The sequence below is a fragment of the Siphateles boraxobius genome, unplaced genomic scaffold (assembly GCF_051911475.1).
Source record: "Siphateles boraxobius isolate OS27281-9 unplaced genomic scaffold, OSU_SipBor_1 6, whole genome shotgun sequence".
Lineage (NCBI taxonomy): Eukaryota > Metazoa > Chordata > Actinopteri > Cypriniformes > Leuciscidae > Siphateles > Siphateles boraxobius.
This window is the reverse complement of record NW_027509186.1, coordinates 18,806,652-18,939,718: the sequence shown is the minus strand read 5'-3', so window position 1 is coordinate 18,939,718 and position 133,067 is coordinate 18,806,652. Positions and strand designations below refer to the sequence as shown.

At 41.6% G+C, this 133,067-nt stretch overlaps 3 protein-coding genes across 28 annotated transcripts in view; 2 read left to right on the top strand and 1 right to left on the bottom strand.

Moving 5' to 3' along the window:
* The first annotated feature begins 32,906 nt into the window (after window positions 1-32,906).
* On the top strand, window positions 32,907-43,163 carry spartb (spartin b). Of its 7 annotated transcripts, XR_013195930.1 has the most exons (10): window positions 32,908-33,068; window positions 33,540-34,321; window positions 36,366-36,632; window positions 36,970-37,008; window positions 38,404-38,548; window positions 39,320-39,514; window positions 39,650-39,808; window positions 40,186-40,276; window positions 41,730-42,877; window positions 42,935-43,163. XR_013195930.1 is itself a non-coding variant. In XM_077208072.1 (9 exons), the coding sequence occupies exons 2-9, from the start codon at window positions 33,542-33,544 to the stop codon at window positions 40,484-40,486; spliced, it is 1,725 nt and encodes a 574-aa protein (XP_077064187.1). In that variant the 5' UTR covers window positions 32,907-33,068; window positions 33,540-33,541; the 3' UTR covers window positions 40,487-40,814. The 7 variants fall into 7 exon arrangements, 6 of the variants coding, with proteins under 6 accessions (XP_077064187.1, XP_077064182.1, XP_077064188.1 ...); XM_077208072.1 differs by lacking the exons at window positions 41,730-42,877; window positions 42,935-43,163 and adding an exon at window positions 40,438-40,814 and having other exon boundaries at window positions 32,907-33,068; XM_077208067.1 differs by having other exon boundaries at window positions 41,730-43,163.
* A 1,035-nt stretch (window positions 43,164-44,198) lies between these two features.
* Window positions 44,199-107,690, top strand: dclk1b (doublecortin-like kinase 1b). 4 transcript variants are annotated; one of them, XM_077208064.1, is made up of 17 exons: window positions 44,199-44,463; window positions 45,000-45,382; window positions 47,320-47,666; window positions 77,497-77,596; window positions 78,467-78,583; window positions 89,762-89,856; window positions 90,816-90,903; window positions 90,986-91,155; window positions 91,282-91,401; window positions 92,820-92,966; window positions 93,566-93,699; window positions 93,797-93,874; window positions 94,789-94,885; window positions 94,963-95,043; window positions 95,165-95,278; window positions 101,337-101,410; window positions 104,279-107,690. In XM_077208064.1, the coding sequence occupies exons 2-17, from the start codon at window positions 45,025-45,027 to the stop codon at window positions 104,334-104,336; spliced, it is 2,178 nt and encodes a 725-aa protein (XP_077064179.1). In that variant the 5' UTR covers window positions 44,199-44,463; window positions 45,000-45,024; the 3' UTR covers window positions 104,337-107,690. The 4 variants fall into 4 exon arrangements, with proteins under 4 accessions (XP_077064179.1, XP_077064178.1, XP_077064180.1 ...); XM_077208063.1 differs by lacking the exon at window positions 101,337-101,410 and having other exon boundaries at window positions 44,327-44,463; XM_077208066.1 differs by lacking the exons at window positions 44,199-44,463; window positions 45,000-45,382; window positions 47,320-47,666; window positions 77,497-77,596; window positions 78,467-78,583 and adding an exon at window positions 88,183-88,238.
* A 9,572-nt stretch (window positions 107,691-117,262) lies between these two features.
* The window catches only part of nbeab (neurobeachin b), a 292,102-nt gene continuing 276,297 nt past the window's right edge, over window positions 117,263-133,067 (bottom strand). For 7 of the 17 annotated variants that reach the window (XM_077208039.1, XM_077208040.1, XM_077208042.1 and 4 more), the window contains 9 exons: window positions 132,349-132,541; window positions 129,092-129,163; window positions 128,111-128,266; window positions 127,027-127,197; window positions 121,232-121,333; window positions 120,943-121,139; window positions 119,198-119,349; window positions 119,038-119,121; window positions 117,263-118,592 (listed from right to left, as the gene is read on the bottom strand). In XM_077208039.1, coding sequence (XP_077064154.1) covers window positions 118,556-118,592; window positions 119,038-119,121; window positions 119,198-119,349; window positions 120,943-121,139; window positions 121,232-121,333; window positions 127,027-127,197; window positions 128,111-128,266; window positions 129,092-129,163; window positions 132,349-132,541 — 1,164 coding nt within the window. In that variant the 3' untranslated portion in view covers window positions 117,263-118,555. Of the gene's footprint in view, window positions 118,593-118,725; window positions 119,122-119,197; window positions 119,350-120,942; window positions 121,140-121,231; window positions 121,334-127,026; window positions 127,198-128,110; window positions 128,267-129,091; window positions 129,164-130,182; window positions 130,268-132,348; window positions 132,542-133,067 lie in introns of those variants that run through there. The other 10 variants (XM_077208043.1, XM_077208054.1, XM_077208049.1 and 7 more) reach the window with 4 other exon arrangements.

The window sequence follows — 133,067 nt, the reverse complement described above, 5'->3', positions numbered from 1 at the left end:
TCACTTTAGCTATTCTAATTATGAGAGCAGCAAAGCTTGCGAACATTTCCTAAGCTTTTGTTCCATCATGTTATATATCCAAATGATATATCACTATCTTTCATTAGCAGCAGGGCCGTCGCTAGAGGGGAGAAAAGTGGTCACAATTCTTTGGGGGAGGCCCCAGCGTTTTTCACTGGGGAAGGCTCACAGTAATAACCTGCACTGGGGCCCCGGATCCCCTATAGCTACAGCCCTGAGTAGCATTTATGTAAGAGCCCAGCCCTCAATAGCTTGTTCAGGCAAGAGGGGCAACACAAAGCAGCGAGCTGGGAAACGGATTGTTCGGCACATTCTGGTGGGTTCCAACTCATACACTCCCTCTGAAACGATCTATCCGGATATTTGAAATGATACGGAAATTTGTTGGGTGTGATTACTTTTTGAATCAGTGCATCTTCAGTATAAATGTACAATACACTACAACTATAAAGTATGGTCAAGGGTGTCACAATAGGGAAGGAAATACTATTGCAACTTCCATTTCATGCCAACTTTAAAATGTACACTCATATGAACACTTGTGACAGACATAAACAGGTTCAGCCATGCCTAAAGGGGCAAAAATCAAAAGCACCAGACCTTTACATCTCAACAACAACAAATTATTTCCAGCCGTTGCAATTATGTGACATATCTGAAATGGGGAGTTACACTGAAGAGGAAGAACCATCGCTGGATTTATTAATACCCCAATTTGGATTATTAAAATACCGTACGGATGAAAATCCTGGCCTTGGTTGGCTATCCATGGACTCCCTACATTGCAGACTTTATGAGTGGTTGAAATGGATTGCTGTATTTACTAAATGATACAGTGTTGTACTTAACTTTCTTTTACTTTCTTCCCTCCTCTTTTCTTTTCCTTTCCTAGTGTAGTTGAATGGATTTTCATGATAGTGGAAAGAAGTGTTTAAAACTAATGAATGAATATAAAAAGTTTTTACAATGTCTTCAGAAGATGCCAACTAAAAAAGGTAAGCCAACTAAACAGAAAGGAAAAACAAGAAATACAAACACAAAGACAAAAAGATAACTAAACTGACCATAACTCTGACATACACATACATACACATGTTAGGGTGTTATGGGGACATTCCATAGGCGTTTTAAAAATGTTTATCTTTTTACCTAAAGAGTGCATATTAGGCTACATATTGGTACCAAAAGTGTACATATAAGTGCCTAAATGATAGATATTAGAACTATTTTTTTCTGAGAGTTTACCTATCACAGAAAACTTTCTGAATTTGTACATTTTCAAAAAAAAAAAAAAATTATGTATGATTCATGCTGTTTTCATCATGGGGACAAGGATTTTGGATATTGCTATTTTTGGGGGACATTTTATAGGATACACCTGAGACACACACACACACACACACACACACACACACACACACACACACACACACACACACACACACACACACACACACACACACACACACACACACACACTATAGGAAATCCTAAAAAAATCTACTTAAGCATTTGAAATGAATCAAATACTGGATCAATCATCTCATATTTTATTATATCAAAGCTGACATAGCCTATACATAAAAACAAAATATATTGTCATGCAGAGCTGACAATATAGAGATATGAGACATGAGATATACTGACACTATCACATGCTGGAGAACACAAATACTTGAATATTTTGGGAGGACACTAAACTCAGGAAATGTCCAATGGTTCATCTATTACCAGTTCATTCATGTTGTTTTCATAATATTTTTATTATGTTGGATTCCTTCCATCTTTGGAACTACTTTACTTTAGCAGCCTGTTTAGCTAACTAGCAGAGGAATTATCTAGCTCTCCATCCTGGTCTTGGAAGGTCTTAAGCTCTCTGAATTTTTTCACACATAATAAGGTAATAATTGCGTGGACAGCTCCACCTGAATCAGCATTCCAGTATGTCACAGTTGGATCATAGACACAAGGATTTTGAAGAAACGCTATCTCAATTTACATAACCTCTATGAAGGATCCAGAATGTGGAGTTTTTGGATTTGCAAATGTTATCCCTTGTTTTGTTTTGTTTTTGTCAGAGATCTCACGTTTGTCTTCACAACACACATGGCACATGCTGATACCAACTAAAGCCACATAACTGGTGCGTTTATCTCAGAGCTTTCAACATCTCATACTGTAGGGTTAGTGCATGTTAAATCTTCATTAGAGCCCTCTTAAGTTGCTTATCTTCTCAATGAAAGACCATTTGACTTTGCATATATGGGCTACTTGAGCTTTGAGTTGAGTAGACAAAAAATGACAAATAATTGGGTTTCCAGATGTTTTCAGTTTCCAGCTGAAACTGTTTCCAGCAGTTTCAATGCTAATAGATTCTGCATAAACATAGTAGTCAAAACATGGCACATCATAATTCGTAATAGTCCAAACAGTGAGTATTCTATCCTTTTATATGTATATATAGATTACTTACAAATTGTAGTCCTTTACTGATTCCAAATTACATGACAAAAATTGTAGTTAATAACGTAATCCATTACATTACACATTTTAAGTAATATAATCAGACTACTTTTTGTTTAGTTTTAGATTCATTTTTACCTAACTCATTTATTATATTGAATTGAATAGGATAATATTGTACCATATTGATATAAAAATACAAAGAGAAGGTAAATATATTACATTCTTTGTAATCAACAACACAAAGTGCATTAAACATTAAGTCATGGTTTCCCAGACTGTGTTTCGTGAAGGAACTGCAGGGGCTTTGTGAGTTTAATGAACAGCTATTAATAATTTTTAAAAATGATTTAAATAAATACTTTAAAAAAAATTTAAATCAGGAGTTGATTCGATATGCAATGTTGAGAAAACACTTCTTAAAAGTTAAATTATTTCTGTAAAACCAGTGATCAAATGATGTGTGGCCTCTCAATTTAGAAGACTTTCTGAATGTATAAATTATGTTTTTTTTAGAAAGGAAAATTTTAAATTCAAAATTATGACTGATTTACTGCCATTGTACGAATAATGTGTAGCCTAATCAGCCTAATCAATTAAAAAGTAACTGTAGTCTAATTACGAGTATTTTAAAACGTAATATAATCTAATTACAAGTACATAATTATATTACTTAATTTTTTTAATATGTTTAATATGTAGGAGAAAAAAACATCTACAGAGAAAAAGGGATAAAAGATAACTGTATATCATAAACTAATTTATATTAATCATTAAAACACACTGTTGAAGACATGCAATGTCTAGTGAAAGTATAGATGTTTTCTAAATCTTTTTTTATATATAAATGCTGGAAAACTTTTTTTTTTTTTTAACCGTTGTAAATATTTTTGGTAACACTTTATTTCGATAGTCCACTTTAGACATACTAAGTAACTTTGCAGCTACGAGTCAACTAACTGTCATCAGAGTATTAGTAGACTGTCTGCTTACAGTAATATCTGCTAACACTTTATTTTGTTGGTCCCTCAAGAGATATTCTACTGACTATAAGTAAATTGGAAACTACAAGTCAACTTATTCTCCTAACCTGAACCCTAACACCTAACTGACAGTTTACTACAGCCTACTAATACTCTAATAAAAGAGTTAGTTGAAATGTTACTTATAGTTAGTAGAATGTCTAAAGTGGACTATCGAAATAAAGTGTAACCATATTTTTTAACATGGTGCACTCCTGGATCAGCTCAAGAGAAGTATGTCAGAAAAACACATTTACAGGGCATCCTGAGGAGATGTATGATATTTATGGCTGGATTTGGCCAAAATATATCAGGACATTCTTCCACAATAAACTTGTATGGAAACAATTAAGGACAAACTGCAGACAGTACAAGCAGCAGTGAGATATGGAAGGATTTTTATACTGTTATACTGTTATACTATACTGTTATATTATACTGTTGCTTAATGCTCTGTAGCATGATATTTTTTTCTGCAGTTCCTTGCCCTGCTTCACAGATATAAGTAGTCTGCTTAATATTCTGCAGATATTTCTGCAGCAGCAGTTTTGGCAACCTGTCAAAGTCAGCCTGCTGTGAAATCCTCCTGGTACATTGTAGAGTTCAGGGTGTCATGTAAGTGTAGGTGTGACACCGGAGAGCTGTCTTTTCCAACTAAACACAACCACACACATGGTTTGTATGAAAAACACATTTCCTGTACTCTCTTTTAAATATGGCCATGTGTCACTAAAGAACATTATTATTTTCAGTCTGGTCTTGCATGAACGGAAGCACTCATGGAAATTTTATATAACATGTACATCGGCTTGTTCATCTTCTCAGTGAGCTCTCAACGAACGGCAATGGCGGAGGAGAAAACCCACGATCATTCGAAATACTACTGTTCTTGTGTCATGGAAGTTCATTTTTATATTTCATATCAATGTAATAATGTTTTTATTTGGCAAGTAGTTTGCTTCAGTGTTTCTGCTGCTGCTAGCTTGCCTGTTGATCTGCCTGTTGTGTGCAGTGTGAATTTAGGTTTTGAGTTGATAGATTGCTGGCATCTCATTTCTATTTTGTAAATTTTGTAAATTATTTTAAAATATCTTTTCCACACTTGTAAGATGTAGGGGACGAGTACCGTTCCTTTGTAAATACGGTTTTCTCCCGTTTTTCATTAGATATAGGGAGATAGGATAATTTATTGTATTTTTATTTTCTGTTGGGAATTTAGTTGTTTCTGTCAGGAGCTTGTATTGTGTTTGTTTGCTGTTTTGGCCTTCGTTCACCCCTGAAGATGTGCTTCACTTGTGATCCTGTAAATAAAAGTGTATAAATGATCTTTAATTGCCGATTCCAGCATACAGTATATTCCTGCCTCAACCTATAGGTTGTGACAATAAAAACAATAAATATGCAGTAGAAAAAAAGTAAGACATGCATATAGAAAAATGTTTTAAATTTTGACTGTTCATATTGCCATCATTTTGATCTATTTGCTGCTTGACTGGCTCGTATGGGTGTACACGTTACATAATGCTGTAACCTGGAGGACATTCACCTGCCACCTGCCAAAACACATTTACAACAGCATAACTTGCTTTGAATCCATTGCCAGTATTTATAAACTGATCACAAACAGAACTGAAAGCCACAAAATAGAATATAAATAGGCTCTGTTGTGTCCCATTGGAGATCAGACAGTCTCCAGATGGTATTTGTGAAACTACATCAAAACCATATGAAGTATTAGAGCGATAAAATCTTTGAAGAAATCGGTTTGATCGGTTGCTGATGGATATTTGCCATTATATTACATAAGTAGTAGGATGATTGATTTCAGTCAGCAGAATTTCAGTCACTGGCTTCACTCCATCACAATCAGGTATTCATTACTAGTCTTCATTCCATTTTGTTCATTTAGCATATTATGAATTTGATCATTTATTTCTTTGGTATTAATTGTCATAAATTAATGCTGACTGGCAAATTGACACATCATTTCTCACATAAAGCTACGTTTATTGTTATTTTACATTGATCTGCCTGTATACGTTGTATTGTTGAGCACATAGGCTTAAAAAGGCTAAGGGTTAGGGACTCAAAAACATTCAAGATAATATCCTATATAATATAATTGTCACAGTCATCACCAGCTCAGTCACCAACTCTGTAACATGTCTGCACTTCACTTCCCAGCATCCCTTCTGGTCCCCACCTGCACTCAGTCAGCCATTACCACACCTGCTGTTGATCATCACCAGATATTGATTCCCTGCAGCTGCACTCCCTCATCAACACAGCCTATATCATCCTATCACCCTCACATAAGACCGCCTGTCTTAGCGTTCACTCGTCATCTGCACAGAGAATCCACTTCAGTCATCGCCAGCTAAGTTACCATCGTCCTTGTACAATTCGCCAGTATCTGGTCCCCGTTGTTCCACCACCACTCCGCTTTTAATAAACAGTGTGTGCACCTAAAACTGTCTGTCTCCTGTGTTTGAGAATAATATTATAATATAGCACAGACCTTACTGTATGTCCTAATATTTGATAATATTCCAAGGCACTGACAGATATCTTTCAAATGAAATGATTGTCACAAGACAAATAATTTATAAAGGACTACGGTTTTTTTTTTCATCATCAAATTGGAGCCAGATAGATCAATTTTACAATATTTGCTCATCCCATGGATAGTTTTATAATACACAGCACTCAATGCTTTTGAGGATCTTAACTTTAAGCTTCAAAGAAGAATTGAAGCCTTATTTCCACAAAAATCGCCCCAAATATCCAGATAACATGTCAGACTAAACTAAATAACAGACTTTAAGCTCTTAATTGATCATCATAAAAACATCTGATATAAAAGCGTCTGCTTTAAGTACACATGCTCAGACTACTGCATCACCTTATGTAATGGTTTTTTTTTTACTAATACTTTATTAGCTATCACAACCTTTTTAATCATCCTGCGATGGTAGATAATGCTGGAAAATATATTCATATGAATCATGGCAAATTAAAGACATAGTTCATCGAAAAATGTCTCTTCAACAGACTTGGATTAAACTGCGTGATTGATATGGATTTAATTTACAATCTCTTTATGAGCTATTATTTGAAGTATCAGAACCTTTGGTATATAGACTTTCAATGGAAGGACAAAAATCTCACAGATTTTATCAAAAATATCTTAATTTGTTTTCAGAAGACGAACAAAAGTCTTACCGATTTGGAAGAACATGAGGGTGAGTAAATGATGAAAGAATTTCATTTTTGGGTGAACAAACCCTTTTGTATTTTAAGTTCATTGCATACATTTATGTAATCAGTACAATTGCCATGCAAGCTTTTTAAAGTTGAATACTTTTTTTTTTTTTTTTTTTTTTTTTACCACGTGCGGTATTGTCAATCAGTTTACGTGTGCCATCCTATTCCAGCTGCACTGGATTTCCCTTTTTGACACAAGAGTCATTTACTTATGCTGAAGGATTGAGCCTGTCAGAGAGATGGAGCAGTTGTTACAGACACTTGCCTTGAGCTGCCAAACTCTTGTCCTCCTCATTTTTCAAGATTGTGTGCATATGTTAGAAAAGAAAGTGGAAGGATCCCCTGAAGGTCAGCTACTGGGAAAGCACTTCCTTTACCAAATTCTTTTCTGTATGTCAAGGTGATGAATTAATCCTTAGCAGTTAGCCAGATGCTGACGAATATCACCACACATGTGGATTACACTGATCTCACATGATACCTCATTTATTTATATTGAAGGACGGCAATGTTTTGACAATCTAAAAGATGTGGTCACATCCATTAAATAGATGATTCTAACATGACAACAAAAAAACTCTTGAGATCAGAAAAAAAAATTGTGGAAGCATGGTATTTGAGTGTTTACAAATAGTGTCTGAGACCCAGCTGAAATTCGTAATAAATTGTGCAAGGATAATTTCTTGCACATAAATTTCTTTCTATGAATGTGTAAGTCTCTAAATACAATATGATTTATTACTTATATGCAATAAAAACAGTTATGCCTAAAGTGCATGGGTAAAATGCTAATTGTATTAAAAAAAAATTTCAGTGAACCTTAACATATACTGTAAGTTAAACCTTGAAGTCCGGGGGTAAAATACACCTATAAAACACACCTTTATTTTATTATATCTATATGTATACACCAAGTAGGCTATCTTTTCTCTTTCACATAAAACTGTATTTCAGCATTATCCAAGGAATCACACAAATGATAAACATTCAAGATGTTCATATAAACAGCTCTTTCAACAAAACTATACGTATTATTCCCTGTTATTTTAAGTATTGGTAAGGGAAACTGATTGATTGTCCCGTTTGTTCAAGGAAGGGAGGACATATTATTCTTATTAACTCCCATTGAGAAGTTTATCCACAAGCTGAATGAACATCTGTGTCAGTATATATACTAGAGACAATCAGACAAACAAACTTTCAAGTGTTGCAAAATGGAAAATTAATAGGTAACATTTTTCAAATGGACAGTTCTATTCTAAATGGTTTAAATAACTCTAAAGGAGAATCTTTTGTGGCCTAGATGGGAATATATATTTTTTAAATTGGGCATGCAGAGACTAAAATCCTGTCCAAAGTCACGCACAGACAAATGATATCAAGCTGAATGCTCACTGAACCATTATGCATTCAATCAAGTTACTCAAATACTAATTTAAGTCCAGATCCAATATATATATATATATATATATATATATATATATATATATATATATATATATATATATATATATATATATATATATATTATAGCTGCTTGTGGGATGTTTGAATGATAATTCAGGATTAGTGTGCCATCTATTTTAACAACTTATGATCAAATACTTCATTATTCATGAATTAATCATTATTAAATAATTATTACTGCTCTCTTTTTAAAATTCTCGTTTTAGACTTCTAATTGATGACCAGTGTTTTGTTTTGCTCTATCCTCTGCGCTTCCGTGTTCATCAGTACGTCAGGTCAGAGGTCACTCTTCAGCCGAAACTAGACTCGCGTACGGCCATTAGCATTTTGTTATATTGTGTGAAAGATTATAAATTATAGGATAATATTTTGAGTGAACTATCCCTTTAAGCCACGTAGATGGGGATCCCGATGTTCATTGAGGCCAGGTTTCCACTACAGTATGTCATGCAAATTAGGGCCAGCTGCCTGCAAAAACAGAGCGCTGTTCCAAGTCTTTGTCCCTCTGCTGATCCAAGACAACAGCAACTGATTGGAGAACAACACTAGTATTTTTATAATGTAATACATGCTCATGTGTATATCTTGAATTAAGTTGGTCTGATAATAGAAGGCTAAAGAAAAACTTAAAATATGAATATAAATACAAAACATAGGGAAACAGACTGGATGATAACCCTCATTCATTTTTCCATCCGGAAAAGGGAACAGAAAATTTACAAAACAGATGTCTTTTCTGAGGCATTTCATAACTTTCTAAATAATATGGCCGCCTGTGAAAGTATTACCACAGTGCAACCAAACCAAAACGAGATCACTGAATCAGTATTTTTGAATATAATATAGTGACTGTTCTGTAATAATAATAATAAAAAAAAAATGAAAATTAAAGGATAGTATTGCACAGCTAGATGTGCTAGATGTAAATACACCATGTGAGTTGTTTAGGATACAGGTTCATATCTCGCCTTGGTCACGTACTGATCCCATTCCCTTAAAGCGATAGTTCACCTAAAAAATGAAAGTTCTGTCATTAATTACTCACCCTCATGTCGTTCAAAACCCTTAACACCTTCGTTCATCTTGGGAACACAAATTAAGATATTTTTGATGAAATCGGAGAGCTCTCTGACCCCATATAGATGGTAACGTCATTACCACTTTCAAGGCCCAGAAAGGTAGGCAATTAAAGGTAGGCCCAGACATTGTTAAAATAGTCCATGTGACTACAGTGGTTCAACCTTAAAGGGATAGTTCACCCAAAAATAAAAATAAGCCCAAGATTTACTCACCCTGAAGCCATGTGTATTCGACATTCTTCTTTTCATCTATTCATGATTAATGATAAAAGTGCTCCAAGCGTCTCCAGGGGTTATTAAAGGCCTTCTGAAGTGAAGCGATGCATTTGTGTAAGAAAAATATATTTAAAACTTTATCGACTAAAATAACTAGCTTCCGACAGACGGCCGTACGCATCGACTTGCGCCAAAAGAGTAACCCTTGAACTTGACGCACAACGTTATGACGGCAAATGATGCCTCTCGTGGTTCAAACCAACGGTGCCGCACAAGCCCTGAAAAGTGAAGCCAAAGCAACTCTATCGCCCTCTGGTGGTTGGTCCCAGTATAGGTCATAAACCCCGCCTCCCCATGAAGTCTAATGGAAGCAAGGGAAACGTCTACGGTTACGTATGTAACCCTCGTTCCCTGAGTAGGGAACGGAGACGTTACGTCGGATGACGACGAATGGGGTTTCGCTTAGAAAGCCTATCAACTTCGAGTATTACAAAACGAGCCAATGGCAAAGAAATGCCATGGGTCTGCGGAATTTGCATGGCGTAGCTCCGCCCCACCTCGTGGGTATAAAAGGAGGAAGCCGGCAGCAAGCAGATATGTTTCTTCGCTGAGGAGCCAAGACTGAGCTCAGGCGATCACCGCGGTACAGCGGAAAGTGGCAGGCAGACGTAACGTCTCCGTTCCCTACTCAGGGAACGAGGGTTACATACGTAACCGTAGACGTTCCCTTTCGTTGTCACTCCGAGTTACGTCGGATGACGACGAATGGGGTTACCAGTCTAATCACGCCACCTTCTCAGCTGTCTTCCAGTGCCCTGCGTAAATCGAGATCCCTGTCAGCCTGGACAAGGGACTCCATATAACACAGGAATACCAAGGTACACTGGGAAGCATATCCCAAGCTTAGGGGAAGTATGCAATTAATGCCAGCCCGGAGGGGGGGGACTTAGAGAATACACATATGACCCGAAGGAAGCATATGGAAAACACTGGGGTGTCCAGCCGCAGGTGGAATATTTCAACCCCAGGGGTGGCAAGGTGGCTTGCCAAGGGAAAGACACACGCTCAGAGAGGCTTACAGTGGAAATACACATGTGGGGGTCGCTCAGAGGAGGGACCATGCACACGGGAGGCACCTAGCCGACGCACAGGCAATAGACACTGGCGCCGACGTCAGGAGTGCTGGAGGAGCTCAGGGCTTTCGGAGAAGCTCACCTGAGGAAAATATCGCACGTATCCAGTCCGTGGAGTGGAATGGCGAGCAAGCGAAGACACCTGAGCGGGTCCGGTACTAGCTGGTTGAAGCGAGTACACGAGAGGACACAGGCTCCACTCGGAGATTATAGAATCTGGCGAATGTGTTAGGTGTCGCCCAGCCTGCAGCTCTGCAGATGTCTGTTAGCGAGGCGCCATGCGCTAGAGCCCAAGAGGACGCCACACTCCGGGTGGAGTGGGCAGTCACACCAAAGGGGGCACGGTCGACCTTGCTGCTGGTAAGCCAAAGCAATGGTGTCCACTATCCAGTGAGACAACCTTTGCTTGGAGAGAGCCTTTCCCTTCAGCTTCCCACCATAACAGACAAAGAGCTGGTCTGAGGTCCTGAAACACTGCGTTCTGTCTACATAGGCGCGGAGAGCGCGTACTGGACAGAGCAGTGCCAAGGCTGGGTCTGCCTCCTCCGAGGGCAGCGCTTGCAGGTTCACCACCTGGTCCCGAAAGGGAGTGGTAGGAACCTTGGGCACATATCCAGGCCGGGGTCTCAGGATCACGTGAGAGTAAGCCGGCCCAAATTCCAGGCACGCTTCGTCAACGGAGAATGCGTGCAGGTCCCCAACCCTCTTGATGGAGGCCAGTGCAACCAGGAGCGCTGTCTTCATAGACAGGAACTTAAGCTCGACTGATTGCAGGGGCTCAAAGGGAGCACTCTTCAGGGCAGTTAGAACCACTGAGAGGTCCCAAGAGGGAACGAGAGGAGGACGAGGAGGATTCAGTCTCCTCGCTCCTCTCAGGAACCTGATGATCAGGTCGTGCTTCCCCACCGACTTACCTTCGATGAGGTCATGATGTGCGGCAATGGCGGCAACATAGACCTTCAGGGTGGAGGGAGACAGCCTTCGCTCCAGCCCCTGTTGAAGGAAGGAAAGCAAAACACTGATCGAGCATCTCCGGGGGTCTTCTCGGTGAGAAGAGCACCAGTTGACGAAGAGGTTCCACTTCAACGCATAGACGTGTCTCGTGGACGACGCTCTAGCGGAAGTGATGGTAGCCACCACCGCTGGTGGTAGGGTACTCAAACCTGCCTCGTCCCATCCAGGAGCCACACATGGAGGTTCCAAAGATCGGGACGAGGGTGCCATAGGGTGCCCCGTCCCTGAGAAAGAAGGTTCTTCCTCAGAGGGATCGGCCAGGGAGGTGCTGTCGCGAGGAGTACTAGTTCGGGGAACCAGGTCCGGTTGGGCCAGTAAGGGGCAACCAGAATGACCTGCTCCTCGTCCTCCCTGACCTTGCGCAAAGTGTGCGCAAGAAGGCTCACTGGGGGAAACGCATATTTGCGGCCCTGCGGCCAGCTGTGCGCCAGAGCATCCGTGCCGAGCGTGCCCTCGGTCAGGGAATAGAACTGGGCGCAGTGGGTCGAGTCGTGAGAGGCAAACAGATCTATCTGTGCGTCCCCGAACTGGTACCAAATCAGCTGAACCGACTGGGGATGGAGTCGCCATTCTCCAGGGAGGGGCTGAAGCCGTGAGAGCTCGTCGGCTGCACAGTTCAGCGCTCCGGGAATGAAGATGGCTCGAAGCGACCTCAGATGCTTCTGACTCCACAGGAGGAGGTGGCGAGCGAGTTGTGACATACGGCGGGAGCGTAGACCACCCTGATGGTTGATGTACGCTACAGTGGCGGTATTGTCTGAGCGGACTAGTACGTGTTGACCCCTGAGCAACGCTCGGAAGCGGTGCAGGGCAAGGCGTACTGCCAACAACTCGAGGCAATTGACATGCCATAGCCGCTGGGGTCCTGTCCAGGAGCCCGCAGCAGCATGTCCATTGCACATGGCGCCCCAGCCCGTGGTGGAGGCATCTGTTGAGACAACAACATGCCGGGATGCTCGAGCCAGGGGGACACTGGCCCTGAGAAAATCGAGGTTCGTCCACGGGGTGAAGAACTGACGGCAGGTCGGAGTAACTGGTACTCGGAACGTGCCGTGTTGCCATGCCCACCTCGGGACTCGGTCGCGAAGCCAAAGCTGAAGCGGTCTCATATGAAGCAATCCGAGCGGCGTGACCGCGGCTGCAGATGCCATATGCCCCAGGAGCCTCTGAAAAAGTTTCAGTGGAACCGCACTCTTGCCCTCGAATTGTCTTAGGCAAGTCAGCAGTGACTGCGCGCGCTCGCTCGTAAGCTGCGCGGACATGGCGACCGAGTCGATGTCCATACCGAGAAAAGAGATCCTCTGCACGGGGCAAAGTTTGCTCTTCTCCCAGTTGACCCGAAGGCCCAGACGGGCTAGGTGCCGGAGCACTAGGTCCCTGTGTTCGCAAACCTGATCTCGAGAGTGAGCTAGGATCAGCCAGTCGTCGATATAACTCAGGATGCGAACCCCTTGCTCTCGAAGGGGAACAAGGGCCGCCTCGACGACCTTCGTGAAGATGCGAGGAGACAGGGCTAGCCCGAAAGGGAGAACCGCGTACTGGTATGCCTGCCCCTCGAAAGCAAACCGGAGGAACGGTCTGTGTCGAGGAAGAATGGAGACATGAAAGTAGGCGTCCTTCAGGTCGATCGCTGCAAACCAATCCTGGGGCCGTATGCATTCGAAAACGCGTTTGGCGGTGAGCATCTTGAACGGCATCCGGTGAAGGGAGCGGTTCAGCACGCGCAAGTCCAGGATTGGCCGTAACCCACCGGTTTTCTTGGGGACAATGAAGTAGGGGCTGTAGAAGCCGGACCTCATCTCGGCTGGAGGGACAGTCTCGATTGCACCCTTCGCCAGCAGGGTGGCAATCTCTGCTCTCATGATAGGGGCATTGCCACCGACCAAAGTGGAGCGGACTCCCCTGAAGCGGGGAGGAGACCGTGCGAACTGAATCGCATAGCCGAGCCTGACGGTACGCGCGATCCAGTGGGACAGACGGGGAAGCTCTAGCCAGGCTCCCAGGAACTGAACCAACGGGATCATGCGAGCCACAGGCGTCCCCCCGGAGGGGCAGCGAAGCGGAGTAACTGGCCCAGATGTGGACGGCATAGCGGCCCGGAGAGGGGGCACAGTTAGCAACCGCACCCTGGCAGAGGGGGCCAGGGGAGGACCAGGCTGGTCGTCCCGCGGGGGCCTGCTCTGCCAGGGGTCTGGCGACAGAGGGGGACAGGGGCGAAGCGGTCCGTGGACGGCACGCCGTGTCAACCGCCTCTGGGACAGAGGGGGGCGAGGAGAGCACGGCTTGTGGGCGGCGCTCTGTGTCGCCCGAGAACTCTGTGAGCTCAGGGAAGAGGGGATTGTTTCTGTCTTTAACCACATTAGGGTGCTGCCCACCCGTGGGTGAGCAGCGGGGAGTGGAGAACAAAAGATTCTCCCCCGGCCCTCCACCGGGGGAAGGAGTGGTCCTGCTACCACCTCCTGAGAAACAATCATCATCCCTGAGCAGCCCGTCTCAGGAGCGCCGCTTGGCCCGGCGTTTAGCGGGGGGCGGGGCAGGAGAGGGCTGTGGCGCCTTCTTACGGCTTCCTCCGCGACCGGCCCTGGGTGGAGGCTGCTGCGTGGTCCGGGCGGGAGGGGCGGGAGCCGCAGGAGGGCGCCCTCGGCGGGAAACAGGTCGAGGCGTCTGCCCGGCCGGCAAGGTGGAGGCAGCAGCGGGCCGGCGGGGCAGAATGTGTTTGATGGCCTCGGTCTGTTTCTGGGCAGTTGAAAACTGTTGGGCAAAGTCTTCAACTGCACCGCCGAAGAGGCCGGCCTGGGACAAGGAGGCGTTAAGCAGACGGGTCCGCTCAGCGTCCCGCATGTCAGCCAGGTTCAGCCACAGATGTCGCTCCTGGACCACAGCTGTGGACATCACCAAACCCAGGGAGCGCGCGGTAACCTTCGTCGCCCGGAGAGCAAGGTCGATCACGGCGCGCAGCTCATCAAAGAGCCCTGGGTTTGTCCTACCCTCGTGCATGTCTCTGAGCATCTGGGCCTGGTAGACCTGCAGAGTGGCCATAGCATGCAGTGAAGCAGCCGCCTGTCCCGCCGCTCTGTAAGACTTCGCCACCAGGGTCGACGAAAATCTACAGGCTTTGGATGGGTGCTTAGGCTCGCCCCGAGAAGAAGCACTCTGAGGACATAGTTGCATGGCAACAGAGCGTTCAACCGGGGGAAGCCCAGTGTACCCACGGGCAGCTGCCTCATCGAGGGGAGGAAAGGCGGATGAGACCAGCGAGCGGTCCCGAGAAGACAGGGGGGTCTTCCAGGACTTCGAGATCTCATCATGCACATCCGGGAAGAAAGGTATTGGGGTTTGCCGAGGACGAGGGTCGGCGGCCTTCCCAAAAACCAATCGTCCAGCCGCGAGCGCTCAGGACAGGGTGGAGGCCTCCACTCAAGTCCGATGCTCGCGGCTGCCCGGGAAAGCATGGCCGTCATCTCCGGATCAGACTCGAGCACAGCCGTATGCACACCGGAAGGTGGCAGCTGTGACGAGCCCTCACTTCCAGAAGAGTCAAACCCGCCAAGTGATGCTGCAACAGACATGGCATCTTCCTCTGTAGCTTCAACTGAAGCACGCGGGCCACCAGAGGGTAGACCCGCGGGAATCAGCAGTTCACTAGCGGGCACCGTCATTGAAGAGGGGGGCTGGGGTCGCGGACACATAGTCGGCGCCTTGTTCCAGACCGTAACCCTCAGATCACCCTGGCCACCAGCCGCAGGACGGGGGGTGGATGAGGGGACTCTCACTCTTGCGAGTTCACAGAGTCTCGACCGTAATGACGCGATGGTCATGTTCCCACAGAGAGAACATGAGTCATCCACGAGCGCTGCTCTAGCATGATCAATGCCCAAACATACTATGCAACGCTCGTGCCCATCAGAGTCCGATACCAATCTGCCGCAACCAGAAGTACACGGGCGAGACATCTTTAAAAAGACGTGCCACGTGTAAGCTCTTTTAGTGAGAGAAAACTCAAGTGTTGAAGCACCCGGGGAGAAACGCACCGACTGGCAGACCACTGCAACAGATCAGCAGGAAGCACGCTCTCGCCGTAGATCGCCGTCACACCAACACTCGAGGTACTCGTTTGTAAAGCTGACAATTCAGAGATGGCTTGTGGAGAGAAGAATACACTTGGCTCCGAAGCGAAAACATATCTGCTTGCTGCCGGCTTCCTCCTTTTATACCCACGAGGTGGGGCGGAGTTACGCCATGCAAATTCCGCAGACCCATGGCATTTCTTTGCCATTGGCTCGTTTTGTAATACTCGAAGTTGATAGGCTTTCTAAGCGAAACCCCATTCGTCGTCATCCGACGTAACTCGGAGTGACAACGAAAGGGAACTAAACAAACAAATTACACTTCAAACACATTTTTACCAAAGATGTTTTCTGTTATTTTAGGTAGTTTTTATCACGCTGATGTAAGTTTAAAGGACAATTCCGGCGCAAAATGAACCTAGGGGTAAATAAAACATGGGTACCGAGTCAACCGTTCTCTGGGATGCGTTTTCATGATAATCAAATGTACCCAGTTTTATCTTTAGTTTTAGTTTTACCACAGATGAGTTTATAACGCTAGTATATTGGGCATAGAATAAGTAAAAATAAAAATTGCTAGTTAATACCACTAACAAGGCTCAAAATAGCCCCACACTAACATGGTAGCATAATGAGGGTCTCTACCTGCAAACCGAAGCATTGAGAACTTTGTAAGTGTACAGACAAATTAATAAGGAGATACTTTATAAAGACAGTAGACTTTGCGTATATAGGCAGGAGCCATCTTTGGAAAACAGTCTCGACAGTGGACATTGTACTTTCTTTATAAATGTTTGCAGGTAGAGACCCTAATTTTGCTACCGTGTTAGTTTGGGGCTATTTTGAGCTTTGTTAGTGGTATTAACTAGCGATTTTTATTTTTACTTATTCTATGCCCTATATACTAGCGTTGTCCTTTAAGGTTTGTTTTTTAAAATAAGTTTGGTCTTAGTTAGTTATTTGATGCTATAAAAACGGAAAAGTGACGTCATGATTGACAACTGTTTGATTGACAGCTTGTCTAAACGGTGTAGTCACTGAGGCACCAACTGACTTTTTGGGGGATTTTCGGTAGGAGATTGGAGCTTCAACTTTAATTTCTACATGTCAATAACTATTTATTTCACACTGACACAATGAGTTGCTCTGCAGTAAACTTTGTTGTAACCGTTTCAGCGGGAATGAGAGTGGGACATTGATAACGCGGCTCCACTTCGTGCTCACTACTGCGCAGAAGCAGGTCCCAAATCAGCGCAAGATGTCAGTGCCATATTAAGACTTTGGCGGCTTCACTTTTTACCAATTGAAGAGAGTGAAAGGGGCGTCATCCATCTCTTTTTTACAGTCTATGGTTCAAACAAACAAGACTGTGCAATCGCGTACGTCATTACGTTGTGTGTCAAGTTCAAGGGTTACTCTTTTGGTGTAAACCGATGCGTACGTACATCTACCGGGAGCTAGTTATTTTAGTCTATAAAGTTTTAAATATGGATATTTTTCTTACATGAACGCATCGCTTCAGTTCAGAAGGCCTTTATTGAGTGGAGTGGAGCACTTTGAAAATTAATACTAAGGTGTGCTATTATGGACTTCCGAAGACATACAGCCATTCACTGCCATTATAAAGCTTGGAAGAGCCAGGACATGTTTTAATATAACTCAGATTGTATTCATCTGAAAGAAGAATGTCATATACACCTAGTAAATCATGGGCTAATTTGAATTTTTGGGTGAACTATCCCTTTAATGTTATATGAAGCGACGAGAATACTTTTTGTGCGCAAAAAACAAACAAAAAATTGTGAGTCGGTGTTCTGATGTAAAACTCGGAAGCGCTGCACTGTATTTACAATCTATCTCTGCTTCAAAGGTAACACGGATTGCAAGTTATGGCCTCTTTTTTCCCGCTTGAGGCACTCTTGTATTAGCATGATTCATTTGAATATAAAGCTAAAGGAATTCTATATGCATGCCAAAAAGAAAACTTTTATGTCAAAGCAGGGGCTTTATGCCAGGCCCCTGTTATATTCTATGCTGATGTGCTAAAGAAAATGTTGGCACATGTTTAGAACAAGCTTAAATCGGCCCAGTTTAAAAACCTCAGTGGCAACAGATTAAATTCCGTATTCAATTATTCCAGCCATGGGAAAAGTCCCAGTAACGCATATAGAGTTTTAAAGGAGTATTATTGTTCCAGTGAATTTTACTGAATTCAAATAATGTATTATAATAATTATAATAAATTTGGTATGAAATTATAATGATAGCAAATTAAACATATTTATACATGAGTTATATTCAACAATTATTGAACAGAATGACATTTTCCTATATTTTTGTGTTGCCTACAATTACATATAGGAACTCATGACACGCATGCCACGCTCAGGGCAGTTTTTCTTTCAAGTCTAAGAAAATGTCAGTAAATTACCCCTCACTATTATTTTCACTGATTTCTCCAATTTGTGAATGTTGACGAAAGCTAGAAATGAACCAAACAAGAGAAATCATTCACAGGTTATTAAAAAAAAATGTTTTAGATGACGGAAATCACCTTGGCAATGTTCTAAATGTACTCATCTGCAAGCACTTAGAGGAATGGTTCACTCACTGGTTCACAATTAACACTGTCATTGTAAAGGACCACAAAAGTTCATACTATATTCATTAAACTACATCATGTACTGTATTCCAAATTTTCCAAAATCAATATCTTTGTGTGACAAACGGACAAAAATAAAAATGTTTTCAGAATTTATTTTCCATGGAACACAGTAATAAAGGGTTGGAATGACATGAGGTTGAGTAAATGAGAACAGATTTCTATTTTGTCTTTTAATCTATAAGCTTTAAACTCAGTTGATTGCGCGACCGGACAGATGATGGACAAACCATGGCAGCACTCACCCTTTTGTTTTAAGTTCAAGATGAAGATAATACAAAGAAACCACCTTTATATTTTCCCAACGGCTAAGATTGAACATTTGACCTACTGAATGAATATTTGAGCAATGTCAAGTGAGCTCCTGAGTCACCGGCGCAGCATTAAAACTTCCATATTTGTACAGTGCATAGAAGCCGATCAAATTATTCAGCACCTGATTTAACTTTCTGTCTTTTTGTTAAAACAACAAATCAATGGAAGACAAAAAAACTTTCCAAAATGTGTTTGGTTAGCTGGCAAAGCAGTGAGTCAGTATCCATTTAGTAACCATGATGTAGTGAGGTGTGTGTATGTGTGTGAGACTGTGAGGTATGTCTGGGCAGAATTAGTCAGGGCTTTCGGTGGTGGTTTGGGTAGCATCTGGTACCCTGATGTGCGGTATGATGGTAACAGTCACTCCTAATTAGCTAAGAGCTTTAGCTTCAACCAAACTCAGCTTAAATACTATGATCCTTTGTCTCTATGTCTACCAGTGAAGTCATGATCCAACTTAAATCCATGTAATGGCCTCACAGCAGACAAATTTCAAAGGCTTTCTCTGGAATCTTAATGCACACGGAACAGATAACCATGGCCTCTAGATAAGTTTTATGTAAATTGAAAGGGACAGGTCTGTGGAAGCCAGATCACATGTGCTACAGACTGCAATCCATACCAAAACTTGTCTCACAACAGATCATTAATATTTTAACAGACCCAGAAGGATAGAGTTTTTCGAATATAATGTGCCTCTTTTGAAGGACTCTACAGGCCTCTGTCTAGTTCTCAGGGTAGTAAGATTTAGAGTAGACATTTGGTTGGAAAAGATTTCTTAACATTTACATATATTTGGTACAATATTTTGGCAATTATTATAAGTATTATTTTTTTATTGGAGCTGTGGTCTAGAAGCCCATCAAGCCCCTGCCCCTTTTGTCGCAAAATATATTGTGCCCTTTTCTGATAATTGTAAATAATAATTATTATTATTATAAATATTATAATAAATAACACACTTACACACCCTTGCCACTAACAATAATAATACAAACAAATATTATATTTAAAAAAAAACTTGGCGGAGAAGTGGTAGGCGGAGTTTCCTTTGCAGCGCTTCATACACGCATTTAATGGTTCTCGAGCAGCAGGTAACGTTTAAGCTAATACGGAAAATTACATTTACCCTACCATCACCATGCTTCTCTAAAAGTTGCTGCAGGATGCGATTTGAACTCGATTTGAGACACATTCTGAGTGACAATGTCATTTGTTTTTATCCAAGGAATAAAAGTGCAAGGGGAAATACATCTAACAGTAGGCCTAGTTAAATAAAATCTTAAGTCCATGTCCAACTCTAAATTGTAAGGATCTTTGATTTCATAGTAACGTAGGCTATATCTTAGTTAATTGTTACTGTAGGCTATATCTTAGTTAATACTACAACTGTTAGGCCTAATTGTTTGTTCATGTTATGTCACAGTCAGTGCATTAACTAATGATAACAATTACAACTTTTGATTTTAATGTTTTAGTAAATGCTGAAATTAATATTAACTAAGATTAATAAATGCTGTAGAAGTGCAGTTCATTATTAGCTAATGTTAACTAATGAAACCTTATTGTAAAGTGTTACTGATTCATGATAGCTAACACTGTCTTTCATACATATAATACATACATTAAATTTACAACATCAACAAAACTAAAAATTAATTTTCCATAATTACCTTCTTGATTCTCACTGTTTTGTTTGGTAAAGTAAATAATATTTCGTAACATTATCATAATTTCCCCATTTTTTTTTTATTTGATGTGTTATGTATTCTAATAATAGTATCAACATATTTTCTTAGAATGCCAAGGAAAGAAAGAATAAAAACAAAAAAAATCAACAAGTAATATTTTTTATTTATTTAGTGCCCTTTTTGGTCCCTCCGCCCCTGCCCCGGAGGAGGTCTGTGCACGCCACTGCTATTTTGTATAGCTCTAGGGTGCATTTGGGTTGCGTATAAGTGTGCATTTGCAATCACTTCCCACCTTCGGTTGTGTAAGATGCAATTTTTGGCCAAACTCCATAAAGCGCACATTTCACATAATTTGCAAATTAAAGTTATCATCATTATGGTAGAGTGATCGACAGGTTTTGAGGGCTATATTTCAGAATGCACCATCCAATTAAACACCATTATCTCAACATATTACCACTGCTCACTGTACCACTGAATATTTTCTTCCCTTTTCTTGTAGGGCAGAAAACCTTGCCACTGCATGCTCCAAGTGCATGATACAATCATAGGTGTTAGAAAGTGTTGTATACATCTATATTCTGTTTAAAAGTGTGATAACTGGTCTCCCCGATTTACTTCAAGTGAGTCACTCACTTTTATCAAACATTTTCCACCCTGAAGTACATTTCTGAGAGAGACGTGCCAGAAAAAATAGAACATCCAGTTCTTCTCTCTTCATAAGACACATACTGCTATGAGCAGATACAAACAGACCATTCATTATCACTTCAGCACCATAGGTTTTTTTTTATCTTGAGCCACATCACATCAGTTGTACATACCAGAGTTCGTACATGACGGGATAAACACAAATTATTACAGTTATGCATGATATTAAGACGTTATTTTTTTTATCCATTTAATTGCATAAAAGCATTTTTGAAGAAATACCGATAATATGTTTGTGTATACAGAGTGCCCATTTTCCAACGGTGCCCCTTATGACAAGGGGACATTTGTAATTAGGTTTGGTTAATGTATTAGTTATATTGGCATCAACTGTAAGAACCTTAAATCCTTGGACAAATCTTTTAAGTTCCTCAGACTCAATTTTTCTACATCTTGAAGTAAAATCTGTGGAATTAAGATCTGAGCTTAAACATGTTCCAGTCGCTTATATGCTTTTACAAGTTTACCCTAAATTTCAACTTGCCATGTTTTCAATAAAGAAACATATATATCTGAAGACATAGTGGCCAACTGGCCGTGTTTTACCTCTCTGCTGAATGTTAGAGTCTTGTCAGTTTCTTGGATAAAGAAAAGACAGCATATGCAACAAAGCAATAAATCAGTCCCTCAGAGATATCTTTACAATATATTAGACAGTTATCTCTTACACAACATTCCTTTTGGTTCTACAATACCCATATTAGCTGGCTCTATATTGTCATGCCTTTCAAAGACTTGAATATATATATAGGCACACACACACACACACACACACACACACACACACACACACACACACACACACACACACACACACACACACACACACACACACACACACACACACACACACACACACACACACACACACACACAACACAACACACACACACACACACACACACACACACACACAAACACCACTCGAAGCTTCCATAAAATAATTTTTCATAAAGTTTGGAAATGTTTAAACAAATTACAAGGGCATTCACTGGAAATCATGTCAACAGGTCACCTTGAAGCCCCTGGTATAATCACATAAATGATAAGATACATATTTGATATAATTTAATCACTTATTTTATTTATTACGGTTTTTTTTATTTTTTATTAAGGATTCGTTTGTCACACAAAGGCTTAATTTTTCTTAAAAGTGTGATTAATGTGAAATATTAATAATTTCTAGCCTTTTATATTTTAAAATATCAGTTTAGTTCACTCCGAAAATCTATTTCTTTAAATGATATATTGAATAGCCTACACTTTCCCCACCAGAGTAAAAAAAAAAAATACATTTAATAAATTTTAAAAAATGCCAGCCTACGCCAGCATCTTGGGTCATTTTCACAAGTTTCAAATCCCCCAGAATATTTTGTTGTATGAATATCTGAACATGCAATATATCGAAAGAAGGAACACATCCTCTGTTTTTAAACAACAACAAAATCAATGTTGTTCTAGCTTCATACATTTTTTTTTTTTTTATCAACACTGTGGTCAAGTTTGATTAAAAAAAAGCAACATTTTGAGCAAAAAGCTGAGAAAATCGCGTTTTTTGATTCAGAACGATTATCGAAACACAGATGGAGTATGGGATCATAACGCTTTGTCGCTGCGTGTCGCTGGCGGTGTGAACGGGGCTCTGCTTGCACAGCTCGTCCTGGGTCGACATTTCATTCAGTAACATTAGGCCATTTTGATTTATATGCTGTTTATTGTTGATGATCACATTATTTTTCATATGCATCAGTGTGCTTACATTAGATGGCTCGTTCCTGCTTCTTCTTTACCTGTGTTTTGATCTAGAGATTCTTCAGTACTCGTTCAGGAGATAACAGCGGCGTAGCCTAGACTAGTGAAAACACAGAGAGCCGGAAATCTCGTCATTGTAGGCCTATGGTTTTCTCATAAATGACGAGTTAACTCGTCAATGGGAAGGAAAGAGTAAAACAAGGGGCATTACAATAATCAGACTAAATAAATTCATTTAATTATAGGCAAATAATAAAGATGCTTAAAATGTAACTTTATAAAATTGACATATTCTAGAATTTCAAATTATAATATTGTATTATATGCTATATTAGGTCTTATATGATATATATTACATGATAATTCAACATCCATGAAAGTCATACAGTCAGAATACCCTTATAATAATAATAGTAATAATAATAATAACTACAGTATTACGTGGAAGTAATCACAATACTGTTCCAAATAAATTTCATTAAAAATATCTGGTGGTATCCCAGCCCAGGAGGTGTATTGCTTCAACTCTATAACTTGAAATAGTATTATTGCGTTTCTTTAATGCTTTCCTCTTTCTTTGCCTCCTATGCTTAAAAAACAGTTTTTCAACTATTAGTTAGTGCAGTGTTGGTGAGACCAGTGCCAGAATTTATGGTCAATATGGTCAATATGATCTGCATTTGATCCAAATCTCATGAACACCATGTGTGTAAATATGTGTAAATATCCTATAAAACCCTAAGCAGCGTTTTATAAATAGGACTTCAGGGGTCAAACATGACGCATGTTGTGCTTCAGAAACCTGCATGGAGAGCTCGGTGAAAAATATCACAACTCCTGTGACCCATGATATCATCCAAGCCACATAATGTGAAGCGGCGGTGGGTGTATAAACTAGGATCATAAATGTTGACCATTATATACTTCATATTAATATACAGCTTTAAGAATGTGAAAGCATGCTTGATTACAGTCCCTGAATTTGGTTTCTTCACTCCTGAACTTTAAGGGCACTGTTGTGACAGTTTATGAAGATTTATAGGGCAATAACTTTCTCTTTCCCCAGGGGGGTTATTGTAAATTTCTGTTTTATATATTGTACATGCACTGCAATATAGTGCAGCCATATGATTTGGTTTAGTTTGAAGGTGTTGTGATGTCATGCTTGCAGTGATGTCATGCGCTTTTAGTCTATTGTAACGCATGTTTTCATATCTCACACTTCACGTCTATGTGTTCTGTAATTAATTAGCACTTGTGTGAGTGTGTCACATGATAGGCCTACAAACAACAAATACGATTTTCCAGCTTATTCTCATGCAAGTGTGGGAAGTATGTACTTTGCTGTTCAGCTGGTTGGCGGATGCCGTTACTAATGTTGAACACAAGGCCTTTCAAAAGTGAAGTAATGCATGAAGCAGATGTAGTAGTATGCACCTTGAGAGCTTCATGAGGGTCGCCAACTATCTGTCTGACTGTCTCAAAATCTCAAGCTTTCAGTACTTTCCCCCCTTTTTTGCAAAAAACACAGCCAGAGGTTTTCTCACACTGAACTTTACATGCCTCTTGCTCCAGGTGTTTTCCAGTGTACTGTACCAACATAAAAAAAAAATAGGCATGGACTGCATAGCCTCAAACACCCCTTGTTTTCAAAGCTGGATTTTAACATGTATATACAGCGCCCTCTGTCGATCAATACATATATTGTGATGAAATAGATTTTTCATCAGATCAGTTGATATTGCATAATATGTTCCCAGCAAACTAAAATATGCTCTCTCTAATAGTGTTTTGGTAATGTTCCTACTAATGTTCCCTTTTTTTTTTTTAAACATTAGACTAACATCCAACTTAAAGGATAACTAAACCCTAAAACAACTTTTTTTAGTTAAAGATCTGTAAGACTGGGTCTCAGGTGCACGCCCCTCCCCCTTTTCCAGCATTTTTCAAATATTGCCAGTGGGTTGAGTCAGTCTCTGACCAGGGGTTGAGTTACCCTTAAATGTTTCAGATAAATGTTCCATAGCCTAAAATGTATTAGCGTATTATTTACCGCCATGCGAGCCACAAATTAAAGCTTGGCAAGCCACAGGAGGCTCACGAGCCGCGCAATGAGTAACACTGGCCTAAATAATATTCAAGGCCTGATAACTTTTAACAAACATTCTATAAACATTACTGGAAGAAATACATCAGGCATTAAACTCAAACCGAACGTGGATTGGTTCTTCCAATGCTGTGGTATATCAACCAATCCGAAGCTCCAAATCCATGTAATCATATATGTCTTACCCTAGCCTGCAATCGTCATGTTGCGCGATTATGAAAGCTTTCGATATCCCTCTTCCTCACCAGCGCCACCTGTAGAGATCTGCTATGGGGCTTCTACCATTTATTGCTAGCAGCCTTTGTTTGTTATTTTTGCTCAACAGTAGCATAGCAAATATTGTCCACCAAAATCAAGCCTATCCATGCCCCATGCCAATAAATGCTGGTCACTCTGTTGCGTTGTCATGACTGAATGTTTGTTCATAACTTTGAGAGAACTTGCCAGAACGTTAGCCAAAGTTCTGAGAACGTTCCCTTTAGCTAGGCTAGTTTTAGATTACATTTACAGTCATAATGCTCACTTCAGAATCAGAATCAGAATCAGAAAGAGCTTTATTGCCAATTGTGCTTGAACACACAAGGAATTTGTTTTGGTGCTGAGGCTTCCAGTGGACTATACAAATACAACAAGAAACATGAAACATAATACTACAAATTATAAGAATAAAGAATAAAAATATAAATATATGAGAATAAAAAGTATCACAGTTAGGTTTAGTCAGAATAGACATTTCCAGATTTACAGATTATGAACATATTTACAGTGTTTTGAATATTATAATAAATAAATCTAAATATAAGTATAAGTATCACCTGAGTTGTAGGATATTGCACTAAACACTGGGAGTATTGCACTTACAGGCATATGCCTTGCGAGGTGTGTTACCTGTTCAGAAGGGAAATGGCCTGTGGGAAGAAACTGTTCCTGTGCCGAGATGTTCTTGTGGCCAGTGATCTGAGTCTCCGTCTTGACGGTAACAGTTCAAACAGGTGGTGTCCAGGGTGAGTGGAGTCTGTGATGATTTTACCTGCTCTCTTCCTCACTCTGGAAGAGTACAGGTCCTGGAGGGATGGCAGGGGGGCACCAATGATCCTCTCCGCAGTCCGGACTGTCCGTTGTAGTCTCCTGATGTCTGATTTGGTAGCTGAACCAAACCAGACAGTGATGGAAGCGCACAAGACAGACTCAATGACGGCTGAGTAGAACTGAATCAGCAGCTCCTGTGGCAAGTTGAACTTCCTCAGCTGGCGAAGGAAGTACAGTCTCTGCTGGGCTTTTTCTACAATGGAGTCAATGTGATTGTCCCACTTCAGGTCCTGAGAGATGGTAGTGCCCAGGAACCTGAATGACTCCACTGCTTCCACAGTGCTGTTCATGATGGTGAGTGGGGGGAGTGCTGGGCTGTTCCTCCTGAAGTCCACGATCATCTCCACTGTTTTGAGCGTGTTCAGCTCAAGGTTGTTGTAACTGCACCAGACAGCCAGCTGTTCAACCTCCAGTCTGTAAGCAGAATCGTCACCGTTCCGGATGAGACCGATGACAGTGGTGTCGTCGGCAAATTCAGGAGCTTGACAGAGGGGTCTTTAGAAGTGCAGTCATTAGTGTACAGGGAGAAGAGCAGTGGGGAGAGAACGCACCCTTGAGGGGCGCCAGTGCTGGTGGTGAGAGTCCTGGATGTGTGTTTCCCCAGTCTCACTCGCTGCTGCCGGTCCGTCAGGAAGCTGGAGATCCACTGACAGATCGAGGATGGTATGGAGAGCTGGGTCAGTTTGGCTGTGAGAAGATCAGGCATGATGGTATTGAAGGCTGAACTGAAGTCCACAAAGAGGATACTTGCATAAGTCCCAGGTCTGTCGAGATGTTGCAGGATATAATGCAGTCCCATGTTGACTGCATCATCCACAGACCTGTTTGCTCTGTAAGCAAACTGAAAGGGATCCAGCAGGGGTCCAGTGATATCCTTCAGGTGGGCCAACACCAGTCTTTCAAACGACTTCATGACCACAGACGTGAGAGCGACAGGTCTGTAGTCATTAAGTCCAGTGATTTGGGGTTTTTTGGGGACCGGAATGATAGTGGAGGATAATGATAGTGATTAGGGGTGCAACGGATCAAAAAAGTCACGGTTCGGATCGTTTCTCGGATCAGAGTCACGGATCGGATCATTTTTCGGATCAGCAAAAAAAAAGGAAAAAAGAAAAGACAAGACAAATAAACATAAGTTTTGTTTTTTTGTTTATTAACACTTTTAAATTATTAAATTAAAATATATAAAATCAACTTAAAGTGCACAAGGCATAATATCTTCTTTTTAACATAATTAATTAAAAACAACTTAAAGTGCTACATAAAGGCATATATCCTTCCTTTAAACATGGACCAATGACCATTAATAAAAAAACAACTTAAAGTGCAACATAAGAAGGCACATCATCTTCCTTGAAACATGGATAGTGAAATAAAGCCTATGTCCACATCATCAAAGAAGAATAAAAGAAAGAAAGCAAAGCATACCTGAGCTTATAATTTCAAATTCTTTTTCAAAAAGACAAGGATGTCTACATTGTCTGTGGAGAGTGTGGACCTCTTTGCAGTCACTATGTCCCCTGCTGTTGAGAACACTCTCTCAGAAGGAACTGAAGTGCCTGGCACAGCGAGATAGCATCTTGCCATCTTGGCAATATGAGGGTATTTACACTCATTGCTTTTCCACCATGACAGTGGATCACCATCCACTGTAATGCAGCTTGCTGCCAGGTAGGATGCCACCTCCTCTTTGATGATGTCAGCAGGAGTCTTGCTGTCCATGTCTTTGCTGGCAAAGGTCTCTCCAAAAAGCTCTGCCATCGCTGACTTCTTTTGTGGAGGAGATGTGTCCAAGTTTGCTCCTGTTGGCTCTGCAGCTTGACCCTGCAGAAAAAAATTAGATTAATTAATTAAACGTATTATTTATTTTCATGTTTCATGGACATGAAAAATGTGGCAATAACATTTAATAGAACAAAGCCATTATTACTGAAAATAAAAAATGTATTTAGATTTAAATTTATAATTTTTAAATAATATTCTTTTTCTTTACCTCATCACAGTCTTCAGTGCCCAGACTGCTCACAATCTCAGTGGTGAGGTCACTGTATGTCCTCTGGCGTAGGGCAGGGTCCATGTGAGACAGGGACTTGAACCTCGGATCCAGTGCAGTAGATCTGTGAAGGTAGTCCTGTAGAGTAGGGGGTGAAGTGTATCTGGGCTTCAGGTCCTCTCTAATGGCAGTCTTGACATCTCGAGTGATGGTGCTGTCTTCCACACTTGGAGCCATGGATTGTAGAATCCTTGTTTTCAGCGGCAGGATCATTGACACAGATGGTGAAGTTTCAGTGCTCAGCAGAGATGTAACAGTTTTGAGGGGTTTAAGCACCTGGAGGACCTCCTCTGCCACTTTCACATCCTCATCAGACAGGGTGATGATGTCTTTGACATTTTTCTTCAGGGTCTTGTCGGTCAATGCAGAGTATATAGCTGCCTGCTGCTCCAGATAACGCTCCAACATATCATAAGTGGAGTTCCACCTTGTTGGGACGTCATGTATGAGCTTATGATTAGGAAGCTTTAGCATTTCTTGCTTTGTCTTAAGCACATGAGCAGCTGTTGTGCTTCGGTGGAAGTAGGAAACCACCTTCCTGATCCTCCCAAGGAGGCGGTCCATCCTATTAACTGATGTTCCCTTCTGTGATGCCAAATTCACTACATGTGCAAAGCACCCTATCTGTGGGCCAAGTCCCGCCTCATTCACTGCATTTATTTGATTTTTGGCATTATCAGTTGTGACTGGGATATTAGTAGTACTGGGCCTCTTTATCTTCCATTCCTCCACTGCTTGTGTCAGTACCTGCGCAAGATGTGTGCCCGTGTGACTCTCGTAGAGGGGGCGTGTCTGCAGCACCGGACTTCTCATCTCCCAGTCAGCTGTGATGAAGTGAGCGGTTATCGTCACATAGCTCTGCGTTGCCCAGGACGTCCACCCGTCTGTCGTGAGCGCAACAGAGGATGTTCGAGAGAGTTCATCCACAACTTTTTTCTTCTCCTGCTCATAAAGAGCTGGCACAATCTTTTCGCTGAAGTGGGTGCGTGACGGGATGTCGTAACGTGGCTCAAGCACTTTCAGCATGTGTTTAAAGCCCTCGTTTTGCACAACCGAATATGGCCTCATGTCAGCACCTATAAACACACCGATAGCGTTTGTGATGGCTTCAGCCCGGTCTGATTGTGCAAAAAGGGGCTGCTTAAATGCCGCGGTGATAAGCGGTTGATGAGCAGCCTTCGTTTTCACTCCTGTCAGTGAAACACCGGAGTGATGTCGCTTCAAATGCGTGGCCATGCTTGACGTGTTTCCACTGTCATATGGCTTTCTTGTGCCACAGTGCCTACACACCGTCACAGTTTTATCTACTAACCTCTTTCCTTCTTCATTATAGTGGACAGGGAAGCCGAAATGCTCCCACACAGGTGATTTAAATGACACGGGGCGTTCAAGCTCCTCCATTCCTCCGCTCGCCATGACCGCTGTGTGTGGACTGAACATGCGCACAACTTTTTTTTTTTCATAAATCAATCCGCGGATCACGTGTGTGCCGAACCGAAGATATTGATCCGAACGGATCACGGATCAATGATGATCCGTTGCACCACTAATAGTGATAGTAGATTTCAAGCAGCAGGGAACTTCACACTGCTCCAATGATCTATTGAAGATCTGTGTGAAGACCGGGGCCAGTTGGTCAGCACAGGCTTTTAAACAAGCAGATGAGATGCCGTCTGGGCCTGAGGCTTTCCTAGTCTTCTGTTTTTTGAAGACTCGGCTCATTTCCTCCACACAGACCTTAAGCTCGAGTTGGATGGCAGGAGGTGCAGGAGGTGATGGTGAATGTGTGAAGTGCGGGTTAGAGCCGGTGTGTGGTGTGAATGAGGGCTTTTCAAACTTGCAATAAAATGAATTTAAATCGTCAGCCAGGTGTTGATTGTCCACAGATCGGGGGGATGGTGACTTGTAGTTGGTGATGTTCCTCAGGCCATTCCAGACTGATAATGGGTCGTTGGATGAAAACTAAGTGTGTGAAAAATAACACTTAAAGCTGATTTTAGAAATTAGTAATAATTTAATAACAATGTTAAATGTAATATAGTAGCCTAAATCTCAAAATAAATATTGATTGTTTACAATGTATAGGCTATTTATAATATGCAATTTAGTGCATTACAAATAATAGATTTTGTTTTTTTAATTTATTTGTATTATTTATTTAGAAAAAGTATAGAATTTGTATATCAGTCATTTATTGGATATCGGTCATGACATAAAAATAATTATTGGCTTATTAGTAAAATTTTTAATTTCTGTGTACTGTAGGCTTCTTAAATAAAGTCTTATTCAAAACCGGTCTGCCCAAGATCATTTATCTTTCTGGCAACTATAGATGCCTGAAATCAATCATGAACGTAGCAGTCTGTGAAGAATTATCTTCATACCTAAAACTGTCTGGAATTAATCGGTTCATATAAACACAAATATTCTAGTGCTAAAACGCATTATACTTTTTTTTTATAAGTGACTGCTCTTAATTAGATGGGGTGGGGAACATTTGGAAAACAAATACAAAGAAAACCTGCCTTTATTTAGGGTATTAATCCAGTTAATTATAAAGGATGGTATATCTGGTAGTGCCCAGGAACCTGAATGACTCCACTGCTTCCACAGTGCTGTTCATGATGGTGAGTGGGGGGAGTGCTGGGCTGTTCCTCCTGAAGTCCACGATCATCTCCACTGTTTTGAGCGTGTTCAGCTCAAGGTTGTTGTAACTGCACCAGACAGCCAGCTGTTCAACCTCCAGTCTGTAAGCAGAATCGTCACCGTTCCGGATGAGACCGATGACAGTGGTGTCGTCGGCAAATTCAGGAGCTTGACAGAGGGGTCTTTAGAAGTGCAGTCATTAGTGTACAGGGAGAAGAGCAGTGGGGAGAGAACGCACCCTTGAGGGGCGCCAGTGCTGGTGGTGAGAGTCCTGGATGTGTGTTTCCCCAGTCTCACTCGCTGCTGCCGGTCCGTCAGGAAGCTGGAGATCCACTGACAGATCGAGGATGGTATGGAGAGCTGGGTCAGTTTGGCTGTGAGAAGATCAGGCATGATGGTATTGAAGGCTGAACTAAAGTCCACAAAGAGGATACTTGCATAAGTCCCAGGTCTGTCGAGATGTTGCAGGATATAATGCAGTCCCATGTTGACTGCATCATCCACAGACCTGTTTGCTCTGTAAGCAAACTGAAAGGGATCCAGCAGGGGTCCAGTGATATCCTTCAGGTGGGCCAACACCAGTCTTTCAAACGACTTCATGACCACAGACGTGAGAGCGACAGGTCTGTAGTCATTAAGTCCAGTGATTTGGGGTTTTTTGGGGACCGGAATGATAGTGGAGGATAATGATAGTGATAGTAGATTTCAAGCAGCAGGGAACTTCACACTGCTCCAATGATCTATTGAAGATCTGTGTGAAGACCGGGGCCAGTTGGTCAGCACAGGCTTTTAAACAAGCAGATGAGATGCCGTCTGGGCCTGAGGCTTTCCTAGTCTTTTGTTTTTTGAAGACTCGGCTCATTTCCTCCACACAGACCTTAAGCTCGAGTTGGATGGCAGGAGGTGCAGGAGGTGATGGTGAATGTGTGAAGTGCGGGTTAGAGCCGGTGTGTGGTGTGAATGAGGGCTTTTCAAACTTGCAATAAAATGAATTTAAATCGTCAGCCAGGTGTTGATTGTCCACAGATCGGGGGGATGGTGACTTGTAGTTGGTGATGTTCCTCAGGCCATTCCAGACTGATAATGGGTCGTTGGATGAAAACTAAGTGTGTGAAAAATAACACTTAAAGCTGATTTTAGAAATTAGTAATAATTTAATAACAATGTTAAATGTAATATAGTAGCCTAAATCTCAAAATAAATATTGATTGTTTACAATGTATAGGCTATTTATAATATGCAATTTAGTGCATTACAAATAATAGATTTTGTTTTTTTAATTTATTTGTATTATTTATTTAGAAAAAGTATAGAATTTGTATATCAGTCATTTATTGGATATCGGTCATGACATAAAAATAATTATTGGCTTATTAGTAAAATTTTTAATTTCTGTGTACTGTAGGCTTCTTAAATAAAGTCTTATTCAAAACCGGTCTGCCCAAGATCATTTATCTTTCTGGCAACTATAGATGCCTGAAATCAATCATGAACGTAGCAGTCTGTGAAGAATTATCTTCATACCTAAAACTGTCTGGAATTAATCGGTTCATATAAACACAAATATTCTAGTGCTAAAACGCATTATACTTTTTTTTTATAAGTGACTGCTCTTAATTAGATGGGGTGGGGAACATTTGGAAAACAAATACAAAGAAAACCTGCCTTTATTTAGGGTATTAATCCAGTTAATTATAAAGGAGAGAGAAATTTTTTTACAGACCTTTCAAAGGCTTCAGGAAATTCCTCACAGTACAAATTAAAACCTCCTTACACTAACTTCATTGGCCAACAATATGATAATTAAAACGTCACAATCAATCTGATTTAAAGGCATATTCTAAAATGGATAAGCTTCAAAGTGTCAATTACAGAATATGTCAGTCTTAAATAAAGATTCGTCTAATTATTGGTTGGCTTACCTGTTAATCGTTACGAAGTATAGTCATTACTTTTTACAAAATACACTTTTTTGTTGTTGTTGTTGTTGACATTTTAACCCTAAATATTTGTGGAAAAAACGCTTGACTAAAAATACGTGAACTACGCCACATCTGTCGAGCAAACTCCCCTAACCAATCAGAAACCTCCAAACGCAGCAGGTGACTGAACGCGGAAGCGCATATGTAGTGGACGTCTATGCTAGACACACTTCTTTACTCGATCACGCAACAGACACGCACAAGTCGAGCAGCAGCTCAGCTGTCAGAGAGCTGAAGCTGTTCAATCAACAAACCCGGAATAACGCGAAACACACATTAAAATCCACATTTCACGTCATTTATCACATCTCCTGGTGAGTTACTAAATGTAAATGCTTGGTTAAATGCCTTGAATATTACCAGTGAGAGGCAGAGGTTTATGTGGGCTTTATGAAAGGGTGTTAGCCAGTAACACTCTTATTATGTTGGATTCTGTGGCTTTAATACTTAATAAGTTACGTTTCAAGATTCACTCGATAAACTACCAGCTGGGCCTCTTCTTTAATTTTGAATGTCACTTCGCATTCGCAATGTTAAGCAGGTGTTTTGTTTGTAAATCCTCATATGACACGGTCATGGTCTGTGTAGGCTGGTTCAGTGCTAATAAGCCGGGAAAGATGTGTCAGAAAAAGGTTGTTTGACATAATTTCTATGAATACGCATAATAATTGAATTTAACGTATATTGAAGTTCTTTCTTTAGAAAAGTACTATAGTGGTAACATGGTACAATTATAACAATATTAAAACACATGAGTTGACAGCATTTCTGACTTTTCCTTTCAGTTATGGAGCAAGCAAAGCAAGATGCATTTGATCAAGCCAGGCTGCAAGTGATCAAAGATGGGTACGAGAAGGCATTTGAGTGCATCAATAAAGGCCTGACCGAGGATGAGGCGGGCCACAACGCAAAGGCACTAAAATTGTACCGGCAAGGACGGCAGCACCTCCTCAGGGCTCTTAGTGTGCCTTCGCAGGGTGTAGAGTGTGTGGGTTCCTCCTGGGAAGCGGCTAGGCAGATGCAGCGCAAGATGCAGGAGACCCTCAACAACATCACCACCCGTCTAGCCAGGCTGGGGACCACGCCAGACCCCAACGGAGTCTCGGATAGCAGCGCAGCCCCTCAGAAACTCTACCCTGAAGTCCCGAAGGTCAAGCCGGAGAGGCCAACTTCACCGCAGATGCTCCCTTCCAACGTTGCAGGGGCTTCAGGTGGGCCAGTTCCGGTCTCCCCAACTATGCAACCCAATATGTTAAGCGACCAGCCCCCTGCGTACACCCCTCAGGCCGCTGACGGACACCTAACCATTTCCTACGGCACTGACTCTGGCGAGCTGTCCTTGGTTGGCGATGAGTTCTACAGCCAAACGTCTAATTCTACACCATCTCTTCAGAGTCTGGGGGAGGATGGGGAGGAACTCTTTTTCCTTCCTCAAGGAGTGCAGATCTTCTTCGTTACCCCTGAGGGGCAAGTGAGCGCTCCCTCTTACCCAGGGTACCTACGCATCGTAAAGTTCACCAATGAGTGCTCAGAGAGGATTCCAAACAGGCCACCTGCCTTCCTACAGGTAAGAAATCACAAGTTCTGTTATTTAATTCCTCTTCATATGCCTGAAAGAGAGAATCTCACAAAGAAATGTGCAGGACATATTTTTTTCAATGCGGAATATATATATATATATATATATAACACATACGTATGTATGTATGTGTGTCTGTGTTTGTGGAAAGAAAATTAAGCCTGTTTTAGGATTTTTTTTTTTTTTTTTCATTATTTTCATGACAATTACTTGCATATCCTCCCCAAATTCTCATTACTTTAATACACAAAAATGTTATATGAATCTAATCTATATAATCCCCAAAATAAAAAAAAACGACTGTCTCATGGACAACTGCCACATAAACTAAAATGAAACAACAACATAAATGCCAGGCCTGGTCCTCTCTCGTCTTCCACTGTCATAACTCCTCTTATTATCCTTCTGGAGCTCCTCCATGGGAATTGAGACCGGTGTGGGGTCCACACCGCCCTGCTTGACACAGAATTTCTTATTTTTGTTTTTAGATTTTGTGGGTTAAATGTGACCCAGACACATTTTTGGCAAGTTTCGTGATATTATACCAAAAACTGTTGCTTGTTGTCTGCTCTTTTCACCCATAGAGACTAGTAGATTTATTAAATTCCAGGAATTTGGTCATGATGGTCCAAGGAGGCTTGTTTCAAGTCATGGTGTCTGTAACCTACTTTCACAACATTTTGTCTTTGCTCTAACACTCCCTTTACTTTAGAGATGGTGTTGATTTAAATAAAGTCTGACCTCATCTGTTGTTTCTTAATGGTGTCATGTGAGTGTATGCTCACTGCTAATATCCAATAAGCTTTCACTGAGTGACATCACCCTGGGACAGCCCCAGTTATCTGGTGGAGCGGTGTTACAGAATGAGCTTTATGACTTGATAGTATTTTTTTTTTTAATGAGAGACTATATAAACATGATATCAGGCGAGTTTACACTTGAACCCTGCTGTTGTTTGTGATAACGGTTGATAATGTAAATTCGCAATTCACAACATTAGGTAATTGTATGGAAATCAGAAAATTGAGTATTAATATGTAGCCTAAGCCTTGTATGACTTCTGGACCCTATCATGGCCTAAAGACTCTTAACGTCCTAAAGTAAACTGTATCATCTCTCCACATGGACATTGAGGTCATATATTAGCTGTGTCATGAATCTGAATAAAGAACCTCAGTTGCTCCGCTTTAGGCTTTTGACGGTAATCCAATTTAATGCTAGCAGTCATGAGGACAAGATGAATGAAACTAACTGCAGAGCTGTCCACTGTCTCAACTTGAAGGGAATCCAGACCTGAACTTTAGATTCTGATCCTCCCTAGAAATACAAGGGGGCAATTTCCATTTAATAACTTTGCACTATATAGCAAGTTAACCCATCACATATCTAAAGAAAAGATATTGTCAGTCACCAGCTGGATGAGAAGCAATTTAAAATTCAAAGCTTTGTTTTATTTCTTTTATTTTATTTTTTAAAATCTCGTAGCTTTACAATAGTCTGCAATATCAGGTAACTACATGTCTCACAAACCAAGACAGGACTTTAAAAGCGCTACTTTAAAATAATATTAATTCAAATCAATATATTAAATCATAAAAGTGATTCCCGTGCTTTTGATAAAGATTTTGATTTTTACCGTTTGGTCTGTAAAGTAAGGCTTTTAAAATCACTATTTTAAGGCAATATTAGTTTAAAGGAATATATTAGAATAATGTGATTTGTATATTTTTGATATTAATATAGTTTATATTAATTATTCAGTAAGAATTTTTATGATTTGATCTGTCTACTATAAAGGTGGGACGATATATCTGGTAATGAGTATTTCCCAATAAGAAGGACATGTTCTTGGGTCAACATTGTCATGCTTATCAACTTTTTATTGCCCGCATATTTGGGTGGCTTTTGGGTAAGGGCCAACATTACGACACGTTCATATCAGCCAATAGCTGCCCACTGATTGTATGGGTAGTTTAAAAGTTAAAACTGGCCTACTTGAGTAATTCACACTTATTTTTATTTCTAATTTCAGGTTTGTGACTGGCTTTACCCATTGATGGCCTCTGACTCCCCCGTCCTGCTGTGCAACACTGGGGTCTACATGTTCCCTGACATGATGGCTCCCAACCCGGGCTCGTATGTTGGGGTGGTCCTTTCTTCCGAGCTTCCCCAGAAGGAACGTGAACTATTCCAGAATGTACTTTCTCAATTGACTGACCTGCGTGTCCAGGTGAGCTGTCCCTGTGTCCCCTCAGGTCCCACCTCAGAAACACAGGGGTCAGCTGTGGCTTCAGAGCAGGTGTGGTTGCTCAACATCGCCTCAAACTTTGTGTTTGTCACTGACTCAATCTCTGCTGTTTTGAATATTAATTCCAGTATCTCACTTGTTGCTGCCCCAATTTGGTATTTCTTTGAGTTTTCTTTTCTTTTTTTTCTTCAGAACAGACTAGAATCAAGAATTTTACACTGTGGTAACATTTGTATGTATTTTAGATGCATAATGTTCACACACTTTAAGTGCATGAATTAAGTGCATGTGTTTGGAATGGCCTTTAAATCGGATTTTTGCATGTTACTTGCATCGGGCAGATATCGTTGCACCTGCCTGCCTCATAAAGCCTTTACTATCTTTACAGATTTCAGGTGTATTTGAGAGTTTAAAAGATTTATATAAGGTACTAAAGCATTGCAGGACCACTGAATGACAAGTGCATTTGGGTTTCGTATACTTATGCTACAAATAACAACACAGCAGGGTGATCTTTAAGTATCACATTGGAGTGCTTGACTTAAAAGTGCACCAACTAAAAAGTTTTACAACCAACGTACCTTCAAATATGTTTAAAATGTACCCCTTACATAAGAGAAAGGCTCATTAATGGCCAGTGCTAAGATAGATAGATAGATAGATAGATAGATAGATAGATAGATAGATAGATAGATAGATAGATAGATAGATTTCTTAAAGTTAAATATTTAAGAATACTATTCTTAAATATTTAATATTTCATACTTGCCCCTTTGTGATCAGATCGCCCAGAATTACATTATTACTAGATGTAAAAAATACTTTTAAGTAGGGATGCACCGGTTGACCGGTCATAAATCGGAACTGGACGGTTTTTGCTTCTAATGCGCTATTGGCAACCGGCAGGGTTTTTTTGGGGTTTTTTGTGCGATTTTTCCGGAAAATCTGCCAGTTTGCTTGTAAAAAATCGGTATGGGAATCAGCCATGGAAAATCATGATTGGTGCATCACTAATTTTAAGTTGTTTGATGTGCTGAATGGAACCACTGTATCTTTTATCATTTAATGCACTTGACAGTTCATGTGGTCCTTACAATTTTTATGCTTACTGCTGTTTGCACTGCCTGTAACACAGATATTCAAGACTGTTCTTACACCTTTGGGTATTATATTCATTAATCCTGAAATAGTGAGCGGGCTTGGCTTGCACTTTTTAGCTGGCACACTCCCCTGCTGTTCCATGGATTGAGAGCATACATGAGAAGGGGAATTAATTAGCTGTAATGCTCTTAGCAAACCAAGAACACCTTTGTTTCCCTTCTCACCACAGGATAGTTATCGACGAGAGCGCAGCCAAGTGTAACAGTAGCTCGCCCGCATCATTATTCTTTGTCTTGTTAATTCACTTGCTTTATAATGAGTCATAATCCTATTCTTGTTGTTGTGTGAGTCATAAAAAAAAACATTATAATGCTTTTGGAAGTAATTTCGCAGAGCAGCTGCTGAGTTTGGAACCAAGTGCCGCTGTTCCCTGTAAAGGAGGGGGCGACGACAAACACCCCCATTGTTGTGGAAATAACAGGTTGTTGTAGCAGACCATGCTGACTCACTGGCTCAAGTGTTCAGAGACAACAAAGGTTTTTTTTTTGGCGCACAGGGAAAAATCTGGAAGCATTCCCTCCTTGTGTAATTCACAATACTGGCTTATGTCCACATAGTAATCCTACAAGTCACCATTTGCTTTTAGTGATTGCTTGAGCCTGCTTCTGCACTCTTTATGATGCGCTGTTTTAACTGTTGCCCGCTATCCTGTGTCTCCAAGGCATCAGATGGCGCAACCGATACCATTAACCTGGGTCAGAAGGTGCCGATGGGCCCTCCTGCAGCTGAAGCAGCACCCTCTGCTGCTGAGGAGGACAAAGTTCTTCCTGAATGGAGCGAGAAGGTGGCTCAGGGGATCCTGACTGGTAAGCCGGGGGGGTCTGATCCCCCTAAATAAGGCTTGGATAAAAAGGATAAAAAGCATTATTATTATTAATGTTAAAAATAGTTGACAATTTATATATATATATGTCTTGTTTTGATGATTTTAAAGTTCAAAAGAATAGCATTTATTTCAAAATAGGATTTTTTTTAATATTATAAATATATTTGTCACATTGGATTAATTTAGTCTGTCCTTATTGAAGAAAAGTATTTTATAAAAAAATGTTTTGAACAGTAGAGTGTATATTCAAATTTGTTTTTACAGTTCCAATACAACAGCTTTTTTTAAACGTCGTAAAGGTTGAACTTTGTCTTGAAATTTTTTTCATATTTTTTTTTCATATCATATTCCCCCCCCCCCCCCCCCCCCGCCCCCCCGTATTCACAGACAAGGAATAAGCCTAGTTACAGACTAAAATGTATGTTTGAGCTGTTTTAACTGAAAGAAACATGTACTGGCATATCTTAAAATATATCATTGGCATTGTTTTGTCTGTTTGGCAATGTCCTAATTGAACTAAGGCCTAATCCTCACTTAATCTAAGCCCTGTCTGTGAAACCGTGGCCCTAGTGTTTTAAGCATTTAAGGTAGTTGGTAATTGTCCAACTATTTGTGTTGTGCTAGAAGAACCTAAACAGTTGTTGCCACAAAAAATACTTAGAAAGTCTGATAAAGAGACAGGAAACACTTCATAATGTACAGTATTTATACAAGCAGCGTAGTCGGTTTAGTTCTTGAAATATATCGACAGGGGCTTCATGGCTGAGCTGGGGGTTGGTGAAGGGGGCGGAGTACACAGGGAAAGCCATACATAAAGGTGCATCTAAACTACGAGACCACATCACTCCAGAGGACAAACCAGCCCAGGTCAGCCCCACGGTAACCAGAAGCCTCCATGTGGCCAAACAGGCCACAGGAGGAGCAGTAAAAGTCAGCCAGTTCCTTGGTAAGGAAGGCTTTATCAGCTTACCGTTGCTGTCTTTGCAAATTCCTCATTTTGTTGATAATAGTCAATAAATATGAGATGCACTTCATTTACTGTGGAGTATTTGACCTAAAAACATGTTTTGTACCGTACCAGTGGATGGACTGTGCACTGTTGCTGGATATGCTGGCCGAGAGCTGGCACCCCATGTGAAGAAACACGGAGGGAAGCTAATCCCAGAGTCTCTGAAGAAAGACAGGGATGGACGCTCCAATATTGATGGTGCCATGGTGGTTGCAGCAAGTGGAGTTCAAGGTGAAGCGAATCATTCAACCCAGAAATGATGCTCTTCTTTGCTGTTTTTGGTCACATACACTCACTGTTTATTTATGTTCTGTCAGACTCTTTCCTTCCAAAGCAATTACAATTACATTATTGTCTCATAGACGTTATTTATCAGACAGTTAATGTGATTTGTCAAGTACTTTACAAAAGTTACCTTGGAGCAAAAAAAGCAAGCCAAGTGATTATTAGATTTTTTTTAAATACTGACAGTCAATGATAGTCATTGAAATGATAAATACCAAGACTAAGTTTGCAACCATGCATTTATTACAAAAGTTAAATGCTGTCAGTGCTACAGTAAATGTGTTTTTTAATGTTTTTGAAAGAAGCCTCTATACTTTTGACAGGATTTGCAACGATGTGGACGGGGTTGGAGGTTGCAGCAAAGAACATTGCAAAGAGTGTTGCTGCAGAGACGGTTACCACGGTAAAACATAAGTAAGTACAGTATTACACAAGGTTCTCGGATCATTTCACCTGCTTTTAAGTTGATCATACCAATGTTTTAACTTTCTGCATTTGCAGTTGCTCACCAGTAACTTTGATCACAAAAAAATAAACTGCACTCACACTAGTTTCTTCCATGTATTTGTTTACAGATTTAGGGGTCTGGGGAACATTTCAGACACCCCAATTGATAACAAGTAGAACATTTTTCCCTGCACCCTGTAAAATGGCCTTAATTAATGATCAGGAGCATGGCTGAAGCTTATGAATGTGTCAGAATCAGTCAGCTCCTCCACGCAATGCTAATGATTTATTGGACATGATAACATCACGTCCGTTGTTATCCTGTGTTGCTTTGCACATTGACCCATAGCTCACTGATGGAATGAATATCTGTTTCTAACAGCCAAAAGTAATTCATCTCATTGCTTTATTCTTCTTAACTTTTGAACCTTTTAATTATGAGTTTCATTATGCTGTTGCATCAACAGAAGGTTTTATTGGGTTGTATCGGATGGCAAACATAAGCACAATTCGACCAAGATGTACAGTATACACACTACTGTTCGTAAGTTTATGGTCAGTGAGTTTTTTTTTAAATAAATGAATACTTTGGAGCAAGGATTCATTAAATTTATCAAAAGTGACAGTGAAGACATTATTTATATTTTAAATAAATGCTCTTTTTCATCAAAGAATCCTGGAAAAAAAGTATCACTGTTTTCACAAAAATATGAACTGTTTTCAAAATTGATAATATAAGAAATCTTTCTTAAGCAGCACATTTCTGAAGGATCATGTGAGACTGAAGAATAATGGCAAAACTGAATTTACAGCATCGTTAGTCCAAAGGAATACATTTCATTTTAAAAGGTTAAAAGCAAAATATTTAATATATTTCAATGATATTTCACAATATTACTGCATGTAATTTTGTTCAAATAAACACCGCTTTGGTGAGCATACATAACATCTTACTGACCTCAAACTTTTGAACAATGTGTAAATCCTCTTATACTGTACTATTAAGTTTATATACTGTAGTAAGTTTAAATCATTTAAATAATTATCCAATATTAAAAATATGTAACTAATTGGTTATATAGCTCATATAAGATCACATTCTGTTTTTGTTTTTCTATCTTTTTTTTTTTTTACAACCATCCTACCCTTTCTAACTGTGCTTAAAAGTACTGGCCATTTTCATTTCGACCTTTGCACATTACATCATAATAAAAAATGTTATGCCATCTGTAGGATTAATTTGACATTTTAAATCAGATAATTTTTCTCTAGAGAAATGACTGAATCCCTGCATGCATGTTTAACTGCTTTGCTCTGCATTGGGAACTCTCCATCTCCTAAAGCTTTTTTTTTTCAATCACCTCTTTCATCACCCCATCCTCTCTTTTACTTACTGTAATCTGGGTTGTCTATAATCAAGGTATGGGGCGGAAGCAGGCCAGGCCACAGACCATGCTGTCAACTCAGCCATCAATGTGGGCGTCACTGCTTTCAATATCGACAACCTGGGGATCAAGGCAATTGTCAAGAAGACCGGCAAAGAGACTGCCCATGCCATTCTGGCTGACTATAAGGTCAAAGAGCCAGACAGTCAAGTTGAGAAACATAAAGACCAAAAGTAGAGTTTTAGATTCAAACCTCTTGTTGCAGGTGTCCATTTTTAAGAGCAAACCAAAGGTCATGCTTTCAAAAAAAGATTGAAGAAGTGAATGGATCGTTGTCCGTGTGCTTTTGTTGTTATTTGTTTGTGACTGACACTGAATTCCAAAGGCCTCACTACTGTAAATACAGTTAATTGTGCTGTCATGCTTACCATTTTCACTTGTTAAATTGTAAATGAAAGTCAAAAATTCCCTTTACAAGTTGACTGACTGACTGCCCTGCCTGCCGGATAATATTTCTGACTATGCCTTACACTTCACCAGCAATGTAAACTCAACATATCACCAATGAACTCACAGATCCATTGTCATATTTACGTAAACGTCAGTAGTTTTGCGTGGTTTGTGTCTTCTAAATGGACCCTTAAAATCAAAGTGCAAGCCAAAGGTGGAATTTATTATTTTCCCATAGAGCCTTAACAAATATAATATTCTTATATTTAAGAAGAAATCTATATCTAAGCTTTAATATATATGCTAAGAATGCTTTATGGTAGTTGTTTTTTTATCTGCAGACCTGTTTGCTCTTGGTACTTTCAGGGTTTTTTATGTTTTAAAATATTAAAACGCACTTTAACCCTTGCTAGGAACAACCACGAATATTTCTTGAGGGTGATGGCTGCTGGGTATTCTTGTGGAAAATAAGTGCAGTACAAATATAATTGAACATGGAGTTGGATTAAGATATTGAGGTCAGATATTAGAAATCTGATTAAGTAAAAGCCAGAGAAATCAGACTTTTTGGGAAATGTTTAAAATATAGTATTTTAAAGTTTAAAATATATATTTTAATAATATTTTAAGTTAAAGAGGCTTATATTTAACATAAACTGAAAAATGCCATATATACGGAGTTATCCCACTATAGATATTGACCACTCATAAAACGTGCAGTTTTTATGCAGTTGTTGTTTTTCTCATTAAAACAATGGCTGCACTTTTCCTTTTTTTAACTCCACTATAGAAAAATATATAAATGTTACCCTGAACTTTAATGACATTTCACTGTAAGCATTAACAAACTTGTTAATTCTATGTGTATGTCTTTACAAAATATTTGTCTCATTTTGATGTACTGACACCATAAATAATGTGTAAGCATTATTTAAGTTTATCCACAAGTCTAGGTTTGCTCAATGACTGAATCTAATAGCCTATGGTTATCTGACATAATAAATTAAACATTTTAAACATATTTTTTTGTCTGTACTCTAATTTAAACCCAGTGTGATGTTAAAATTCTTTGTATTGGAATAATTGCTTTGAATGAATTGATTCATAGACCTAGCAAGACACTAGATGAGGTCAAACTATATCTTGATCAAAGTGCCCTGAAACAGCAGCATCAAACTTCCTTTCATTGCATATTAACTGTTTTCTCAAAAGATATTGTTTTCTATATGTATAAATATTTTATTTTTGCCTCCCTGTTCACATCTAAACGGCATATAATCTTGTATCCAGTGCGATCAAATATTGCTGCTGCTTCCCCCCCCCCCCCCCCCCCCCAGATGAATTGAATTTTAAGTGAATACTGCCATCTAGTGTCACATTTTGTACATTTTACCAGCTCACTGGAAGAAAAGTTGCAACTGTTCTTATTATGACTGATACAAGGTAGCAAATGAACTTTCTCTACTCATATTTAGATAGAACTCCAGTAAAAGTCACGTGTAGGTTTTGACTTTACGTTAGCTTCTACATGTATTTTGAATGTGATTGTTTTTAGACATCTAATTTATTATTACTTATTAATGTTGTGAATCACAGTTGATGTACTGGAATCAAATGGAAATCAAGCAGTCTTAGTTTGAGGTGAATTTCAGCCACTTGTATACAAAAGTATACAAAAATAAACTAATAAAATTAGACTTAAAATAAAAAGTAGGCTACTAGGCTAGTGATATGCTACTTCTATATAGCCTATCCTTAAATAGTAAATGTTTATGCTAATAGTAATTTTATAGTCACTTAGGCTATACAAATAGTAAAATGTTATTATTTATAATTGTCTATTAATATTTCAAATGTAGGTAACATAATATGATATAATAATACATATACCTTAAGCATACAATAGTGGGCGTGACACATGAGGAATCATAAAGTTCATACTATCATAGCTCATTTATTTAAATTTATAAGACCGGTTGAAAAGAGCTTGTACCATTGGAGTGTCTCTGCCGGACAGATTGCTCTCCACCCGTCCTCCCCACCCACGAGGACCCGCATTTTAAACTGTCTAGGTAGGCAGCACAATAGGTTTTGAGACACAGCCCTGCTCGCTCGTATTCTTTCATTGAGGGATTTCTTTTCTCCATGAATACGACAAAGACTGCCAGTCTCTCTGCAATGCATTAAATAAGAGCGAAAGGGGCAGAGAGACACCGGCTGCAGCCCATCCCATCACCAGCGTCCTCTGGAAGAGATGACAAGCCATTAGATGTGTGCTTTCATATCGACTGTGCTCATCGGATAGCTACACGCGCACAAGTAAGATCAATATGCTTTTTTTTTTGTCTTTGTAGCAAGATGCACCATATCAGACAGCGCACAATTAGATTTATTAATGCTTATAGGATTTATTAGCGATAATAAATTAGATTTATATCGCTTTTTAATTGATTATTTCTTCATTTTGCTTACCTTTTGGGCGTGTTTAAATAACTTGACATGGTATGAATTATTAAAATATTGTGTTATATAATTTTTAATACTTTAATGTTTATTGTTAAAAACCCAAATAGCTGTTTTTTTTGTAAATAATTTCATTTTATTAAACTATAGGCATATTTTGTCAGTTTGATAAGCAAACGAAAATGTAAATTTCCAGCAGCTTATTTAGCCTATATATAGCCTAAAATGCATTTTATTGTATTAATAAGCATGTGCAAAAAAAAAAGAAAAGAAAAACGAAATTAAAAAAAACGATATCAGAAAAACGATTTTTTTTTTTTGGAAATTAATAAATGACATTTTAATTTTAACATGACTCATCTACCCACGTTTTTCCACACAATTTTCCATAGCCATACTACAGTCCCGGGTGTTGACATGGAGCTGGAGCATTTCGACGAACGGGACAAAGCACAAAGATACAGCCGCGCGGGCTCACGGGGGAACGGCCTCCCGAGCCCCACGCACAGCGCCCACTGCAGCCTGTACCGAACCCGCACCTTACAGGCCCTGAGCTCCGAGAAGAAAGCAAAGAAAGTCCGCTTCTACCGCAATGGAGACCGGTACTTTAAAGGGATTGTGTACGCTATCTCCAACGACAGATTCAGGTCTTTCGACGCTCTGCTCGCAGACCTCACCCGCTCCCTATCAGATAATGTAAATCTGCCTCAGGGGGTCCGGACAATTTATGCCATTGACGGGTCGAAAATGACCAGCATGGAGCAGCTGGAGGAAGGTGAGACTGGGTGTCAGTAGCCTATGCAGGTTTAGGGACACCAGTATCTTTTGTTTCTTGTTCATTTAGAGGCACATGGTGCTGTTAATCACGTGTGTCTTGATTTAGATTGTTTAGGTTATGTATTCTCCATATGAGGAATTCATGTTTAATCTACTGTATTTACTGTCACCTCCTTTTTGAACATAGATCATCTAAACTTAAATGGTTTGTAAGTCATGAATTATGGCTACAGACATAATCATGTCTCACATCAGATTATTGCAGAAATGAAAGCAGCTTCTAAAAATGAAAGTGTAAATGAGGTATAAACTTTCTGCAAATCAAATGTACTGAACTAAACAAAATTTGATACAAAATATATATTTTACAACATAATTTGGACTCTAAAATTGCTAGAAAATCAAAACTACTGTACATGTCTAACAAAGTACTGTTTCCATGGTAAAGCAATGTCCAATTTCAAAACGATTTTCACAGGACAAGTTTTTTTTTTGAGTGTTTAAGATTTCGAATGTAGCTGGTGTATTGCTGGTCCTAGATGATCTACAAGCTTGCACAAGGAAATGATCAGCTTCGGCCAGCTAATGGACATCTACAGTAGAAACCAGCTACTATCTTAAAAACAAGACTTTCCAGTTGTGCATTATCATCTTTTTTATATAATTCTAAAGCAATGAGGAAACTGACATTTTTTAAAGTGTTTATGTCAGTTTTAATGAACTTATACCTCATGCTCTGTTGTGAATAACAGTAATAATGTCTGAAATTGGTTATTTTGGAATTAACCTTTATTTTCCTACAGTTCTTTTCATATGTTCCTCGGACATAATCAAAACCCACTAAGCACATACAGTGTGTGCAACAATCAGATAATCTACTATGTGAAAAGTCATTGTATTTACTTGTGTTTATATCCAGGGTCTCTGACTCCACAAACAGAGCATGGTTTGTAGTCCTGAACAAGGATCAAGCTTGTATTGTCTGTGAGCAGATACCAGAGTGTCCTGTGATTTAAACCGATAATCATTTTAAAATGCTCATCAATATTTAACAGCTTCTGCATCTCAATAACAATCCCTTTCTCTCAATGTTGACCAATAAATCAAGCCTGAGAGCTGAAATCATTAAATTTAAGTCGTTCCTTGAATTATGTGTTAAATGACTGTGATTTGATTATAGCAGTGGTATCTCTGGTGCTTTTCTATGTAGGCCACCCAACCTTTCATTTATTTATTCATTCATACTACACCTGGCAGCACTGAGGATGAATGTAAATGAGGGACTTGGAGGAGATTTCAGTCTCAGCTGGGCACTTAACCTTCACGGCGTGACCTCTCCGTCATTATGGACTATTTTTAAGGAGATTAAATGTCCATTGACTGTCTTAACTCACATTTATGAAATTGTCCTCGTGATACTAAACATAGGATAGCCTCGTTAAGTAATAAAATTATGGGTTACACTTTATTTGAAGGGGGTATAGTAACATTGTACTTACTCAAATAAGTATGGACTAATATTAATAAACTACATGTACGTACTATAGAGTTACTGTTAAGGTTTGGTTTAAGAATATGGTTGACCAAAGCAGAAGAAAGAAATACATACGAATGTGGTTCATACAAGTTTTCCGAAGCCAGACAAAAGCTTTTTATGATGAACAAACCAAGATTTAAGTCAATACTCTTAAAAATAAAGGTTCTTTATTGGCGTCTACAGTTCCATGAAGAACCTGTCCATCCATGGAACATTCCCTTCTTTCTTCACCCGAAGATGGTTCTTTAGTTCTTTTAAGAACCTATTCTCTGAAACGTTCTTTGGGGAACCAAATATGGTTCTTTTATGGCATTGCTGTGAAAACAGTCTGAATGATTGATTTAGAAATCTGATTAGATTCTCACTGATTATTTCTGTTATTTCTTTTTGTATCACAGGGGAGAGCTATGTCTGTGGATCAATTGAGCCTTACAAGAAGTTGGAATACACTAAGAATGTCAACCCCAACTGGTCGGTCAATGCCAAGACCGTTGGATCAGCACGAGCGCCCTCCTCTCTGGCCAGTGCCAAGGGTGGGTCTATAGAAATCAAGGATAACAAGGATTTCATCCGGCCCAAACTGGTGACCATAATCCGCAGCGGGGTGAAGCCTCGGAAAGCCGTGCGCATCCTTCTCAACAAGAAGACGGCCCACTCGTTTGAGCAGGTTCTCACAGATATCACAGATGCCATCAAACTGGACTCTGGAGTGGTCAAGAGGCTTTATACGGTGGATGGTAAACTGGTAGGTACAGTGGGCATGTCATTTAAGTTGATAATTCAGCTTTTGTATTGGATGCAGCAGTAATGATACTATTTTTTGGTTGAGAGTACTATTTGAAAAGATCAGTGGATGCGCTATATAAACAAAAATCTTTATTTGTCAGAAGACAGTGGATCAGGAGATGCTTGTGGTGCAGAAAATCAGCTTTAATTTAATTCATATCAGCTTTAAATAAAGCAAAGTGAGTCTCCTGACTCTAACCTTGGTTACTCAAACAAGAAGTTTTTTTAGTGTCCTGGTTTCTCTAAAGGTAAGATGCGTCTTCATCTCAAAGAGGTCACTCTGTTCTACTCATAGATGGCCATTCGGGACAATTGGAAAGTGGTGTCCTTACTCTTTCCCTCTTCAGTGCCCTGCTTTTTTATTTATTTATTTGGTGAAAACAGTCAGTGGTTATGAGACCCATTGTTATGTTAAATGCTATAACATAACAATGGGGTCGCTTTGGGACTTTTTTCAAACAAACACAAAGAACTGTAGATGAGATGCTCTCTGTTTTAGAGTGTGGTGTGGTCTGAAGAATACTTTTTTGTTGTTTTGGTTCCGTGTTATTTTAGGATTATCTAGATGCCATTATAGTTATTATTAATGTTTTGAATTAGCTTTTATTGTTAGATTTTCAGTTTTTTTATTTTAGTTGTAGTTTTGGTAATTTTCTTGTTACTTTTTATTTCTATTTAGCTTTAATTTATTTTTATTTTTAGTATTTTAGTACTTCATCTTAAACTTTATTTTATTTCAGTTAGTTGCCAAGGCAAAATGTTACATTTTTAAGTTAAAGGACAATTCCGGCCAAAAATGAAGCTAGGGCTAAATAACACGTGGGTACCGAGTCGACCGTTCTCTGGGATGCGTTTTCATGATAATCAAATGTACCCAGTTTTAACGTTAGTTTTAGTTTAGCCACAGATTAATTTATAACGCTAGTGTACGGGGCATAGGATAGGTAAACATAAAAAATCACTAGTTAATACCAGTAACAAGGTTCAAAACAGCCCCACACTAACATGGTAGCATAATGAGGGTCTCTACCTGCAAACCGAAGCATTGAGAACTTTGTAAGTGTACAGACAGTTTAATAAGAAGATTCTTTATAAAGACAGTACACTTTGCGTATATAGGCAGGAGCCATCTTTGGAAAACAGTCTCGACTAGTCGAACCACGAACTCGCAATTCAGAGAGAAAAGAGAAAAAAAGTTTTTTTCTCTTTTCTCTCTGAATTGCGAGTTTATGTCTTGCAATTTTCAGTTATCTCGAATTTGAAAATTTGTTGAAAATTAGAATTTATATCACACAATTCTCAGTTAGAATTTAGAGGAAAAAAGACAAAATTGCGAAATATAAACTCGGAATTGCAAGAAATCTAGTCAGAATTTCGAGAGATAAATTTTTTTTTTTATTACCTTTTACATTTACATTTTTATTCTGTGGCGAAAACAAGGTTTTATGAATTGGAGCAATGTGTGGTTAAATGTTTTACTTCTGGGCACAAGAGTCAAAGTCCTCTTCTGCACTCTGATCCTGCAGCTTCACAAGCTCATATATTAAACCACTAAGCCACCATATTGTGGTGCTTTCAGTACTTGCTCATTTAATTGTTGCGGTTATCATTCTGAGATATGAATTTCCCTGGATCTTTTGTGTTGTCTTGAAGAAGAGCAAAAGAGATTTGATAGGGAGAGAAAGGTAAGTACTGTGGTGAAGAAGATGGAAAAAGATCAGACATAGTGAGGGATGTTGGTGACCTTTCTGTGTCTCCACAAGAGCCGGCTGATGAAGTGACAAGCTGTCACCTGAGGGCCTTAAACTCGTTGGCCTTCAGTGGCATTATATTTTCTTCTGTTTACACCCACCGCAGCAGATGCAGAGACACTGGTGCTGCACTAGCTCATCTCGAGTGCAACTGTCAAATCGATTAATCGCTTCTAACATAAAAGACACATTTATAAAATTTTGTCTAAGATGCGATTAATCGCAATCAATCGATTTTACAGCACTGACACACACACACACACACACACACACACACACACACACACACACACACACACACACACACACACACACACACACACACACACACACACACACACACACACACACACACACACACACACACACACACACACAGCTGTGTTTTTGTGATTTGTGAGGACATTTCATAGGCGTGATGGTTTTTATACTGGACAAACTGTATATTCTATCCCCTTACACTGCCCCTATCCCTAAACCTACCCATCACAGGAGACATTCTGCATTTTTACATTTTTAATAAAACACTGCTTAGTATGTTTTTAAAGCCATTTGAAATATGATGACTCATGAAATGTCCTCATTTTTTCGAGTGTCCTCATATTGAAGGTGTGTTATCATAAAAATGTCCACAGACGTCATGAAAACAAGACCACACACACACACACACACACACACACACACACACACACACACACACACACACACACACACACACACACACACACACACACACACACACACACACACACACACACACACACACACACACATGAGTGTGCCGCATTCCCCAGGGTTAAGCCACTTTTGAACCAGAAACAGCGGCAGAAGCGCCTGACCTGGGCTACAGAGAAGCAGCACTGGACTGTTGCTCAGTGGTCCAAAGTACTTTTTTCGGATGAAAGCAAATTTTGCATGTCATTCGGAAATCAAGGTGTCAGAGTCTGGAGGAATACTGGGGAGAAGGAAATGCCAGAATGCCTGAAGTCCAGTACTGCTTCTCTGTAGCCCAGGTGAGGCGCTTCTGCCGCTGTTTCTGGTCCAAAAGTGGCTTGACCTGGGGAATGCGGCACCTGTAGCCCATTTCCTGCACACGCGTGTGCACGGTGGCTCTGGATGTTTCTACTCCAGACTCAGTCCACTGCTTCCGCAGGTCCCCCAAGGTCTGGAATCGGTCCTTCTCCACAATCTTCCTCAGGGTCCGGTCACCTCTTCTCGTTGTGCAGCGTTTTTTGCCACACTTTTTCCTTCCCACAGACTTCCCACTGAGGTGCCTTGATACAGCACTCTGGGAACAGCCTATTTGTTCAGAAATTTCTTTCTGTGTCTTACCCTCTTGCTTGAGGGTGTCAATGATGGCCTTCTGGACAGCAGTCAGGTCGGCAGTCTTACCCATGATTGCGGTTTTGAGAAATTAAGTTTTTAAAAGCCTCAGGAATCTTTTGCAGGTGTTTAGAGTTAATTAGTTGATTCAGATGATTAGGTTAATAGCTCGTTTAGAGACCCTTTTCATGATATGCTAATTTTTTGAGATATGAATTTTGGGTTTTCTTGAGCTGTATGCCAACATCATCAGTATTAAAACAATAAAAGACCTGAAATATTTCAGTTGGTGTGCAATGAATCTAAAATATATGAAAGTTTAATTTTTATCATTACATTATGGAAAATAATGAACTTTATCACAATATGCTAATTTTTTGAGAAGGTCCTGTATATATAATTTACTAAAACATCCCAGAATCACAATTTAAGGTGGAATAATTTGCAAACAGTGTGGAATATCCCCCAATTTCTCACATCCCAAGTATGTCTCTCTTTCTGTAATTTCTCTCTGTTCGGTTTCTATGGAAATCTGGTTGCTGGGGGTGGTTGCTTAGGAACAGCCTCTGTGGCAGGAGGGGTGCAGTAGTGGTGATATTACAGGCCTGGGTTGGGATTATGGATGCTCAGGATTGCAATGAAACCGGCATCTCACACGAGCCATTGATTAGGCAAAGCATTAATTAGGCAAAATTGGCTTTAGATGGCAATATAATATTTGTTTTATTTCTAAATCATTCAATACATTTCTTATTAGTGTTTAGAAGGGAGTGCAGTTTTTAATTCATAGTGAATCAACTCAAGGAAGACCGCCTTTAGATATTTCATGGAACGGAAATTTAGAAGGTTTCACTCTAGTAACAGTTAGTGTGAAAGCACTTAGTGAGGTGCATTTCACCATGAATTGTTTATTGTGCTCTTATGAACAATACCTGAAATAAAATGTGGCCTTTACTTGGCAATTACTTCCTGCTCTTATTTTCTGAGCAATTAATGCAAGCTTTGAAATGTGTTAGGGTGTTGTTACTGGTTTGTTGATCTGTTGACAAGCATTTATCAGGAATGCTTCCTGATGAGCAACAAGCTCCCACACTTTGCATTTGGTTTAAGTGCTCCAGATGGAGATTTCTGATAAAAATGGAATGCTCAGCCTGACAGAATCTATATATGAACTAAAAGAAGATAGCATTTAATTAAAGTATATACTTATTTGATTATCTCTGTCAAAGTCAAAGTCAAGTTTATTTCTAGGGCACATTTAAAACAACAGAAGTTGACCAAAGTGCTATACATCCAAAGTCATAAATAAACAACAAAAATAAAATAACAACAAGAAGACAAAAACACACAGCCCTCAAACTGAAGTAAAAGCCAAGGAAAAGAAATATGTTTTAAGACTAATGTAAAAGCGGAGAGTGTTGGTGCCAGCCTCACAGACAATGGTAAATGATTCCATAGTTTAAGGGCCGCAACCGAAAAGGCCCGATCTCCCTTATTTTTATCCCCTGTCCTTTTTATCCAAAGCAATTATGGTATGTGGAATACAAAGTTATGTCATGAAACTGCATGATGGTGCAGGCTGATAGGTCCTTAACTCAATCTTCTTGCGATCGGATCATTCTCTGTAAGGCACAGCTGATTGATTCCTGCTGTATCAGTAGCCAATGAGCTCGCTGCTCAACCTTCAAATACCTAGTCAGCATTTTCTGTAGCAGTGCAGCGCTTTCCGAAACCCTCCACCTTCCCCAGCTCCACCTGTATAGATCTGCTACACGTAATTCATGTATGTTATATTGTACAGCAGCAGCATGTCTTTCTTGCTCACAGCAGCGTGTCGTGACTCGTGTATGTATGTATTGTCAGTAGCAAGTCCCGTACTTTGCAGCAACAGCAATAACCAACAGCAGAGTAGCAGATCTATTCCGCCAAGACCAAACATATCAATATTACTATGCCATACACTCTGAGATTTATAATTTTAAAACTCTATATACATATATTATAATATTTATATACATAATAATATAAATTTCACCTTAAATCACATCCGTGTATTTATTTACTTGGAAAGTGGTCATGTAATCTAAGCATGATTGTGTTCAGTTTAGTTTTGCATAATATAAAGTATATTCAATAACTAGCGAGGAAATTTGTGCAGGAAGAAGCGGATAGTCCATAAATGAACTTACAGAACTTGACTAAATCAGACTAATAAAAATTGTATAATCATTATAACAACAAATATCATGTTCAGTCAGCTGGTCATTAATCTCCACTCTTTGTCGGGGTCCTAATCATACACCCTGCCTGGGTTTTATTTTGCTATAATGACTCACTTACTTTTCATTTCCCCTTGCAGTGCAGACTTATGTTACCACTAATCTGCCAACAATAAAGAAACTTAAGTTTCTTTCATACTTGGTTATAATCCACCATTCTTTTGAAGCCTTTTGTGGTGATGCCACTGGCGTCTTTTTGTAAGATTATTCTTATCATGTGAGACAGCCCTGGGACAGACAGACAGGCGTTTCCCCTTTAATTCCCCCGGGTGGCATGTGTCTCCTGTCGTCTGTGTCAAATATTAGCTTAAAGGCTGAGAGGACTGTTTTATTCACGTATTACCTTCCACACTGATGTGATTTCCACAGGCGGTCATGCTCATAAGGGCTGAACAGTGGCTGTGTAGGATGAGAGGAATCTTTTTTCTGCTTGTGTCAGTTTCTGAGTCTTAATGAAGCGTTTGCCTACAGGACGTCCCTCTCGTGAAGAGCACTGGGGCCACGTATTTGTCCATGGCAGAGCTGTGTCAGTAGAATCAACATAGTGCCCTATGAAGTCCCTTTTATTTTCTCCCAAATTCAGGTTTTTTTTCTGCTTGAATTTTCCTTCATTCCATAAAAAAAGAATTCTGGATTCATTTTTTCCCGTTTTATGTATTCTGTTGTAATATTTACATTTAAATTTTAGTAATCAAAAGCATGTCTTAAAAAAATACAGTTTTAATAATTTGATAAAAGTTTAACACATTTTTTTAGAACTATTTGAAATCTGTTTATTTTTGCCCCAAATTCAGTTTGATTTAAAAAAAAAAAAAAAATCTGGATTCCATTTTTTAGGTTTAGTTCAGTTTAAATATCAAAAAGCAAGACTAGCCAAAAGAAAAAAAGGAAATAAAATTGTGGTGCTAATTAGATTAGCTTTATTATTAATATGAAATGTGTTGTGAATATTTATTATCAAAAATTGTGGTAATTAAATCAAGAAATAAAAAAATTATCAACAGTTTAAATAGTGTATTAAACTGTAATCGAGTTTCTAACAATTCCTTTTATTATAATTTTTTGGGCAATTTTCAAAATAATAGGTTACGTTTAGGGTGATGAGATATAATTATTAAAAGTGGCTTCTTGGTTTGGTTATCATATAGGCTAGAACAGATTACATTCAGTCTTAAAAAAATAAATATGGGTCCTCTTTTTTTGTACATTAATTATTAATTTATACCCTCCTTGGTTATATATATGAAAATAAATTATAATACGTTTTAGTTTTTTAGAGCACTAAACTAACAGCACACTTAAAAGATATTTCTTTTTTTATCACTTCAAAGAGCCATCCAAAAAAAAAAAAAAAAACGAGAACCAGTATCTATAATGAAATATATAAATACGCCATCTACCAGCAGGATTTAACTTTAACAGCTGTTGGTTTTGAACACTATCATAATGTGGATCGGATCAGGTCTGTAAGCCATGTGAATTCCTGACAGTACGCTGGCTCCATTATAAACCAATTTGTGTGTGTGTGTGTGTGTGTGTGTGTGTGTGTGTGTGTGTGTGTGTGTGTGTGTGTGTGTAACGGGGCCACATGTTACTGCAACACGCTGACTTGCATTTATGGAGCGAGTCAATATTCATTATCTGCCACTGCTGGACTTATGTAATGCACCTCAATAGTTCAATTTAGTTTTAAAAGGTCACCTCTTGCCATGCCTTCGTGGACATGAAGAGTCCTTTCAGACCAAACAGTGCTGTCATTTCAGATTATAAGCACATAAATAATACTGACATAACATGCATGGGTCAACATCAAGAATCGGTTTTGTTTTCAATTTCCTTTGTTCAAAGGTCTTATTCACAGGGTTTCCACACATTTTGCCCACTGTATTTCCCCCTTCTGTGAACTGTTCTTAATTTTTTTTTTTCATTAACCTCATTAACCTCTCACAAAGAGGTGTAACGGTTCTTCCAGGAACCCAAAATGGTTCTTCGATGGCTTTCCTGTGAAAAAAAATCCCCTTTGGGACCTTTATTAATAAGAGTATAGGCTATGCATCAAGCTGTTATGTTGCAAAGTGGTATTATTGTCCTAACAACAACAAAAAAAGAAACCATCTGTAGTCTGTAAGGAAGCACCACAAATGCCACCTTCGGGATTGTAAACTTTTCTAACAAGATTCGAGATTCCTTATCTTCTGATTGGCTGAGAGAACACCATCATGCTGAAGCATTGCATGCAAGGTTAACTCTAATGGTGCATTCCCATCCCATAAACCTCTCAATAATGAATGAAAACTCTCCAGGATGCTATTACCCAACACAGGAAATATTTTCTGATCGTGTAGATTAGACATCATTTGTGATCACCTTTTATCAATGTGCACTGCAACCCTCATAAATAAATGTAGCCACTCATTGATATTTAAAGGGATAGTTCAGCCAAAAATGAAAATACCGTCAGTAATTACTCACCCTCATGTTGTTCCAACCCCGTAAGACCTTCGTTCATCTTCGGAACACAAATTAAGATATTTTTGATTAAATCTGAGAGCTGGATCACTCCTCCATACGCTTCAAAGGGTTTGAAACTTTCCAGCCCAGAAAAGTTATTAAAGACATCGTTAAAATAGTCCAAGTGACTACAGTGGCTCAATCTTAAGTTTATCAAGCGACGAGAATACTTTTTGTGCGCAAAAACAAACAAAAATAACGACTTTATTTCAACTATTCATTTCCTTCTCTATGGGCCTCTAGTCAGTTAACATAGTGTGATTCCATAGAGCTACGTCACATGTAGGCTCACTATTGGCCGACGCTGGTCATGTGTGTGATGCGTGTGACGTACAACAACAGAAGCTTACTCTATTACACTAGTGAACTGACTCGAGGCCCACAGAGAAGGAAATGAATAGTTGAAATAAAGTCGTTATTTTTGTTTTTTTTCCGCACAAAAAGTATTCTCGTCGTTTGATAAACTTAGGATTGAGCCACTATTTTAATGATGTCTTTAATAACTTTTCTGGGAACAAGTGTCAATCCCTTAAGAAGCCTATGGAGGAGTGATCCAGCTCTCAGATTTAATAAAAAATATCTTAATTCGTGTTCTGAAGGTCTTACGGGGTTGGAACAACATGAGGGTGAGTAATTACTGACAGAATTTTCATTTTTGGGTGAACTATCCCTGTAATAGTAACACTGGTCTCTTACGAGAGGCTCTCTCGTACCTAGCTTACGCGACGGTTAAAGTCATCTTTGCTCGAGTGTTTGAAGCCAAAAATTATCCTTAATTTTGTATTTATTGTCAACGCAGTGCAGCAGCCAGCAGACCTAGAGCAGGCCATCTTGCATGCTCATTGGCTGCCCTGCGGCAACTGCTGCAGCCTACCACTGAGCCTCGCGCGTGACGTCACGTCCAATGTACGCGTCATAGCCCGCCAAAATGGGGGTGGCTTAGCATATAAAAGCCAGGCTTGTAGGCTGCGTCACTGATTTCATTATCTCCAGCGAAGCTCTCCGCATCGCTGGACTCTGAGAGAAGCCTTCCGCCGTCGAATCTAGCGACCAGCAAGCAGAGGAAAGTGCCTGAAGAAGCCGGCTGTCTTCGCCACCTTCAGCCATCCGTGCCTGCTACGCCATCCGGCGTGTATCCTTTTCCGTGCTGTGTGTGTTCGTCGCTCCGACACTCACTCTCTCTAACTAAAAGAGCGCAAGTGTTTGATACAAAATGCCTCGCCTTTCTTGCGGCTCGTGTAGAGCCCCGCTCAGCGCAGGAGACCGCCACATGATTTACGCTCTCTGCCTGGGACCGGACCACACAGCCCTCGTCCTGAATGTGGGCGGCTGCGAGCATTGTGAAGCGCTTCCGCTGTCGACCCTGCGGGCTCGACTCGAAGCCTTCACACCGAATGCTGTCACTCCACCCTCTGGACCGTGCAGGAAGAAGCGCCGTGCTCAGATGATGCCGGAGCCTGTGGCCACAGTGAAGTGCTCGCCGGAACGTTTCCCGCCGGCCTCACTCTCTCCTTCTCTGCCCCTCCCGGACGCTCAGCTGTCGGCTTCGGCCCGCGCAAGCCGCCTCCGGGGACGAAGCTGAAGGAGACCACACAGTGGACAGCTGTTCCATCCTGGCATCAGACAGCGGGGAGAGGTCAAGTTCACATCACTCCGCCTCCTCCTCCGTCCAGGAATCCAGCAGGACTCGGGCCGGCGTGGACGCCGAACTCATGCGCCTCCTTTCCAAGGCCGTTGACCAACTCAGCCTCGATTGTGACCGCCTAAGGAGCCCGCACCCAACAGGCTCGACGGCTGTTTTCTACACAGCCGCCGTCCGTTTCCAGATCTGCACCTTTTCTGACGGAGCTGCAAGCTGAGCTGTCTAAATCGTGGAGCGCACCTTTCTCCGCGAGGCTCCATTCAAATGTCTCCTCGGCGCTCTCCTGAGTGGACGGCGCCGCCGAGAAGGGGTACACCTCTGGAAGCTGAGCGGTCCGTGTTCCTCGACGCGCCGCTCTCCCCTTCCGGTCTCTTCGGCCCAGCGGTGAACAGGATCGTCGACGGCTTCCCCGAAGTGCAGAAGACCACACAGGCCATGAATCTCTTCCTGCCGCGACGCGCTAGCTCTTCTGCAAGCCGCCCACGTGAGCCGCCTGCACAACACGCTAGCCAGCGCCCAGCCCAGCCTCAGCCTCCGCAGCATCGACGGGCGGCCGCCCTAGATCATGCTCTTCCGGACGCAGGCCGCCTCCCCCCCGGGGACCCCGGCCCAAGGTTGTGCTGAAGCCTGAGCAGGGAAAGTCCTCCTAGCAACGCCAGTGAGGAAAAGACGCCTCGGTCTCGCTGCGGCCTGACCGCCGTCAAAACATCTCGTCCTGTCTGTCCCCTCAGAGAAGGCTACTGCAGACATACATATTGCAGCCAACAAGTCGGCAACACAGCCCGCTAGACTGCACACAAACTCCGTTTTTACGGCGACCCAGAGAAATTTCAGAAATAGTATAAATTCCGGTTATCCTGCTCACGCCGAGTGTGTTTTGAGTGTAGAAAACGTGCCCACAAGTCAGTGCTCACCCCTACACATGAAAACTATGCCCCATGTATATCACATGCTCACAGAGCCCACTCTCATAAAGCTGGCAAATGCCGCTCAAGTGTTAGATGTAGAGAATGTGCCCACAAATCTGTGCACACAGCTACTCGTTGCCCGCTCTGTTACACAGCAACAGCCTCACAGCGGCCATGTTATGAACGTAAGTCATGTGACCGCCCACGAGCGCTCACCCTTACTCACAAACACTTCGCCCCAGGCTCCGCTCGCGATAAATATCGCCACGAAATGTTCTCCATTCTCAGTAATCAGGTCATCTCAAGTGGTACAGGCAGTTACAGCTGTCAGCGAGCCGCCGTAACTGAGATCAGAGAGCGCGCGCGCCCCGTTCACGCCTCCAGTACAGTTTCCCGAGCCCGCGAAGTGTGGCGAACGGAACCCGGAGCCCATTCTGCCCCTAGCTATACATGTAGAAGCATGGAAGGCTATCCCAGGTGTGTCAGATTGGGTGGTAAACACAATAAGTCAAGGTGATTCGCTTCAGTTGGCTCGCCGTCCCCCTAGCTTTCGAGTGCGGCCAAACTGCTGTGCAAAGGGGCTATAGAACCAGTACCTCCTTCTCAGAGCGAGTCAGGCTTATTCAGCCGTTATTTTCTCGTACCTAAAAAGGACGGAGCTCTAAGACTTATCTTAGATCTGAGATATTCCGGTGAGGAGAGATCTCCTCTCTCAAGCCCACGGCTCAGTCTGGCATCCCCATCCAGAGCGTTGGTCTCTGCACGTATGGTTAATCAACGGATACCCGTTGTACTGCCAGAAGGAGTGATGAACATGATTATGCAACCCAGAGCTCCCTCTATGAGGCGGCTTTACACGTCTAAATGGTAGGTGTTCTCCAAATGGTGTACTGATAGAGATCTAGACCCATGAATGTGTGGGGTCCCGGGGTTGCTTAGCTTCCTTCAAGAGCTGTTGGATAAGGGCAGGTCCCCATCCACGCTTAAAGTCTATGTGGCGGCCGTCGCAGTGTTCGCTGAGTTGACGCGCGGCCAGTCAATAGGAAGCAATGAGCTCGTCATTCGCTTCCTTAGAGGAGCTAGACGGATGAATCCCCCGCGACCCCCGTCGGTTCCCATGTGGGATATTTCACTGGTCCTAGAGGCCCTGAAAGCTTTCCCCTTTGAACCATTAGACTCTGTGGACCTAAAGGACCTCTCGCTCAAAACCGTTTTTCTGACAGCTCTGTCATCAGTTAAACGTTAGGGGGATTTACACGCGCTATCTGTTAGCGCAGCGTGTCTTGAGTTCGGGCCAAATGACTCTAAAGTCATCCTCAAGCCAAGACATGGTTATGTCCCTAAAGTGTTGGGCACCCCCTTCAGAGCGCAGGTCATTTCTCTTTTGGCTCTACCAGCATCCAATATTGAGGGTGATGTGAATCTCCTCTGCCCCGTCAGGGCGCTGAGGGTTTACATTACGCGCTCCGCCTTTGTCAGCCTTTTGAACAGCTCTTTGTTTCGTTCGGTGGGCGCACCAGGGGTCTCGCCGCCGCGAAAGAGAGCCTGTCCAGATGGATAGTGGAAGCTATCATATCTGCTTATAAGTCTAAAGGTCTGCAATGCCCCTTGGGCATCAGGGCACATTCCACCAGAGGCGTGGCCTCGTCGTGGGCTTGGTCCAGCGGAATTTCCATTCATGACATTTGTGAGGCGGCAGGCTGGGCCTCTGTATACCCTGTATGTGCTTATAATATGTGCTGGCCCGCTTTGCCGGCCACCTGTTCCCATTTATCTATGTTCCCCGGGAATCCCTGGGACTCATGAAGTGGAGGCTGGGTGCGCACGGCGTTGACAATGGGTTCCCGTAGCGTAAGCTAGCTCTCGCAATACGAGAGAACCTCTCGTAAGAGAACTATACTCGGTTACTAACGTAACCTCGGTTCTCTCTAGAAGAGGGAACGAGTATTGCGTAACCTGACCGTGCAGGCGCCACAAGCGTTTTTTGCTCCAGCTGATGAAACCAGTGATGCAGCCTACGAGCCTGGCTTTTATACGCTAAGCCACCCCCATTTTGGCGGGCTATGACGCGTAAGGGCGCGATGCGCCGTCATTGGACGTGAAGTCACGCGCGAGGCTCAGTGGTAGGCTGCAGCAGTTGCCGCAGGGCAGCCAATGAGCACGCAAGATGGCCTGCTCTAGGTCTGCTGGCTGCTGCACTGCCTTGACAATAAATACAAAATTAAGGATAATTTTTGGCTTCAATATCTCAAGCAAAGATGACTTTACCCGTAGCGTAAGCTAGTTTACACAATACTCGTTCCCTCTTCTAGAGAGAACCTGAGTTTACGTTAGTTACCGAGTATCGTTTTAGAGTCTCAAAAGTAAAATTTTGATATTGAATAAACTTCACCTCAACAGGCATGCCCTGGTGTTTTTAGCCTGTGTTTAAGAGACTCTGAACGGCATGGGTGAGCACATGCTGCCTGCGTTTCCCGATGAAAGCTGTTAACAGCGGGAGTGTGTCCAGATCGATGCTCTGTGGGTTTTTGCTGGGACACGTGGTGGCCTGCAATGCTGCTGCTGTGTCACTGAGTCCATGCCGAGAGGAAGTCAATACTCTCGCAGCTGCACCATCTTACTGTGTTTGGCTTGGCTTTCGTGTTCACTTTTTATTTTGTGTTTTCTCATTCAGATCTATGGCAGGGAAATGATCCATATTGTTGTGGCTCGTTGTAGGAAATCCAATTTTTATTTGTTTTGCTTTGTGACAGATGATAATGAACAGATGTCTGCTATAGGATAATCTGGCTGTGTTTAACTGTAATTGCCCCTCTGTCTCCATTAAGTCTCAGTGGGAGGTGGGTTGAATTATAGTAGCACATACAGTGTGGTAGCTGGAGGTCAGACCTCAATGAACTGTGTACTGAAGTGGCTAAAGAATTAGGCTACACATTAGACAAGACTAACATGGTGATGTTGAAGTACAGTATGTTCATGCAAAAATGAAAATTCTGTCATTATTTACTCACCAACATGTTGTTCCAAACCCATATGCTGCCCATTTTCCCACTGTAAAGAACCATTTGTGCATTTAAAAGGTTTAATTGATGTTAAAGGATGAGTTTTCCAGAATTCAAACTTCCTGATAATTTACTCATTTACTAATTTATGTTTTTCTTTCTTCAGTCAAAACGAAATTAAGGTTTTTGAGAAAAAACATTCCAATATTTTTCTCAATATAGTGGACAATTCCTATATTGGGGGTGAGTAAATTATCAGGAAATTTTACCAGGAATATAGTGAACATTCATGGAAACATCAATTCTAATCAATTAACCGTAATTTTTTAAAAGTGTATGGAAAATAACTGTGAATTAATGTTCTTCAGAAAACCTCCTTTGTATTCCACAGAACAAAATACCATCATGTAATTCCGAACCCTTAAACTGTTAAGTAAATAATGACAGCATTTTTATTTTGGGGGAGTTTATGGTTGTGCTATTATTCTTTCAATACAGCAGTGATGATAGTTTAAATTGTATTCATTCACCCAATTAATTCACACATACTTTCTTTCAACCAAAGCATAATGAAATGTAGTTTCCCTATGATAACATAATAATGGTAGATTCAATTTCATTTAATCCAGTTTTCATCTCAGCATCTAGTCTTTGCACTTCTTCAATCTGGCCTGGATTTCCCTTCCTCTTCCAATGACAGATCCACCGCTGTGCCTCCCCCACACCAACTCAGGACCTAGACAGACTATTTATAGCAAATATGCTCATTTGTTTCCCTGAGAAAAATCCTTCTGCTGAAATGGGAGGCAACCCCCACACAGGTGATCTACAACTGTGATAGCAGTGTTATGAAAATTTGGGACATCACAGTGTGAAACACTATAAATTATTGAAATACATGAAGGCCTATTTAGTACTATTATTACCATGTCTTTGATTTATTGATGTATTTGTATAAAATATATAAATATATATGAATATATCTTTTATTTATTTAGGTGATTTAGTCATTATTCATGCTACATTTATTTATATATAATGTATAGCTAATTATATTATTTACATATTAATATTTACATTATGCTTTTGAGTAGATTATAGATCATGTACTAAAGGCACCCGCACACTACAAGATTTTGGGCCCAATTCTCCCCTTTGGACAATCCTAGGTAAAGTCCCAATTATCTTGATGGTTCTAGATTATTATATCAGAATTTCTTGTGGAGATGTGTTTTGAGTGTAATTGAATCTGCTCGGAAGAATGTCGGGAACAAAGCAGTCATCATTTATTTTTGCCCATCGTCCGCCATGTTTGCTTACTCAAAAGTCACGTTTGACCGCAAGAGATTTTGCGAGATTTCCCATGTTCACACAGTCGGGACTCTTGATGTTTGTGAGCAGAATCTGTTATTGTGTGTTGTGCTGTCTTGGTCACATCGTGCCATTTGTTCTATTGGATCAAAACTGTTAAATCTATGATTTTTTTTATCACTATGTTTGTGGTCTCTCACATTTTTGAATATTTTAGTGAGGGCCAGCCTTACGTTTGAGGTTTTAAGCTACAGAAAATCTGCATATACACCTTTAACAGTATCCTTGAAAATTTAGTGAATTATTCATGTGCGTCAGTTTGTACCACCCAGATTTATTAAGGACAAATAGCCTCATGAAATATGAACAATAAGAAGAGCGTTTTGTGGATACTGTGACCTACTGAATGGATGCATGCCATTTGGGTTTTCTGTTTTTGTAAAGAGAACATGTTGGTTTGTTAGTTGGCCCTAACCTCTCAAAGGCTTTATCCACAATGCATTTCTGAATTAGATTCTCATTAGATAAGTGTCAGTAATGGCTTTGCAGATGAGCTGCTCCTAGTAATGCATTGAGAGGAAGTCCCAGTGAAAAGCTTCCTGTAAAACAGGACGTAAACCTGCAGGAGGTGCTCATTAACTCTGGCATACAGCTGCTAATCACAATCAAAGAACCACAGAGAAGGTCATATCTCTGTATCGCCCTTATTTATTGATGATACATCTTCATAGATGATGCTTGCAGTCATTCCTGACCAGTTATATCCTTCTGAACACTGATATATGTACCTACTAGCTTTGTTTTAGTAGGCTACATAAAGTCAACCAGCATCCACACTGAATTCTGAAAGACATTTTGCTATATTTTAAAAGGTTCAGCAGTCTTATCTAAATTAATGGAGTACATCGAATCTTGGCATCTTTTCACTTGAAAAGTGCTTTACTTGTGCAGTTTTAGTCACTACTTCAGATGGCAGATATGGATTAAAAACATAATTCATCAGATTAGTGTATGAACAGCTCCTGCCTGGTACAAGCAGTTCCTGCCAAAAGACTGACTTGAAGCCAAAAGAATTACACTTTGCAATCAAAGCAAAATGTAGGGAGACTAGTTTTCCAGACTGGTTTATCTGATCATTATTTATTGAATGTAATCTGATGTCATATTAGGTGAATAACATTGACTGTTTGAATGTTACTAGTAAACTAGACTGTTCTTAATTTTTCTGACCTAAATGTGAGTGGTGTTTGCCATCAGGTTTTTGAAGTGTGCCTCTGTATACTGCCCTCTGATATATGAAATGCTGACGTCTTGGGCAGAGGAAGAACAAGTATTGCTTATAAGAATTAGTTTTATAGTCCTCGTTTCGTGGGCTCTGCAAAATGAAGTGCTTGTGCCATCTTGTGGTGATCAGGAGAAATGATCACTGGAATGCAAATGGCATGTTTAAAGTTATTATTCGATTTTCTGTGCAGTTTAAATTACTCAATGGAAGTTTTTGGTCTTGTCTTGTAAATATCAAACATTTGATCATTTATTTCAGCAACATGTATCGTCATATCACCCAGTCCTTGCTCAGTTTTAACTACAGACCTACATTTTTTCCACTGATCAAACTAAAATAGTTTGACTAATATATCCACTCGATATTTGCTCTTCTCAAATGTGTAATTCAGTCTAAAAAACATGATTTTTGCATCTATTATCAGATATTGTTTCCATGTCCACTACACTGGACACCAGGACTGAAGCAACAAAAAAATCATAATATTTTATGAACTAGTGTTTAAACACAGTGTGTGAACTAGCATTGGAAATTTTTTTTAACATACTGCAACAATGAGCAATACAATAAGAATGTATAAAAAGGTAAGATGATTGGATGAAGTCTCAAAAAACTTTGATTCTTTTTGATAGTTACAGTGGGTGAATCTGAGTATGTGTATATTTGTCTGTGGGTGTTTGTTGGTGTATTTGTGTTCGTGCTGGTTTTATAAATATATGATTATGTGCATATAGCATTGTGTGTTTGTGTGTGTGTGTGTGTGTGTGTGTGTGTGTGTGTGTGTGTGTGTGTGTGTGTGTGTGTGTGTGTGTGTGTGTGTGTGTGTGTGTGTGTGTGTGTGTGTTACTTTGCATTCACTCATTTCACATTCACTGTTGCTCATTTTCACTAAAACTAATGAAAAATTGAATGACAGTTTATGGTCACAGGATTTAAGACATAATATCATAATAATAATATTAATTATTAAGTGTATTCAAATATAATGTCCATTGCGATGGACATTAAACTTAAAAATAAAATATTGTGTTCTACAGCTCTGAAAGATCTTCAAATTAACTCAAAATATTATCAGTTAATACTATTAAGATTATAAAAGGTGCAAGTTGATGATGCTACCATGAACACAAATCTGCATAAAAGGTAATAAGAAGCTCCGTCTCCTTCTGTCTAGTTGTTTAGTCATGCATGTCTTACATGATGCCTGAATTTCAATCAGATTAAGTTATGGGTCATACTTTCATTGTAATTGGTTGATCTGGGACCAATCAGTGACCAGGCAGTTCTCATATTATAAAAACATAAAATCTTATTAGTTTAAACCAAAAATCATGTGATGTCCATTGCAATGATTGCAGGGTCTGAAGGGGTTAAAGCATTAAGGTAGTATAGACATATGCCTTTCGCCTTTCTCCGCACTGTGAGCCTCCGTTGACTGTACGCGCACCTCCCCAAATAGATGAGGCGTTTATACTCAAGCGGTGCTAACAGCAGAGCCAAATGACATCCTGCTCCTCCTCTGTGGACATCATGGGTTGAGCTTGACCTATTCTGGCTCCACCTCTGTGGATCTAATAGGTGGAGGGATATAGTTATTATGGGTAGGGTTGGGGTGTAGTTGGACCTTCTATCTCCACCCATTATGCCCAAATTCCATCCAGAGAGGGGGAGCTGGATTTCATGCTCTACCGTGGCTCTGCAGTGAGCAGCCTTTCTTTATACTTGACATGCTCGTCGTTGTACTATTCTTTGAAACGACAGGGGGCGACTCTGAGTAATTGTCCTCTAAAGTAAACCATCGGGAAGCAGTGATGAAAAGTAAGCTACACATGGGACGTTTGTTTTTATTACATTTCACCAAACCCAAACAAAGAATCAAGGAATCTTGTAAAACCCAGTCAATCCTGAGATCATTGTGACATTGGAACAAAATATAAGGATAAAAGAACATTTATAAATATACACCTAAATTAAAGGTAGGGTAGGCAGTTTCGGCAATTTCCCACCCTCCGTTCAGAGCGTCTCCAAAGCCATGCCTTCTCCAAAAGACATGAACACACACACAGCAGAGTCTGTAATGCGTTACGAGAGATGGCCGTTAAACTACCTCATGTTTTAAAGCACATAATATTACAATAATAGTGAACGTAAACAACTTACAGAGCTCGGACTTGTACCACCTGACTGCTGCAGATTTATTTGGTCGTTAATCGTTTTGCCTTTTAAACGCAAAAAACAAGTCTGAGGACGTGAACAGCACCGGGTAGAACGTCACCGGTTGTCATCTCTTAATTATGGTAATTACGACATGGCATGAACTATAAAATCCTATTATTGCATTCGGTCCGAACATTTTTTGGTCCTGAGACTTCCACAGAAGATGCTATATGTACAGGTCCTTCTCAAAAAATTAGCATATTGTGATAAATTCATTATTTTCCATAATGTAATGATAAAAATTAAACTTTCATATATTTTAGATTCATTGCACACCAACTGAAATATTTCAGGTCTTTTATTGTTTTAATACTGATGATTTTGGCATACAGCTCATCAAAACCCAAAATTCCTATCTCAAAAAATTAGCATATCATGAAAAGGGTCTCTAAACGAGCTATCAACCTAATCATCTGAATCAACTAATTAACTCTAAACACCTGCAAAAGATTCCTGAGGCTTTTAAAAACTCCCAGCCTGTTTCATTACTCAAAACCGCAATCATGGGTAAGACTGCCGACCAGACTGCTGTCCAGAAGGCCATCATTGACACCCTCAAGCAAGAGGGTAAGACACAGAAAGAAATTTCTGAACAAATAGGCTATTCCCAGAGTGCTGTATCAAGGCACCTCAGTGGGAAGTCTGTGGGAAGGAAAAAGTGTGGCAACAAAAGGCTGCACAACGAGAAGAGGTGACCGGACCCTGAGGAAGATTGTGGAGAAGGACCGATTCCAGACCTTGGGGGACCTGCGGAAGCAGTGGACTGAGTCTGGAGTAGAAACATCCAGAGCCACCGTGCACAGGCGTGTGCAGGAAATGGGCTACAGGTGCCGCATTCCCCAGGTCAAGCCACTTTTGAACCAGAAACAGCGGCAGAAGCGCCTGACCTGGGCTACAGAGAAGCAGCACTGGACTGTTGCTCAGTGGTCCAAAGTACTTTTTTCGGATGAAAGCAAATTTTGCATGTCATTCGGAAATCAAGGTGCCAGAGTCTGAAGGAAGACTGGGGAGAAGGAAATGCCAAAATGCCTGAAGTCCAGTGTCAAGTACCCACAGTCAGTGATGGTCTGGGGTGCCATGTCAGCTGCTGGTGTTGGTCCACTGTGTTTTATCAAGGGCAGGGTCAATGCAGATAGCTATCAGGAGATTTTGGAGCACTTCATGCTTCCATCTGATTTCATTTTTCAGCACAACCTGGCACCTGCTCACAGTACCAAAACCACTGGTAAATGGTTTACTGACCATAGTATTACTGTGCTCAATTGGCCTGCCAACTCTCCTGACTTGAACCCCATAGAGAATCTGTGGGATATTGTGAAGAGAAAGTTGAGAGACGCAAGACCCAACACTCTGGATGAGCTTAAGGCCGCTATCGAAGCATCCTGGGCCTCCATAACACCTCAGCAGTGCCACAGGCTGATTGCTTCCATGTCACGCCGCATTGAAGCAGTCATTTCTGCAAAAGGATTCCCGACCAAGTATTGAGTTCATAACTGAACATAATTATTTGAAGGTAGACTTTTTTTGTATTAAAAACACTTATTTTATTGGTCGGATGAAATATGCTAATTTTTTGAGATAGGAATTTTGGGTTTTCATGAGCTGTATGCCAAAATCATCAGTATTAAAACAATAAATGACCTGAAATATTTCAGTTGGTGTGCAATGAATTTAAAATATATGAAAGTTTAATTTTTATCATTACATTATGGAAAATAATGAACTTTATCACAATATGCTAATTTTTTGAGAAGGACCTTTACATGTTTTAATATTTAAACCACTTCTATTATTGATTGCTATCAGGATGTGAAGAGAGTTTCAACCAATATAACAAAAAAGTGTTTATGAAACAAATTACCTACCATAGCTTTAAACCGTAATCTCTTTAATAGTTTCTAATTTTAATTTTTATAATAAACATTTGCTTTTAATCTTCATGAACAATTATTTTGTTAAAAATGGACCTTTATTTTCATTAAAAAGTCTTATTGTAAGTTCATTTTGTAAATGTAAGTAATTTAGACAAGCGCAAACTGGGTGCCGGTGTTCTAAAAAATGTGGTGTCTGAGATTGTCAGTGACACTGGCTGGAGTGCACATGAATATTGATGAGTTTCCTGTTTTGTGTTAAAGTGACTCTGAAAATATAAGCGCACACTCCTTGGCTTACAGACAGGTAATAAGCCTACATTTCAGCATTTAAGGAAATTAAACTTATATCCTTTCTTTCTAACTGTTATTTATGCACAACATTGCTCTTTTTATTCTATTCTCAAATGCAAGATACCCCCATGAGTAACTTTAGCTTTGACATTTATAACGCTAAATGTGCAAAAGATTATGTTGAACTAACCCTCTGCTGCGCACAAAAGATCACACTTTAGTAGTAGGCTCATTACCCGCCTAATGCTGTTTTCATCTGTGATGCCATTTATACTGCTGTAATATCACTGAATATCAGCTTATTCACTCTTTTTGATCTCAGCGTGAGCATTAGGTCACTTTTTGCCACCTGACTGAGTCATTACTCTGCTTTTGGTGATGACGTCACTGTTGCTACAGCAACATGTTCTCAATCGTATGTGAAAATGATACATAAAAGATGCTAAACTGCCTTCTCATTCATGCAGCTGTATGAATCACTGATCACTGACCTTTACAATACACGGTTTGAGTTTTAAATTATTGACTTAATATGAATGCATTATTTTATTTAGTCTATTTTTGCCAATTCATTTATTTATCTTCATATTTATGTAATTTATTTTGTATTTAATTTGAAAACATCTATTTACATATTCTGCATATTGGGAATTGCTTAAGTTGAATATATTTATATGTATTATGATCTCAAAAAAGAAAATAGGCTCTACTTGTCACGGGTCTGTCAAGGAGGACTCAAATGCAGAACGAGTGATAACAGGTTTATTGACAAACAGTAGACAGATGACAAGATGTGGTGGGATAGGTGAACAGTCCAGACAATAGGCAGGGTTGAGACACAATGACTGCCGTTGTAACTAGCCGAGCAGCAGTTGTTACTAGCACAAGATGACTGGAGGCTGGGGAGTAGTAATGGCAGAGCAGAATGAGAACTGAGAATAGTAGCAATAGCCAGACAGGATTTTCAAGCACAACAGCAAGGCACTCAGGGATCTCAGGCTCAGCCCCAGGCACTCGGGGATCTCAGGCTCAGCACCAGGCACTCGGGGATCTCAGGCTCAGCACCAGGCACTCGGGGATCTCAGGCTCAGCCCCAGGTACTCGGGGATCCCAGGCTCAGCCCCAGGCACTCAGGGATCTCAGGCTCAGCACCAGGCACTCGGGATCTCAGGCTCAGCCCCAGGCACTCGGGATCTCAGGCTCAGCCCCAGGCACTCGGGGATCTCAGGCTCAGCCCCAGGCACTCGGGATCTCAGGCTCAGCCCCAGGCACTCGGGGATCTCAGGCTCAGCACCGGGGATCTCAGGCTCAGCATCAGGCACTCGGGGATCTCAGGCTCAGCCCCAGGCACTCGGGGATCTCAGGCTCAGCCCCAGGCACTCGGGATCTCAGGCTCAGCCCCAGGCACTCGGGGATCTCAGGCTCAGCCCCAGGCACTCTGGGATCTCAGGCTCAGCCCCAGGCACTCTGGGATCTCAGGCTCAGCCCCAGGCACTCTGGGATCTCAGGCTCAGCACCAGGCACTCGGGATCTCAGGCTCAGCACCAGGCACTCGGGATCTCAGGCTCAGCCCCAGGCACTCAGGGATCTCAGGCTCAGCACCAGGCACTCGGGGATCTAAGGCTCAGCACCAGGCACTCGGGGATCTCAGCCTCAGCACCAGGCACTCGGGGATCTCAGGCTCAGCACCAGGCACTCGGGGATCTCAGGCTCAGCCCCAGGCACTCAGGGATCTCAGGCTCAGCACCAGGCACTCAGGGATCTCAGGCTCAGCACCAGGCACTCGGGGATCTCAGGCTCAGCCCCAGGCACTCAGGGATCTCAGGCTCAGCACCAGGCTTGCTCCAAAGCAAAGAGAGTAAGCAGCCAGGGACGCTCTGCTAGCAGGACAGGAACTAGAAACACAGGAGAAAAGACAGACATACGGTGTATGCACCCCACCGTTCCCTGAAGGAGGGAACGGAGGACGTAGTCGACGCCGACTGAAATGGGATCACGCTAGGGAGCCTATCATCTTCGATTACTATTGAACGAGCCAATGGAATTTGGCGTGCGTGATTTGCATCACACACTCCGCCCCCGCGGCGCGGGTATAAATACGGAAGTGGATGCACACACTAGTTGCTTTTCGCTGAGGAGCCGAGAGTAACCCGGGGTCAGCGGTGGTCCAGCGGTAGTGGCAAGGGGACTACGTCCTCTGTTCCCTCCTTCAGGGAACGGTGGGTTGCATACGCAACCAGGACGTTCCCTTTCAGTCGATAACGTCGGACGTAGTCGACGCCGACTGAAATGGGATCAACCATTGAACACGCCACTAACGCTGCCACCTTCCAGTGCCTAAACCAAAGCCTCCTGATGCCCCCGCAAACTTAAGGCGGGGAAGGACAGGGCTAGGCCAGGGAAGTCACTGCTGTTCCTACAGGACCACTGGGAAAGCGTTCCCTGTACGTTGGAAGGAAGGGACGCTGCGGAAGCCACATCCAACCCGAGGGAGGTAATGTGGAGAATACACATATGAACTGGGCGGAAACCGGGCAGTCTAACATATGGAATGTCACTGGGGTGGCTCCAGCCTAAGACGGGGGGAGACACACCGGACAGTGACGGCAGAGAGACTCTGCCGAGGGAAGACACGGGCTCACCGCAGGGAGCCGTATCGTGGAAGAATACACATATGGGGTCACCGAAGGGACCGCAACATATGGACCCAGCCTAACACAGGTTCCACACTGCTTACGAGTGGTAGGCCTAACACCAGACGTTCCGCACGTCCGACGTCGGAGGGGTGTGGAGGAACTCAACAGGGTTCAATTTTAAGGGAACTCAACTGGAGTAGAAAGGCGCACGTATCCAGTCCATAGGAGGGGAATGGCGCCGCAAGCCGACACTTGAACCGGGCTCACGGTGAAACTGGCTTCATAAGAAGGGAGCCCACGGGAAGCAGCGGTTCAACTAGGTGTCGTCCAGCCCCCAACTCTAGAATCTGTTTAGCAAAGTATATCGTCAACGCCCTGGCGGAGCACTTTACACTCATCATAGAGGAGCTCAACACCTAAGTGGACATGTTGCATCTCGGATCTTTGCCGAAATGAAGGCAAGCACTAAGTGCAACTTTGCATGGAAACAGCCTTCCCTCTCTGCTGAATTCCAACAGATATTTGAAGAGCTGGTCTGAGGTCTATGACTTGCATTCTGTACACGTCCAAGCGAACGGACAGAGAAGCCAGGGCTGGATCTGCCTCCTCCAGGGCAGCGCTTGCAGGCTCACCACCTACTCCTATTACAGGAGAGGTAGGAACCTTGGGCACAATCCGAGCCGGGGTCTCAGCTTGTGAGAGTTAGCCGGCCCAGACTCCAGGCACAATACGTTGACCGAAAGCGAGCAAGTCCCTACCCTCTAGTAGAGACCACGCGAGCAGGAGAACTGATATAACAGAATTTTTAACTCACTACCTGCAGTGGCTCAGGGGCGGTCTCTGCAGTGCAGTCGCACCAGGGACAAGGCCCAAGAGGATAAAGAGGGACACAAGGATTTACAAGACCTTGCTCCTCAGGAACCTGACGATCAGAACGTGCTTCTGCATACTTCTGCAACACGATGAGCGTCGTTTAAACACCGAGGCAACATCATTTTGCGGGTGAAGGAAAACAGCCTACTGCCACCCCTTTTGCAGGAAAGAGAGCACTGAAGTGATCGAAAGCTTTCAGGATCTCCTCTGGAGAGAAGACGCACTCAACGACTAGGTTCCACTTCTAAAGGCGTAAGCACGCTACCCCATTCTAGGGGGTGCTCGCAGAAGTGATGGTAACTATCACACATTCTTGTGATAGCCACCTGAACCTCCGCATTCAGATGTAAGACCGCCCGGAATCCCCGGGGGAAGAACGCGTGTGCCATCGTGCCCCGCGCCCGAAGAGTTTTCCGGGGAAGTCAGGAAGGCTGTTGATGGGAGCCAGGTCTAGTTGGGCCAATAAGGGGCAACTATGAAGACCTGTTCCTCTCCTGACTTGGCACGCAGGTGCAAGTGACGGGCGCAAAAGACAGGAGCATTGCTCAACACAACATGTGAAGATCACTGGGCTTCAGGAGCATTCTCTGCTCAGCACTTGGGTGTGACAAGTTCACTGAGCTTCAGGAGCATTCCTGCTCAACACCTGAGTGTGATAAACTCACCGAGCTTCAGGAGCATTTCTGCTCAACACTTGAGTACGAAGAACCTCACTGAGCGACAGGAGCATTTCTGCTCAGCACTTGAGTGTGACAAGTTCACTGAACTTCAGGAGCATTCCTGCTCAACACCTGAGTGTGATAAACTCACTGAGCTTCAGGAGCTTTTCTGCTCAACACTTGAGTGCGAAGAATTTCACTGAACGACAGGAGCATTTCTGCTCAGCACTTGAGTGTGACAAGTTCACCGAGCTTCAGGAGCATTACTGCTCAACACCTGAGTGTGATAAACTCACTGAGCTTCAGGAGCATTTCTGCTCAACACTTGAGTGCGAGGAACTTCACTGAGCACCAGGAGCATTTCTGCTCAGCACTGCGTGTGATGAATTCACTGAGCTACCTGTGATGGACTCACTGAGCTACAGGAGCATTGCTGCTCAACACCTGAGTGCGATGAACTTCACTGAGTTTCAGGAGCAACTCTGCTCAACATGAAGTGGGATGATCTCACTGACTTGAGCAGCGCAAGGCGACCCTGAGTCGCCGTCACTTCTTAGAAGGCTCACTGGGGTTAAACGTATTCTGCGGGCCCCTGGGGCAGCTGGGACCCAGTGTTTGTCCAAGGGTAGTCCGCTCGGTTTACCCAAACACTGGCGGAAAAATAAAACCGGGGGGGCAATTGAGCGGCCCCGGAATGGTCAGACCCAGCGGACCCAGGGGATGGAGTCTCCACTTGCCCTGGCTATAACTGTCGTGAGGCTCGATGGCGGCACGATTGAGTAAGCGGGAGGAGTGGAACAAGGCGCCCTCAGAAGCGTCTGACTCCAAGGAGGAGGTGACGGGAGAGTTTGTGACACCCGCAATGTCTAACAACTCGAGGCACGAATGCCCGTGTAGTCGGGGGTCGCCCAGGCCCCTGTTAAAACACGCCCTTTGTACATGGCCCCTCTGCTGAGGAGGGTTTGGCAGCCGACCGGGATGAACTATAGTCACACAGGGTGAGCTGCTCTGCCACGGTCACCTCGGGACTCGATCGTAAAGCTAGCGCTGAAGCGGTCACATACGGAGGAAGCCAAAGGCTGCGGCTATCGTATACCCCAGGAGCCTCTGAATCTTTTCAGTGGGACCCTTTCTCACTTCAACACCATCTGGACACATTCTCACTGGAGAGACGTGTTGGACCGAGTACCTCTCCAAAACTGAAAAAGAGATACTCAGCCCGTGGGCGAGATTACTCTCTTCCAGTTGACCTGAAGACCCAACGGGCTCTGGAGCACTCGAGGGGAAGGACACCACGTGTCCTTCAGGTCAAGCTGCAGACCAATCTTGGGCCAAGACGGTCACGACCCACCACCTAGTAGCACGAAGAACGAGTTTACAACTGGCCTTCGTACCGGCTGGAGGAGCGGCTATATCAAATCCTTCGCCAGCAGGATAAGATAAGCACGCACAAGTCAGGAGCACTGCTCAACACTTGGTGTGATGAATATCACTGAATTTTCAGGAGCACGTCTGCTCAACACCTAATGTGATGTTACTATCACTGACTTGAGCGGGGTAGCCGAGCCTGAGGTGGGGCAGCAAAGTAGAGAGAGTGGTGTTAGTGTGCAGTGCAACACTTACCTGTCTCCACTAGCGGCAGGGGACGTGAGAAGGCGGATGACCGGGTCCTCGAACGCCCCAAGCTGCCTGTTGGCGACCAAGGGAAGCTGGGGGATGTAAGGCTATTATACAGGGTCACACCCGCCATACTGGCCCACTTGGGACTCAGGAACAGAAAAATTGCTCTTTTTCTGAATATGTGGGTACCGCTGACCCCGTTTTTATAGGGGCCAGCGGCGGAACAGACACACGCATAACAAAAAACTCCAGCCGGCCCTCCAACCAGCCAGAGGGAGTGGATCGGCGACCACTCCACAAGCAACTCTTCCATCCCTGAGAGCCCGTCCAGGTTCAGCGTTTTCTTTTGCGCTGGAGCTTACCACCTGGCTTGGCAGCGCCTGGACTTCTTAGTCCAGGCGCGGCCGGCTCCGCGCCGGAACCTGGGTGAAGGCTGCTGCGGTGGTCCGGCGGGAGCTGAGGCGGCTGCAGGCGGACGCCCTCGGCGACGAGCAGGCGGAGGATCTGACCTCGGGGGGCGGGTGAAGGCAGCAGCGTCCCTCCGAGGCAGGATGTGCCGGATGGCCTTCGTCTGCTTCTGAGCTGTAGAGAACTGTTGGGCAAAGTTCTCCACAGCGTCGCCGAATAACCCAACCTGGGAAATGGGAGAGTCCAGGAACCGAACCTTGTCCGCATCTCTCATATCGGCCAGGTTGAGCCAGAGATGGCGCTCCTGGACCACTAGTGTGGACATCGCCGAACCCACCGCGCGAGCTGCAACCTTCGCCGCCCGGAGGGCGAGGTCAGTTGCAGTGCGGAGCTCACCCATGAGCTCAGGGTCCGAACTACCCTCGTGCATGTTCATGAGTGCCTGGGCCTGGTGGACCTGGAGCAACGCCATGGCATGCAAGGAGGAAGCGGCTTGCCCACAAGCTTTGTAAGCCTTGCCCGTAAGAGCGGACGAGAACTTACAGGCTTTAGAGGGGTGACGAGGATCACCTCTCCAGGAAGCGGCCGCCGTTGGGCATAACTGCATCGCAACGGCCCGCTCCACCAGAGGGATAGCCTCGTAACCCTTTACCGCTCCCCCATCAAGGGTAGTGAGGGGGGAGGAGCTATTCAGGCGGTTTCTGGCAGAGAAAGGTGCCATCCATGCCCTCGTAAGCTCCTCATGCACTTCAGGAAAGAAAGGAACCGGGGCGGCGGACTGAGAACCAGTACGGCCCGCCCCGATATACCAATCATCCAACCGAGACGGCTCGGGACACGGTGGAGGGTTCCACACGAGCCCTACCGCCTCGGCGGCCTTTTTCAGCATAGCTGACATCTCTGGATCTGGCTCGGGCAACACTGGTCTCCCGGAGGGAGGCAGTGCAGCCGAGTCATCATCTCCAGAGTTCAGCTCCCCCTCCGATGCTGCGATTGACAACGTATCCCCTGGAGGGGCCCCAAATGACACGGCTGGCCCGTCCATTACAGAGGGACCAGCGGGATCAATGGGGAGCTCCACCGGTTGCGGTGTGAAAGAGGAGTGAGGGACCCACGGGGCGTGGCCGGGCGGATTACCCCTCACTGTGATCCTCAGATCACCCAGCTTGGACGGCACCCCAGTCCTCCTCTGGGAAGGTAACCCAGAGGAAGAACAGGGGCGGGGCCCAGAGGTGGGGACTGCACCAACGCTTTTAACGAAGGCGAGTCTAGATCTCAACACCGAGATGGACATGTTCCCGCAGTGAGAACATGACTCATCCACGAAAGCTGCCTCAGCATGCTATAAGCCCAAACATGCGACACAACTTTCGTGACCGTCAGAAGGGGATAGTGCCAGACCGCACCCAGAAACGCACGGATGGAATGGCATCTTGAAAAAGACGCACTCACACCCGTGTTGCTCTTTTAGGAAATGGGACCGTCACCAGTGCCGGAGCACACAGGGAATGACCGCGGCAAACACTGAATAGTCTTTCAACTAACAGTGAAGCACTCACTTCTCGCCCTCTAACCAACCGTCAACACACAAACAAACAGTAGAAATTTGATGCTGTTAAAACAGCAGTTGAGAGCTGAGAAGCTCGCGATCACCGCTGCACCACGCTGTAGAACACCAACACTGGAGAGGTCTTCCCGCAAGAACACCGACACACTCGCTCGTTGAACACAACAGCACTCTTCAGAGACATCAAAGACGAACGGCTCCGAAGCGAAAGGCAACTAGTGCGTGCATCCACTTCCGTATTTATACCCGCGCCGCGGGGGCGGAGTGTGTGATGCAAATCACGCACGCCAAATTCCATTGGCTCGTTCAATAGTAATCGAAGATGATAGGCTCCCTAGCGTGATCCCATTTCAGTCGGCGTCGACTACGTCCGACGTTATCGACTGAAAGGGAACTAAAGCACTAAAAAACTTCTACACATAAAACACTAATGACTTTGGTAATAAGAAACTAACTATGTAACACAGTAGCACATATAACGAACTGGCAACACATGAGGGAAAGAGCACACATATAAAGGGAGCTAAGAACAAGAGGAACAGGTGACAACACTTGAACAAGGAACAGGTGAACACACTCAGGTAAACGAGGACTCAAACAAGGGAGCAGAGAACATGAGAAACGGATGACAACACTCAGACAAACTCTACTCAACTAGACAAGAGGGCGTGGTACAGGGAAACAAGGAGGCAGGAACAGAGGAGCACATGGCCAACACAAACAAAGACAGAGCCATACGTTCAAGCGGTCCCCGTGAAGACATGTTCCTGGATCAACATATTTTGTTTATCCTGGAATAACATTCCTGTCCCAAAATTTAATTCTTACCCTATCCCTACCCCTAAACCTAACCCTACCCATAACTTTTCCCTAAAATCAGAGGGATATAACACGGTGAATAACACTGATGTTGAAGCACCTCACCCTGGTTCTAAGCCTAAACTTGACATAAACCAGGGGTGTCCAAACTCAGTCCTGGTGGGCCACTGTCCTGCAGAGTTTAGAGTTTAGACTGAGTTTGGACACCCCTGACATAAACTGTAAACTTGTCCCTCGAATCTGATTGGTTGATTGGAAAGTTGTTCCAGGATCAACAAAGATGTTTATCCAGGACCATGTGGTTCTTGGTGAAATCACATTCACCATGTTCAAGCACAACATAGAGGCATGAAACAAAGACAACACAGACAAAGCTGCTAGGGCAGAACCCTGACAGTACTATTCAAAAGTTGTTGTTTTTTAAAGACAATAAGTCAATGCTTTTATTCAACAATAACACATTAAATTGATCAAAAGTGGCAGTAAAGACTTTGATATTGTTAAAAAATCTTTTAAAAAAAGTGTAACTTGTTAAGTTATGATGCTGAAAATACAGCTTTGCCATCACAGTAATAAATTACATTTTAAAATATATTAAAATAGAAAAGTTATTTTAAATTGTAATAATATTTTACAATATTACAGTTTTTACTGTAGTTTTGATCAAATAAATGCAGCCTTGGTGAACAAAAGAGAATTTTTAAAAACATTTTTTTAAAACCTTACCGACCCCACAAACTTTTAAACGGAAATGTTCTTTCAAATGCATTGATGTTTAAATGAATAATCAGTCTACCTGTGCTGTGTTCATAGATATCATGTCTTCAGGACTTCTTTGGTGAGGATGATATATTTATTGCCTGCGGCCCAGAGAAGTTCCGCTACCAGGATGACTTCCTGTTGGATGAGAGTGGTAAGTTAATGGATAATGTATCCCTCCCTTTTCAAAATGTGACTGTTTACCTAAGACCAACAACAACTGTACCACTTACTTACCTCAGTTACATGGACTTCTGTGATTGTCAATATAAGTAAGTTGCTTCAAATTCTGTTTTAGTGGTTAGTAATTAGGTTAAAATTTTAATAAGCTGCTTTGACTAATGCACATATTTTCCAACATTGTACGGGTCGACGTTATAACATATATATATATATATATATATATATATATATATATATATATATATACATACATACATACATACATACATATATATATATATATATATATATATATATATATATATATATAAGCTAATCAGCTGGAGTTAGTTACTTAATTAGCTGTAGCATTTGTTTCCCGCTGTCAGTATCAGTGTTGTTATTTGCATATATTTTAAAGCTTTACCATTATAATTCCCACTTCATGTAAACAATATAACATATTCAGGTAGGAATCCATTTTTATTTAGCAGTACATCAATTTACTGACTTTTGTAATTATTATTGTGACACTAGTTACTATATAGTTTCATGAAAAACTTTTAAAACTAAATATATTGTCAATACAGAAACAGGCATCAGACTATGAGCTATTTTAAAGTCCTATTGATAGACATATTGATCTGGTCTGAGAGCAACCCAGCCTCTCAGATCTCCTCTGATCAGACCTCTGGGATATCAGGCGGTCATGCTTGAGCCCGACAGAGGTTACGGTAGATTGATCGGCGGTGACATCAGGTCGTCCACTCAGATGAGACTCTCTTCGGTGTGTATTACAGAGACAGGAGGACTTGAGTGTAGAGTGAATTCAGTTATGTTTCTCTTTTGCTACCTTTCTCAGAGTGCAGGGTGATGAAATCGCAGTCCTATGGCCGTATTTCTCCCATGCAGGGCCGCTGCTCTCCCCGCAGTGGTGGACACTCGAGAAGGAGCAAGTCCCCTGGTTCCAGCTGCTCAGGTACGTCTCTTTAGGCCAGACTGTAGTTTAATAGTCCCATCAGGCTTATAAATGTGTCTGACAAGCATTCCTGTAGCTGTGAACTGTAGGTTGTGTAGTGGGCTGACACTCATGTGTGCAAGACTGACTTATGGAATCTAAACTGGGTGCGTGTCAGTTTATTCATTGCAGTCTCCGAATTCAAAGTTGTTAGTTTCAAACATGGATGAGTGTGGTTTGTTGTAGTTTATAGCCTTAATTATCTCCAAATCACTCTCAGCATTCTCAGAAGATGTGCTTGAGGAGTAATGTCCCAAATTAGGCAACTAATTCGGCTGACACTCATCATTTACTCTTAGTCTCTCCATCTGTAATGAGCTTTTGTGTCAATTAACAGTTTCATTTAATGGGATGTTTTAGTATTCAAGTCACAGTGATTTCTGATTGGCTGATTGGCTGGAGCTCTTCATAGAGTTTTGGTAATGTCAAAAAACTAACTTTTACTTCAGTGAATGATTAGAATTATATTACATCCTACACAGCGTAATGGAGGCTTAGAATACTGAACCAATTTGAACTCACCCATCATAGAACTGGTTTCATTTGCTCTGCTCAAGCAGACTCCAAAAACACTAACAGCCAGAACAGAACATAAAAAGTAGTCTGATTGTCTGATTTGCTAGAGCTCTTCTTAGAGGTTTGGTAATGTCAAAATAATAATAATAAAATAAACTGATTTCATTTGCTCTGCTCAAGCAAACTCCAAAACCAGCCAGAGCATTTCTAGAATAGAAAAAAAGATGCTGGTCTTATTTTTATAAGATTCTAGTTTTATTCTGTATTCTATTCTATTCTATTCTATTCTATTCTATTCTATTCTATTCTATTCTATTCTATTCTATTCTGTTGTTTTGTTCTATTATGTTTTTAATGCTCTATGCTGGTCTCTTTTGTTCTATTCTATTTTGTTCTATTTTTACTTCTATTCTATTCTGTCATTCTATTTGATTATGTTCTATTGTATTCAGTTTTTTTAATCTATTATATTCTATTCTCATTGGAGTTTAACTAGTTTATCTGTTGGCTAGTTGATCTCCTACTCTGGATAACTGAATGTGCCCAAACTATTTTAAAACTAGCGAAGCAGACCGGCTTAACTGGTTTGGTCATGCTAGGAGACCTTATCTTAGACTGTTTTAAGCCATTTTTCAGCAAGGTTCTGTCATGCTATCAGGATGGAAGACAGGAAGCAAATGCAAGTCGACAATTTATTGATCCGATAAACACAAGTCACAAGACAACGGGCGTGGAATGATGGCGCAGGGACTTCAATGGCCAGGACCAGAACCGGATGAGATGGTGCGGTGAATGAAGGTGAAGTAGTCCAACGTGAAGACGGTGAAAGACGAAACTCCAAACACGGCAACGATGATCACAGGACACGAACAGGAAGGCAGACAGGAACGTAACCACGACAGGGAAGACATCAAACAACGATCTGACAAAAGGGATGAGACAACGGTAAGTATATATAGAGTGGTGAGATGGGCTGCAGCTGGTGAATGAGACGATGATCAGCTGGAGTGGATTAGGCAATGACACACAATCACACCCACAGCGCACGTGCATGCATACAACAACAAAAACACGCGACGAGAAGGAAACAATGAATTTGTATACCGTGACAGTACCCCTCCTCCTAAGAACGCCTCCTGGCGCTCTCAGACTCCCTTACCTGTCGATTGTGATCATCGATGAGGGAGTGATCCAGAATGTCTCTAGCAGGTACCCAACCTCTCTCCTCCGGACCGTAACCTTCCCAGTCCACCAAGTACTGAAACCCGCGTCCCCTCCGCCTAGAGTCCAGAATGCGATTGACCGAATATGTGGTCTCCCCATCTACGAGTCGCGGTGGGGGAGGAACCGGGACTGGCGGGTTAATACGAGAATGAAACACAGGCTTAATTTTGGAGACATGAAAAACGGGATGAACCCTCCTGTACGCTGGAGGTAAATTGAGGCGGACTGCCACCGGACTAATGATCTTGGCGACAGTGAACGGGCCAATGAATTTGGGAGCCAGTTTATTAGAAACGGAGCGGAGCGGAATGTTTTTAGTTGAAAGCCACACCTTTTGACCAACGACGTATACGGGAGGCTTCGACCGGTGGCGTTCGGCCTTGGCCTTGGTGCGCGCCCCCACCTGGAGTAGAGTCTCACGGGCTCTAGTCCAGGTGCGGTCACACCTCTGGACGAAGGCGTGAGCGGAGGGGACCGCGACCTCGGATTCCAGACTGGGAAAAATTGGTGGCTGGTAACCTAAACTACACTCAAACGGAGATAGGCCCGTGGCCGACACTGGTAATGTGTTGTGGGCGTACTCCACCATGGAGAGTTGTTGGCTCCATGAGGAAGGATTCTTGGAAACCAGACATCGTAACACCCTCTCCAGATCCTGGTTGGCTCTCTCGGTTTGGCCATTGCTCTGGGGATGAAACCCTGAGGACAGACTAACCGTCGCTCCCAGTAATCTACAAAACTCTCGCCAAAATTTGGACACAAACTGGGGTCCCCTGTCGGAGACCACGTCCATCGGGAGGCCATGAAGGCGAAAGACGTGGTCCACGACTGTCAACGCTGTCTCCTTAGCTGAGGGTAATTTGGGTAAGGGAATAAAATGAGCCGCCTTCGAGAACCGGTCCACCACGGTCAAAACGACTGTGTTACCCTGGGAGGGCGGGAGGGCGGTAATAAAATCTAGAGCGATATGGGACCAGGGTCTTGAAGGGACTGGCAGCGGTTGAAGTAACCCATCTGGGGGTCGATTGGAAGTCTTACCAGTGGCACAAACCGAGCAAGCCAAAACAAAACTGTGAATGTCACGAGCCATAAGTGGCCACCAGAATCGTTGCTTGACTAAAAAACTAGTGCGATTAACTCCTGGATGGCAAGCCACGTTGGAACAATGACCCCACTGAATGACGTCAGACCGTAATCCCTCCGGCACAAATAAACGATTAGGTGGGCAACCGGGCGGAGGCGTTACCCCTTCTAAGGCCGTCTTGACCTTCGATTCGACCTCCCATGTGAGTGTGGAAACAAATAGGGTTTCGGGTAAAATGCACTCGGGAGTCACCGGGCGTTCGGAGCGATCAAAAATGCGAGATAAAGAGTCGGGTTTGATGTTCTTAGAACCCGGGCGGTACGAGAGAGAAAAATCAAAACGACCGAAAAAAAGCGCCCACCGAGCCTGCCTGGAGTTCAATCTTTTAGCAGTTCTGATATACTCTAGGTTCTTGTGGTCAGTCCAGACGATAAAAGGTACCCCCGACCCTTCTAACCAGTGGCGCCATTCCTCCAATGCTAACTTGACTGCCAACAACTCCCTGTTACCAATGTCGTAATTACGTTCGGCTGGGGATAAGCGATGAGACAAAAACGCGCAGGGATGCATCTTATCATCTGCAGGAGAGCGTTGGGACAGCACTGCACCTACCCCCACCTCTGACGCATCGACCTCCACCACGAACTGACGTGAAGAATCAGGGGCAATAAGGATGGGGGCTGAAACAAAGCGGCCTTTCAGTTTGGCAAACACAGCTTCAGCTGTGTCTGACCACCTGAACGTCGTTCTGGGGAGGTCAAGTCGGTCAGAGGTGCGGCTAGTTGGCTGAAGTTGCGAATGAAACGCCGGTAGAAGTTGGCGAACCCCAGAAACCTCTGTAGGGCCTTACGGGAATCTGGACTTGGCCACTCTACCACAGCCTTAACCTTCTCAGGGTCCATACGCACTCCCTCAGACGAAATGATGTACCCTAGGAAAGGAACAGACTGTGCATGAAAATCGCATTTCTCCGCCATGACAAAAAGCCCATTCTCTAGCAACCTCTGAAGCACTCGTCGGACGTGTTGCACATGTTCCTGGAGAGAAGCAGAAAAAATCAATATGTCATCCAGGTAGACATATATGAACTGATCTATCATCTCTCGCAACACGTCATTGACCAATGCCTGGAAGACTGCTGGGGAGTTGGACAGCCCGAACGGCATGACCAAATATTCAAAGTGCCCCCTGGGGGTGTTAAAAGCAGTCTTCCACTCATCCCCCTCCCTAATGCGGACCAAATGATAAGCGTTACGTAAATCCAGTTTTGTGAAGATGGACACTCCCTGCAACCTCTCGAAGGCAGAAGACATAAACGGCAAAGGATAAGTATTCTTTACCGTGATGTTGTTCAACCCCCGGTAATCAATACAAGGTCGCAGAGACCCGTCCTTCTTCCCCACAAAAAAGAACCCCGCCCCCGCTGGAGAAGAGGAAGGTCGGATGAACTTGGTTGCTAGAGAATCAGAAATATATTTCTCCATAGCCTCCCTCTCTGGGACAGAAAGCGAATATAACTTGCCTTTGGGCGGAGACTTACCTGGTACTAAATCTATAGCACAGTCATAGGGACGGTGCACGAGACTTACTGAACACCTCCTTCAGGTCATGGTACTCCGTGGGCACGTTAGACAAATCCCCTGCTTCCTCCTGAAACATAGAAACAGAGACAGACGGACAGGCAGACACAAGACAAGACTTATGACATTCCTTGCTCCACTCCAGCACGACGTTATGATGCCAGTCTATGCGAGGGTTGTGACGGAGGAGCCAGGGGTGACCAAGGACGATGGGTGTCAGGGGTGAATCCAGTAAAAAAAAAGAGATAGTATCGGAGTGGTTGCCAGAAGTGATGAGTGTGATGTCCTCAGTGATGAATGAAATGGTGGGGAGATTCTGACCGTTCAGTGCATGTACAGCGATCTTGTGAGTGAGGGGCTTGAAGGGGATCTGAAGCTTGTGTGCGAATGTGTAGTCCATGAAATTACCTTCAGCCCCGGAGTCCAGAAGTGCCTTGCAGTTGTTCTGGTGCACTGACCATCTTAGTCTAACCGGTAGGAGCGTGGATGTTGATGAGGTCTTTTCGGCGGAGATCCCACCCGATAGTAGCCTCATGCTTACTATCGGGCTTGGCCTTTTAACGGGCAGTTGTAGGCAAAATGTCCCGTACCTCCGCAGTAAAGACAAAGGCCCTGGGACCTCCGCCTCTCCTTCTCCTCCCGGGAAAGCCGAGCTCGCCCTACCTGCATGGGTTCGTGATCATAGACGGGGCTGACCGCGTCCCCGCCGCTGAACCGTGGACCCTCGGCTCCGCCAGGCGCCACCCGCAACGCTAACTCAATGAGTCCATTTAAAGAAGTGGGGAGGTCCAGGGCGTAGATCTCCTTCTGGACGCGGTCAGCCAACCCATGCAGGAACATGTCCCACTGCGCCTCCTCGTTCCATTGACACTCTGCCGCCAGGGTCCGAAATTCGATTGAGAAATCAGAGACCGACCTGTCCCCCTGCCGCAGGTCGGCCAGTACTCTAGCCGCCTCTCTTCCCGCGACCGCTCGGTCAAATACCAGTCTCATCTCGGCGGAGAGTGTCTGGAACGAGGCGCAGCATGGGTCTTGGTTCTCCCACACCGCTGTTCCCCATAGCGCCGCTCTTCCAGTCAAGAGGGTCAAAACGAAGGCCACCTTGGCCTGTTCCGTCGAAAAAGTTCTGGGTTGGAGGGCAAAGTGCATAGAACATCTCGTCAAAGATGATCTACAATGTGTAGACTCACCCGAATACGACTCTGGTACTGGCAGGCGGGGCTCCGGCTGGAGAGGGTTCTCAGGTGGTGTGGGGGGAACAGCTGGTGTGGGCGGCGCAGTGGGAGCTCGTAGAAGTTGGATCTGCTGGGTGAGCTCGGACACCTGCGCCACCAAGGATTGAATTGCACGACCCGTGTCGTTGATATTCCTCTCTTGGGAATCCATCCTTCTAATACTGTGGTGGATGAATTCCTCAAAAGACGCGGCTGACGCACTCGCTGCTTCCATTGAACGGTCAGATCGTTCTGTCATGCTATCAGGATGGAAGACAGGAAGCAAATGCAAGTCGACAATTTATTGATCCGATAAACACAAGTCACAAGACAACGGGCGTGGAATGATGGCGCAGGGACTTCAATGGCCAGGACCAGAACCGGATGAGATGGTGCGGTGAATGAAGGTGAAGTAGTCCAACGTGAAGACGGTGAAAGACGAAACTCCAAACACGGCAACAATGATCACAGGACACGAACAGGAAGGCAGACAGGAACGTAACACCGACAGGGAAGACATCAAACAACGATCTGACAAAAGGGATGAGACAACGGTAAGTATATATAAAGTGGTGAGATGGGCTGCAGCTGGTGAATGAGACGATGATCAGCTGGAGTGGATTAGGCAATGACACACAATCACACCCACAGCGCACGTGCATGCATACAACAACAAAAACACGCGACGAGAAGGAAACAATGAATTTGTATACCGTGACAGGTTCTGGATGCTTTTCTCTGTTTATGACTTGCTGGCACCCTTTTGCAGTGTTACGTTATAGAGTGCATGTTTAATGTTAACACATTTCGGACAGCAGTGTGTGTTTGTGTGTTCGGGAGACCGGGGAGTGTTATAACACGGGGTTACGTGTAACACTGTCAGCTGTGGTAACGTCATCAATATCATACACTCCCATCTTCTTTTTGAGCTCACAGAAGAAATTGCATGTGACTGAGTAAATTTGTAGATTTTATGATAGAAAAAATAGATTTTCAGGTAAGAAAGTACCTAGCAATCATTGAATTGTAGATATAATTATTTACTTTCATGACCTGAGGTAGCTGTTTCTCTTGTTTAATTTGATGCTTTGTATTTATGCTAACTTTAAACCCACATGCTAAAACATTTAGCTATGTTATGGCTGTTTGGGGTGGGGATAGTTGTAACAGTTTATTAAAAATGTTACAACCAACCCCTATGATGATACCGATGAGTCCAGTTATCAATCACATCCTCTGTTAAGGCAAAGTCACGTGAGTCTTTATGTTGCGTATCGAGGGATTTATTCAGTAAATGTGTTCCCGTCGAAGATTATGCGTAGTCTTCTTACCAGATAAAAAAAAATTGATTCACTATGATTTTTTGTGCACATTCATAGAATTTAAGGTTGATGGTTTCGTCCAGTGTTTTTTATGCAATATCTCAAAATTCACATAAAAATATGTGGATCATGGAAACGTAGCCAGTGACTGAACCCTTATATGACAGGAAAATACACACTCACACAAACACATGCAGCAATTGTTTTGATTTTTATATAAAATACAATATAATGTTCTTTGTCAGTTTACCTTTTTCACGTTATTTTTTTCTTTGTTCTTCAATGATGTTGATGCAAAAAAATGCTTAGTGTGGGTGTTATTTCAGCAAATTACCTCCTAGTGTTACATATTCCCAGCTAGTGTTACAACTCACCCTAGAGGTGGGGCAGAGATTGTAACTACAAAACTCTTAGTATTTGACATTAACTCACATAATCTGGGATTGTGTTGTACACATACAAGTGAGTTATATTTGCAGTAGACAAATGTGGCTACCATACATATGAAAATTTGAGATATCTAGCACAAACAACCACTGAGGTACTGATGCTCAAACTAAAAGTGTTACATCCATCTCCGATCTCCCCCTACATGCAGTTAGACAGCCTATTTTTGTGCGTTTGTCCACTAGTGTGTGTTTTCTGTTTAAAACGGGATTGTGTGTATCTGTTCCTAACTGAACAACAAATCCATCAAAAGTTGTCCTGAACATCCAATTGATCTAAGTTTCATTATTTTTCCTGCAAGAGATCATGAGTCATCACTTCCTGATGTTGATGTTCCAGATAAACACCAGGCATTCATCCGGTCAGGCATCCGCCACTTTGTAAGCTGTATAGAGACATGTCAAAAACAAAAACAAAAACAGAACAATTATTGTGCTTCAGCTCGAGCCTGTACTTCAAATTTAGTATTCCGGCCAGGAACAAAATGAGCCCTTAGAAACGACTCGCTGCGCGTTGATTTGTAATGAGCCGGTACGAGTATGAGTATCAACCCCATTCTCTGAAATACTTTGCACAGTCTGGAAATGACGTAGATGAGCATTAACTGGGTGGTTGGGCCAAATTGTTTACGAGAGATATTGCTAATGTTGTTTTGTGAGAACAGAGGTGCCTTATCCCAAATATAACACATTCACACTCTGGCAGAAGGTCTCAAGGAACAGAGATCTGCCATGCAGTCTGGACAAACAAACCTAGTGTAATTGTTTTTTTATTGATCTGGAAGCTCATTCAAACAGCACCAACCTTTGGGATAAGAGGAAAGAAGTCGTTAAATAAAAAAGTGATGTTTGGTGTGGTTTTGTGACACTTAGTAAATCAGTAAATGAAATGAAAATAAAATGAAAAAGATTAGAACATTAGAAATAGAATTAGAAGAATTAGAAAATGCTTTGGCTGGTAATACACTGGTTGGTGCCTTTTATATATATTTCAAGACAATAGAATAGCGAAAATAATAGTTTACTAAGCAAAAACAATGAAATATGGATATTACTTAAAATGTTGAACATTGTAAACATCAAGTTTGAATCATGAAGTTTGATGTAATTTGATATGCTAGTGTTAGTCATTCCCTTCAGGGCTAGTGTGGGATGAAATGTATAATTTTTCATTTTTTAATACGTTTTCATAGAAAATATATACTAAAATAATTTTGAATCCCAAGAACATTGCAGGTGCTTTTAGTGGCCTTTAGTGGCGTCCGGGGAGCGATTGGGGGTTAGGTGCCTTGCTCAAGGACACCTCAGTCATATTTCTGCCGGTACTGGAATCGAACCAGCAACCTTTGGGTCACCAGTCCAACTCTGTTACCATTAGGCCATTACTGCCCCTAACTGCGATTAGAAAGTTAGTTTTAGTTTTAAAGTTTAATTTAAAGTTTAAATTAGTTCATATAAAATAAAATATCGTCAGAAACTATATATGAAGTCTGATCCAGTTTGAAAGTGAAGTTCTCTGACTAATATTTTCCCCACACTAGTTGCATTTACTCATCCAAATTTGTTGTTCGGTAATCACACACATGAATGAAGGCTGATCTGATAGTTCTTCAAATCTGTTTTACATTCCAAAAATAACACTATGATGATGCATTCTCTCACTCCACATGCTGAATTATGTCCGCCTGTGTTAGTGTATCACAGATGGCGAGGGAGCACTATATGCGGATCACAGTGACACAAACATAGAGTAACATTGATATTTGAGACTGAGATGGCTTTATTTGTTACTTGATGTGCTCTGAGAAGCTTTGAAAGGAATCATATTAGTGTCCGAACCTCTGAATCATAGCATAATCAGAGCTTCAAACAGCTTAATTTGTATTCACACATTCCGTGGTGATACTTCAGAAATCCACTCAAAACACCACGTCATCTACTCGGCTGCACTCACGCCGTTCAGAAACATCTCCACAGTGAGATCTTTTCTGAGATCTTTATAGTCACCCACACAGACAGCACTGCAACTACGATATGGCATGTTTATGAGATAAACTCCTCCCTCTGTGGCTGTTTATGACGTAAGGTGTGCGCAGCCAGCAGGAACACACTACATACAGTACATCCTCTCCTCCTCTCCCACACTCATTCATACTCCAGCTCCTCACAGTCACTATGAGCGCAGGAGGAATCGCAGTTTGCTCTGGCCGCCTGCTGCACTCTTTAGCAGGTAGGACAATTTTTTTGTTCGGCAAATTCGTAAAAGTTATTTCTTTTGGACAGATATTTTGAATTTCATTTGTTTTTCTTGTTTTGAGGTGGTGAAGAGGAATTAAAGTAGCCGATAAATCTTTTTTAGTTTGTCATTGTATCTAAATGAAGGGTTAATATTATGCTTTGTAGATTTTTCATGGCTGTGTGACGGCTTGTTTTCGTCATATTTCTAAGCGGCATATGTATACTTCTAATATTGAAGGAACTGTTTGTTTTGAAAGTGTTGAAGAGATAAATACTTGGATTTTATATTGCACTTGAAATGCCATACATGACTTGTTTTAAAATATTAAGCAGCCTTTTGAACCTTATGTGAGACAGCTTGATATCTTTATATATTTCAATCATTTTCTTATAGCACTCTTACCTTTACCAACTGGTTGCATTTTGCATTTTGTGCCTATATTTATGAAAGCCTGTTCAATATTTTAAAACAAGTCATGCACAGTGCAATGTGCAATATGAGACAAAAAACATCAATCACTTCAACACGTTTGCTAGAAATATATGTATAAAATTATGGAAAATATATTGAATTATATTATGCAAATAAGAATACAGAAAATAAATATATTAATGAAACCATGGTGAATGTTGGTGATTTGTGGACTGAAAAGCCTTCTATAACTTTATATACTCACTATATATAATAATTTACATATGTTACCCTGGATCACAAAACCAGTCACAAGTAGCATGGGTATATTTGTGGCAATAGCCAACAATACGTTGTATGGGTCAAAATGATAAATTTTTCTTTTATATCAAAAATCATTAGGATATTAAGTAAAGATCATGTTCCATGAACATATTTTGTAAATTTCCTAATGTAAATATATAAAACATTTATTTTTGTGAGTGAATGCAGCACAATCGCGAACACAAATGGACAACTTTAAAGGTGAACTTTAAAAGTATTCGATTTTTTTGCATCCTCAGATTCCAGATTTTCAAATAGTTGTATCTCAGCCAAATATTCCTTCTTAGTCCTATCCTAACAAACCATACATCAATGGAAAGCTTATTTATTCAGCTTTCAGATGATGAATAAATCTCAATTTCAAAATTGACCTATTTGACATACACATGCAGTATAGGTGAATTGGAGACGCTGTATTGCCCAGGTGTTAATGTGTGTGTGTGTGTGTGTGTGTGTGTGTGTGTGTGTGTGTGTGTGTGTGTGTGTGAGTCCCGAGCCATGTAAAGGGGAGGTAGGGGAAAGACCTGGCAACCTACCCTGGGAAAATCATTGCTAAGAAAATTCATGAACAGTCTCTTGCGTATGGCGAGAAATGACCCATAGAATCATCAGAAGTCGAAAGGCTGAAATTATTAATAAATGAATTAATGTTTTTTTTTTCTTCATGCAAAATATGTTGTCTAATTTTTTTTTCTTCCCTTTGATTTTGGGGTGAAATATGACTAGAACACTCTTAATAAAATCTTTGACATTTACCAACCTGTTCCTCTGCATTTCAGCTAATGGAACAGCAGGAAGTCAGCTGTCGACCCCACGGTCAGGCAAATCTCCCAGTCCATCTCCCACCAGTCCGGCCAGTCTGAGGAGAAGAAGGGTGAGAACTGTCACTTTAAAGATCTTTCACATCTGCTGCATTTGCTGTAATCCACTAAAAAGGCTTTATAAAATGCCATTTACATGGTGTTAGTCTATGTGGAACTGCCTTATTCATATTTGCAGTGTCTTTCACTGCATCAAGCAAAACCATCAAGCACTTTCATCTTTTTGTTTGACCCTAATTATATTTCAGGTGCTTTAATTTACTAACATAGTGCTACATCACACCGAATTGCAGCTTAGCACATCTGTACTAAATAATTCCACGTTCACCCATAATGTTTCCTAGCAACAGCAGACCAGCATCTTGACATGGCTGTGTGCCTGCTCCATTTCCACTCTTTCTATGATTGACCTCATTTATATAGTTTGACAACATTACCCTGTTCTAATAACTAATGGTGTTCTGTTAAATTAGATGTATTTGTTTTTGTTCTGTAGATTAAACAAGTGAAATTGCACTTTTAACATGCTGTTAGCTTTCCCATATATATATATATATATATATATATATATATATATATATATATATATATATATATATATATATATATATATATATATTAGTTCAGGCTAACCAAATTAGTTCACTAACCAAAAAACTTTGTAAAATGAAAGTGAAAGTGAAAGTGACACGTGATGGCCAAGTATGGTAACCCATACTTGGAATTTGACCTCTGCATTTAACCCATCCAAGTAAGTGCACACACATTAGGAGCAGAGTAGTGAGTAGTGTACACACACACACTGCAAACGTGGATACACACACCCGGAGCAGCGGGCAGCCTTGAGTGGCGCCCGGGGAGCGATTGGGGGTTAGGTGCCTTGCTCAAGGACACCTCAGTCATATTCCTGCCGGTACTGGAATTGAACCAGCAACCTTTGGGTCACCAGTCCAACTCTGCTACCATTAGGCCATGACTGCCCCGTTCTGAAATGACTGTCTCTCTCTGACAGGGCTCTCAGCACAGCGGCTCCTCTCTCTCTCTGGCCTCCACCAAGGTGTGCAGCTCCATGGATGAGGGCGATGGGCCGGGCAGTGAAGGTGAGGAACCCTGGGAAATCTTCTTTGACCCTTTATCATCTTCTTCATCAGAATGTTACATCCCACATCTTTTCCCTTTTAGCTGAGCTGATGGAGGATTGTCCTCAGGTTCCTGCTTCCATAGCCGAGAGGTACAAAGTGGGACGAATGATTGGCGATGGGAACTTCGCCGTGGTGCGAGAGTGTATGGAGAGATCCACAGGCCGAGAGTACGCTCTGAAGATCATAAACAAGAGCAAATGCAGGGGAAAGGTGAGACTACTTTTAATATCTCTGAAAATATGCATTATGAAATGTATAAATATGTGTGTGCACTTTGCACTTATTAATGCAAGATCGCTGTGTTGTTACATTGCATGTCTTGTCTGTGGCTCACAGGAACACATGATCCAGAACGAGGTGTCTATTCTTCGGAGAGTTAAGCATCCTAACATTGTTCTGCTGATTGAAGAAATGGACACATACAGTGAGCTCTACCTGGTCATGGAGCTGGTCAAGGTGAAATATCTGACATTAACATATATAAATGATGAAAGTCAATGCTCCAGACTATGTTCAAATTGTCGCATTTTGTGATTTTTTTTCTCCTGCCGCTGCAACAAAATTTTGTTAGATGTCGTAGGCGTGACCACTATATTCCCTAACTGATAAGAGCTGCCATTTCTGTTGCATATGATATTAGAAACACCAAACGATTTAAATGTAATGAAAGCGGAACAAAACCAAGCTACTTGTTGCTACCCCTTTTATCAACTGAGAACAATAATAGACAAACTAAGCGCAAGCTCAGAACAGGTTTACTCGCAGGCTGATCTTTGATCACATGACACTGTTACTACACAGAACTGGGAGATCCAGTGTGAAAGCAATTGAATTCGCAGCAAAATTAATAACATCTCAGCAAGATCTAGAGAGAAGCATTCAAACTGCGCAGAATTCTCTGCTGTACCATGAACGGAGTTATTTGAAGGCTTTTCAGTCCACAAATCACCAACATTCACCATGGATTTAATGTAGTAACGCTAAATGCAATCATGGTATCGTGGCAAAAAAAGTTCATTTCAGGGTTTCTACAACCTTTCGAGAGGGAAATTCATGTGATTTTCAAGTACTTTCAAGTGATTTGCACTTTTTACAGAACGTCAAAACTCCAAGTGTGAATTATTGAATTGCAGGTCGATTTAAGGTGTGGCCCTAAATTTTCTGCTTGTGCTCCTAAAATGTTCAGTAAGGGGCTACAGTGCTCCTAGTCAAAAATCTGGAGTCCTGTTAGTTTTAGCCCTGTTAGTTTTCAGTCAGTACGTTTTTTATTTGATAGTAACTTTTATTCAGCAAGGATGCATTAAACTGATCAAAAGTAACAGTAAATAAATGTATAATGTTAGAAAAAGATTTCTATTTCAAATAAAATGCTGCTCTTTCAAATGTTCTGTTCATCAAAGAATCCTAGATAAAAAATGCATCATGATTTACATAAAAATAGTATGCAGCAAATTATTTAACATTGATAAATTATTCTTGAGCACCAAATCATCATATTAAAAAAATGATTTCAGAAGGATCATGTGACACTGAAGACTGGAGTAAACTGGATGCTAAAAAGATTCAGCTTTGCCATCACAGGAATAAATTACATTTTTAAATATATTACAATAGAAAATGGATATTTTAAATTGTAATGATATTTCATAATATTACTGTTTTGACTGTATTTTGTCAGTTAAATGCAACCTTGGTATCAAGAGAGACTTCTTTTGAAAATATATTTTAAAAAAAAGTTTATATGCTTTTTTATTTTTGATTTGACTTAGAATATAAAACTGAGTACTTTTCAGTAAAGTTTTTTAGGTTGCATTATATTTGACTGCTCAGATATTGTTCCTGTATAATCGGTGAAACTGTGTGTGCATGAACAGGGTGGCGACCTCTTTGATGCCATCACCTCCTCCAACAAATACACAGAGCGGGACGCCAGCGGGATGCTGTATAACCTGGCCAGCGCTATCAAATATCTGCACTGCCTTAACATTGTTCACCGTGACATCAAACCTGAGAATCTCCTGGTGGGTGTTAGAGAATATTGTCTCTATAAATGACAGTATCTCAGTGTTATTTTCACAAATGCACCTTGGAATAAATCTCAGAACTGAAATGTTTTTTTCCCCTTCCTCTCGAGTGCAGAAACTTTAAATAACCCTTCTTACACAAGCTTTAAAACAAGTTCAACTCAATACCAGGACTATTTTACCCATCTTATCAGACACAACAGCTTTGACAAAGGCTATTGTGCCTAGCACACATATTATTATCCTGTGAGTTATGTAAAATTGTGGCTGATAAGGTTAATGCATTCTGTGAATTGACTCCGCGGAAACTTTTTTCAACCAGTTTTCCACTTATAACTGAGATCAAACTGTTCAGACAAACAAATCACACAAACAGTTTGGAATCTCATTTGAGCTTCCCCTTTCAACAGCTGCTAAAACATAACATTTTATTCATTTGAATACATTTTATTGTTTAATTTTATTATATATTTTATTTAAATTTGTATTTTAAGTTATATTTATTATTTTAATTATAATTTAATTTTTTTAAAGAGAGATCTATTTCAAGAACCTAAATAGCAAGTATGTTGATATAGATTTGTTTGTATTTATAGGTCTATGAGCACCAGGATGGGAGCAAATCTCTGAAACTGGGGGATTTTGGCTTGGCAACAGTTGTGGACGGACCACTTTACACTATATGTGGCACCCCGACCTATGTAGCTCCTGAGATTGTCGCAGAGACGGGGTCAGTCACGTCTTCATTAGCATGGGAATGTTATTCAAATATGAGTATGAAAACCAGAAAATAACTGTCATATTGTGTTTTTGTCTTCATGTTAAAGGTATGGATTGAAGGTTGATATCTGGGCGGCGGGGGTCATAACATACATCCTGCTTTGTGGCTTCCCTCCTTTCCGTGGGTAAGAACAGCATCATTCTGAGTTAAAGTCAGCATGAAACGGGAGTTGTGATAGACGTCTTGAACAAGAAAACAGCTTCTTAAACAGGAAAAAATGTAGGGCGGGACTTGATTTTGTCCATCGGGAATTGATTGGATTGTTGTGGCTTGCTATTGGTGAATCTCACGTGAGTGACAGGATGTCCTTCCCTTGAGCCATCAGAGAAGAGAAAGGATAAAAGAAAGATTAATATTTGATTAATGAATATGAGGGCACATGAATACAAAAAAAAAAAGAAAATTATTTACACATTTAAATCATTTATAATAAATGCTGCAATATTCCATAAAGTAAGAATTGTCCATTTTGATTTCATGGTGACTTTAAGCGTGGGTTTAATTTAGAGAACTTTACAGCTCAAAGTATATATTAACGCAGTTAAATTACCCAATTTTGTGAGTTTGTTGACTGAAGTAAGGCTGTATGTAAACAGTATTAGAGACTCTCTGAATAATTAAGCTGTCAAGTCTTTAAAAATCTGTGAGCGTTACAAAATATTTATTAATATTTTTATACCTGAATGCACCTCTTTCTGATATTATTATATATATTATATATCTTTCTGATATATTATTATCCCCTGGCACCCTTTTCTTTTTCTTTTCTTTTTTATGTAGTTGTTTTTTCCTCTTTTTTGTATTGTTTGCATAATGTTTAATACTTGTATTTGTAAAAAATGTATGTTCCTTGAGTACAAAAAAAGGAATGCAATTCAATTTTGATGTCTTACTCCCTCTAGTGGCCGTTTTCTATAATTCTATTTTGACCTGTACATCTGCGGAGGATATATAGTGCGAGGTGTACCTCCAATCCTTATTGCAACAGCACAATACATATTTATGAATATTCAAAAAACTATTTGCATATCTGTTCAGGAGCACAGATGATCAGGAGGCTCTTTTTGACCACATTCTGATGGGACAGCTTGATTTCCCTCTTCCATACTGGGACAATGTATCTGACTCTGCAAAGGTTGGTGTGCCAAAACAGTTTGAAAAATCTGGAAAAAAGAATTACCTCACTATCTTTCTTTCTTGCTTTTTCTACAGACACTTATCACCTGCATGCTTCAGGTGGAGGTTGACCAGAGATACACAGCTCTACAGGTGTTAGACCATCCCTGGGTTAATGTAAGACGTTGTTCTTTTTTTAAATTACTGAATTATCTACATGTACCATTATGTATATGTACCATTCTCAGACTATTGGAAGGTAAATGATATGTGGAAGTACTTTCCTATTCTTCCTCAGGATGACAGAATGTGTGAGAATCAGCACCAGTTGTCTGTGGCCGGCAAGATTAAGAAACATTTCAACACGGGCCCCAAACCCAACAGCACCACTGCAGGAGTCACTGTAATAGCAGTAAGAATCATCTTTATACTATATTATATTTAAATGTTTATATTCTTTATGACAGTTTATATTATCCACATTAATTAAAGCCAATATTCTCAAATCAATCATTGGTGCACAGATTATCACTTTATATGCAGCCTTAACTTTAAGGTGTTACTCCCATATTCCATCAGAGATGCATATTTTTAGTGGACTATTATTGGCATTAAAGGGACAGTTCACCCAAAAATGATCACATAATTTACTCACCCTTAAGCCATCCTATGTGTATATGAGTGTCTTCTTTCAGCCAAATACAATCAGAGTTATAAAAAATATCCTGACTCTTCCAAGCTTTATAATGGGAGTGAGTAGAGCACAGGGGGAGTTTTTGAAGCACAAATAAAGTGCATCTATCCATCCATCATAAAAGTATTACATACGGCTCCAGGGGGTTAATAAATGCCTTCTGAAGCGAAGCGAAGCTTCAGTTTATAAACTATAATCACTGGCTTTCGGGGAACGGTTGTACGAGAGTCGAGTTCCGGTGGAAGAGTGATCTCTCACCGGAAAGAAGAGACTCATAAACACCTAGGATGGTTTGAGAGTGAGTAAATTAAGGGATAATTTTCAACAATCACTTTAAAGCATTATATTTTTCTCTTGTTCAGGTATGTGAGCTTTTCTGTTAGAGATTTCAACGGAGCCCCCCTAGTCCCACTTTGTCAAAAAAAATTATTAAAACTTTCTTGTGGCCTCAAGATATACTAACTCGTGGCCTCAAGATAGTAATTCATGGCCTCAAGATAGTAACTCGTGGCCTCAAGATAGTAACTCGTGGCCTCAAGATAGTGTGGCCTCAAGATAGTAACTCGTGGCCTCAAGATATACTAACTCTTGGCCTCAAGATAGTAACTCCTGGCTTCAAGATAGTAACTCGTGGCCTCAAGATAGTGTGGCCTCAAGATAGTAACTCGTGGCCTCAAGATATACTAACTCTTGGCCTCAAGATAGTAACTCTTGGCTTCAAGATAGTAACTCGTGTCCTCAAGATAGTGTGGCCTCAAGAGAGTAACTCGTGGCCTCAAGATATACTTACTCGTGGCTTCAAGATAGTAACTCGTGGCCTCAAGATAGTGTGGCCTCAAGATAGTAACTCGTGGCCTCAAGATAGTAACTCTTGGCTTCAAGATAGTAACTCGTGGCCTCAAGATATACTAACTCGAGGCCTCAAGATAGTAACTCGTGGCCTCAAGATAGTAACTCGTGGCCTCAAGATATACTAACTCGAGGCTTCAAGATAGTAACTCGTGGCCTCTAGATAGTAACTCGTGGCCTCAAGATAGTAACAGTAACTCGTGGCCTCAAGATAGTAACTCGTGGCCTCAAGATATACTAACTCGTGGCCTCAAGATAGTAACTCATGGCCTCAAGATAGTAACTCGTGGCCTCAAGATAGTAACTCGTGGCCTCAAGATATACTAACTCGTGGCCTCAAGATAGTAACTCGTGGCCTCAAGATATAATAACTCGTGGCCTCAAGATAGTAACTCGTGGCCTCAAGATATACTAACTCGTGGCCTCAAGATAGTAACTCTTGGCTTCAAGATAGTAACTCGTGGCCTCAAGATAGTAACTCGTGGCCTCAAGATAGTAACTCATGGCCTCAAGATAGTAACTCGTGGCCTCAAGATAGTAACTCGTAGCCTCAAGATATACTAACTCGAGGCCTCAAGATAGTAACTCGTGGCCTCAAGATAGTAACTCGTAGCCTCAAGATATACTAACTCGAGGCCTCAAGATAGTAACTCTTGGCTTCAAGATAGTAACTCGTGGCCTCAAGATATACTAACTCGAGGCCTCAAGATAGTAACTCGTGGCCTCAAGATAGTAACTCGTAGCCTCAAGATAGTAACTCGTGGCCTCAAGATAGTAACTCGTAGCCTCAAGATAGTAACTCGTGGACTCAAGATATACTAACTCGAGGCCTCAAGATAGTAACTCGTGGCCTCTAGATAGTAACTCGTAGCCTCAAGATAGTAACAGTAACTCGTGGCCTCAAGATAGTAACTCGTGGCCTCAAGATATACTAACTCGTGGCCTCAAGATAGTAACTCGTGGCCTCAAGATAAGTATATATAAAAGGAGAATGCACAATGGAGCAGCTTTTATCCCCAAAGCAGAAAGTGCACGCTAAAGCTGCCACCCGCTTAAGGCACTTCTTGGTAGGCTAATAGCTATGGATAGTACGGTGACCGGGAGGGGACTTGTTCGGTTCACTTATTTTTGAGGTGGCCACAACATATAAACTCGTGGGAACGAGATATTAAGTTGTGGGAGCATCATATTAAGTTGTGGGAATGTGATTATAAGTCGTGGCCACGAGATCATTTTTTTGAGGTAACGACATAATTATGTCGTGGCCACGCGATTGAAAAGTCGTAGTCTCGAGATCATATGTTGAGGGAACGATATATTTTTTCTCGTGGCCATGACTTCATATTTTGAGAGAAGGACATCTATTTGTCGTGGCCACGAGTTATGTTGAGGGAGCCACAGCGGCCAATACTGTAACCGTACCATATAGGCTAGCATAGACTGGGCTACAGCAGAGATGGAGATGACAGAAGAAATAACATTTTACTTTAATTTAGGAATGTCATATAAAGATATAGTGCGATCTTTGGCATTAAGACATGGGTACGTTATAAGTGAAAGACATCTGAAGCCCATTCTTAAATTGAATGGGGTTTTTGTCGCACTTTTGCACTGGCATGAAGTTGGTTTGACGTTGGACGTTCGATATTCACATTTTAGGGACCGTCGCAAAATTACATGCGACATTGGCATAAACGTTTCCAACTTCAATAGCATTTGAAGACAATGACTTACAGTCATAAAACCAACTGTACATTGTTCACCCAGGTCTCATGTATGATGCACACCTTTTAGATTTTTGATATTTATGACAATAAAATGCTAAATCATATGCAAATAATGCTATGTATTTCACTACTGTATGGGATCATATACAAAATATATTACAATATTTAAAGCTCAATAGCATTTAAGACAATGACTTACAATCATAAAACCAAGTACATTGTTCACCCAGGCCTCATGTATGATGCACACCTTTTAGATTTTTGATATTTATGACAATAAACTGTTAAAACATATGCAAATTTTGCTATGCATTTCACTAGTGTATGGGATCATACACAAAATATGACAATATTTAAAGCTCAATAGCATTTTAAGACAATGACTTACAGTCATAAAATGACCTGTACATTGTTCACCCAGGCCTCATGTATGATGCACACCTTTTAGATTTTTGATATGACAATAAACTGCTAAATCATATGCAAATATTGCTATGTATTGCACTACTGTATGGAATCATATACAGAATATGACAATATTTAAAGCTCAATAGCATTTGAAGACAATGACTTACAGTCATAAAACCAACTGTACATTGTTCATCTAGGTGTCAGGTATGTGACAGTAGTGAAATACATAGCAATATTTGCATATGTTTTAACAGTTTATTGTCATAAATATCAAAAATCTAAAAGATGTGCATCATACATGAGGCCTGGGTGAACAATGTACAGTTGGTTTTATGACTGTAAGTCATTGTCTTCAAATGCTATTGAAGTTGGAAACGTTTATGCCAATGTCGCATGTAATTTTGCGACGGTCCCTAAAATATGAATATCGAACGTCCAACGTCAAACCAACTTCATGCCAGTGCAAAAGTGCGACAAAAACCCCATTCAATTTAAGAATGCGCTTCAGGTGTCTTTCACTTATAACGTACCCATGTCTTAATGCCAAAGACCGCCCTACATCTTTATATGACATCCCTAATTTAAAGTAAAATGTTATTTCTTCTGTCATCTCCATCTCTGATGTAGCCCAGTCTATGCTATGCATAGAATGTAAAAAAATGCTATGGTAGACATAGCCTACGGTTACAGTATTGGCCGCTGTGGCTCCCTCAACATAACTCGTGGCCACGACAAATAGATGTCGTTCTCTCAAAATATGAAGTCGTGGCCACGAGAACAAAAAACGTTCCCTCAACATATGATCTCGAGGCTACGACTTTGCATCGCGTGGCCACGACATAATTATGTCGTTACCTCAACAAAATGATCTCGTGGCCACTACTTATAATCACGTTCCCACGACTTAATATGACGTTCACACAACTTAATATCACCTTACCACGAGTTTATATGTTGTGGCCACGACAAAAATAAGTGAACCGAACATGTCCCCTCCCGGTCACCGTATTTTTGTCTCAGTGCATGCATTGTCTTAGTCTGGCAGCGCCGCCGAATAGCAGGCGAAGCACTGATCTTTGGGCGCAGAGATATCACGCAACACCTGAAATAAAGCTTGCCACAAAGAACCGGCAAAAGTAATGATTATGCATGAAACATTTTAATTGTTTATTATTAAAATAGTGTTTTCTATGCAAAGATAATGTTGACGATGCAGACTCGCCATCTTCGCAGTAGCTAGTGAACGCGTCTATAGAGAGAAATGCACATTTCATGTGAATTAGCCTACATAAGCAGAGAGTAGCCAATTTCTTTTAGTTTTTAATTGTTTTGTTTAAAAGTAGACATATCTATCTTGAGGCCACGAGTTACTATCTTGAGGCCACGAGATAGTTATAATATTATTTTTTTTTTTTTACAAAGTGGGACTAGGGGGGCTCCGTAGATTTCTGTGTCAATTTGATGTGAAAAATCAACTTATACAATTAGCATTGTTTTGAGCTTGAACAGCCTTTGTCTTTTGGAACATTATACTTAAATATAGTTTGAGGTATTCAAATATACTGGAGGTTGTGCTCTTATCTCATAGCTTTTCGCTGACTCATCCATCAGCTGTTCTTCTCTCATTCCTCTTCTCTCCTGGCAGACTTCATCTTTCTGCTTTCTTATGGCTGTGACATGTCCTCTGACTCTGCTTTCTGCTTATGTAACGACTGTCAGCACTGTTGTCAGGGACCGGATCAAATTAGCCAAAATAGTTTCCTCTATTTTTGTTTTTCATACATTTTTTTTCTTTTTTTTTTTGTGTAGGACCATTGCATAAAATTACTAAATCCTTATGTAAATTTAAAGGTAAAAATGTAAAGGTCTAAAATATAAACACTTACAATATGCTTACCATACTGAACCAGGGTAAGACCAAAACACATTTTAGAAGAAGGATTGATAAGTAATGACTCCTTATTTAAATGTTGTTAATTTTGAACAAGAAACTTAAAAGTTACATAGTTTACCTTTAAACAAAATATTTACTTTGAAAATGTTTCTACACTGTTATTTGATGTATTTTAGTTTTGATTTTGCATATAGGTCATTAGTTGAATTCGAATGAATTGAACAAAGTCTTCTATGCTCACCAAGGATACATTTATTTGATCAAAAATACAATATAAACAGCAATATTATGAAATATTATTTCAATTTAAAATAACTGTTTTCTATTTTAATATATTTTAATATGTAATTTGTTCCTGTGATGGCGAAACAGAATTTTCAGCATCATTACTCCAGTCTTCACTGGAGTCACATGATCACTGGAGTCACATGATCCTTCAGAAATCATTCTAATACGCTGATTTGGTGCTTAAAAAATATTTCTTATTGCTGTTGAAAACACTTGTGCTGCTTAATATTTTTATTTCTTACTGACCCAAATATATATATATATATATATATATATATATATATATATATATATATATATATATATATATATATATATATATATATTTACATAGATATTAACATTTAGCATACTTTGTTTGCACATTGCTTTGCATGTTTACCTTTTCATTAGCTTCATATACAGTTGTTTTTATTTCCCAAACTGAGTGTTTGTATAGAACTGGTGAAACATTCTAAACACTTGGTTTGCTCACTGCTACTGTTTTGTAAAACTCTAAACATCACGCCATTATTGAACAGCACTTCATGGCTCAAAGCTTGTGCTGTTTTACACGGTGAAAGTACAAATGCAATCTATTGAGTTCCACTCATTTCTCCCTGCTCAGCCGGACGAGGGGTTTTCCATCAAGCGTTCAGGGTCTTTGGACTGCTACCCGAACCCAGGGATGTATTGGATAAGGTACGCCCACAGAGCGGCTCAAACCGTCAGTGTTTCCATGGCAACGTGCTGGCAGTCTCCATAGTACCTTTCCTTCCACACTCGGCCTCTTGCTATAGAGTGGGGATGCTCTGCTTCTTTGCCATTCATGCTTCTCAGCTCATGCTTTCTGGTGGTGCTGTGCTGAATTGTGTTTGTCAGTGCTTCACTTTTCCCTTTCTTTGCTCTGTTTTACTGATCTAAGAAGCTTGTACAGTTGAAGTGTACACTTATGCATGACACTGCTGGTTATGGGTTAAACATTAGTTTGAATGTGCGTTCCTGTGCTGGATATAGAACACACTGAAAGTGCACATGTTTGTGTTGGTGGCAGAGTTGCAGAAAGTAAAATCCATAATGAAAACAGAACTCATTTTGATTAGTTAGGTCTGCGCTTAAAAAAGTTAAAAGGTAAACCTTACAAACCCGTTCATGAAACACAGATTTCATTTTGTGTAAATTGTCAATAAAAACAATTTATTGCCATAATTGTTTAATTAAATTAAATGTTACAATTTACAAAAGGAAGATTTACAGATAATAAAAAGTATATAATTATATATATATATATATATATATACACACGTATATACAGTAGTCAGCATTTCAAGTGGATCAAAAAAGTTAATCAAAGTTGTCCTAAGACAAGAGCAGGTATTGTTCAAAATTCATGTATAACTTTGATGAAAGGGTTTGATCCAATTCAAATGTTGACTACTATATATATATATATATATATATATATATATATATATATATATATATAGTGTTATTTCTTCTTTTTTCACATTTTACTGACCCCAAACCTTTGAATGATATATCATTCAAAGGTTTGGGGTCAGTAAAATGTAAAAAAAGAAGAAATAACACACACTCACCTAAAGGATTATTAGGAACACCTGTTCAATTTCTCATTAATGCAATAATCTAATCAACCAATCACATGGCAGTTGCTTCAATGCATTTAGGGGTGTGGTCCTGGTCAAGACAATCTCCTGAACTCCAAACTGAATGTCAGAATGGGAAAGAAAGGTGATTTAAGCAATTTTGAGCGTGGCTTGGTTGTTGGTGCCAGACGGGCCGGCCAGAGTATTTCATAATCTGCTCAGTTACTGGGATTTTCACGCACAACCATTTCTAGGGTTTACAAAGAATGGTGTGAAAAGGGAAAAATATCCAGTATGTGGCAGTCCTGTGGGCGAAAATGCCTTGTTGATGCTAGAGGTCAGAGGAGAATGGGCCGACTGATTCAAGCTGATAGAAGAGCAACTTTGACTGAAATAACCACTCGTTACAACCGAGGTATGCAGCAAAGCATTTGTGAACCCAAAACACTCACAACCTTGAGGCGGATGGGCTACAACAGCAGAAGCCCCAGATCGGGTACCACTCATCTCCACTACAAATAGGAAAAAGAGGCTACAATTTGCAAGAGCTCACCAAAATTGGACAGTTGAAGAATGGAAAAATGTTGCCTGGTCTGATGAGTCTCGCTTTCTGTTGAGACATTCAGATGGTAGAGTCAGAATTTGGCGTAAACAGAATGCGAACATGGATCCATCATGCCTTGTTACCACTGTGCAGGCTGGTGCTGATGGCGTAATGGTGTGGGGGATGTTTTCTTGGCCCCTTAGTGCCAATTGGGCATCATTTAAATGCCACGGCCTACCTGAGCATTGTTTCTGACCATGTCCATCCCTTTATGGCCACCATGTACTCATCCTCTGATGGCTACTTCCAGCAGGATAATGCACTATGTCACAAAGCTCGAATCATTTCAAATTGGTTTCTTGAACATGACAATGAGTTCACTGTACTAAAATGGCCCCCACAGTCACCAGATCTCAACCCAATAGAGCATCTTTGGGATGTGGTGGAACGGGAGCTTCGTGCCCTGGATGTGCATCCCACAAATCTCCATCAACTGCAAGATGCTATCCTATCAATATGGGCCAACATTTCTAAAGAATGCTTTCAGTACCTTGTTGAATCAATGCCACGTATAATTAAGGCAGTTCTGAAGGCGAAAGGGGGTCAAACACAGTATTAGTATGGTGTTCCTAATAATCCTTTAGGTGAGTGTATATCCAGCAAGGATTACCAAAAAGGACACTAAAGACTGTTAGATTGTTACAGAAAAACTATATTTCAGTATCCTAAAACAATGTACTGTATCATGGTTTCCACAAAAATTCTATGCAACTCTACAGTTTTTAACATTAGTAATAATAAATGTTTCTTGAGCAGCATATTAGCATATTAGAATGATTTCTGAAGGATCATGTGACTGAAGACTGGAGTAATGATGCTGAAAATTCAGCTTTACCATCACAGGAGTAATTTATGTTTTAAAATATAAAAAAAGAAAACAGTTATTTTAATATTCCACAATATTACTGTTTTTAGGCTACTATACTGTATGTTTAATCAAATAAATGTAGCCTTTGTGAGCATAAGAGACTACTTAAAAAAAAAAGTCACATCAACCCCAACCTTTTGTACAGTAATGTGTATGTACGTAGTACATATAGTTTATGTATAGTTAAACAAACAAATGCTGAAAAAAAATGCTGTAAATAAAATGAGCCTTTTTATTAATCACCTTTTAAGCAATTTTATATATATATATATATACTATGCTTGGTGCACTATATCACTATCACCACCACATTTGCTTGTTTTCACACTATCCACATTTCATTGTTAATTCAAAGACAGATTTTGATTCAAAGTCACTGTTTAATTATAATCCACACACAACTGAAAACCTGTTTATCTCTGCACTATCCGAACTCTCCCCCATTGATTCCTAAGCAGTCATTAACACTCCCATGCTCTTGTGTTCTCCAGACCACCCCTCTTGATAAGGAGAGGCAGGTTTTCAGACGAAGACGCCACCAGGATGTGAAAGCCACCCAGAGCACCTTCCCCTGCAGCCCCGGGACCGGCCCGACCCTCTCTCCGGCAGACTTCACCTCAGAGTCCGAGGACATTTCCCCCAGCTCGGCCGAGACCGTCCGCTCGCCCACATCACCGTTTTAAGCACACACCCAGTCTGGGCAGAAATGAATGGAAATGACCTTTAAGTAAAAGGTAAATTGACATGTGAATAGCAAAGGATGACAGTTTTTGAAATCGAACATTTTGCTACGTGGAACCGATGTGATTAAATAGGAGAGGATGGGAGAGGGGAGCAGCGTACCTAAACAGGTGTAAAAATTAACTTTTGCTTTTAGCAGTTTTTCATCGGAAAGGAGAAGTCCTTGTCAGAGTTTTCGCTTCATCGTAACTACATGTTTGGTGCTACATGAGGTTTTGTTTGTAGACCATGGCTGCATCCGAAATTACATACTTTCCTTCTATATAGTAGGCGAAAAGCAGTATGCGACAAGAGTAGTATGTCTGAATTCACAGTACTCATAAAACACTATAGGCAAAAAAGAACCCGGATGACCTCCTACCTCCGGCGAGATTCTGAAGTGTGCATATGATGGACACTTTACTATCCCATGAGGCCACGGGAGAGGTTTTGTGAATGGCAGTGAAGCGACGTAACTGACTGTAAAATATGTAACAGTAAAATAGTATTACATTCATACTACACTTATTCTATATAGAATGCACTTCTTTAGCTGGTGCATAAGTAACTACCTAAGTACATATTCATAATAAGTACCTACTCAAGAGAGTATGCGATTTCGGACGCAGCCCATCTGTCACAATCTGCCTTCGTATCTTCCCTAGTACAGTAAACCACCTCTCTTTTACACCCTCTAGTGTTGGATAGAGAGTAATGCAGCCAAACCTGCCATTCTCTTTCAAGTGATCACAGACACACACACAAACACACGGCCATCCCTATGTTTGATCCCTATAAAAAGTTTCTGATGTCTTAGTAGTCTTAGAATCTTGTATGTGGGTTTTTACCTTTTGTATGAACTTTATATATTTTAAATATTTTAGGTTTATACATTTTATTTTAATTTAATGATAACTATTTATTTCAGCATTTTTTAGAAACATGTTGGTTTCTGTCGGTCAGTTAGACAGTAGAATGTTCTTTATAAAATGTGTAAAATGCCTGAATAGTTGAAGATTTATTGATGTACGGGGCTGTAGAAATGCTTGTTTGAACTTAAAATAACTGGTGCTGGTTTAACATGTATGACATTGAATGACTAGAAACTTGTCAGTTCAATCATAGATATATTTACGTAGATGCCTCATTAGCGGCTGCTCATATGGGCCGATATACTTAAACCGTCCGCCATATTGGAACGGTCAAAGCCAGTCTGTGAACATTTCGAGAGCAAGTTGACTGAGCGTCTACATGTGCAACCATAGTTAGACGCATGTATGAATATCTATATCTGCAATACACTTAAGCAGATGATTTTTCTAAACTAACACAATACGAAGGTGTCAGCTAACATAACAATAAAAAGTTACCAAAGTAAAACATAAAAAGTACCATAGTAAAAACCATGTAATGTGTTAATACATATAAAAACACAATCCAACACATTCTCACTTGTGAAAGTTTATCCCATTTCTTCGGGCGTTTAAATCTCAGCGGTTTCACAACAAGAAACTGCAATGTTGTGGCATCATTGATTTTTACTGTGAGTGACGACATGCTGACCGTTCCAAGATGGCGGGCATGCCGATGTGTCTGTAGCAGTTGAATGTGGAATCTACGCATGCATATCTAAATATGAGTCCAACTGCTACTGCTATAATAATCTCTTTGTCAGTAAGTTCGGTTCTGTCGCTAAGATAAATAGATTGTACAGCTGCTTCCTGGAATTTGTATTCATTGTCAGAGCACACACTAATTTCCGGTTGACAAGAGAACAGAATGTATGAGTTATTTAAAAAGTGTAACGTAACGGAAAACAAAAACGTGCTAAATGTACGCTAGCGATTTTAATGTTTGGACTAAAATTGTGCATATTCGTCTTTTTTATTTTTATTTGAATGTAATATCATAGTCAAAATAACGTTGTTGGTTTTTTTTGCGTTTAGAAGTGAACTGACTAGCAAAAAGTCTATTTTAATTTGAATGTATCGTTTGATGTTTTTGAAATACGACCACTGAATGATCAGAAGCATTTTATGTGGCGGAGACAAGAAAAACAGTACATCATTATTAACTTTTTACCTTAAGATTGTAAAGCAATTAAAAAAGAGGATTGATATCTTATTGAAGGTGATGCTAACTAGCATAACTAAGAACGTTTTTAAAAGCGATTTATTCATAACTGTTCAAATTCCAACACAGGGACCCATTTTATATTAAGTGTCTTAAACTATTAGACATTCTAACATTTAGTAATTTGATACAATGCACTTATTGTTTACATGCATGTGTTTTTACATTGTACCTATATTAAAAAAAATACCTGCATGTAATTTCAGTAATCAGATCGACTGTACAATAACACTGTTGATCCTACCCTTAATTCTACTATTAAACTTAACCAAACTTGTTTTTTACTTTACCAGTCTCCCATCTCAAAATCAGCAAACGTGTTTTGCAATACATCATGAACACAATAAGTATTAATTGTGCAGTATATACAGTAACAATATTAGTGTGCTATAAATACTTTATGGTTAAAGATGCCTAATATAAAGCGGGACCCAAAGTAGTAGTTGGCTACACAGACACGCACAGACATACTGTACACATTCACTGTAAAGGGCTGAGTGTTTCAGTCTTGCATGTGTTCCAAGTATGAGTGATAATCCACAAGCAACTAGTCTCAGTGAAGACCAGTCTTGGTTATGTTTGTTGCTTCTCAATATTTAACATTGTTAAACTGCTTATTGAAGCCTCTAGCATGTAAAGGCTTCCGGTGACGCCGTGAAGGGGTAAATGAAAAGCACAACGTCTAAAAGAGTAGTCCATAAAGGTATAGCATGTATTTGCATATTTTTAATTAAAATGTATCTGCTGTATTTGCTTGTCAAAATTCGACTAGAAACAATCAGTGATCAACCTATTTTTGAATAGGATGTAGATCAAATCAATATAATAAAGGAAATAATCTAGCTCATATGCAAAATTCAGTGCACAAGCATTGATTACACGTTGTATATTTGTATAGATGTATATCCATCGCTTGTCCATTGTCTCTTCCATCAGATGTCATTTAGTCTTGACTTCCTGGAAGAAGAGTCTTTGCTTCCAAGTAGCATTGAACAGTGGTGCATTCAGCAACAAGCCAAACCTGTGAATAAATGATTCCTCAAGCAGAAACCTGTTTTTTATGTCTGTTTTTGTTTAGTGAAATCGATCATGTATTTTCATTGTTATGCCTGTTTTCTGCAATCACAACGAAGCAGATTAAAGCTGTGGTAGGCAATTTGTTTCATTTTTTTTATATTGGTTGAAACTCTCTTCACACCCTGATACAATCAATAATAGAAGTGGTTTACATTATTTAAAAAAATTACATATAGTATCTTCTGTGGAAGTCTCCGCCAAAATCCTCCAAATATTTTGTCCAATGAGAGGATGTCCTACCTAGTGTTCATTTTGTCAGCTATTTTCAATTTTAGTCAATTTCCTGTGTTAATTGTCCTTGTTAGTTTATATCACTGTGGTGAACAGGACGGCCGAGGGACGTGAGAGAACGCCGCGTGGCCGGTGGTGCGATTGCTAATGAGCAACACCTGTGAGGCACACCGGTCTCGCAACTCTCACGGAGGAGCGGAAGCATAAAGGAGGAGCGACGACGTTGATGATCGAGAGAGGAACAGGCCTGGTTTGACATTGCGATTTGGTTTTTTTATTTGTATTTTATTTTAGCCAGCAGTCGTCCGCGAGGGGCTGCTGGCAGTTATGTTTATTTTCGGTAGCCAGCAGTCGTCCGCGAGGGGCTGCTGGCAGTATTTTGGTTTGTTTGTTTTATTTTAAATAAAGTTTGTTTGAATGTTCGCCAGTTCCCGCCTCCTTCTTCCCTGAACATTGCTACACTGGTGCCGAAACCCGGGAAGAGAGAGGAACAGGCCTGTGTTTTAGTTGTGTTTTGGTTTTTGTATTTTATTTTAGCCAGCAGTCGTCCGCGAGGGGCTACTGGCGGTATTTTGGTTTGTTTGTTTTATTTTAAATAAAGTTTCTTTGATTGTTCGCCGGTTCCCGCCTCCTTCTTCCCTGAACATTTCTACAATCATATTGAGTCAACCTTATCCTATTTTTTTTAGCCACATTTTATACAATTAAAAGTCTCTGCATTTTAGTCTAGTTTTAGTCAATGAAAACATCTCGGTTACGTATGTAACCCTCGTTCCCTGAGTAGGGAACGGAGACCTTACGTTGGATGACGACGAATGGGGTTTCGCTTAGAACACCTAACGACTTTGAGTATTACAAAACGAGCCAATGGCGATGAAATGCCGTGGGTCTGCGGAATTTGCATAGCGTATCTCCGCCCCACCGCATGGGTATAAAAGGAGGACGCCGGCCAAAGGCAGATCATGTCTTCGCTGAGGAGCCGAGACTGAACTCAGGCGTCTACCCAGCGGTACAGCGGAAGTGGCAGGGAGACGTAACGTCTCCGTTCCCTACTCAGGGAACGAGGGTTACATACGTAACCGAGACGTTCCCTTTCGTAGTCACTCCGAGTTACGTCGGATGACAACGAATGGGGGTCCCTGTGAAATCACGCCACCTTCACAGCTGTCTTCCAGTGCCCTGCGAAAGTCTGATCCCCCTGTTGTGAAACTGGCACGGACGAAGGAGTCCTACTTAACACAGGAATGCCAAGGTACACTGGGAAGCATATCTCAGAGGAAATATGCCGCAGCATGCCTACCCGTAGGGAGGACTTAAGAATACACATATGACCGCAGGGCTACATATGGAGGAACGCTGGAGTGACCAGCCCGTGGGGTGGCAACTTTCAACTCCAGGAGAGGCAAGATGGCTTGCAGAGGGAAAGACGCATGCTCAGAGAGGCTTACAGTGGAATACACATGTGGGGGTTACTCAGGGGAGGAACCATGCACACGGAGGCACCTAGCCGACGCACAGGCAATAGACACTGGCGCCAGCATCAACAGTGCTGGAGGAACTCAGGGCTTCAGAGAGGAAGGCTCACCTGAGTAATATCGCACGTATCCAGTCCGTGGAGTGGAATGGCGAGCAAGCGAAGACATCTGAGCGGGTCCAGTACTAGCTGCCTGAAGCGAGTACACGATAGGACACAGGCTCCACTCGGAGATTATAAAATCTGGCGAATGTGTTGGGTGTCGCCCAGCCTGCAGCTCTACAGATGTCTGCCAGCGAGGTTTCATGCGCTAGAGCCCAAGAGGAAGCCACACTCCGGGTGGATTGGGCTGTCACACCAAGGGGGCACGGTCGGCCTTGCTGTGGGTAAGCCAAAGCAATGGCGTCCACTATCGTGGGAGGGAGCTCCAGTGGGACAACCTCTGCTTTGAGAGAGCCTTTCCCTTCAGTCTCCCACCAAAACAGACAAAGAGCTGGTCTGAGGTCCTGAAACACTGCGTCCTGTCTACGTAAGCACGGAGAGCGCGTACTGGACAGAGCAGTGCCAAGGCTGGGTCTGCCTCCTTCAGGGGCAGGGCTTGCAGGTTCACCACCTGGTCCCGAAGGGGAGTGGTGGGAACCTTGGGCACATATCCAGGCCGGGGTCTCAGGATCACGTGAGAGTGACCCGGCCCGAATTCCAGGCACGCTTCTCAACGGAGAAGGCGTGCAGGTCCGAGTGGGCCAGTACGGCGCAACTAGAATGACCTGCTCCTCGTCCTCCTTGATCTTGCACAAGGTCCGTGCGAGAAGGCTCAAAGGGGGAAACTCAAATTTGCGTAGGCTCCGCGGCCAGCTGTGCGCCAGTGCATCTGTGCCGAGGGTGCCCTCGTACAGGGAGTAATAGTACGTGTTGGCCCCAGCGCAACGCCCGGAAGCGGTGCAGGGCAAGGCGTACTGCCAGCAACTCGAGGCAATAGACATGCCATACTGCTCAACACTACATGCGAGAATCACTGAGCTTCAGGAGCAACCTTTCTCAACACCTAAGTGTGAAGAAATTCACTGAACCTCAGGAACATTTCTGCTCAACACCTGGGTGTGATAAATCTCACTGAACTTTTCAGGAGCATCTCTGCTTAACATGAGAGTGTGACAGCATGTCCATTGCGCATGGCGCCCCAGCCCATGGAGGCATCTGTTGACAACAGCATGCCGGGAAGCTCGTTCCAGGGGCACTCGGGCCCGTAGAAAACAGAGGTTCGACCACGGGGTGAGTACTGACGGCAGGTCGCAGTAACTGGTACTCGGAGGGTGCCGTGTTGCCATGCCCACCTCGGGACTCGGTCGCGAAGCCAAGCTGAAGCGGTCTCATATGAAGCAATCTGAGCAGCGTACCGCGGCTGCAGATGCTATATGCCCCAGGAGCCTCATAAAAAAAAACTTCAGTGTACCGCAGTCTTGTGCTTGATAGTCTCAGGCAAGTCAGCAATGGCCGAGTGGAGAAGGCGACCAAGTCCATACCGAGAAAAGAGCTCCTCTGCACGGGGCAAAGTTTATTCCTTTCCCAGTTGACCCGAAGGCCTGGTCAAACCTGGTCTCAGGAGTGAGCTTAAGACAGCCGGTCACCGAGATAGTTCAGGATGCGAACCCCGTGTTCCCATGGAGGAACAAGGGCTGCCTCAAGAACCTTCGTGAAGGCGCGAGGAGACGGGGCTAGCCCGAATGGGAGAACAGCGTACTGATATGCGCGCGCCCTGACAGCAAACCGTAGGTATGGTCTGAGTCGAAGGAGAACGGAGACATAAAAGTAGGCGTCCTTCAGGTCGATCGCTGCAAACCAATCCTGTGGCCGCACATATCCAGAAATGCGTTTGGCCAGGAGCATCTTGAACGGCAGCCTGTGAAGGGAGCGGTTCAGATGCGTAGGTCCAGGATTGGCCGTAACCCACCAGACTTCTCCGAGGTCAATGAGGTAGGGGCTGTAAACCCGGACCTCATTTCGGCAGGAGGGACAGTCTCAATCGCACCCTTCGCCAGTAGGGTAGCAACCTCCGCTCTCATGATAGGGGCATAGCCACTGACAAAAGTGGAGCGGACTCCCCTGAAGCGGGGAGGAGACCGTGCAATCTGAATCGCATAGCCGAGCCAATGGTTCACGCGACCCAGCAGAACAGATAGGGAAGCTCTAGGCAGGCTCCCAAGTGTGCCAGCGGCGTCAAGAACCACAGACGTCCCCCCATTGGTGCAGCGGAGCGGGATGACCGGCCCAGACATGGACGGCATAGCGGCCCGGTGGGGGCAAGGTCATAACCGCACCCTGACAGAGGAGGCCAGGGAAGGACCAGCGTTCCACGGGGGCCTGCTCTGTCAGGGGTCTGGCGACAGAGGGGGACGGGGCGAAGCTGTCCGTGGACGGCACACCGTGTCAGCCATCTCTGGGACAGAAGGGGACGAGGAGAGCACGGCTTGTGGGCGGCTCTCCGTGTCGTCCGAGAACTCTGTATGCTCAGAGACGAGAGAGTCAGTTCTTTCTGAATAAGGATTCTTCCCCAGCCCTCCACCGGGGAAAGGAGTGGCCCTGCTACCAACTCCTGGAAAGAACTGGGTCTCATCTCTGAGCAGCCCATCTCAAAGTGCCGCTCAACCGGCGTTGAGCGGGGGGCGGGGCTGGAGAAGGCTGTGGCATCCCCCCTACGGTCATCCAGAGCCAGGCCCGGGTGAACGGGCGGGGTTGGAACCGTGGGAGGGAGCCTTCGGCGGGGGGGAGACCGTGGGGATCTGAGCGGACGGCGGGGCCGTCGGGCAGAATAACCTCGATCTGCTCACGGGTGGTTGAGAACTGTTGGGCAGAAGCACTCAACCGCACCGCCGAAGAGGCCGACCTGGGAGATGGGGGTGTCGAGCAGACGGGTCCGCCCGACATCGTGCACATCAGACCGGTCAGCCCCAGACTGGTGAACATAACCTGACTCCGAGAGCATACGGCCACTTTCGTCGCTCGGGGAGCAAGGTCAGTGGCGGCGCGCAGCTCACTGAAAAGCCTCGGGTCAGTCCCGCCCTCCTGCATGTCCATGAGCATCTGGGTCAGGTAGACAAGCAGAACAGTCATGGGATGCAGTGAGGCAGCTGCCTGTCCTGTGGCACTATAAGATTTCGCCACAGATTAGTGTAGACGAAAAGAACTACAGGCTTTGGACGGGTGCCTAGGATTGCGCCGGGGAAGCACTCTGAGGACATAGTAGCATGGCAACAGAGCGTTCAACTGGGGGAACCCCAGTGTACCCATGGGCAGCGGCCCCTGAGGGGAGGAAAGGCGGATGAGACCAACAAGAGGATCCCGTGATCTCATCATGCACGTCCGGGAGGAAAGATATTGGGGTTTGCCGTGGACGCGTCGGTGGCCTTACCCAAAAACAATCGTCCCGGGAAACCATGGCCGTCATCTCCGGATCAGACTCAGGCACAGCCGTATGCACACCAGAGGGTGGCAGCTGTGACGAGTCGTCATTTCCAGAAGAATCAAGCCCACCTAGTGATGCTGCTACAGGCACAGTATCGTCCTCTGTAGCTTCAAATGAAAACACACGGGCCACCCGAGGGTAGACTCGTGGAATCATCAATTCGCTAGCAGGCACCGTCATTAAAGAGGGGGGGCTGGGGCGTGAACACAGAGTCGGCGCCTTGTTCCAGACCAACACCCTCAGGTCTTCAGCCGAAGATCGGGTGGTGGATGAGGGGACTCTCACTCTTGCGAGTTCACCGAGTCTCGACCTATATGTGACCAGTCACGGAAACTAGGGACACAAGTCGGTTCTGGGGCATTTTGAGTTATTCATAGATTCTGAGAGTGTAATATCCAAGCTTTCCAACGATGTGTAACATGTGGAAATCTGATAATATTTGGAGAAGTTGTGGCCATTTTAAAGTAGGCACTTAAAAAAGCTCAAAGAGGAGAAAACGAGCTAAAGATTGTGCAGTTCTCACCTGTCTCTGCTGCTGGGGGTGACAATAGGGCTCATTTACATCTCATTTAGATAAGCCATACCCCCTGTAAAGCTCCTCCATGTGCTTTACAGCTTTTTTTACACTTCGAATGAGTGCACTTCTGCCGCACTAGGCGAAAAACAATTGTGCTGCCCCTCTATTTGCAACGTACCAGCAACAACACACAAAGACCAATAATGCCATATAGCCTGCATATAACGCGAAACCAGCAACAACACATAAAGACCAATATGCCATATACATATAACGCAAAACCAGCAACAACACACAAAGACCAATATGCCATATAGCCTGCATATAACGCAAAACCAGCAACAACACACAAAGGCCAATATGCCATATACATACAGTATAACGCAAAACCAGCAACAACACACAAAGACCAATATGCCATATACATATAACGCAAAACCAACAACAACAAACAAAGACCAATAAGCCATAGGCCTACATATCTATAGCGCAAATAGTACGCAACGCTCGTGTGCCCAAAATGTCAACAATATTAAAGTTTATGTAGGAGGCAAATGCCTGCTGGCATTTTTCTTTAAGCAGTCATTTCTGCAATTTTCCAAATAATCACATTTCACCTCCTCAAATTACTGTTGCAAATCTCTTTACACCACTTTCTTATGTGCGTATACACACACAAATGAAATGTCCGCAAGCACATTATATCATCAGCAGGTTCAGCATCTTAAATAACGACTAAAGAGCAAATGAAGCTTAACTTACATTTCAGAAACACGCACGGCAGGCCTTCATCGCAGCAGCAAAGGTCTTAACTGCATCCTCTATTTCGATTCTCCGTCACATATGAAACAGCCAGCCACCGCTGTCAGCGAGCCGAGCCGCCGTATTGAAGCACTGAGGGCGAGCGCGCTGCGCCCATACCTCCGGTTCAGTTTCCCGAGCCCACGAAGTGCGGCGAAAACATTTTCGGTGTAACTGCCAGACGGTTCATCTCGTCTGCAACAATCTTTGCGGCATCCATCTTCATTGAATTTTGATATCAGAGAGAGCTGGCCAGAGCACAGCATAATAAGTAGCCATGTGGTTGACTTGGAGGGCGGGGGCAAAAGCGCCGGGTTATTCAGTATGGAAATACACACAGACAATGACACGCCACGCCCCTACTGCATGCTAGAATCTCCGAAAACAAGCCGATTTCAACCTCAAAATGTAAGCTTTTAAATATACCAATACTGCTATCTCAAACATGGAGAGGCTTCTTCGTGATTTCAATTAACAGATTCTCCAAAAAATTGAAAATCACCAATTTTGAAAAAAAACTCTTCTTTCTCATTTTGCTCGAAAGTTGTGCTGCCGACTTGTGTCCCTGGTTTCTGTGACGGGTCACATATATGACGCGATGATCACGTTTCCAGAGAGAACATGAGTCATCTACGAGCGCTGTTCAAGCATGATCAAAGACAGCGCTCGGGCCCATCAGAGTCCGATACCAATCCGCTGCAACCAGAAATGCACGGGCGAGCCGTCTTTATAAAGACGTGCCGCGTGCGAGCTCTTTTATGAGAGGAGAAAAAACTCAGCGATGTTGGAGCGCACAGGGAGACACACACACTCTGGCAGATCACTGCACAGATTAGCAGGCACTGTGAGCTCGCTGCAGATCGCCGTCACACCAACACCGGAGAGAGAAGCTCGTCTCGTAGAGCGAAGTCGGAGATGATTGTGGAGTGAAGAATACTCTTTGCGACGATTCCTCCTCGGGCCACATCCCCCTCTTGTGCACTGCAACCCACAAATGTGCAGGATGGGATTGCCGGGTGGTTTGTCTTTGGACCCACCCCGCATCTCATTCGGCGCTCCAGATGATGAGATGATAGCGATCGCCGCATCACAAGGTGGGCTGGAGTCTTCCGGAGATGAAGACTCGGCTGTGCTGCCGCCTTCGGGTGTGCCAGCATTGCTCGAGTCTGATCCGGAATTGACACCCATGCTTTCCCGAGCAGCCGCGAGCATCGGGCTGGAATGGAATCCTCCACCCTTCTGACACCCGGTTCTCGTCTACTCTGGTGGCAAAGATCTATAGAGCTGCGGGGCAGGCTGCCTCCTCACTGCATGCTATGGCAATCATCCAGGTCTACTAGGCCAGGGTGCTCACAGACATGCCTCGCTCTACGGGCGACGAAGGTGGCCGCATGCTCCCTGGGTCAGGTGATGTCCACATGCGTGGTCCAGGAAAGACACCTCTGGCTTATCCTGGTTGATATGCCGGAGGCTGAGCGAACCTGCTTCCTCAACTCCCACATACCCCAGGCTCGGCTATGCGATTCAGTTCGCAAGGTCTCCTACCTGCTTCCGGGGATTCCGCTATACCATGGTAGGTGACAGTGCCCCTGTCATGTGTATGGAGGTCGCCACCCTACTGGCAAAGGGTGCGATTGAGGGTCCGAAGGGTCCGAAATGAAGTCCGGCTTCTACAGCCCCTACTTCATTGTACCCAAGAAAACCGGTGGGTTACGACCAATCCTAAACCTGCGCGTCTTGAACCGAACCCTTCACAGGCTACCATTTCAAGATGTTGACAGCCAAACGCATTTTCGAATGTGTTGGTCCACTGGATTGGTTTGCAGTGATCGACCTGAAGGACGCGTACTTTCATGTCTCCATTCTTCCTCGACACAGACCGTTTCTATGGTTTGCTTTCAACGGGCAGGCAAACCAGTACACAGTTCTCCCATTTGGATTTGCCCTGTCCCCTCGCGTCTTCACGAAAGTCGTCGAGGCAGTCCTTGTGCCACTCCGGCAACACGGGGTTCGCATCCTGAACTATCTCGACGACTGGCTGTTTCTAACTCACTCTCAAGACTAGGTTTGCGAACATAGGGATATGGTGCTCTGGCACGTCGCCTGTTTGGGCCTTTGGGTCAACTGGGAAAAGAGCAACCTCTCCCCCGTGCAAAGGATCTCTTTTCTCGATATGGAAATCGACTCAGTTGCCATATGCGCGCAGTTTACAAGCGAGCGCGTGTAGTCACTGCTGACTTGCCTTAGACAAATCGAGGGCAAGAGTGCGGTTCCACTGAAGTTATTTCAGAGGCTCCTGGGGCATATGGTGTCTGCAGCGGCTGCCACGCCGCTCGGACTGCTTCATATGAGACCACTTCAGCACTGGCTTCGCGATCGAGTCATGAGATGGGCATGGCAACCAAACACGCTGATGTGTAAAACTATACTCAGGCTCGCCACATAACCATAATACTATATAAAATATAACTCGGGGCTCGACATTAAGCCTTTTCATGTGCTTGTCCTTCGAACAAGTAAATCGGTCAAACAGTTGTCCAAGTAAAAAAATTGCTTGTCCAGAAAAAAATGCACCGAGCGCCCCAGACGCCTTTTACAGTTCCTCCTGAACCAAAACAATGATCTTATGCTGCCATCACGCCACGTCGTAATTACATAATTAAGAGATGACAACCCGTGACGTTCTTGGACTCGGAACTATGTGTTTCCATGGCTAAACTATCAACAGCGAAATTATCTGCAGCAGTCAGGTGTGACAGGTCAGTGCTCTTTAAATGGTTTATGTTAATTATTATTGTAATATTATGTGCTATGAAACATGAGGTAGTTTAACATCATCTCTCGTCTCGTGACACTTTGCAGACTCTGCTGAAACACGTTCATGTACTTTGGAGACGCTCTGAAGGGGTGGGATCTTATGCTTTTAAATTTAGCTTGCTATTGCTAGCCTCTAAGAAATGGCCAACCCTTTCAAATGATTGAATATATTGTTTTATTCTCAAATGCACATGTAGCGCATTTGTATATGCACTAATGCAAGGGAACAGCACTCAATGCAGTACATTTGATCATCTTTTATTATAAATAAAAAGTAGGCTGATACATTTCATCACAATGATTCACTAGGACATACAGTACTGAACAGTTTGAACTAAAAAGAAACTAACTTAAACATATCTGCTGAATTAGCAGGCACCATTACTTGCCATGTCAATGTTCCTGATGGAAACTGTTCACATCAAATAAATCATTTAAAATCTGAGGCATTTCAACATAAAAATTACATTAAGGGTAAACTCATTTTTAAGGTTTTAAAAATAACCATTGCTCAGTATATCAAATCTAAATTGCTATTCTTGTAAATAAAATGTTAAGTATGGCACTATATTTATGGTGTGGCTTGGCAAAAAAAAAACTCAATGCTTTGTCTTCTTACAGCAGAATATTTCACATATTTGCACTAAAACAATTAAAATAGTTTAGTTTTTTTTATCCATAAACTCTGAGTAATAGATTTGATTTACATTATGCAATATAATTAAAGATGTGCATACATTGTACATAATGTATTGCTTACAGCAGTGAGTTTACGTTATTTTCTGTTAACAAGTGCAATTCTGAAAGATCTTGATGGCAGTAGACAATTTAAGACAGCAAAATAATACAACAAATGATGCTTAGAATACCCTCTTCATCCTCAAAATACTTTGACATATTGAGAAAAACTAAAATTCTGAGTTCAACAAATTATATTTTCTTAGATGTACTTGGTGTATTTGAATGTGAAAATACAGCAAAACAGCTAAAATAAAAAATTCAGTTAAAAGTGCAAATACTGGTTTAACAACCTCATTGTTTTCTTTTCACATGTGAAAAACCATATAATTTTGAATGGAAAATTGGACAATAATTACAATGATATTTGCCCAGTTGATCTATTCCAGCACCATCAGCGTCGATCCTCATTTAGTGCTTGAAATGTTGAGTATTCCTGGACTGCACATGATACCAAAACAAAGTCTTTAATGCTGCATCCATCGAGAAATCCAGATGCAATCTGGTTCATAATTTGAAATTAAATACATCCACAACAGACAAACCATTCATCATCACATGAGGAGAATGACTGAACGAACATTACAGGACGTCACATTAAAACAAGAGCTTCTCTCTCTCTTTTGTTCTCTTTATAATCATATCAAAAAAGCATTTGTCGATATCAAATGCGTGGAAACACAGGACAAACATAATTTAATTGCAGAACAGTTTAGAAAGCAGCCTCAGAGCCAAGTTTGAAAGAAATAGTATAGCATTTACACACATGAGCTCAGCATCAGAGAGAGGACATTTCATTATTTATTGTTCATGTAGCTTTTCTTTCCCGCGGGCCTGTAGAAAGAAAGTGAAATATGCTGGAAGCCAGTAGAAAATAAACCTCGTAAAAATATTGTTATTGGTTCTCTATGCAAAGTGTTGTTGTCAGTTCAAATGACGGGACTGTGAGTAAAGAGGCTGTTTTCAACAAGACTATTGTTGGCTCTGATGACATTTAGATAAAATAATTTGTGATGAAAAAACTGCTGGCCTCCATCTGTGCTCTCTTGATTCATTTAGAAATAATCATCTATTAATCGCTGCTGTGCGTGTTTGAGACATGTATACATCTGCTCAAGCAGCTGAGATCCCTTAAACTGCTGTGATTTCTCCAGCTAGCCTTGTGTTACTTCTTTCATTCCATATGTTTTCTTATTTTCTGTTACTACGTCGCCTCCCGTAACGACACGTTACCGTGCGAGACTGCAGCTGCTCGTCATTGGCTGATCGCTCTCAGTACCTGTTCTGATGCTCAAAGTGCCAGCGATTAAAATCAATGTTGAAAGCCACGATGCTACCAGATGCCATGCCCGTGGTGAGAGTCCTGGAAACACAGGAGACTACGTCAGGTTTAAAGCAGTTTAGGGTTTGCTGTATGTCTCTGTGTAGTAAAAGTGTACCTCTGATCATGTGACAGGTCCATGGCTCGGATGCCGGCGTCACAGCCAGGGTAGACGTACAGCTGCTTGAAGTCACAGGCCTGCCACACCTCCACCACCCCGTTATCTCCTCCAGTAACTAGATTCTGACCATCACTGCTCAAAAGGATGGCCTGAGTGTGGGAAATCACATATCAAATAAAGCTCATTAAAGGTGAACTATGTAACTTTTTTAGTTCAAATATAACAATTTAAATAATGAGTCAATACATCATCAATCCTTCTTCCAAAATGTGTTTTTGTCTACTGATTCAATCTTATCATGTTGAAAAGTGGATAAATTTACCAGAATTCACTTTCAGAATTCATCTTTTTCTCAACAAACAGTAATGCGACTTCTGCCATATGACATTACTAGACCACTGAGGCTTTGCTAGAGAGAATGCATTGACGTCACTTTCCTGCCGGAACACGCACCCCTCAGCCGGACTGGGTGGCAAAAGAGCTGCTGCGTGGATTTAATAGGGGAAACTGCGAAAACGCGAGTAAAACAAACGATTATCGGTTTAAACTAAAGGTTGGACTCGATATATTGTTCCTTACAACTTACCAAAGATCCAGTGATCCATGGATTTTGAAATACAGCCAGGAATCATGTTTCCTGAGATTTATATGTGCCTGATTTCGACGCCGGGGAAATACATAAAAACAAATGCTGCCGCTCACGGCTATTTCACATCGCAAGCGTCAGCAGCGCGTGAGCAGCGCGTATTTTTTCTGGCGTGCATGTAAAACAATGAGTGCATTCACACCTGGAGCAGGAGCAGCGTGTGAGCATCAAGCAGGAGCGTTGCGTGAGCACCAGTGAAGCGGGGGTTTCGGGGCCGAGTCTATTTTTGCTGCGCTGCTCACTCTCAATTAAAGTGAAAGCACACTTTTGATGGACAAAATAAATTTGATTTCACACAAAAAGTGCCCAAAATGCACAGAATAAGCATGTCTAGTGAGTTTTAACAAGAACTGGAGTAGGCCTAGGCAAAAAAAGAAAATGAAGACTCAAAAATATTTATAGAAGATTGAAGCTACCCATTTAAACTTGTTTTTAATTATTCAGTTTGGGTGAAAGTATGGTGTATTATAAAAAAATAAATAATGTAAACTAGCCAGAAAATATTATATATAAACTTTCTTTTAGTTTATGAAATACACAGACAGCTACATAGGCTAGCACGACCCAGATCAAACCCGAGTGTGCTTTTTTGTGTGTGTGTGTGTGTGTGTGTGTTTTTTTGTTTTTTTTATCCGCGGAGTTTGCAGTCTTGTAAACATATTGAAAGTAGGCTATGACTGAAACGACAAGATTGGAGCTGTTTTCTTGGTCGTTTTGTTGTTTACCATTTATATGGTTTACCTACTTCTAAAAACAAATGTATAGTTGTCTTTGTAAATAATTGCTCGCTTATATGTAGCTTTGGAGCCGCTGCTGTGACACTGTACAAACGCTTCCAGTGTGAATACTCTCGCGCAGCTGCAGTGACGATGTAGTTACGCTGACGCGCTGCTCAAGCGCCGCTCACGCTTGCGGTGCGAAACGGCCGTCAGTCTTTTTGCCACTCAGTGGGCGTAACCGCAGTCACTCCAGCTGACGGTGACGACACGCGCATACCCTCTATAGAAATCTAAATGGTTCTTTTTACACTGGCATGTTTAGTATCAATGTAACCTGACCATCATGTGTATGATAAAGCAAAGAGTTGAGAACATACACGTGTGGAGTCGTTGATCTCCATCTGGGCCAGCAGTTTGCCGTTGATGCTGAAGTTGCAGAACTGCCCCCTGTCGTAGTAGATGATGCAGTGGCCCTCACTGGACACGGAGATCAGGCGGGGAAGCACACAGCTATCAGGACCCTCCAGAGCCCTCAGAAGGTCCCCGGTGATGGTGTGGACCAGACACGGCCCCTCTGGCAAACACACATGTCTGATGAGTGACTCTCTTGTGGCATTACGCACTGCCTCATATTATTTCATATCCCACAATGCTCTTCTAACTCACCTTTTGCTCCACTGATTACAATTCCCAGCTCAGCACACACTGACACACACACCACCTCATAGTCATGACCGGTCAGAACCGCACGGGGAGCTGGGTAATCACCTACGAATGAGCACAGGAAACACACATTATAATTAAAATTAAGATTAAAAACATTAGCACAGGAAACACACAGCAGCAAACTGAAATATAACAACATCAACACTAATGGAGTTGACGCATGCAGCAGATCCATGAGTCTAAGACCACAGGCTAAAATTAAACGCATACAATTTTAGGATTTTGAAATATAAATTTAAAGTAAATACATAAAAAATATAAATAGAAAAAAAGAGAAGTGTTCTTACAGGTGGTCTTAGACTTTTAGGATTTTGTCTTTAGGATTTTGAAATATAACATTAAAATGATAGTAACAAATAATAAAAGTAGTAATAATAATAGATTACAAAAATAAACTGAATTATAAATACATTATTTATAGGCCTTTAGTTTTAGGCCTAATAACATCTGGCTAAGGGACTACCGATGAAAACAAGCCTTGGGGCTAATGTGGGTACATTTACCTCCATGAATGTTGATTAATGTACAATGTCCCTGTTCTACATAAATAAAATGAATTAAAAAAAACAAATACTAAAATAGAAGCATTTTTATTAGTTGTCTTATACTTTTAGGATTTTGACTTAAATAGGATTTAGAAATATAAAAAGTAATTAAAAAGTAATAATACGTACTTCTACTAACAGATTACAAAAAATAAGCAAAGTTATAAATAGGTACAAATAAATAGAGGCATTATATTTTGAAATATAAAATGAAAATGACAATACATAAATAAATAAATAAAAGCACAAAAAGAAGGATTTTTATCCTTTTAGGATTTTAAAATATATAATTTAATTGATAATGATGGTTAAGGAGATATGACTGTATAGTGCTTTGGGTCTACAGTAGTACATAGTAAAGCGATAAATAAATGCCTCATTTCAATTCAATAATTCGATATTACAAAAATAAAATTTAAATGATGATAATAATTATAATAAAACTTAAATTCAATTATAAATCAATTAATGAAAGTAAATAAAAATAGTAGCACCTTCTCTAGATCCTGATGTAAACATAATTAATATGATTTATTAAACTGCTATAAAAGCAACTGGATTAGTTTTAGCCGATTCTTACAGTGCATGTGACCAAAACCAATTATTCTGACTGTGTCTGGAAGGTAATTCCAGTCACAACACTACACAAGTCCACAGACACGATATAACCGATGTGAGGAAATCCCAATAAAGCAGGTCAGGTGCCCTAGAGAACATCTGCTTAAGGAGACGTCCCCCCCAAATGATCACCGGCAGTGGCCCAACAGCCTCCGGACCCCATACATTGTCAAATGATGGATGAGGGGGAGGGAAGAGGTGATATGAGGTCATTTAAAGACACCTGTCGTACGTCAGCACCGGCTGGTCAGCTGCCATGAAAGGGCTCATTTTGGAAAAAGTGGAAAAACTAATTTACATTCTGCCAAGATGTGATATAAACTGTGTGGAATACATCCTCATCCCTATCACATCTACATTTTCCTTGTTATAAGATCCACTGCCTCAATTTCCGAAGCAGTTCATTTGAGAAATAACAGGTAGAGTCATTAAAGTGCTCGCCCTCTTGGGTCTGTACCCATCACGCTTGAACACACTCTTATATTTGTACACACTGCAGTGAGTTAGAGAAGCAACTCAACCGTAAGGAAAACGGGGCCAGTGGTGTAATTAGCTTGATTTGTGCAGTGAGGAAGCAAAACAGTAATTATTAGCCAGGGGGATCAACATTATGTTTCTGGTCGGATTAAACATTGCTTTTGGAGAAGGTGTGCGTGTTTCAATGGTTTAAAGGATTAGTTCATCCAAAATTCTGTCATCATTTACTTCATTGTGCGTACAGTATGTAATACAAAACACATTTGACTCCCTTCTTTGGCAAACAAAAGGAGAAATTTAAATAATGCAATGGACACACATCTCCATGCTATTACATTGAATGGGAAATTAAGCTTTCAAGCATCAAAAATGGTGCAAAAGCACCACTAAAGTTCCAAATAATAGATGCTTTTTTGCTGTTATCTGCGACTTTTGTGGTGCTTTTGCGCCCTTTTTGATGCTTGAAAGCTTCTCACATACTAGATTATAAGTCAAATATATTATTCAATAGCATTGAGTGATGAACAAACCCAAACTCTACCATTTTTCTTCAGGATTCTTTCATCAATCTTAACATTATAAATGTCTTTACTGCCACTTTTGATCAGTTTAATATGGAGCCCCAAAAGGGACACGGTGGTGGGAAAAAAAAGATGGAGGAAAAATTATTTGTCAATGCGTTTGCGTTCCCCCGAGAAACTGTTCCCTCGCAGAAACTTTTGCGTTCCACAGAGAAATTTTGAGTTTGCTCGCAAAGAGCATAAAAGGTTTTGCAGGCGAATGTAAAGTTTCTTGGGGGAACGCAAACCGTTTAGCAAGAGCACGCAAAGTTTCTCGAGAGAATACAAAAATGTTTTGCAAGTGAACAAAGTTTCTTGAGCAAAAAGGGTTTGCGAGCGAAAGCAAAGTTTCTTGAGGGAACAAAATGTTTTGCGAACGAACGCAAAGTTTCTTGATGGAAAGCGAAATGTTTCGCAAGTGAACGCACATTTTTTCAAGGGAACGCAAAATATTTTGCGAGCGAACGCAAAGTTTCTCAAGGGAACACAAAATATTTTGCAAGCAAACTCAAAGTTTTTGTTTTTGCAAACGCATTTGTTCGTGACTCAGACATCCTTACTTGAATGCGGCAAGGAGCTGATGTCAAAATGTCAAGATTTTCAGTACATAAGACTGAAAGGTTAGCCTAGAAATCTAGATGCACCCTAGCGGCAGCAAAAATTATTTTGCAGCCAGTGTGGTCTAGCAACTCTCCGTTGACTTTAGAGCTGGAAAAACCAAAAACTGGTCAGGCCAATCAGATCGTGTATAGATTCGGCGGGCGGGCTTAACATAATGACGAGAGTTGCGACGGTTCACTGCTACTTGAAAACAGAGAATGGCTGCTGCTGGCGAATAGCGGTCTTTCGATTCGGCTTTGGCCGCGACTCTGGACGATTTGAAGTTAAACTTTTCTTTGAAACAAGAACAAAGAAGCTCACACTCTGACTCTGTCGCTCTGACTACGTCACCTTCTTCGTTGCTCTGGTTGGTTGTATGAGTGAGTGAGTGAATGGGTGAATGTGAGGCAATATGTAAAGCGCTTTGGTGGCCATTGGGTCTGTGAAAGCGCTATATAAATGCAGTCGATTTACCATTTGTAGCGCTATCCTATTGTGTGCAGAGGGAATTTGAAAGAACCGTTTATCCCGTCCCTCGGATTGAGGCATGCCAATGGAGAGTTCCCAGACCTGACATCTTGATGTAGGTCTGGCATGCCAGGCTACTGAAAGGTCTGTTCCTCACATAAATGTATCATAGAGCTTCAGAAGACTTCTGGACTACTTTTTGATGCTTTAATGTCCTTTATGAAGCCTAAAAGAGTCAGTAACGATTCATTGCAATTGCATGGTAAAAGCAACAAATACAATTCTCCTCAGACTCAGTTTAATTTAAAGTCATACATATCGTTCCAAAAATGGTATTGATTTTCTGGCTTCTATGATAATTTCTTTAATAAATTATGAAGTTCTTCTCTAGTGATAAAATCTTGACTTTAAGTGGCCACATGTTCTAATTGGTGTATTGTATAATGTGCAGGCAGAGGGATTTCTAAAACAAAGCTAATAATATTGTACAGGGAGAACTCACAACTACAGGTTCATCCCGTTAAATGCCTGGGATCTTTTCAATGTTTAATTAACACTAAGTGCATTACCTTTCACATAATTTAGACGCGTGCCATTACTTTGCATTCAGAACACCGTTAAATGAACCCAGGAATCAATAGAATGACCGATCGTGATGCAGATGTTTTTTTTAAAGTTGGCGAACAATCAAAGGTTACTCAGTCCTTGATCAATACGGTTCCGTGTTCACCGAGTTCCCCACAGGGGCCCGTCTGGCATCTGTCAGTGATCTGGGTGGGGACGCGTGTCAGGACTGGATCCCTCGGGAGATCCCAGATCACCTTCACCACAAAAGATTTAATCAGTCCGCACCAGGGCCCTTCGAAACCCTCGCGCTAAACCCCAGCAGTTCAGCAACACAATTAAGAGGTGTAAATTAGAGAACGGCTGCTGGGGTCGTGAAGCACCGGGGCCTTGATTGAGCCGGACGGGATTTTAATCATTGCACATTTAAGACACACTTCAGCTTTCGTGGGCAACTGTGAAATCAATTTCTACACCATGTTGAAGTGCCGCGGGGGCTGGTGCTCGAATATCTGCTGAATATTCATGGAAGTTCCTGTCCCGACTGAGAAGCAGATGAAAAAGATGCTTGATGAGGCACAGCTGAACTTATCATTGACACAAAAACACATTGATGAGGGTTTGCTTTTCTTTACTTCATGCTACACTGATATCGTCTTAACAACCTCAAAGTATTCTGGCTGGAATATATAATGAGGGAACATAAAAAATGTCTGTTTTTATAAAAATTATTCTGCATTTAACTTTAGATCACCAGAGGATTATGGAGTCACGTTCGTGTAATTGTGGAAGATTTGCCTCAGGTCCTTCTACAAACACTGTTATTATATACTGTATGCTTACAAAATCAAAAAAGAAAAATGAATTTCTGAAATTCACCACTAGAGGGGACTGTTCATTTCCGAGAGGACATGCTCAAAACATTCATCCATTAGATGCCATTTTAAAAATCACTGCTCTACAAACATTAATTTGAACTAGATTTTTTTACATGTAATGAAACGTAAATATTAATAATGACATAGTACTAATTATTAATATTAATATCAATTATTATTTTTAGTTATTATTAAGCTGTTCAAAAAATAATAATTACATACAAATAGTGTTCATTAGTATTACTCAGAAATTACTCTGTAATTACATTATCATATTGCATATGACATAATGATGCCAGATTGTGTACCGTGGGTTCGATAAAGTTGCCATTGTTAGGTTTATTCATCATTAAATATATAAATAGTTCTTTGTTCATAATTCCCACCAGTTTTAAGCACACAGACCATTAGTCGCCTTTGTGAGGGCACACAGTGAGCAGTTGTGTGTGAATATCATGGGAGTTTTGTTTCCTCTGCACTGAAAACAGGAGCGAGGCTGTACCTCGCTAATTGGAGGCAGTCAAGCCGAAATCCTTAATGAACTGTCTGAGCATCACTGAAGTTAATTAGAGAACAAGCTCTGCTAAACCACAGCTCATGACACATTCAGAAAACAATACATCTAATACAAACCAATGGTGCAAATGCACAGATTTCTTGCAAAACGCATAAAAAAGCAAGCTCAGACGTGCAGGCTTGTTTTCTTGTTAACGTGTTTGCACTGCGTTACAAAAAAAAAGCTTTCTGGTTTCAGATTCAGTAGTGAGGAAACCTGGAACAATTATGAGCTGTAATGCATTCATTAGTAATGCAATAATAGCTTTTGTTACTACAGTGATTAAAATAAAAATGAAAAAATTAACTAAATAATAATAATAATTACAATATATTGGCCAGAATATGAGCTTTTATAATCTCCTCCATAATTAATGTAACATCTAATATGTATGTCTCTTGTTGGATGATTGTATAATGTAGTATGCTTAATATTGATGTAATTGTGCTTAGGTTCAGTTGTTACTCACTGTTGTTAGGGTTGTCTCCTATGATATGGTGCCGCCCACTCCAGTACCAGAGCAGCAGAGTGGCATCTCTGGATCCCGAAACAATGTAGCAGTCGCCTCCGATGTAAGACTCGGAGCGTGCCAGACATGTGACCACGTCCCAGTGACCGAAAACTATCTGAGTGAGCTTGCCTGCAAACAAACACACGGACAATTCAAAGCACAAATATGTTGGTCAGACCACATATTTGTCCACCCATTTTAATGTAATGAAAGTGAATGAAGACTGGGGATGGACAATTACAAAGAAGAACCATAAAAGTATCACAGAATTGCACTATAAGAGTCTTCTAATAACATTTCATGAGAGTTCTTGAGTGAAATACATTTTTTGTCATGACAACTGTTTGGTCTTGGCGGAATAGATCTGCTACTCTCCTGTTGGTTATTGCTGTTGCTGCAGAGTAAGTACGGGACTTGCTACTACCAATACATACATACACGAGTCACGACAATCTGCTTTGAGAAAGTAAGATATGCTGCTGCTGTACAATATAACATACATGAATTACGTGTAGCAGATCTATACAGGTGGAGCTGGGGAAGGTGGAGGGTTTCGGAAAGCGCTGCACTGCTACAGAAAATGCTGACTAAGTATTTGAAGGTTGAGCAGCGAGCTCATTGGCTACTGATACAGCAGGAACCAATCAGCTGTGCCCTATAGAGAATGATGCGATTGCCAGAAGATTGAGTAAAGGACCTATCAGACTGCACCATCTAGAGTTTCATGACATAACTTTGTATCTGTAAACAAATAATTATTTTCAGATCTTTTTAATGAATCAGTTGAATCAGTTCACATAACTGATCTACAAACTCACTGACTCGATCCGGTTGAAGAGAATTAACAGGCTGCTGAAGGGGAAGATAAACAGTAAAAAACGACTTACATTTCACACAAAGCCATCATATGGCTACAGAAGTATAACACACAGTACAAACTATGGACTACTTTCAGGATACTTTTATTTAAAGTGAGTAAATGATGACAAAAAGTTACATATTGGGTGAGCTACTACCTTAATGTCCAATGAGTGTCTCTTACCTGTGTCTGACGAGTAAACGCGGAAACTCTTGTCCCAGAAACCACACACCAGGATGTAGCGGTTATCTGCTGTCACCACAAAACACTGAGTGTTGATCTGAATGCTCTGGTCAACCAGGTCAGTGATTTGTCGCTTGTTTGTGCCCGAGTTGTTCGCTGGAATAGACATTTACAGAGTTTTGAAATCATTTGATTAAAAAAAATGTCTTGCATAATAAAAGTCTAGTTTATTACAATCTTCAAGATAATTCTTTGAAAGATTCTTTGATGAATTTAAAGTTAAAAAGGATATAATTTATTTTAAATAGAAATCATGTTTAACATTCAAACATATTTATTGTCACTTATCCCACAATCCTGTGCTTTCCATTTTGTGACAGTTGAGCTAAAAAATAAAGATGGCATCTGAAAATTGCAGGTGGTGGTCAGTTTGTGTGTAAGTGAACATTTTCCACTTCTCATGTCATTTCTAGCCAGGAATTACTATTGTAGTCATTAAATATTTGCTAAGTTTTCACCAGTTCTCTCTATTTTGCTGTGGATAATTAAACAGTTACATTGCCTCAAAAGTCTGTCCGAAATCAGTTTCATAATGTGTCTTTGTGCACAAACGCTGCCTATAAAGTCATTGCCTGATAGGGCAGCGAGGCAAAGAGTCAGCTGCCTAAGCTTTCGGTAGCAGACACTACATAACAAACATGTTGCAAAAATGACTTTTTTCTAACAAGTCTTCCAAACACTCCCCACATCTGCTATTGGTTGGAGAAACAGAGAGTCCCACCCTAATCTCATGGTATGGTTGAATCAAGGTTGCTGTGTTGATTTAGTTGGAATACTGATCAAAACAGAGCAATGTTTTTAAAGCACCACAGGGACACTTTTCAGGGAAATAAACCAACTGTTTGAACCAACTGTTTCTGAATTTAGTTAAGGTTGGGACCGAATAAAGTATTTAACAACAACAAAACAATTCAAACCCACCAATCACAGAGTCCATCTCAATGGGGAGATGATGGGCCTGCTCTAGTGAATATCCTGGAGCTCCTCGAAGACCTGTCTCACACACACACACAGAGACAGTAAAAAAAGAAAAGTAAAAACACATTGTTCAGTACCTTCACTCCCACTATTTTCACACACCACACACACACAAACACACACACACACTGGGGTTTTCGTATTTTATGGGGACTTTCCATAGACATAATGATTTTTATACTGTAAAATCTGCATCTTCGTTCTGCTTAATGTAACCCTACCCCTAAACAAAACATTTCTGCATTTTTACATTGTCAAAAATACACCCCTTAGTATGATTTATAAGCTGTTTTCCTAAAGGGGACCACAAAAAATGCCCCACAAAGACAAGATTTTAAGATATTGCCATCTTTGTGGTGGGGACAATTTGTCCTTGCATGGCTGACACCGCCGTCGGTGTATGAATGAGTGAATGTGAGGCAATATGTAAAGCACTTTGGTGGCCATGGGTCTGTTGAAAGTGCTATATAAATGCAGTCCATTTACCATTTACCCATAATGTAGGGTTAACCAAAAAAAAGTTTTTTGAAAAAAAAAAATGTTGTCTTGTTTTCCAAAACAAATATCTAAACATTCTTAAACCAAGATATATTTACTTGAGAAGCAAAATTACTTTGTCTTGTTTTTTGAAAAAATGTTCAAAATTAATTGACTGTGCTTAAAAAAAGATCTGCCAATGGGTTAAGAAAAATAAACTTAATTTAAAGGGAAAATCTATTCATTTTTCTTACCCCATTTCAGACATTTTTTTCTTGTATTAAAGGGGTGGTAAAACACGATTCCACTTTTCTAACTTTAGCTAGTGTGTAATGTTGCTGTTTGAGCATAAACAACATCTGCAAAGTTACAGCGCTCAAAGTTCAAAGCAATGGGATATATTTGCTACATATATACATTGCAAGGACTACAGCAAACGGTCAGTACACGACATTCCTCCAGGGTTGCTGACATCACTAACCCCCAAAAACCCCTCCTCCGAGAATACTAAATAAGCGAGGCCATTTTACATTGCTTTGGAGAAGAGATGTAGTGGTATAGTAGGCTGGAGTATTGTTGTCGCAATGCCGTTGAAATGCTGTTATTTTCATCCAGGTTGCAGGTCCACTTTGTTCAGCCTTCCTATGGACTGGGGAGTTAGGGAGCAATGGTTAAAATTTATTTTTAACTCGGTCCCTCATAATTATTACCCAAAATCTCGCTCTCTGTGCTGCACATTTTAAGCTTCCACAATCTTGTCGAGTTCAATGCAGGATTCGCACAACGGCTTGTTCTGAAAGATGGAGCAGTTCCAACTTTAAGAACAGAAGCTGTTGTTTACGGGCCATAACCTGTAAGTATGATTTATTTTTCGTCGATGTGTTTTCTTGTAATAGTTCGTATTGTTAATTAAGGAAGTAAACAAATGACAACGGTGTTTGGCTCTGCAAACCAGTTTGTTAAATGCTCATTCATACTTAACGTTATCCGACAAACACCTAACGTTACAAACTTTTTTTAATCTCAACTGCGAACTTGGAATTAGTGTAAATTATTCTTTGATTAGAGCTTTTATGTATTGTTTATCTACATGCTTGTTTATCTACAGGCATGCTAAACATGGTTCTGTGTTTGATTTGGCTACTGTAGTAAAGCCAATGTTTAGTGTTCGTTTTGGGTTAATAGTTCTGGAGACAGATATTTGTCTACAATCGTTCTAAAAATACAAAAGTAACGGTGCCATAAAGCCAAGGATCACTATAGATCCGCAGATGTTTTCCACTTCAGTTGGCATTTGTGCAGTAACTACAGTACATGTACACCTAATAAAATAATATATTGTTTTAATAAAAAAAAATCTTGAATAGACAAACACTTTTTACTGTTATAAATTAAACATCAACTATAATAATTAGTACAATTAAATAACAGCGAATCTAAAAAGTAATGACAACAACAACAACAAAAAAACAAACCTCTCTGAAACGTCGTTTCACAGCCATTCTTGGACAGGATTTGCTCGATCATCTTCACTAACATTCTCTGGGTCCGATTCGGGCTCAAATTGGTATGGTTTTATTGACACCATTGTTTATAGTACAGCAAAGCACAAACTACCGGTAAAGGTACGGGGCGTGACGTTTCCGAAAAACGTGCACTGGGCAGTTAGCGAATCACAACACACTGGGCCAGCTAACCAATCTGAGCCCATTGCGTAGTTTTGAGGGACTGGCTTCATAGAACCAGGAAACCATCAGACCGTTTTTACAAGGAGGGGCAGAGCAGTGTAGAATAAAGGTAAAATATATGAAAAATAATGCAATTTTTTTAAAACGAAGCATGAACATATGTTACAGTGCACCCCATAAACACAATCAAGCCTTCGAAAAAATTTCTTTTGCCACCCCTTTAAGCATAAAGTCTTATTTTGAAAAGAAAATGTAAAAAATCTGAAAACATCTTATGTCATTTTGCTTCTCAAGTAATTGTATCTTGATTTAAGAGTGTTTAACTGCAATTTGTACTTAGTATTTGTACTTCAAAACAAGTCAAAAGAAAAACTTTTTTGTAGCGCACCCTTACAGATGTCCTCACGCAAACACCTGTCCTGCTGTCACAATCAAGTCCACTCCCTGACCAATCTCATTTGACATTGGGGCCTTATGAAGACCCACCAGCCAGATCTCCATGGTGCTTATTGATTTCTCCCCCTGTCCTGTGTCAGGCAGGCCAGAGCTATAGCACCCCTGAGGCAGGCCTACAAGGCAGTGATAGCCATTTTGAGCTCAACGTGGTGGCCTTATTATTTCAGGGGACCCACACACACACACACACACATACACACACACATACACACACACACACACACACACGTCCGGAGAGGGCTGGTCCTGCAGCTGCAGCCATTAGTAGTGTGAGAGAGCGAGGTTGCCACATTTGGTCCTGACATCACTATGTGTTGCCGTGACAGCTGGGGAGGTGTGAGGCAAAAGGAGAGACCGTGATAGGCTAATTTAGCCAGTCGCCACAACGCCCGACCTCTGACCTGCAGGTGAGGGGGGCTCCGGGGGAACGGCTAGTTGGGTAATGTTGTCCACACATGGCCAATTGGTAACATGTGGAGTTAATATGGGTTTTTGTTTGGTTGTGAGTGTTTTTTAGGTGAAATTAAGCCATCTGGTTAGTTAGTATATACTGTAGTATGCACAAAGATTGGCACTCACCCACTGTGTTGTGCCAGCGGTTGACGGCGAAGAGCCGGCTGCAGGTGATGGTGACGACGGCGGGGAGGGTCAGGTGGGGCAGCGTGTTGGCGGCCACATGAGTGACGGGAGAGTTGGAGGGAAACTTCAGCACCATGATGACATCCTGCTGCATCTGATCCTTAAACATGAGCGGACTCTGCGGAAGGAAACACTGTTGAACAGAGAAAGCAAAGGAAGAGAAGGATGGAAAAGAGGGAGGGAAGGGAGAGATAGATGAGGAGAGGTTGTTAGCGAAGAGGAAAGTGGTAAAAAAAAGAGTTGGAACACAGAGGAAAGACTGTGTGGTAGTTTAGGAGGAGAGTCATGGAGAGGGGTCTTTAAAAGAATAAGTTGAGGCAAATATACATATATATTTATGTATTTATTTATTTATTTGATTATAATACAGCAAACATAGTAACAATGTGAAATAATTTTAGAATTTAAAATGACTTTCTGTTTTACTATATTATAAAATGTAATTCCTGTGATGTCAAAGCTGAATTTTCAGCACATTACTCCAGTCTTCAGTGTCACATGATCCTTCATAAATCATGATGATTTGATGCTCAAAAAACATTTGAGCTGCGTAATATTTTTGTAGAAATGTATACATTATTTGAAAATTCTTTGATAAATGGAAAGTTCAAAAGAACAGCCTTTATTTGAAATAAAATAATTTTGTAACAATGTAAAAG

Bases quoted from the DNA above. Each gene is read 5' to 3' on its own strand.
- spartb (XM_077208067.1), top strand. From the start codon at position 33,542: ATGGAGCAAGCAAAGCAAGATGCATTTGATCAAGCCAGGCTGCAAGTG. The intron at 36,633-36,969 runs GTGTGGTTGCTC...CTATCTTTACAG, and splicing joins CAGCTGTGGCTTCAGAGCAG to ATTTCAGGTGTATTTGAGAG. The intron at 38,549-39,319 runs GTAAGCCGGGGG...ATATATCGACAG, and splicing joins GGCTCAGGGGATCCTGACTG to GGGCTTCATGGCTGAGCTGG.
- dclk1b (XM_077208063.1), top strand. From the start codon at position 45,025: ATGGAGCTGGAGCATTTCGACGAACGGGACAAAGCACAAAGATACAGC. The intron at 95,044-95,164 runs GTAAGACGTTGT...ATTCTTCCTCAG, and splicing joins TAGACCATCCCTGGGTTAAT to GATGACAGAATGTGTGAGAA. The intron at 95,279-104,278 runs GTAAGAATCATC...TGTGTTCTCCAG, and splicing joins CAGGAGTCACTGTAATAGCA to ACCACCCCTCTTGATAAGGA.